Here is a 144179-nt window from a genome sequence, read left to right on the forward strand (position 1 = left end):
GAAACCCAATATTCTTACTTTATTCTTAGTTCTTTTGAATGTTTGAACGAACAGCTTGTGTGACTTTCTCGTCTGACTATTGTATAGTAATGGACTATTTTTATCTAAAAAACAATCATCACCTCGCCTTGTGATTCAAAATATCAATGTGTGTAACAAAATATCAAATGTATAACATTATTAGATGTGCACTTGAGAAAAATTTCTGTACTTGTTGTTAAAAGCAATTCCCTTTTAACCATGCAACATCTGTATCAAATAACTCCTATGTAGTGGCAAAATTTCATCTGCCTTCATATTATAGAATTTCTTATTAAAATTTATATTACCTTATGTTTCAGATTCTATCAAAAAATCTTGTGGGTCGACTGTGGGCATTGAGACCCAAATTGAAGACGCTATTAAGGATTGGCTAAAATATGCGGCAGAGTATTTTCAGTGGAGAAAAAACAATCTAATTTCGTCGGTAATTAAAAAGTATTATGAAATGAAAGTGGAAAGTTATTTTGAAAGTCCCTTTCTATTGAAACACTGTAATAAAATATTTGTTTCTCTATTGCATAAATCACAAACTATCATCATACCTGAAAACTAAAATGTAGGTGGGTTTATACCATGCCAATTGACAAGACAATAATATTGTCTTCTGAAATTTATAGCTGGTGTAAAGTATCAATTGAATCTTTTAATTCTAGAACCATCATCTGGGCATAGCTAAATAAAAACTAATTGACAATTATTATTGTTTTGCCAATTGGCATAGTTTAAACCTGGCATAAATGTCAAGTAAAAATTTAGATATATATTATTTCCTAGAAAGAATTGAGCTATTTTTGCTCACCACAGATAAAATGATCATACTAAAAATTCAAGATTTTTAAACAACTGCTAAATTCTTGAAATAATAGTTTTAATTTATGTTTCTTACAGACATAAAATGTTTTTGAGCTTGGCAGAGTATATTAAATTACCATGGTAATTTGGTTGTAACCATCTTAGTTCTTTAAACAACCTTTCATCATACTATTTTTGTGGATCAAAATTGAAGTAATATGGAAATAGAAAGAAAAATAAAAATCTCAGTATCCTTTTTGAATCATTTAAATAATGATTAATAATAGTGATTAAATAATTCAAAAGGATACTGAGATTTTTATTTTCCTTTCTATTTCTATAAAAAGTAGCCCTATACAGAAAAGAGATGAATATGGTTTTTATTGTGTGTTTTTAATGTCAACTTACCAATGTACCGCATTGCAGGGTAATATTTCTGTTACATGAAATCATATGTAAATAAATGGAAATATGATTTCGTATTTTCATCTCTTTTCAAATGATTTTAGAAATATTACCATGTAATTGATAAGGTACCGGTTCAAAAGTATGGCTAATTCAACGTCTATTTATAGTTGAAAATAATGGTTGTCACAACGTGCTTTCAACGTCTATTTATGGTTGAAAATAATGGTTGTCACGACGTGCTTTCAACGTCTATTTATAGTTGAAAATAATGGTTGTTACAATGTTTTTTCAACTATTATTCAACGTTGAAAATAACGTGGAAACCGCGGACATTTTCTCGTGTTTTCAACGTTGAATTTAAACGTCTTTTCAACGTTAAGGTATTACGTGTTTCTAACGTTATTTCAACGTTTCTGTGCTACCTGGGATCGAAGTAACATAAAATACATTTACAATGAGTCAGATATGCTGATGTTGTCAGACATATAGGGAACAGCTGCTGTAGCCAGCCTGTTAGATTATGATTACTATCAAAGTAACATAAGTTGGAAGATATGCTGATGATGTCAGACATATGGGGTACAGCCACTACTGGAGCCAGCCTGTTAGATTATGATAACTATCAAATTAAAAAAAATACATTTACAATGAGTCAGATATGCAGATGTTTTAAGACACATAGGGAACAGCTACTATCAAAGTAACATAAGTTAAAAGATATGCTGATGATGTCAGACATATAGGGAACAGCTGCTATTGTAGCCAGCCTGTTAGGTTATGATTACTATCAAAGTAACATAAAATAAATTCACAATGAGTCAGATATGCTGATGTTGTCAGACATATAGGGAACAGCTGCTGTTGTAGCCAACCTGTTAGATTATGATTACTATCAAAGTAACATAAGTTGAAAGATATGCTGATTATGTCAGACATATGGGGTACAGCCACTACTGGAGCCAGCCTGTTAGATTATGATAACTATCAAAGTAACATAAAATACATTTACAATGAGTCAGATATGCTGATGTTGTCAGACATATGGGGAACAGCTGAAACAGCTGCTATTGTAGCCAGCCTGTTAGGTTATGATTACTATCAAAGTAACATAAAATACATTCACAATGAGTCAGATATGCTGATGTTGTCAGACATATAGGGAACAGCTGCTATTGTAGCCAGCCTGTTAGGTTATGATTACTATCAAATAACATAAAATACATTTACAATGAGTCAGATATGCTGATGTTGTCAGACATATAGGGAACAGCTGCTGTTGTAGCCAGCCTGTTAGATTATGATTACTATCAAAGTAACATAAGTTGAAAGATATGCTGATGTGTCAGACATATAGGGAACAGCTGCTGTTGTAGCCAGCCTGTTAGGTTATGATACTATCAAAGTAACATAAAATACATTTACAATGAGTCAGATATGCTGATTTGTCAGACATATAGGGAACAGCTGCTGTTGTAGCCAGCCTGTTAGGTTATGATTACTATCAAGTAACATAAAATACATTACAATGAGTCAGATATGCTGATGTTGTCAGACATATAGGAACAGCTGCTGTTGTAGCCAGCCTGTTAGGTTATGATTACTATCAAAGTAACATAAAATACATTTACAATGAGTCAGATATGCTGATGTTGTCAGACATATAGGGAACAGCTGCTGTTGTAGCCAGCCTGTTAGGTTATGATTACTATCAAAGTAACATAAAATACATTACAATGAGTCAGATATGCTGATGTTTTAAGACATATAGGGAACAGCTGTGTTGTGTCAGACATATAGGAACAGCTGCTGTTGTAGCCAGCCTGTTAGATTATGATAACTATCAAAGTAACATAAGTTGGAAGATATGCTGATGTTGTCAGACATATAGGGAACAGCTGCTGTTGTAGCCAGCCTATTAGGTTATGATTACTATCAAAGTAACATAAAATACATTTACAATGAGTCAGATATGCTGATGTTGTCAGACATATAGGTAACAACTGCTGTTGTAGCCAGCCTCTTAGATTATGATTACTATCAAAGTAACATAAGTTGAACGATATGCTGAAGATGTCAGACATATGGGGTGACAGCCGCTACTGAAGCCAGCCTGTTAGATCATGATTACTATCAAAGTAACATAAGTTTAAAGATATGCTGATGATGTCAGACATATAGGGAACAGCTGCTATTGTAGCCAGCCTGTTAGGTTATGATTACTATCAAAGTAACATAAAATACATTTACATGAGTCAGATATGCTGATGTTGTCAGACATATAGGGAACAGCTGCTGTTGTAGCCAGCCTGTTAGATTATGATTACTATCAAAGTAACATAAGTTGAAAGATATGCTGATTATGTCAGACATATGGGGTACAGCCACTACTGGAGCCAGCCTGTTAGATATGATTACTATCAAAGTAACATAAAATACATTTACAATGAGTCAGATATGCTGATGTTGTCAGACATATGGGAACAGCTGATGTTGTAGCCAGCCTGTTAGATTATGATTACTATCAAAGTAACATAAGTTGAAAGATATGCTGAAGATGTCAGACATATGGGGTGACAGCCGCTACTGGAGCCAGCCTGTTAGGTTATGATTACTATCAAAGTAACATAAAATACATTTACAATGAGTCAGATATGCTGATGTTGTCAGACATATAGGGAACAGCTGCTGTTGTAGCCAGCCTGTTAGGTTATGATTACTATCAAAGTAACAAAAAAAAATTACAATGTGTCAGTTATGCTGATGTTGTCAGACATATAGGGAACAGCTGTGTTGTAGCCAGCCTGTTAGATTATGATTACTATCAAAGTAACATAAAATACATTTACAATGAGTCAGATATGCTGATGTTGTCAGACATATAAGGAACAGCTGCTGTTGTAGCCAGCCTGTTAGGTTATGATTACTATCAAAGTAACATAAAATACATTTACAATGAGTCAGATATGCTGATGTTGTCAGACATATGGGGAACAGCTGATGTTGTAGCCAGCCTTTTAGATTATGATTACTATCAAAGTAACATAAGTTGAAAGATATGCTGAAGATGTCAGACATATGGGGTGACAGCCGCTACTGGAGCCAGCCTGTTAGATTATGATTACTATCAAAGTAACATAAGTTGAAAGATATGCTGATGATGTCAGACGGGGATGTTTCACAGAGACAAGTTCTCACAGAGACAAGTTCTCACAGAGACAAGTAGTGTTTTTGAACGATATTAGTGTCACAGAGACAAGTTTCACAGGAGCAAGTATTTCTATAAATGGCAGTCTCACAGGAACAAGTTCCCACAGAGACAAGCAGTTTCATAGAGACAAGGTCTCCGTCCAAAGTAGTAGCGCTATAAATGGCAGTCTCACAGAAGCAAGTTCCCACTGGAACAAGGTGTTTCACAGAAGCAAGGTCAGTGTCATAGAGACAAGGTAGCGAATGTAGGAAGGAGTTAGGCGTGTTGCCTACATCTGAACTTGAAGGCACTCCATTATTTGTTCTAGTAAATTGAATGTCTGCTGTTTTTCAATCATGCAGGTATATGATTATGATTGAAGGTTTATCATATAAGATAGGGATGGGTTGGTAACCTATTAGAATTAGATAGAAGATAACTCAAATAAATAAATAAATTGAGTTCTATGCAAATGTAATATATTTCTACCAAACTCCAAGATAACTATTCCAATATATCTAATACGTATATATATAACCTTCAACCCGAAAGAATAATCGATATGAATATGAAATGGAATATACAGGGTGATTCATAATTATGGTAAAATATTTAATACGTGATAGTAGAGGTAAAAATAAGAAAAAAGTTCATATAAACATATATCCATAAACGCTTCATTAGCGAGCTATACAGGGTGAAAGATTTCGCCCGGAATTCAGTTCCTCTGGTGAAATACACCGATGCTGAATTGTTTGGGGACTAGTTTTTGAAAAACTTATGCTGGATTCATATGGAAAAATATCTGAAAAATTGGATAAAACTAGTCTGGAAGCTGTAGTGTGAGTAGTTTTTGAGAAAAAAGTTGAAATATACAAAAAATTTAAGTAGAAAAACACAGACTTCTACATTTGATGCCCAATAACTTTCTTTAATGACCAGTAAACAAATATTTTTTCGCAATAAAAATTGTAGAGAATTTAATTCTGAGAAGAATTATGTAAGCTGTGTAAACTAAATTCAAATAAAAGTTGAATAAAATGTATTCTTATGTAGTACATTACACCATACAAATTTGCTGTTTTATGAGGAGAGAACTAATAACTCATAGGTTGTAGCTGATTGCAAATAAAACATGGATTTTGATAACAGCTGATTTATTATGTTTTAAATAAGAAAATATTCAAATGAAATTATCAGCTGAAAATTATTTTCAGAAATACTTCAGCTCACTGTTGAACAAAAAAAAAACTGTAAGTTAGGCCTACTGTAACCGCGCTGTGTTTTTGTTTAATCTATTAACCAGTTATTTGTAACCGTTCCACTTTGCTTTCGTGTTGAGTGTTAACTTTTTAAAAAATGGCAGGTAATCTTAGACATTATTCATACTCCGAATTAGCTGACATGCATTTAATGTATGGAGTGGGACACTACTGTAATAGTACTGAAGCAAGACGTTTGTATCAAGAGAACTTTCCTAACCGAATAGGCCTATGTCCAAGTTCAAGGTTTTTTGCCACTATTCATCAACATCTGTCTGAAACAGATTCTTTGATATCCAAAGAGCACATTTATGCAGGCAGACCCCGATCTATATGACTGTTGAGTTAGAAGAACAAGTTCTTAATGAAATTTATGAACATCTAGAGAAGAGCACAAGAGAATTGTCAGTGCAGTTTAATGTCAATCAATCTATTATTTGGAGGATACTAAAATAGCAGAAATTACATCCATACCACCTCCAGAAAGATCATACTCTATTGCCACGAGACTGTATTCCCCGTGCTAGTATTTGCCAATGGTTTTTAGTGAAAATTATTCACCCAAACTTTTTAACAACCGTTTTATTTACCGACGAGGCACACTTTACAAGAACTGCTATCGTTAACGTCCACAACCAACATATTTGAGCAGCTGAGAATCCTCATGCCATCAATCCTAATCTTTCACAACATCAGTTTTCAGTAAACATTTGGGCAGGTATCATAGGAGATCATCTACTTCTGTTTGAGCTTCCTCCCAGGCTTAATGGCATAATCTAACTAGTATTTTGGTATAAATTTAATGTCATTTAGATATGCTACTTTCATATAAGGAAAACTTGTTTACTAGTCATTAAAGAAAGTTATTGGGCATCAAACGTAGAAGTCTGTGTTTTTCTACTTAAATTTTTTGCATATTTCAACTTTTTTCTCAAAAACTACTCACACTACAGCTTCCAGACTAGTTTTATTCAATTTTTCAGATATTTTTCCATATGAATCCAGCATAAGTTTTTCAAAAACTAGTCCCCAAACAATTCAGCATCGGTGTATTTCACCAGAGGAACTGAATTCCGGGCGAAATCTTTCACCCTGTATAGCTCGCTAATGAAGCGTTTATGGATATATGTTTATATGAACTTTTTTTCTTATTTTTACCTCTACTATCACGTATTAAAATATTTTACTATAATTATGAATCACCCTGTATAAAAGCCAAATAGCCTACCATTGACCTATTCATCACCGCATCAAACCACATGGCCAAAATGGTTTTTCATTATAATTCCTTCTTTCGTAATAAATTGTTTATGCTTTTGTACTCCTGAGCGAAGCTCGGTCCCCGATATTATGAGCTAATCGTCTCTTCTTTTTCCGAGCTGCGGTCTCGAATTGTAAATTCAAATTGATATAATATTAACTTCAGACAGTCACAGAGTAAAGCTGCGTCAACACCAATAGATTCTATAGATTCTATTAGATTGAACATAACTTATCATACACATGATGAACATATGTGTTTTTCATGTGCCGTTCAATCTATAATAATCTGTGAGGATTAAGTTATTAACATTTTGTTAATAACTTTGGTGTAAACGCAGCTTTAGATGCCAAGATTTATCATGGCGTTCCGAGTTACGAATGATAATGTAAATGAAAACCTTCATTTTCCTCATGAAATCTTTCCCATAAAAAAATTAACAGATTGTTGTTCTACAAGCGTCTCTACATGTTACAAAATGAAAATCCCAGTGAAAAACAAAAATGCCACTTGATAATTCCCAAATCATCTTTTTAATCGTAGCTCTGATTCAACTGAGCAATAACTTTCTGAACTTACTAAGTTAATAGAGTGACATTTAAAATTATCAATGGGACTTGGGATTCCATCGATTCAGAATAAGTATTATACCGGTATTCATTTTTAGTAGTGCAACAAGTGAAGTAGTGCAACATTTAGATTAGCACACCAATAGATTCTATTTGTAGCGGAGTGAGTTCATTACTTTCATATCAAAGTTCTACTTTTTCCATTATGATATAGTATATTGACGACTACTGCAAAACAATGTCTGGTAGCCCTGGTAATGTAATGTAATGTAATGTAATGTAATGTAATGTAATGTAATGTAATGTAATGTAATGTAATGTAATGTAATGTATGGTTGATTGGAAGTCTCCAACCAGCCTGATAAGATTTCTTAGTGGGGCCATTGGCAAACATTTTAAAAAAGCCCTGATATTATTACAATGACTTTATTCCTAGTAGATAGCATTTCTAGTAGATGGCTGAATATTCTCGTTACCATATTGCAAAGGATGTTCAGTGAGGTCTACTGTTATCTGGACTACTAGAGTATTGTAACTCCTAATGTCAGATTGAGTAAGAGCTTGAAATTTATTCCTATCCAGTGTACCCCATGTTCAATAATCTGCCTTTATCTTATATTAGAAGAAACTTGCCTCTGAATAAATTAAAAAACGCACTAAATGTAATTCTGAATGAAAATGCTTATTGTTCCGTAAATTAATTTTCAAATTGTTGAAAATGTGATATTCAGTGCTGTGAGTTTATAAATAGTTTATGTCTTTTTTCAATGTATGACTTCATTTATTCAATTGTACTGGGTGATGATAATTATGACTTGATAAGACTGATTTGATGAATGATTACACTATTCATAAGATGACTACTATAATGTTATGAATTGAATTGCTCATTTATTGTATAACAGACTATAAGCTGAATTCTTTAGACAAGGCCTATTCGCCTAATCTTCATCCAAATTGTTTGTATTTATCGGTCAATATATTTCTTATTCCTAGACGCCAGCTAAGAAAGGGGTTTCAATTTTCGTAGAATAAGCACGTAATTCAAAACTGTATTTTTTTCAAAAAATGTTGTGATTTCAAATTCAAATTTCGTTTATCACACACATAGGCTATACGAGAATTAAGAATTAATGAGAAAGTGTCCCGGAATAAGGTTTATGATTTTTGTTCTTCTGTATTTATACTAAGTGACATATTCATCAGTGATGGCTCTTAAACTGTAGGTTTATTATTAAATAACGAGTTTGGAGCACCAGAAAAATGGGATTATATTTTATTATAATAAATATTCAAAATTACGTTTCCAACCCACAATTATTGTCTTATTGTCATGTCCTTAAAGTTACTGAAAACCATATCGGTTGGGACTAATCAAGGTTTATTTAGGGTGGTTTTAATTATTAGTTTATGTGTTACAAATATTTCACCTAGATTTAGATGGCAATTGAAACATTATTGATCTAACTAAAGCATGATATTAGTGTCAAAGACAGAAATCTGCGTTTTAATTCATTATCATGTGAGAGAGAGAGAGAGAGAGTGAGTGAGAGAGAGGGAGAGAGAGAGAGAGAGAGAGTGAGAGAGAGTGAGCCCGAAGGAAAGGGTATGTGTAAGAGAGTGACGTGGTTGAGTGGGAGTGACAGAGTTCGATATATTATATGCTATATGGTGGGTGAGGGATAATAGTATGTCCCTTACGCTACACTCACATATATATGTATATATATAGAGTACATAAACCATATCCATAGATTTTGGAAGCGGCATGCTATCTTTTCAATCTTTTGAAACAGCATTTATTGTCTAAGGTTGGTGAAAGAAGTTCTCTGCATTCCATAACAACAATCTGTAGACTGACGTCTCGGGTATTAGAACCAAAAGGCCTTGCTTTATAGAACTATAAATACTCATTCAGTATTACAATGCCTTGCTTCCATGAAACAAAGCAAATGTTTCCAAAACCTATGTCTATATGTCTATATATATATAGCCTACTCTGTTTAAAAGTGATAGATTATTTTGATAATTTTGTTTTCAGGCAAATTTTTAATACAGAACAATTTTTATAAAACTTGTATTTATTATTTCTCAGTTATCCCTCTATGAAAAACAAACAATATAGTCAATTTGCCCACTTGGCAAGTAAATCACTGATCGAAACTTTGAACCTATATTCTGTATTTTTGAAAAGCTTTTTATTCCATTCAAATTTGGAAAATCAGTGAATTATATAGAGTAAATATTATAATAAGTAAGTAGAATTGATCCCGTCAACCATGTCCTATTGTAGCCTATTTACAACTAATTTTCTTTGCAGATGTGGTTGTGGTTTAAGATTTGCATCTGTGGAGAGAAAAATTATTTTATTTTGTTTAATTATAGAGAAAAAACAATATTGAACAACAAGGTACAATGGATTGATGTTATAAGCCTCCATAAGTGTAGGGGAATGTCAGCTAGCCTTCAACTAGCTTCAAGCTTGCTTAACCCAACTGTCCAGTTGGGAGTGCATTTGGTAGTGCTTATTTTGGGACTGCATTTGGTAAGTGCATTACATAATGGTGTTTCATGTTTCAAATTCATGAACCAGTTACATGCATAGATAGATAGATAGATTGAATAGCATTCACTGCTCACCTAAATCAGGGGGATCTGGAACTTGTCAAAAAATCTAAATGGTCGAACAAAAAATACACAACCCACAGTAACAAATACACAACACTCAGGGAAAGAAAACATTATACCATTCATGTGAAGTAATGTTGAATATACTATTCCTTTGAGTAAAAAGCACTTTTAGAGAAATCTATCTTCAAAACTTTCGATGAGATCTAAAGTTGCGTTCATTCATACTCTTCATGAAATCAGGTAAAATATTATATAATTGGATGCCAGAGCTTCTGTTGCATATTTTTCCATTTTCATCGAAAAAACACACTGGCGTCTGCCGAACGTGACTTTATCACAATGCAGCACCTTGCATTTTCCTTTGATGTCTCTCAATAGAATTTGTTGAACTATTCAGTTGGAAAAATAACTAGTAGTTCTGTGAACAGTAGACCTCGCGCAGTTAAAAACCACAGCCTCCATCAGGGTGAATTATGTGCTGTTATGACGTGTCAGCGAAATATCTATGTCTAAGCCACTAATGGCTGTTTGAAATGTATCGTCAATAATTATTGATATTAAGTATAAATATTATAATTAGAATGATAATAATTTGTTGTAAAAAACTTCTATCATACCGAGTTGAAAGCAGAGAAAAGTCAGGAGAAAATAACAAGCTAACTACTTTAAGTTATCAATATTGAATGCCTCATCGCTTGCAATAGTTCACATGACAGCTGATTTTTACCAAATAACATTGGGATATTAATTGCATGCGTCATTTCATGCAATTAATAGTCCACTCGACAGCTGATTTATGATGAATAGTTCTATAGTCTGATTTTTACGGTAATGCTGGCGTTTGAAAGATACTCTTTTTCCTTTTGTTTCATCCTTGAAATGCAAAATTTCAAAAAACCTTGTATATATACGTTGTAACATATTTAATTTGGATTGATAAATAAAAATCCCTAGTTGAAATATTTATAGGTCTAAGTGAAGTAACTGGCTAATATCGCCAAAGAGATAACGTAAAGATTAGATAATATCAGACATCCTGGCTAAACTGTACAACAGCCTAAGAGGAATAGAAATAATTTTTGCTACTATATAATATTATATAAAATATTGAAAAAAATTGAGGTTAGGCATAAATATTTAGTGATCGGCGACCTAACGATCGACCGAGCCATACAACGTAGAATCTGACCAAGCACCTTGGCAGAAATTTATTGTGGCAAAACAGTATGCAATTGGAGGAACTAAAAGTCTCACGTGGCTAATTATTGTAATGTATGAAACAACTAATAATCTTTAAAAAATTACTTAGCATGTAAAGAGCATATTTAAAAACCCAACAAAAATAATTAAATGTATTAAGGAAGTAGGAGGTTACTGGGCGCATGAATACTGTAATAATTTGCATGCACCAATCAAATAGTGGCAATTGATAGGCGGCAATAGTGAGCCGATTCAAATATATTTGTATATATTTCTACAAATAACAAGAATTTATAAAAAATTGTTGTATAGTCTATGTTTTGGATATGGCCCGAAGGCAAAGAAATTATTAAATATATGACATAAATAATAATTTAATAATTTAGTATGGTCTATTTGAGCCTTGAATGGCAGAGGAATAGAATATTCAAATTTTATGCAAATTTAGAAATCAGAAATGAGAATTGTAAAATTGAGAAACGAGAACCACACTCACCTGCCAACTTCCACCATGAGAGGTCACCAAAAATTATAGAGCGTAATACCTTTAATTTAAAGTTAAATTGAATCACTAAATTTCTCATAAGACTTTGTGATGCTCTTATAAAGCAAAAGTCATTTTTAAATAATTTTGAAACCCCTTGGAAGAGACGACTCCGGCTACAATAATCCAGGACCACCAGGAGTTGGATCGACATCAGCAGCTCATAAGAAAATTCCGGCACGTGAGTGAAAAATATTGAAATAGTGATAGGGCGCCCTCAGTGCTTCGAAATTACATAAGAATCAAAGCTAGCTTGTCGAAAGGGTTTCTTATAAATTAAGAATTTGGTAAAAATACTTGCGCAAGTAAATGTAGTATAAAAGGTATTAGATAGTAACGAATCAATCCATATATTAAAAAGATCCATCAATCAAAGAAGTCTAAGATCTAGGCTGTTAATACAATATTCATATGATCATTGATTTCTGCAATATAATTTGCGATAATTTAATGTAGCTCTGATTCACTAGATGAATTGCTCTATTTATTCCTTCAGTTGCCGAATCTCGCACCCTGAGATAAAAAATATATTTATTACAAAGAAATCTATTAGATACTATAGAATTTAATATATATATTTGGATTACTAGCTTGTCAATTTGTCATGCTGACCTAAGAATTTAGTCTAAAATAGAATTATCCAAGTCGACAGGTATTAGCAAGCTGATATCGCAGCTACATGCAAATAAATGCATATGATCATAAAAATGGAAGCACATGGTAACGTTTCGTGCTATAAAATTTAAAGAATAGTATTTGGCCTGTGATATTTTATTGATTTCGATTATTGTTTTATCTTATATTATATATATTATAATTTTTTATCGCTTTATATATATTTGCTCTGATTTATTTTTTGCAATATTTGTTAATATATGTATCAAATTGTTTATGGTGTGCGATTTATTTTTAGTCCTCAATACTATAGAATGAGTTATATATGTATATTTTTTAATGAACTATCAGAATTATTGTGGAAGCTCATATCTGGGCCTATCAAGATTTTTATGAGACTATATCCTATTAAAAACCACGACCTGATTTTTATAATTGTTAAAATATTTCATGCTCTACCGATTGATGCCAAGCAGGAGGCTAATCGTTATTTAATTATAAAAAATAACGTGACAACGTTGACGCGCAATTTGAAGAGTAACATACCTGTTAAATTTCATTGAAATCTAATGCCGCGTTTCGCCGTAAATGCGGAACATAAAAATATTTGGACATAAAGAGAAATGAAAACCGTCGACTTAAGTCTTAGACCTCACTTCGCTCGGTCAATGAAACTTTGGATATCTGAGTTCTTTTTAAAGTACTATGCTATTCTACTTGTTCTACTGAGCCAGTACCATTTTGATTTTTTTTTTCATAGTACATGGCACTATTGAAATTAACTGTTCTATTGATTTATTCTAACTTTGTCTACAGAATTGTGAAACTGCATATTATGAGGAGTACTGTATGTTTAATTTGTTTGTTATCCACGTCTGCATCTATTTTCAGTTTGAAGAACTGGATATCAATCTTGATTATTCAAATTTTTTATTGTTCAGCATACACACACATTATTTACATACATATAAAAAGAAAATGATACACAATTTTTTTAGAACAATAATGCTCAAGGTAAAAACCTGTGAGGGGAGAAAAATCTAAATTTTCACATTAAAACGTCACTCAAGAATAATTATATCACCCGGCCTCACAACAGAGAGTCTTAGAGTCCTTGACTTAGAATAGTTAATCTCACAGTTGTACAGTCAGTGTGAGTGAGATTTTCTGCACACATCATGCGTGAATACGCCGGATGGATCGACTCGTATAATTTGAGGATGGTGATAATGATGAGGAAACATGATTCTGTTAAAAGGAATAGTCTCCATCTCCTTTATGTTCTTAGGGATTTGCTTGTGATCATGTTTCTATCATTTTATCAATTCGAAGATCAGCCTTCAAAAATTTAGGTCAACTTATACATTTCAACTCACGTTGCTACACGTTTCAACTTAGCAAAAGGACAGAGAGAATTAGTATTATTATTCTCTAGAGCCCAGGAAATATCTCTGTTATTGTTCTTGGTACCTTATACAAAAGGGACTCCATAATACAAAAACAAATCAGTCCTTGCCGGACAAAGCTTGAGGAAGAAGAAAAGAAGAAGAAGAAGAAGAAGAGAAGAAGAAGAAGAGAAGAAAGAAGAAGAAGAAGAAGAAGAAGAAGAAGAAGAGAAGAAGAAGAGAAAGAAGAAGAAGAAGAAGAAGAAGAAGAGAAGAAGAAGAGAAGAAGAAGAAGAAGAAGAGAAGAAGAAGAAGAAGAAGAAGAAGAAGAAAGAAGAAGAAGAAGAGAAGAAGAAGAAGAAGAAGAAGAAGAAGAAGAGAAGAAGAGAAGAAAGAAGAAGAAGAAAAGAAGAAGAAGAAGAAGAAGATGACAGGAGGAGAAGAAGAACAAGCGAGAAGAAGAAGATAATAGAAAAAGGAGACAGAAGAATAAGGAAGAAGAGGAAGAAGATGAACAATAATAAGAAGAAAAAATATAGATAGGAGAAGATTATAACCGTTGAGTCCAATATTGTTCCATTCATCTTAGAAGTATATAATCTGTTCTTTCTTACATTGATATCACTTATGTATAAATTACTGCAGAATCAAAATTATTTTATATTGACTGAACAATTAAAAGTCACATTGAAATAGTTATTTTGGAGTTTGGTAGAAATAATACATTTACATGGAACTCAATTTATTCATTAAATGCAATCTACATAATTCTAATAGGTTCTGATAACACATAATGATGAAATAGGTGTTCAATGAATTAATGAAGCCTAACAACTTGAAATATATTTCAAATTATTTAAGATTAAATTGATTCTACCTCGGTGCAAGTCAGCTTTACATTTGTACATGTATCATTGTATTGAATTATTAAATATTTGATGATTTTGGTAAAACAACATTTTAATCCTGGACTAGTAGTTCTATGAACAGTAGACCTCGCGCAGTTATAAAACACAGCCTCGTCTCATACTGTCCATAAGAGTAAATCCTGTTTGTATGTTGTGTCGGCAAGATGTCGGTGTGAAAACGGCTAATGGCTGTTGGGGTTAGTGTATCAAAAATATGCTAACATCAAAATCTAATCTCCTTCAACTTACTGGCAACAGGTCAGACCGAGTTGAAAGCAGATAAAGGTCGAGAGAAAATACTATGTTTTCTTTCCGTTATTAATTGCATGCGTCATTGCATGCAATGAGTAGTCAACACGACAGCTGATTTTTTACTAAGTTACATTGATATATTAATTGCATGCGTTATTGCATGCAATTAAAAATCCACTCAACAGCTGAATTATTATGGATGATTCTATTCTGATTTTTACTGTAATACTGGCGTTCGAAGGAGACTTTACCTATTGTATCAACATTAAAATGCAAAATTTTCAAAAAACCTTGTATATAAGTCGAGGCACAATTTAAAAAGAAATATACCTATCAAACTTCATGGTAATCTATTGCTTCGTTTCGCCGTAATTGCGGAACATATAAACATAAAGAGAAATGCAAAGCCGTCGACTTGAATCTTAGAACTCATTTCGCTCGGTCAATAAATTGAAATTTTAAGAAACCACAAATATCCTGGATGAAAAGGGGAATCAATTGTTATGTATAGATTTGAATCTGAATGTCTAGGATCCACTAAACAGTCTACTAAATTCATCATTTTTTCTCCACAGGAGAAACGTTTAAAGCTGGCATCAAATGATGTCACCACATTATTAACATATGTAAATTATATATTTATATATGTATGTCACGTGGATTGAAGGAGCGATGTTTGTGACGTTGTTTGTTGATTGAAGGAAGATTCTATTTCACTATTTAATAAATCATAATGTAATTTACTTATCCACTTCGAGATTTACATAGTGATAATAAGTAGGAAATGAAATGTATAGCAAACACTTCAGTTGCTATGTAGGCCTACTGTATTGTATTCTGTAGTGTCTTATTTTTTACTAAAGTGATGAAGTATCAGAAAATACTATCATTCAGCATTGTTATGTATTATTTTCAATGTCATTTTTTTCTCTTTCTTTTCAATAATTTAAAATTTGTTATTATTTTAAATAAGAAGATAACTTAACTATTGTTTGTTTTTAATCATATTATTTGTATTTATTTTTTCGTATTGTTATGATACTTGATAGAGAGTTGAGTGTGAGAGAGGGTCGACTGCGCCCTAACTTCGCTTTCTAAGAAAAATAAAGGCAGTCATTCTATTCTATTCATGTCACCATAATATATATGTATATGTATTAAAAAACAGACGCTTTCTAAGAAAAATAAAGGCAGTAATTCTATTCTATTCATGTCACCATAATATATATGTATATATATTAAAAAACAGATGACATCCAATTTATTAGAGCAAATGGAATGCCTTCATCTTCATGTGTAGGCAACACACCACACCAACCTTGTTCCTGTGAGGCTGACGTTGTCTCTGTGACACTACACTTGTTCGAATGGCACTCTACCCCTCTTCTTGTTCCACTGACACTACTTGTTCCAGTGAAACAGACCTTGTCTCTGTGAGACTCACCTTGTCTCTGTGGGAACTTGTTCCTGTGAGACTGCCATTTATAAAACTACTTGTTCCTATGAAACTTGTCTCTGTGACACTAATATTGTTCAAAAACACTACTTGTCTCTGTGAGAACTTGTCTCTGTGATACGGACCCTGTCAGACATATAGGGAACAGCTGCTATCGTAGCCAGCCTGTTAGATTATGATTACTATCAAAGTAACATAAAATACATTTACAATGAGTCAGATATGCTGATGATGTCAGACATATAGGGAACAGCTGCTATTGTAGCCAGCCTGTTAGGTTATGATTACTATCAAAGTAACATAAAATAAATTCACAATGAGTCAGATATGCTGATGCTGTCAGACATATAGGGAACAGCTGCTGTTGTAGCCAGCCTGTTAGATTATGATTACTATCAAAGTAACATAAGTTGAAAGATATGCTGAAGATGTCAGACATATGGGGTGACAGCCGCTACTGGAGCTAGCCTGTTAGATTATGATTACTATCAAAGTAACATAAGTTGAAAGATATGCTGATGATGTTAGACATATGGGGTACAGCCACTACTGGACCCAGCCTGTTAGATTATGATAACTATCAAAGTAACATAAAATACATTTACAATGAGTCAGATATGCTGATGTTGTCAGACATATAGGGAACAGCTGCTGTTGTAGCCAGCCTGTTAGATTATGATTACTATCAAAGTAACTAAAGTTGAAAGATATGCTGAAGATGTCAGACATATGGGGTGACAGCCACTACTGGAGCCTGCCTGTTAGATTACAATTACTATCAAAGTAACTGGTCTGGCCAGAGCATTCGAATTGTAGCGCCAAAATCCCAGACTACAGTTCTGCCAATAGCAGGCTTGTTGGCACCAGTGCCGACCGTCCAGCTGTTTTGGCTTGTCGAGAAAAAAACGCCCTAGTCATTCTTGTTTCGTCCATTCTCTTGTCTTGTCTCGTCCCCGTTGTTGTGAAGACCGAGTTTGTATTTTTGTCATGTAATTTCGATCAGAAATTTCTTGTAGATAATTGTTGGAGTGTAGTGTGTGTGAATTATGAGTATAACAGCATAAATAGTGTTAAATTGAATTAATTTGAATCGGATTTGAATTTATAAAGAATCCAGTTTGAGCTTTGTTCAAAACCCAGTACATAGCCTGCAAGTTGAACACAGAATCAATGAAAAGACAGCCCAGAAGCCAGACCTGTCTTATTCCCAGATTTTCATCCCACCCTGAACCTGACCAAAACACCTAATAAAGGCTTAAAAGGGCAAGTAGATAAGATTGAATTAAATCTGGTGAGTTTTTGCTCTTTTTTATTGTTCATTAATGCAGAGTTTAACTGTACAAATAACCTGGCTCAAATTGAAGATTAAATTTTGCCCCTTGTTTGTATTTGATTATATAAATAGTAAATTACAGTCCTCTAGTAGCTCTAGCCTGAGCTTTGTTCAGAACATTTCTTGATCCTGCCGAGCCGGAATGAATTTAAATTTGTAATTTGTTGATTAATTCACACACATTGGATTTAAGCAGTTTCGTATTTGTCCAATGTTGGCATGTTGAGAATGGTCTGATCTATGCTCAACTTAAGTTTGTTGTAGCCTTGTTCTAGAGCAAGGTTTCTTGTCAATTTGTATTTGTCTGAAATTAAATTTATTTCAGTTAAAATTGTAATTTTCCTGAAACTAGGCTCATTGTGCTCTTTTTTGGGAATTTGTTTGTTTGTTGGATTTTTGTATTGTCCATTTTTGTTATACATGTTAGTGAAGGTTAATCACAGTATGAATTTGTTTGTTCAATTCAACAAGTTATTGTTTGTTTGTGAGTTGTTGGAAGAACATTATCTAATCATATAGTTTTGTCTTCAGCAGTAACTTATCTTGTGAATTGATAATCAAAGTTTAACTTTGATAACTTACTAGTCGTGATTCTTCCTTTCATCTAGTTTTGAACTCATTCTTGTTTTATTGTCTGTTGTTTGTATTGTCGGGGCTGAATTGTTTTGTGTATGAGTTCAAGATGGAGGAAAAATTACAGAAACAAATCAGGGTTCATCGCGCTAAACTGGAACAATTGTATGCCAGATTACAAAGAATTTATGAACTGTCTAAAAATGTCTCTGATCCAAAAGTTGCTGAGCAATTTTCAATCTTGTATCCTCGGGTGTCTCAGACCATTTCGGATTATGAAAAGACAGAATTAGTGGTTAATGAGTTGGAACTTGAGTTGAATAAAGACCATGTAGTAGCATTCAACGACTCACATCTAGATCTGTTTCAGTATATTGAAGTAGCGGCTAACACTCTCAAACAGAAAGAGGCGACTGATGCTATTTCTCAATCTACGGCAGCTACAGCAGCTAGTGCACAGCCGGTCGTGTCTGAGTCAGTACTGCCTAAAATCGACCTTCCGAAATTTGATGGGAACCAGACTCAATGGTCGGTGTTTTATGAACTATTTAAGGCATTGGTACATGACAACAAGAGTTTGAATGATCAGCAGAAGGTCCAATATCTTGTAAGTAGACTTACTGGACAAGCAGCAAATATTTGTCATCATTTGCCACCATTGGCTAACAATTATCAAATAATTTGGCAGGCATTATTGACCCGCTATAACGATCCACGGGCGCAAGTCGATGCTTATTTCAAACAAATTTTTGAATTTCGTCCAATAAAATCAGAATCAAAGGAAGGTTGTATTGCGATTTTGAATGGGTTTTGCAGTTCAATCAATGCAGTGAAGAGATTGCGACTCACTGATTTGTCAGACTCGATATTCCTCTATCATGGCTTGAGATTGCTGGATCCAAGTTCTCATAGAAATTTTGAATCCGCCATCCGTGACAAGGCTATGCCAACTTATACCGATTATGTCAAATTCATTGAAAAGCAAATTAAGACTCTTCCTTCCGATGAGAAACAGACTGAATCGTTTAATATGAGGCACAAAAAGGATAATAAATCAAAGGTGTTTGTGGTTCAATCTAATGATTCATCTAATGATGCATCTAGTAAAAATCCCAATTGTCTGAAGTGCTCAAAACTGGGTCATCGGTTAGTAGATTGTGCTAGTTTCTTGAAAGTGACTCCTTGGGATCGTTATTGTTTGATTAAAGGAAAGTTTTGTTGTTTTTGTTGTCTTGATGTGGATCATTTGAGTAGAGATTGTTGTAGTAAAACTCAGTGTGCTCAATGTCGAGAATCTAATCATTCGTTATTGCACTTTTCCAGATCAAGTTCCAATGAATGTGTTGCGTCCTCGTCGAACTCCAAGGCAGGTGGCACATCACCTATTAGTTGTTGTTCTACATCCAACGATGTAGAAAATTCGACCGTTGTGTTGTCGACCATCACTGCACATGTTCGAGATTGTAATGATCAGCTTTGTGATGTTTGTTTCTTGATTGACACCGGGAGTCAGTGTCATTTTGTTACCGCCAAATTGTGTTGGCGTTTGAGACTACCATTCCAGCCCATGAAAACCGTTGTTCGTGGATTCGGTGGTGGTACTAGTGAAGTTCGAGGTTGTACTTGTGTGTCGATTCAGTCGAAGTTGGATCCTACTGTCAAGTTTTCAATGGATGCCACAGTGGTAGATAAAATCATCGACAAGTTGCCTTCTTGTGAAATCGACAGATCCAAACTTCATCATCTTGAAAATCTCACACTGGCTGACGACAAATTCTACCTTCCTAGTAGAATAGATGGCATCATTGGTGCGGAGTTAGTTCCTCACTTGCTACGTGGGAGTCCTAGTACAGGTGAATCACACGAATTGATGACTGTTAATAGTGTCTTTGGTCACATTCTGATGGGGAGAGCGCCGATTCTCACTTCAACAACGAATGTGTCGAATTGTTTTACAGCCATCTGTAGTCCATTCGTTAGTAGTCCATCGTTGGATAGTTTTGTGGAACGTTTTTGGGAGTTGGAATCATGCCCTGCACCAAGCTGTCAACTGAAACCGGAAGAGTTGGAGTGTGAGGTAAATTTTCGGAAGTCTGTACATCGTGTGAATTCTGGTTGTTTTGTTGTTGCCTTGTCATTTGCGGAGCCGCCCAGCAGCTTAGGAGATTCGTATGCTGTTGCCGAACGCAGACTGCTGACTTTGGAGAGACGATTAGAGCTTGACAGCAATACTCATATTTCATATCATGAAATATTGATCGATTACCTACATCAGGGTCACATGTTGTTTGTAGCAGATCAGACAGACCGAGGTGGTTACTACATACCGCATCACGCCATCGTGAAAGCAAGCAGCACTACCACGCCCATCCGAATTGTATTTGATGCTGGTTCCAGAACATCATCTGGTTTGTCATTGAACCAGGTTCTTCATGCTGGTCCCAAATTGCAGACTGACATTTTTGTTTTGTTAGTTAATTTTCGTTTGTTCCCAATCGCACTAACTGCCGACATTAAACAAATATATCGACAAATATTAGTGGAGGATTCCTGCCGTCGTTATCAGCATTGTGGAGATTTTCGCCGGAGGATCCGATCGAAATTTATCAGCTCAATTGTGTTGTTTTTGGTGTTTCAAGCTCTCCATATTTGGCGCTTCGCACCGTCCACCAGCTTGTAGAGGAGGATGGAAATCATTTTCCAGCAGCCAAGGCGAGAATACCAAGATAATACATGTTCATGGACGACTTAGTCACATCTGTCGCCACAGAGTCAGAGGCCGTGGAGCTGTATCGTCAGTCCAAGCAGCTGTTTGAGGGAGGAGGTTTCTTGCTCACAAAGTGGACTTCAAATTCACCATCAATGTTGGAGAAATTCTCGGAGGAAGAGAAATCGTTTTCGTACAAGGATTTCGAAGCAGACAACTCCTTGGCTATCTTGGGATTGAATTGGCAACCTAGTACTGATCTGTTTCAGTTTTCAGTCAAGAGTGGTGAGGTCGTCGCTACTAAGCGTTCTATTCTGTCAGTGATGGCTCGTATCTATGATCCACTTGGTCTCTTGTCACCGTTTACATTATTTCTAAAATGTCTTGTCCAGAAACTGTGGAAATTAGGAGTGGATTGGGACGAGAAGCCGCCTGAGTCTATATGCACTCTTTGGGAGATTTGTCAAAAAGAGTTGCCTCTATTATTGAAATTTGCTGTTCCACGTCACGTTGGTTTGTTTCAGGATTCTCACATCAGTTTGATTGTTTTTTGTGACGCATCATTGTCTGGTTATGGTGCAGTTATCTATGTGAAGTCGCAGAAGGAGAGCGAGGAGCCAAGAGTTGTATTATTGTGTTCAAAGTCCAAGGTAGCACCATCTAAAGTTGTTTCAATACCTCGTTTGGAGTTGTGTGCGGCACTCTTGTTGGCAGAACTCATGAATTCAGTAGTCACTATTATTAGTGAACGTTGTCATGTGTCTCGTATTGTCGCACTCTCTGATTCGACAGTCACCTTGTGTTGGATTAATGCTCCATCCACGAAATGGCAAACTTTTGTTGGTAATCGCTTCGCAAAAATACAGGATTCTTGTATACAGGAGTGGATGCATGTTGCCGGAATTGAAAATCCCGCTGACTGTTTGTCTAGAGGTTTATCACCAGTTGAGCTTGTGAACTTTCCGTTGTGGCTCTCAGGTCCATCATGGATAGCAGAGGACGAATGCGATTGGCCCATCCGAACTGAAATGGAAGAGATAGTGGATCCACCAGAGGCGAAAAAACCGTCAGTGTTGACAGTCACAAAATCTCCTGATTGTAACAGCAATGCAGTATATTCATTGGTTGGTCGTTGTTCGTATTATGGTCGTCTTTTGAGAATTGTAATTCTTGTTCTCAAATTCTTACGAATCTTACCCCAATCAGAAGAATCAGATTTCAATGTTGCTGAGAGGTATCTATGTAAAGTGGTACAGAAGATACATTTTTCATCTGAATTTGTGCAATTAGAGAAGGGAGAGGATTGTTCTATGCGCCTACGTCGCCTGTCTCCATTCATTGATAGAGGTGTGATTCACATCGGCGGTCGTTTGTCTCATGCTGGACTGGAATTTGAGACTTGTCATCAGATGATCTTACCAAAATCTGATGCTTTTGTATCGATGTTGATTGATTATCATCACAAGAAGAATTGTCATGCTGGACCTTCGTTATTGTTGTCCTTGATCAGACAGAAATTCTGGATACTGTCTGCTCGCTCTATTATTCGCATTTGTGTATTTAAATGTAATCGTTGTTTCCGTGTTTGACCTACTAATAATGCAATTATATCCACTCCCAACTCAAAAGTTGTTGTGCTTGTTGCATTTTTTCTTTGTGTTGTTTTTTGGTGTTGGTGTTTTTGTTCTTTTTGGCATGACTGGATTTTTTCCTTTCTGTGGTTTTTTCAGTTTTTTGTAACTTGGCTGAAAAATAGTTTTTCAGAGGCGGGGGTATGGTCTGGCCAGAGCATTCGAATTGAAGCGCCAAAATCCCAGACTACAGTTCTGCCAATAGCAGGCTTGTTGGCACCAGTGCCGACCGTCCAGCTGTTTTGGCTTGTCGAGAAAAAAAAAGCCCCAGTCATTCTTGTTTCGTCCATTCTCTTGTCTTGTCTCGTCCCTGTTGTTGTGAAGACCGAGTTTGTATTTTTGTCATGTAATTTCGATCGGAAATTTCTTGTAGATAATTGTTTGAGTGTAGTGTGTGTGAATTATGAGTCTAACAGCGTAAATAGTGTTAAATTGAATTAATTTGAATCAGATTTGAATTTATAAAGAATCCAGTTTGAGCTTTGTTCAAAACCCAGTACATAGCCTGCAAGTTAAACACAGAATCAACGAAAAGACAGCCCGGAAGCCAGACCTGTCTTATTCCCAGATTTTCATCCCACCCTGAACCTGACCAAAACACCTAATAAAGGCTTAAAAGGGCAAGTAGACAAGATTGGATTAAATCTGGTGAGTTTTTGCTCTTTTTTATTGTTCATTAATGCAGAGTTTAACTGTACAAATAACCTGGCTCAAATTGAAGATTAAATTTTGCCCCTTCTTTGTATTTGATTATATAAATAGTAAATTACAGTTCTCTAGTAGCTCTAGCCTGAGCTTTGTTCAGAACAGTAACATAAGTTGAAAGATATGCTGATGTTGTCAGACATATAGGGAACAGCTGCTGTTGTAGCCAGCCTGTTAGGTTATGATTACTATCAAAGTAACATAAAATACATTTACAATGAGTCAGATATGCTGATGTTGTCAGACATATAGGGAACAGCTGCTGTTGTAGCCAGCCTGTTAGGTTATGATTACTATCAAAGTAACATAAAATACATTTACAATGAGTCACATATGCTGATGTTGTCAGACATATAGGGAGCAGCTGCTGTTGTAGCCGGCCTGTTAGATTATGATTACTATCAAAGTAACATAAAATACATTTACAATGAGTCAGATATGCTGATGTTGTCAGACATATAGGGAACAGCTGCTGTTGTAGCCAGCCTGTTAGGTTATGATTACTATCAAAGTAACATAAAATACATTTACAATGAGTCAGATATGCTGATGTTGTCAGACATATGGGGAACAGCTGATGTTGTAGCCAGCCTGTTGGATTATGATTACTATCAAACTAACATAAGTTGAAAGATATGCTGATGATGTCAGACATATAGGGAACAGCTGCTGTTGTAGCCAGCCTGTTAGGTTATGTTTACTATCAAAGTAACATAAAATACATTTAAAATGAGTCATATATGCTGATGTTGTCAGACATATAGGGGACAGCTGCTGTTGTAGCCAGCCTGTTAGGTTATGATTACTATCAAAGTAACATAAAATAAATGTACAATGTATCAGATATGCTGATGTTGTCAGACATATAGGGAACAGCTGTGTTGTAGCCGGCCTGTTAGATTATGATTACATATAAATACAATGAGTCAGATATGCTGATGTTGTCAGACATATAGGGAACAGCTGCTGTTGTAGCCAGCCTGTTAGATTATGATTACTATCAAAGTAACATAAGTTGAAAGATATGCTGATGATGTCAGACATATAGGGAACAGCTGCTGTTGTAGTCAGCCTGTTAGGTTATGATTACTATCAAAGTAACATAAAATACATTTACAATGAGTCACATATGCTGATGTTGTCAGACATATAGGGAACAGCTGCTGTTGTAGCCGGCCTGTTAGATTATGATTACTATCAAAGTAACATAAAATACATTTACAATGAGTCAAATATGCTAATGTTGTCAGACATATAGGAACAGCCGCTACTGGAGCCAGCCTGTTAGATTATGATTACTATCAAAGTAACATAAAATACATTTACAATGAGTCAGATATGCTGATGTTGTCAGACATATGGGGAACAGCTGATGTTGTAGCCAGCCTGTTAGATTATGATTACTATCAAAGTAACATAAGTTGAAAGATATGCTGAAGATGTCAGACATATAGGGAACAGCTGCTGTTGTAGCCAGCCTGTTAGGTTATGATTACTATCAAAGTAACATAAGTTGAAAGATATGCTGATGATGTCATACATATAGGGAACAGCTGCTGTTGTAGCCAGCCTGTTAGGTTATAATTACTATCAAAGTAACATAAAATACATTTACAATGAGTCAGATATGCTGATGTTGTCAGACATATAGGGAACAGCTGATGTTGTAGCCAGCCTGTTAGGTTATAATTACTATCAAAGTAACATAAAATACATTTACAATGAGTCAGATATGCTGATGTTGTCAGACATATAGGGAACAGCTGCTGTTGTAGCCAGCCTGTTAGGTTATGATTACTATCAAAGTAACATAAAATACATTTACAATGAGTCAGATATGCTGATGTTGTCAGACATATAGGGAGCAGCTGCTGTTGTAGCAGCCTGTTAGATTATGATTACTATCAAAGTAACATAAAATACATTCACAATGAGTCATATATGCTGATGTTGTCAGACATATAGGGAACAGCTGCTGTTGTAGCCAGCCTGTTAGATTATGATTACTATCAAAGTAACATAAGTTGAAAGATATGCTGAAGATGTCAGACATATGGGGTGACAGTCGCTACTGGAGCCAGCCTGTTAGATTATGATTACTATCAAAGTAACATAAGTTGAAAGATATGCTGATGATGTCAGACATATAGGGAACAGCTGCTATTGTAGCCAGCCTGTTAGGTTATGATTACTATCAAAGTAACATAAAATACATTTACAATGAATCAGATATGCTGATGTTGTCAGACATATAGGGAACGGCTGCTGTTGTAGCCAGCCTGTTAGGTTATGATTACTATCAAAGTAACATAAAATACATTTACAATGAGTCAGATATGCTGATGTTTATTTATTTTATTTATTTATTCACGATATCACATCGGAAACAACAGGTAATGACCCAAAAATGTTTCCTTAACACAACAATAAGTACAGTATACAATTCAATCAAAACAAAAAAAAAAAGATACTAAAACTAACGTTTGAAAAGAAAGAAAATAATACTTAGAAAACTACTTCTTAAATATTCCTTGATAGAGTTGATGGTGAAAGTGATGGTGAAAATGAATATATGAAGTGATGAAGGAGAGGTGCTTTCAATAAAGATGAAGAGAGAGCATGCAGTCTCATATGAATGATAGGATGAGGGCGATAATGATAACTGCCAGCAAAAAACTTTGAAAATAAGGGGAAAGTAAGAATAAAATGAGTTTGAATGTGCAAATAAAGAAAAAATAATATTTAAGGAGTGACATATTTAACAATGATAGAAATATCAGCGAAAATTATGGCTGCTGATTAAAAATTCAGTTATTCTGATTCTCTCTCAGAAGCATCGTTATTGTGTGCTTGAAACTTAATGGGCCATCAGAAAACACGTCCACCCCACAGCCAAGTCCATTCAACAATCTTGGCATGTGGTTGAGGGGGGAAAAATATGCATTAAATGTCCTACACCTCTGTACCGCGAATAGGGAATGCCATCTTCGCCTGAGAGTGGGCACGGCAAATCCAATTCTTCCCAGGAGATAAGAAGAATCAACCTCATTCATTAGTATCTTAAGGAAAAGAATCAAAGATGATACCTCTCTCCTGAGCTTAAGAACATCAACTTCAAACAATGATCTTAATCGACGTGTAGGAAAACCCCTCTCACAGGAATGCCCGAATTTTTTGAAGAAGAGGAATCTTAGAAATTTATTTTGCATTCTCTCAAGTTTTATTACATAGGTGATCTGATAAGGACTCCAGACCGGCGCTGCATACTCAAGCTGGCTTCGAATCAAAGACTTGAACAAGTATAAAATGGGCTCCCACCTCTCGAAGCTTGAGCATGTTCTAAAAACAAAGCCCATCATCTGATTGCACTTTGATAACAGGTGTTCAATGTGCTTATCAAAATCCATATGAGCATCCATAATCACTACCAGATCCCTATACTCTTGCGAATGGTCCAACAAAATATTACCAATAATGTAGTTATAATGGAAAGGTTCCCTCTGTCTGGTAAACGATACCACCTTACATTTTGCCACATTCAGCGTGAGTCTTGATTCCAAACACCACTTCTGCAGTGCATCAATATCTTTTTGAAGCAACGAACAGTCATCAACAGACCTAATCTGTCTAAATATCTTGGTATCATCTGCAAACATGAGGCACTCCGAGCTATTCAGCACACTAGGAAGGCCATTCACATACAACAAAAACAACAAAGGACCAAGATTGGAACCCTGTGGTACCCCTGAAGTGCAACAGTAGGGCTCGGATTGACAATGATTGAAGCAAACAAATTGAACTCTATTTGAAAGGTAACTCCTCAAAAAGACCAAAGCACCCTCATCAAACCCGAGACACTCGGACACTCTTATATGTTGTCAGACATATAAGAATAACAGCCGCTATAAGAGCCAGGCCTGTTATGTTATGCAACGATTTGAAAACATACAAAGTAGAAAACAATGTGTAACACATGAGAATAGTTGAGTGATAAATTACCTACAAAATGCGTGCTCTGGATTATCAAGACTGATAATAAACTGCTACAGCTCCGGTGTATTGCAGACAGTAGAGTAAGAGAAAGCATGGCCAGGTCAGGATGTGATCTACCAGATTTTCAGGAAGTTGTAGTCATCAAGGAGTTCCAGGATGCTGCATATTACAGTTGAGGATGGTATAGACTGATCACCAGGAACGAGATGGTACATTCTTGTCAAATTGCTGCTTCATGGGCTTATAGCTGAAGTGGGCTATCAGTTTGAGCCATGGTGAATACATACGTCCAAGTTGCCGGTATCATAGAGGTTAGAATTTGGAAAGTCCCAATAAATATTGATAGAAGAGGGCTACAGTTTAGATCCAGAGAAAAGTTAAGTTCATCAAATTTTTGATTTGAATAGATGTAGTATTACTTTGTTACCTTGATCACAAAAGTTAAATGGTGATGGTCGTTCATCATAAACTTAAAGTTGAATTAGTTTTAGTAACTTCACTTCACAGGACATTTCAAACATCTATAAAACTATTCACAATTAGTTTGTCTCGGTTTACCAATTTTGGAATACATTGTAGGATAAATTTGAAGATAATAAAGTTGAAAGAGATCTGTACATTTTGGATCATTCCCGAACAAGAACAAAGAACAAAGTGGGGCTTGGACACGGAAAAAGTGGCAAACGGAAACGATATAAAAATGTGCTCTGAAACCGGGGTTTACAAATCACAAGAAATAATCTAAATTTTAGGGGAAGTTGAAATATTATTATGCTTAACGAATGCAAAATCAAATGCTAAAATTGAATAGTAATATGATAGATAATGTAGTTTAAAATAATAGGAATAAAAAATGACTTCTAAATAATCCACAGTGCCTGGCCTAAAGGGAAATATTGTGCTGCAGTTGGCAAACTGTAGCACAGACAATTTGAATATGATGCGAGATGCAACACACTGATTCAATTTATTACCAACATTTATTATACCTACATGAATATGATATGATTATTACAACACACAATTACAAACATTTGCATTATAATCTAAATTATTATCTATTGTACATTTCTACACTACACTACTTTCTGTACTTTCTACACTCGGGAATTATTGAAGAGTCTCGTTTTTATTATTTTGATTACAATTGAATATTAATACATTATTTCACATAGTATGAACTCATAATACTAAGCATTCCTCTTCTGTCAACTTTTCCCTATGTTTTCCCTGTTGAACTCAATTATAATTTATTTCACTTGAATACTCTCAGCACTATAAGTTTATTACACTCAAGTGAAACATATGAAACTGTGGAAATTCCATACTCATTCCTTACAGCTTATACAACAATATTGTGTCAGCGTTTCCATAATTTGAAAACTCTTATATTGGAATGAACAGTGAACCATATCAAAAGATCCTTAGCACAATCTAAAATAGCCATGCTGCTCCAAATTGTAGAGAGTTCTTAGCTTCCCTCCCTTAGTTTTGCTGTGAACATCAAGGGAGAGGTAAGAGGTTTCTGAATTACTGTTATGCTTTTGAATGATAGCACGTGGTGTGGAGAGTGCAGAGAACCCATATGAATCTCGAGTGAAAGTTATCACTGAATGTATTCATTGACTTGACTATAGACAGTGTTGCCAATTTCCAGTGACTTCCTTTGAAAGAAAAAACCTGTAGACTTCCTGTAGTGAAAATAAATACCAGTTCTGTACTCCATTTAGTAGGATTGTTAAAACTAGAAAGGCTTTTTCAAATTTTTGAACAGCGCGCGCTACAGTTCATTGCCAACCTCTGCAGACTGAGTTTTTCTCCCTCGTCTGTTGCATCTCCTTTCTTCTTCATGTTCTTTTTCTCCCCCCCCCGCTTGTTCAAACCTCTTCACTCCTGTTTCTTGAATGGCTGAAAAGATGTTTTACATAAAAATCGTTGATCGTTTGTGTGAATAATTTCAGCAAGTATTTATTTATTGGCAACTGCAATGCCAATTGAACTGTTTTGTTACACATCTTATTCTTCAAACATTAATTCTTCAGCAACTGCAACGCTGAGACATTATTGTGTTAGTTTCACTGAACTCTCAAGTTTCAAGTATTAATTGGCAACTGCAACGCCAATTGAACTGTTTTATTACATTCACATCTGATTCTTCAAACATTAATTCTTCAGCAACTGCAACGCTGAGATATTATTGTGTTTCACTCAAGAATTTAGCATTCTACAACGTTTAATTTATTGACAACTGCAATGTTAAAAACTAACTATGGGCCATGACTTATAAATTGGTGATTTGCCATACATAATTTAGAATTCCATTAGCTTACCTTAATAGCTTGTTAAGGTTAGTTCTCACTTTTGAACTTTGAATAGTGCTATTGCCACATTCAACTTACATGCACTTGTTCAACCTACTATTTGTGTTGTGTTATTCAACTACACACTCAACCACAAATATTCCACTGCTATTTACAATTCTACATTCCTTTGATGATTGCATCAAGAATTTCTTCAAGTACTTTCAACAACTGAGATTTCCTTCTGATGGTGCTGGTCTTGGTTGTTGGCTGATCTCTGTCTTGGTCTGTGCGCTCACAACTCATTCCAATCCACATCTTATGTCCCTTGTGACCCTCTTCAGCTTGGCTACTAGCCGGCGAGTAAAAAAGCTGAAGAAAATGTAGAAGACCGGTCAACTTTACTCGCTACTAGCCAGTGTTTGAGCGAGCTTGCTAGTAAACTAGCCTTGTGTAAAGTGATTTGCTAGTTTTAAAAGCGGCAAGTGACAAGCCAGTTGTTGTGAAAATGTCGGAGGAATTTGTTATAGCCGGTGTTGTTGTTTTGTCAAATGTCTTAAAAAACGAGTTAATACGTAGGGAAAATGAGAAAACGAAACGGCGTTGCAGAAGTGTGTGGGTGAAAGAGTGGATAAGAAGACGGGCAAGTTATGGTGTATCAAGTTCATTATTAACAGAGCTGAAAAACGAAGATCCCGCGGCATATCGCAATATTTTAAGAATGACAAGTGCACAATTCGATGATTTTCTGGTTATGGTGAATGTAATGCTGAAAAAGCAGGATACAATGATGAGGATGGCAATTCCAGTAGCAACCAAACTGTAATTGAGGCTTTACTTACTTACCTGCTTTGACTACATTGTAAATTGATTGTTGTGAATTGAATCTCTATTCAATCACTTATTTACCTGCTTTGACTATATAGGTTACTGTAATTTGTTTTTGTAATTTGAATTTTTATTCAATCACTTGATTCCCTATTTTGACCACCTTGAGATTCACTGTTGTGAAACATTTTACCTGCCAATAAGGTTAATTCAATTTACTATTCAAAATAATATTTAATTTTGAATATTAGTCTATGCATATTTTTTAACTTTGATTGATTTAAATTCAGCATTGTAAATTTCCTTACCTGCAGTTCAGGTGTAACTTCATTTATTCAGAGATTCTAGCTATTCTTTTGATCTATTATTTCAATTGCCTTTTCATGAAATTATTGATTTCATGTTTGCTGTTTCATTAATTTGGTTCTTTTATTTCAGACATTGTCAATCACTTTGAAATCTACATCCAAAATTATTAATTACATTTTGCTTAAAATTACTTAAATTGTTTAATTTCATTCTCTTGCCAAAATTGTTGGCCTTGAATTGTATTTCATAATTAATTTTATTCCTTTTGAATAAATTCCTTGTTTTCATAATCTGACTTTTATTGGCTACATTAGCATAATTCCTTCTCTGTCGATTTTTGAGAGAGAATTCTGTACAGTTCCTCGAAGGTTAGGTATTGCTAATATTCTATTAATTTTAGAAACTAGGATGGGAACAAGGTTATTAACTCAAAAGGCATACTCAGATCATCCCAATTCGTAGGCTTTGTACTTATGAAGCATACACAATTCAGAGTCCCATTTAGTAGGTCCTACCAGAAGAGTGTATGATGAATGTCTGTATGACAAATGTGGCGCAGGTCTGGTGGATTTAAATCTAAGCGCAAGTAAGTGAACTCTAGATGCGAAACGGGGTGTTTTTGGAAAAAAGTGTTTAAAGTAGTAATTTGGAATCAGAACAGTCCTAGAAGTCGTTTTAAGTGGATGCACACTCAAGTACGAAACGGGAGCACCCCGTTTGGTAACCGCTCCCCGTTTCGTATTGTGCTTGAGCAGAATTCACCCCGTATGACCCCTCTTACAAAAAACACACACACACACGCGCATGCATGCACACACACACACACACACACACACACACACACACACACACACACACACACACACACACACACACACACAAACACACAAACTCACAACCAGACATAGCCATCGTGTCAAAATAGAGAAATTTAAACCATGCAGAATTCAACAAAATAAAAAAGACAATAATTTCAGTATTTAATTATTCACTGATAAAGCAGAAGATGAAGGAAGAGGCGATAGGCAATGTGATTATTGAGTGGATCCAACTCTTTAACGTGGTTTGTCAGCACAGAAAATGAATTATTATCGACTGCATACTGAACAGTAGTGTTGCTGATAACAAACAAGATTTTATTCACATTTCTACATTCATTTAGATTGTTACAAATACACGTGTACTCTCTTTCAACAACCTTGCAGAAGGCAAGGACATCTCTAGAAGGATTGAAGGATTGATTAAGAAACCTCTTGATTTTAAAGCTATAAGAGAATTCTCCTCAATACACTCTTCATAAGACTGAAGGCAGTCTTCACAGCTGATTGATTTAGCAACGGATCGAACAACATAGGCAGCAATATAGAGTATAGCACTATCAACTGTAACCGATAATTTTTCAAAGTTGGGTAGTTGAGAGTACCTATGATCCTCCAAATAAGACTGATTCAGTTTTGGTGCAAAATCTAATTCACTGGTTTTTTTACACGTATTATCCTTGCATGAGTGAAGTACAGGCATGTCACTAAAATTTACATTCTCGGACGTGTTGCTGCCTGAATTTCATTTTTGACGAGCAGCCTTTTGTAAGCTGCCATGAATTGGCTGCTTGTCGGATTACTATTCCAGCCACTGCGTGAACGAATGTAGCCAAAGAATGCCTGGAGGTGGTCTTGGTTGAATTTGTGTGTCAATAAATATTGTAGCGATTGTTCGTGAAGCACATATTTATTGAACACAGCCTTCATGCTGTGGATTGTTGCAATGAATCCTAAAAACTCAGTTTTCTGAGGACTCGACACAATTTTCACACCTTTTAAATTGGTCTTCTGCCTCATCAAAAAAACGGAAAATTGTCTGAAAATTGGTAATATTTATGGGAGCTTTTGACCCCTTTGCAAAAACACTCTGTAAATTTAAAGCATCAAATAGCTTGTTGAAGAGGTGCAGAAAGTGAGCTGTGTTTGAGGCTCCTTTAGACTCGGGAATTTTCAAATTCTCATCCAAATGAATAAGTGCATCAGCGACAGAAGCGCTGAGCACTTGGGTGGTGAAAGTACTCCTTAGGATGTAGGGGTGTCAGGTAGCCCTTCCCCGTAAATAATAGAAAATTTAAACATTAAAAACTATTTTTATATAGCATCTAAGTCATGAAAATTCTGTTTTTAGATTTTTTAGTTGCTCCTTATATGTAAACATTTTTTTTTAAATATCACAGTCACGTAGATACGGCCACCCCGTCTTTTGGAGTAGATGATAAGTCGTCGGTCCCTACTACCTAAAAAGTAGTCATCATACCTTTCACTCATTACCCACGCACAAGCCTGAGAGCTTATGTGGTCATAACCCTCAGTATTATTATATTATTAAATAGGATAGTTGCCCCCAATCCACGAAAATTTTAGAAAATAAACATTAATAAGATAAAAAATGTTTTTTCTGGTTTTTCAAAAGACAATCAATTCATATGGCAATGAAACAGTGAATGTAGAATATTTACCTGATCTAAAATGAAATATTCAACTTAATATTCTTGATATTTAATGCATTTCATCAGAGAATACAAAAAAGGAGATTTTATGCTTTTTGTTGAAATTCCCCGGTGTTTACATTTTACTAATGACATTAATACAATAAATGTCATTTATTTAGTAGTGGAAACACTTACTTTTCTTTGAAGTTAAGACGGAAATGTCGAAAATATGGTTGGTACTGCACCATCAACCGCATAGTTTGCCCAGTCCTATCAAACATATTATCTTTAAAATGCACAGAACAGATGCGGTCGCTGTCTTTGGGCTGCCACTCGTCTCTGCGCATGACCTTGGCCCATTTAGCTCGATCTTTGGGGAACCTGCAAGTAAACAATCCAATGGAGTTCAATTCACTGCAATTAAATAAAATTGAGTTGTCTACTAAACAGTAAAATGCAATAACCACTCATTTCAACAACTGCAGTACGATGGCCTCCTTAAAATCATAACGAAATAAGAGTGAATTTATTTATTCAAGTGAGTAAATCATTGCTTTATAGTTATTGGTTCTAGTATAAACGATAGCATCGGTGCATTTACTTGATATAAGATATAAGATAAGATTCTTTATTTCGCATCCAATTTACAACAACAGAACAGCGCACAAAACTAAAAAAGATAGCAAATAAGAATAATAAAACAATACTTAAGACAACTTTTTAACCGAATAAATATGAAATTTGCTGATAATACTAATCGTATTAATTCAAAGAACAAAAGTACTGATAAAAATCGAGGTAGTCAGGCCAAGTTAACCAATAGTTTAAATATAACAATAATATAAACAGATTAAAGCAAAGGCAAATGAATTAGGCTTACATCATTTAGCCATTTGATTAAATTTAGCAAATTGACGATCTTCAATGAATGAATGATTTTCTAAGTGTATATTTGCTTTTAGAGATATATCGATGATTTTATAAGGTATAGTCATAGACCTTAATGATTTTCATTGATGTATTTAACAAATTTAATAATTAACAATGCTTATATCTGTGGTGATAGTTTATAACCGATTCTTCTATAAGGTAATATACTTCAATTGTTTTTGTCAAAATGAATTAAAAGTGTACTGGATCCAATTTTAAGTATTTGCTCCAATTAAGTATTTACTTAAACAGTGACGTTGTAAAGATCTTCCAATCTCTCAGGGCTGAAGGGGAGGAGAATTTTTTTCAGGTTTCCTTTAATTAGCTGTATTCTATTGCAGTTATTGTATAAATTTTTTATCGGAGAAGGTAGAAGATTGAAAAATTTAGGAGTCAGGAAAATAAAAGATTTTTTAAATAAAGTGCAGTTTGGTCTGACACCTCGGATAAAACCCTCATCAGCCTGCCTTGTATGATGAGGGTCAGTTACAGTATCACTATAATCTATTGACACGCCATCATTCATACTTATCAAATAGAATATAGAGAGCACCTTATATACATATAGATGTCTTACCGGGAGGATGCCAAGTTTATCGAAAAGCGGGAAAGAACTGTCACGAGGCCCCACTCCAGCAACTACCCTTATAAATGATTTTTGAAGCTTGATTATGGGTGACATAGTTGTGAAGTAAGTACTGCCCCAGCAGCTTAAACCATAATTAATTCTAGCATGAGCAAAAGAATAATAAACCTCTTTTAATGTGTTGATATTGCAAATACCCTTCAATTGATACATCGTCCTGAGGTAAAAATGTAAAGATTTTTTAAGATATTGGGTAGGATATGTGGTTGCAATAAAAATACGTAAAAGATAGACATTCCAACTGTAAATATTATAAAAATATTATTAAATAGATCTTATCAAGAATAATAGAATCATAATCGAATAATTTATTTTCATAACCTGAAAAGTACATGAAAATAGCTAAGCCGTTGCTTAGGTCAAGCTGGTTACGAATGGTCTATTTGGTTTTTCTCTATATTAGGTAAAGTCATTCTTTGAACGTTATTTGTGATGACGGTAACCGAGTACTGTGACTGAAACTGGCGGGGTCGCAGAAAACTACCAGCCCTGAAAACCACCACAACCAAAAAAAATTGGACAAATTGGGCTTTCCGATCCAGCTTGTCGCTTCACGACGCACACAACAAGCTTGGTTTACTCGCGGAAATCCACCACCCCCGGCCGAAAAATTCTTTTGAACAAATGTTGAATTTCATTCCAATATAATATTAAAATTTGTATAAGTAATAAATATAGTTTTCTATTTTATTAATCATATTCAGCTATCAATTTCAAGTAACTGGTCAAGCAGTCAACGGTTTGGTCAATAGAATTTTTCAGTTGAGTGGAGCCAGGATGATCATCATTAATAATATTAGATCTAACCTATAAAATAGATAATGCCAATTGACCACCTTCTCTGATCTGAGCATATTATATCTGAGCCTATAAAAATCATAGTTTTTTTTCAATACAGTTAGATACTAGAAGGAGATTTAAGAAAAAGTGATATTAACATTATGCTTTCATAAATTTGATTTCCTGAATATGATGGAATTCCTCAATATACGAATATTACTAAAACTTATAATAACTCCTATAATGAACACTTTTAATATGCCTATTTACTTTTCAGCCTTTTTAATGTTACTACAAGCTAAGATGAATGCAGGTTCAGTGCTGCCAAAAAAATGGGAATAGACCCAGTTTGTCTTTCACTATTCCACTTGGGTGGCGTCCATAAAGACTGAACATTTTTTTGGTGAGTGGTGGTTTTCAGGGTTGGCGGAATTCCGACAACTCAAAGCAGCAAACAGACAGATTTCATATCAAGGTGGGCCGTACACTGGAACCGATTTCGTCCGAATCAAGGAGGATCCTCCTTGGTCCGAACTAGCATTGGCCGAAAACTACCGAACTCGTCCGAAGTTGTTCTGTTTTATAAAGTTGTAACTATGGCTATGGACAATGATACTTACTTGATACTTCTGTAGTCTTCACCAGCAGCCAGGGCTGCGGGAATCGTCATTTTGTCTTCCCTTTAGTAGGGGTCGTTTATTCCCTATGGTCGGTAGGTGTGATCGTATACAAACTCGTCCAGGCTGTAGTATGGTCTATTGCTAAGGTAGTATTTTAGTTTCCTGATGAAGACCTTTCTGTCTTGGATATTTAATCCAGCATATACCTCCCTGTCTTCCTGTGAACCTGTAAGTATATACTTATCTTGAGTGTTCAATACATTGTTTTTCAGTTTTATTTTATTATTATCCCAGAGTATGAGCTTTTTTGTTTTTTTTTTTTTTTAGGTTCTATTGGCATTACTTCATAAATTTTCTGGCAAAATGTCATCAAGAAGAAACTGTATTTATCATCCACATGACTCAAACATCAGCTGCCAGCTCACCAATTCAAGTTTCACTTTTAGTCTAATCAGGTTTTTCTTTGAGAAGTTTCGTGCAAATCTGTATATGATGGTTTCACGGTCAAGTTTGTAATTTATTTTACACAACACTGCATGGTGGTCGGAAATCTTATTTGGAACAACCTTGACATTAATTATTTTCTTCTCAACATTATGATAGCATCCATCTATATTAGTTGCTGATGCTTGTGTGATTCTTGTTGCAGGCAGATAGAGCAACCATTTTGTGTCAGCATGCTGTTCAGGTCCTTGTAAGTTTGCTTGTCGGTCTTTAGGGTGTGTATATTTGTGTCTCTCAGTACAACTATTTTATAATTTTGAGCAGAAAATTCCTGTAATAGGCCTTCAAGTCTTCTTATATAGTCTTTTTCCGTTGCATTATCAGAAGATCTGTATGTTCCTATTATTAGCAGTTTCAGTGATTAAAGTTTTATTTTTACAGCAATAGTTTCAAATGCTTTCTCCATTGGCTTGTATGGTTCAGATAGGGTTACTTCTTCAACGCTTGATACAATGTCATTTTTTCTGTAGAGTGCTACTCCTCCCACAAGTGAATTCTGCTAAAGAACTCAGCAGCAAGGGTGTACCCAGTGATATTTGTACTCAAGAGCTGCTCATGTTTCAAGCCATGTTCTGTGAGGATTATTATATCATGTGAGCATTGGTTCAATTCTATCTGTAGTTTTTCCATTTTATTCTGTAAGCCTCGTTGTATATTGGGATGGTAGACTGTGATTGCATTCTTCCTAAATTGGTTTTAGAATTGGAATCCTAAATTCTTCCTATATTCATCCTAAAATGGAAGATGGAAAGAATATTATGGAATTCTGTGTAATTCATGTACATCGCATATTTCCTGCACCATCTATTGACAATCAACAACTATCAAAAAATAATTTCATCTTTGAAACACTGATTTAGCCTATCTTTCTTTTAATTCAACACTTTACTGGTAGATATTACTACCAATTGATTGAGAATAATATGTTTTCGGAATAATAAATGCTGCATGACTAAGCACATAGGAAGTCCGTATTGAGATGCAAATGAAAATATTGATTGTCAGATGAATTTCATGATTCACCAAATAAAGTTAAGTGTGACATATGATAAATTGACTCTTTGGCGGTAAGAAGTTCGCCGGGTAAGCTAGTAAAATGATTGAAATTATTAAAATAGGTATCAATGTGACAACTTAAAATCTCTTCAAGTGTAAAAATTTAATAGTGGTCGAATTATAATAGAAACTATACAAAATATGCATTTGTATAAGAAGATTATTACAACTGAATCCATTGAAAAACATAACGTGGTTTGCAGCAGTGATGAATTCAATACATTCTACTCCATAGAGACATAAGTTCTGTTGCAGTATTCGATTAGTAACTATAACGGCTTTTGCAGCAGTACGTGGGGTACACATGACGAGTTTTGCAGCAGTATCCAAACTTTGACGACCATTTTCATACCTTTTTAACGTGTTCTGTAGCATTTAACAAGTGGGAATAGTTGTATATGAACCCAGAGAGCAAAATGGCGGTCTTAACTCAAAATTGAAAAAATTGAGATAACGAGTTTTGAAACTGGGCTACTCAAATGGAAAATGTTGTCAGCATTAGCACCTTTAAATGCTACCTTAAAAGGTGGCTTTATGAAATTGGTAGGGACGCCGCATCGCGGCTCATCCAATCCGCCTATATCCATTGAAGATAACCCCTGGTTGTGAATGTTCGTCTGGATATGTAGGACGCTGAGAGCATATATGAGCCCAGAGAGCAAAATGGCGGTCTTAACTCAAAATTGAAAAAAATTGAGATAACGAGTTTTGAAACTGGGCTACTCAAATGGAAAATGTTGTCAGCATTAGCACCTTTAAATGCTACCTTAAAAGGTGGCTTTATGAAATTGGTAGGGACGCCGCATCGCGGCTCATCCAATCCGCCTATATCCATTGAAGATCACCTCTGGTTGTGAATGTTCGTCTGGATATGTAGGACGCTGTATGTCTCTTAAAATTATTCAGTTCGTACTACTTTTTTTTCTTGAATCACATGAATTACACAGAATTCCATAATATTCTTTCCATCTTCCATTTTAGGATGAATATAAGCTAAGCTAAATTCAAAAGGTGAATGATAATTAAAAGGTGAAAGTAAATTCATGAGGTGAATAATTTTTTCCAACATTTTCCAGTTTCTCAATTATAACGGGAGTGATAATTATTTTTATAGCTCTTCTAAGAGTGGGCACACACCAGTTAGTCAAGACAAGTCTAGTCACGATTAGTCACAATACTTCACATAGTTGCTTATGAAGCAACACACACCGATTAGGTAGTCATTGCAATTAGACATGTATTCATAAGCAACTATGTAAAGTATTGTGACTTAACGTGTCTTGTCTTTTCTTGACTAACTGGTATATGTCTAGCCTAAGAAATGATTATCTACAGCTGGTACCAATCAACTACACTAACTTCAACTCCAAACCAAACTACCGTTTTAATTCCAGTACACAATTTATCACAAGGTGACGTGTTTATTATACAGCTGGTAACTTTAGATGCCAAATCATATGATCTTGAATCATGATCATGTTTCCGTTCTTCAGTAGCCGCTCGGCCGAAAATTCCGGGATATTCCTGTACAGAATGTGACATAGATAGTGGCTGTTAGTCCTGGTACAATTATTTAGCAGGCGTTGCTGCACAATGCCAATGTTATTTTGGTGTCTGGTATTGTAAATGTGGTTTGATAAAATGAAAATTGTGTTTTTATTATGCCAGATGACAATTACTAAAACTTTAATATAAATCTGTCTGATATTCAATACATGGAATTCCTGGTAAACTAACTCCGTTGGGTAGCGACTATCCCTGTTCAGGCAGTTTTTATTAATTGCACGCTGTGCTACTGCCAGGGGCTCCAAGGTAGGATAGGATGAGGCCCCTCCCCAGGCCAGGATGCCATATGAAATTATTGATTGAATTTATGAAAAGTAAACTATTCTGAGTTGAGAAAGAGGAAGAACTTCTTTCAGGAGTCTGAATGCATTATATCATTCTTGGAACCCGCTGCCTTAGGTATGCAACATATGAGGAGCTTAACTCAGTCTGTGATCTATTATCACTCCAAGATACTATATTGCTCCACACGTTGCAATACCCCACAGCCACAGGTGGCCGACTTATAATCATCGCATGAGTGAAGTTTGAGGACGAGGTCCTGCGATGGGGCACTATTATTGATTTTGGAGTATATCTCCAAATTAATAACAATGAATTATTTGTTGTTGGTTATCCATCTTGTTTTCACTATTATTATTACTATTAAATTTTGTAAAACTTTAAAGTGAAAAACACTCACATTCTTTGATGTGGCGACGTCCGTTTCGTGCTGGTATTGCACATTGAAAATGGCTTGAAAATGTGCAATACCAGCATGAAACGGACGTCGCCACATCAAAGAATGTGAGTGTTTTTCACTTTAAAGTTTTACAAAATTTAATAGTAATGAATTATTAGTTTTATCATGTTCATTGCAACAAACCTATATAGGAACACTTACTTGTTTACTAAGAAAAAATCAATGATTTTTCTTTGAAATAGTAGGCTAGATATTCTTGAAAATTTATTTTGTATGAAGAAACAATTTTTTATATTCATCAATTTGAATAATATGTCAACTGTGGGGGTGTGATTGAAGAATTTACCAAAAATGTGACAAGCCACTAACCATGTCTACACTGTACTTTGATGTAGTTCACCCGCTTCAAATTTATTGTTGTTATCGAATTGCTATTCTATTCTGATAATAGTCATATGAATTTTTTTCAATTTTGAACAACTAGAAATTTTAAGACAATTAACTGGGCAATTAAAGTGAACTTTAAAGTCTCAAAATTGTGTATTTGGTGCGACCAAACATTTCATTATTATTATTACTTTTAAATAAGCAGCCAAATAATCTATATATATACATAGATATCTGTACAAAAATAATATAGTTGTAATTTTGTGCATTATATGGTGGCCATTGTAGCCTAATGGGTTGTTGAAGCTACTGGTGGTTTTTACTGTTACTGATAACTTACTGTTTGTTATGTTCATGGCCTCACATAAGTGAAATACAAACGTAAGTAGGTAATGGAATTATACAAATGCACGCAGGAATTTTAGGCAGGTGAAGTGAACTTCAGACCTAAACTTGCGTGTGGTGTCACCTAACATTACTTTTTTAAAATTCACTTCTAAAATATTTTGTGTAATAAATATAAAGCTCCATTCATATCTACCGACAATGGCCGACACAGCGAGCCCGAAATCGACCGACATAGACAAGGCTTCAATTTAATTTGAGTGGTACGCTGTTCCGTGTCGGTGCGATCGACTGTTGGGAGATATTAATATGCCTATTGAAATAACATTGAAGTAATCGATGTCGGGCATGCTATGTGTTGCTCGTTGTCAGAAGATGTAAATTGAGCTTAAAAAAATAACACCAGACCTGGTGTTACATACCTTAGCTATTTATAAGGTTTCCAACCATGACATGCACTGCACACGCTAACCGCCAATTATGAGCTTCACTTCGAATAAGATTGTCTTAGTATTTCACATTAAAAATTGATTATATATTCCACATGCAAATGATGCTTGAGTTTTGATTGTTGAATACGGTCTATTCTTGTCTTATAGCACATTTTTGATCGATACTTAGTGAAGTGGTTACCTTAATATTCAAATAAAATACCATATCTATAGCCTAACTGTGTTGATATTTCTGAAAATAACTTTGAAAACAAGAAAATGTAAGAGCAATGATTTAATCTTTTTAATTTCTGTAATAATTATTAACGTTCTTGACGATATAGTCATCAAAATCATGTTTCTATCTACAAAATATCAGCATAATAATACTACCTGAAGTGAACCAAACTAACATAAATTTCATGGATTTGGTGTTATTACCTAGGCTTAGGCTATTATATTGGCAATGGTCATTGTAATAGAGACCATTGAAGAGCTAGAATAATGGCTTTTATTGACTAAAATAAACTGAGATAAAATAACAAACTTTCTGATGATTTAGAATAATTCAAACAACTGATTTATGACATATGATTATCATATCATTCTTCCCTCCCAGTGGTGGAACCTACCGGGGCCAATCTACGAATGTTGACAGAAACTTCTCTTCCATCAGAAAGTCTTACTTGAGCGACATGAGGGTTCAAATGAATAATTTCTACCTTTTCAACTTCAGGATCATGCTTACTGCGTCTTACAAAGGTCTTCATCCATGCCTCCTTGGCCTTGATCAGCCAGGATGGCAAGTTTGTCATAGACGTGGGATTACGAGGATGAATGAACATTCGCTCGTGAGGTGTGCAATTGATGGTCGTGCAGAGAAGCGAGCGAATGCTGCTTAGTGATTCTAAGAGTCCCTTTTCCCAGTGAGAAGTATCCATGTTCCTGGACCGTAGGGCTAAACGGATTGTCTTCCAAATTATTCCATTGTAGCGTTCCACCTGTCCATTACCTTGAGGGTTGTAAGGTGTTGTGGAACTGGTAGCTACACCCTTGGACATTAAGTAATCTTTGACATCTTTTGATAGAAAACTGGTCCCTCTATCAGTGTGTATGTATGAAGGATAGCAGTATGTGGTGAATAAGTCATTGAGATTTTGAATTACTGTTTCTGATGACATGTCTCGACAGGGATAGGCAAAGGGAAATCTCGAATATTCATCCACAATAGTGAGGATGTACTTGTTTCTAGTTGATGATGGCAGGGGTCCTTTGAAGTCAATGTTGATCCTTTCAAAAGGCCGAGTTGCTTTTATCAATTTTCCTTTGAAACAGTTGAATCTTGGCTTCAGCTCTGAGCAGATCTTGCATTCCATGCAGACTTCTCTGATGTCATCTACCGAGTATGGAAGGTTATGAGCTTTAGTCCAGTGAAAAAATCTTGTGATGCCGGGGTGGCAGAGGTCTTGATGATATTTTATCAAGTCTTGTTTTGATGTGATACATCCCATTATCACACATGCTCGAGAAAGAGCGTCAGCAGTTATGTTCTCTTTTCCAGGTCGGTAAATGATCTCATAGGTATATTGAGATAGCTCAAGGCGCCACCTCATGATTTTTTCGTTCTTCACCTTGCCTCTTGCCGTGCTATTGAACATGAATGAAACAGATTTTTGATCAGTAATAAGTTGAAAGAAACGACCAGATAAGTAATGACGCCACTTCCTAATAGATTCTACAATGGCATATGCTTCTTTTTCAACTGATGAGTGTCGTTTTTCACTTTCGTTTAGCATTCGTGAAAAGTATGCAACAGGACGTTCATTGTAAGATAGTGTTGCTGCTATGCAGAAATCTGAGGCATCAGTCTCTACAGTGAGAATGCCTCCTTCATCAAAAACATGTATTACAGCTGCAGCTACCTCTTTTTTAAGATCTTCAAAAGCTGCAAGGGCCTTTCCTTGAAGAGGGAAGAGCGTACAGTGTGCCAAGGCATGAATTTTACTTGAAAAATTTTGTATCCATCGAGAGTAATGTGCGAAGAGGCCCACAGTTCTCTGAAGAGTTTTGGGATTGGGAGGTGGGGGCATATTAAGTAGAGGCTCAAGGCGTTCGGGATCTGGACGTAATGATTTGTTTCCAACTAAAAATCCTAGGAAACGTATCTATTTTTGACAGAATTTACTCTTCTCCTTGTTTATAGTAAGTGAGTTATTTGAAGCTGCTGCAAGAAACCGTTCAAGATTAGTGTCATGTTCTTCTTTTGAATTTCCACAAATTATGACGTCATCTAAATAAGCATAGGTATCAAATAATTTCTCATTTTGTATGAGTGAATCAATTACTCTTTGAAAAGCTGAAACACCATTAGTGACACCAAAATGAATACGACAGAACTGATAAAGTTTCCCACATGCTTCAAATCCTGCGTATTGCCTTTCTTCAAGTAAGATTGGTACTTGGTGATATGCGGATTTCAGATCTACAGTACTATACCAGGAATACTGAGCTACTTTGCGAACTAAATCTTCCATATTTGGAATGGGATAGGCGTCCAATTCAGTGAATTTGTTTATAGTTCTAGAATAATCTATAACCATCCTTTTTTTCGGATATCGGGTTTAACAACAAATGCTTGGGCACGCCAAGGTGTGTGGCTTTCTTCTATGATGCCATCTTCCAGTAATTGTTGAATTTCATTTGAAATGAAATCTTCATCATATTTTGATAATTTGCGAGATTTGGTTGTAATTGGTTGACAATTGGGTTTTAGATGTTGAAAAAGGGAGCAAGGAGGAATTTTTGCTTGAGTTATTCCGCAAATAGTAAGAGGTGGCTTATTACCTCCAAATGGTATTTCTATACTGGAGAAATTGTTCATAAATTCGTGCCCAAGAATAATATTTTCACAGAGGTCTTGCATAAGCATTAAGATTGTGTTTGTATAACTTTCTCCCTGAACTGTTAAATTCACGTTAACTTTGCCTCGGATTTGTGGTGTGAAGCGTTTTGAGCCTAAAGTTACTTTTCCTATCTCTGGTATAACTTCTAAATTCAGTTTTTTGCATAGGTATCGTCAATAAAGTTGCCAGTTGCTCCAGTATCGATCAGTGCTTGACTTTCAGTTCCGTTTATGGTAATAGGAATAATAACCTTTGAAAGACATTTTTCGGCTTGCACTGAAGGTGTTAGTAATGTCAAATTACTAAACTCTCTTTTTTTCTCTAATACGGAAGATTTTGAGTTACATACCCGAGCAAAGTGTCCCTTCTTAACACACTTCTTGCAGAATTCGTTTTTAGCTGGGCAAAATAGTCGAGAATGTTTTTTGTTGCCACAAAAAAAGCATGCTTGCCCACTAATACTAACAGCTGATAATGAGGAGTCTGAAGTGTCTTTTTGATTAGGAATTAGATTTGATGCATTCTCTGTATCTTTGCAAGCATTAAGCTCAAATGGAGGATTAGATTTATTGTAGCATTGTGATTGATCTTTTGCAGACTCAAAAGCTCTTGCACGATTAAGAGTTTCATGCAAAGACATATCTGGGCTTTCTAAAATTCGTTGGCGGATTTCGGATGAATATAAACCTGCAATCAATGCTTCTTTTATGTGCTCCTCTCGATTCTCTGTAGCAGAGATCGCTGTAAAATTACATTCCAGGCTGAGTTCTTTCAGTTTTAGGAAAAAATTATCGATGGACTCACCTTGTTTTTGTTTTCTTATAGAGAGAAGGTACCTTGTAAAGATTTCGCTTTTCTTCTTGATAAATATGCCTTCAAGGATGGAGATACTTTCCTCGAATGTAGTACAATCTATTATCAATTTGTAATTTTCAGCTGACAGCAAGGTAACTAAGATATCCAATTTCGTATCTTCAGTGTAATAGTTTCCTTTCAAGTAGGCATCCAGCATTCTTTTCCAGTGTCTCCATTCCAATGGTGCACTAGGAGAATCTGGATCCACACTTAGACATTTTGGTTTGAAAATTTTCCCAATTAATTCCGAGTTGAAAGATGTATCAACGGGTTCATTTCGAGATAATTCGGTAGGCTTATCCTGATTCCGTGATGGAGATTCAACATTATTTCGATCCCGGGTTTTCCTCTTTGGCATTTTGATTACCGGTACTTATTTTAGTCAATAAAATTGTAATAAATAGAGACCATTGAAGAGCTAGAATAATGGCTTTTATTGACTAAAATAAACTGAGATAAAATAACAAACTTTCTGATGATTTAGAATAATTCAAACAAATGATTTATGACATATGATTATCATATCAGTCATTCACACGCCTTTTTTCAACACCAACAGAGATTTTTATAAAAATTTATATCAAACTACCTACTAGGTTCACAACGAAGTTTAAAACATTTTTTAAATAAAAGTATAAAGAGACAAAAATGCTATAAATAGTGTTATAGGTTTGCTACATGTTTTGTTACAGCACGCAATAATATTTTCAGTGTTTTTTTTTTAAACACTTGATTAAATTGGAATGAAGTAACAACAATTGAAATTTTCTTTGAACGCTGCTTTTAGTGTTCATGGGGCTGGTTAAATACCAATATTTTCATCAGATTTTTGTTTGAATCCTTGTATGATTCAAATAGTTCTTGATTATTGTATTATTCATACAGTTCACAATTTTATGCGTATTTATTTGTTTATATTTTAATCAATTATTTTTGTTTTTCTTTATTGAATATCCATTATTTTTTTACTTGTTGAATATATCACAAATGTAAAATTTAAAGTATAAATACCGTATTTTTAAAACTCATTAATATGGCTGAGTTCAATTCTCCCACCACAACCCTCAAATTTTGAGAGTCTACTGTTTGAACATAATTTAGTTTGATGATGCAGCACACAACGAAACGGTCGTCACTAACATGAGTTTCAAAAATATTTCTACTTTAAAGTTTACATGTGTGATATAATAGCTAGTAGTTCTGTTAACAGTAGACCTCACGCAATTTTCTCATCAACTTATTTTTCAAATGTGAGAGTATTGATACTGATAATGGGCACGCATCAGTAAAAATATTGAAACCCTACCTTATAGAAATAGACACGGCCAGACATCTGTATAATGCATGCAAATCCTCTTGTCAGCTGATTGATTATGAATAATATTCTATAGTCTGATTCTATCTTCAAAGTAGATGATATACAGAGTGTCCCACCAAGGTTGTAACAACCGTTGATCATATATTCTACTCATCATTTCTGACAAAAAATGTCCAGTAAACTTTTTTCCTATCGACCTTAGTTTTTGAGGTATTCAGATTTTTCGATATTTTCAGAATGTGCCTACTTCCAGGCATCAAATATTCAATAACTCGAAAATACTGTTCGAATTTCAATTTCAAGGGTATTGTTGGAAAGAGAAAAACTTTTCAAACAAGATTAATGTAATTTTATCTGTTGTTAAATATTTTGTAGTTTTTTATTAGGGCTTAAACTTGAAAAAATGCTATTCTTCAAATTCAAATAGAATTTTCTCGATTTTTCTCCAGGTAATTAGAGTGGTTTCAATATTTCAAAAACTTCTCCATTTACTACTCTCTACTCTTCTTCATCTACTCTCTAGTCAATAAATAAAAATAACAAGCGAAGCTCTGTGCCCCGACATTAAATGTAAATACTGATTGTTGGATAATTTTCATAAAAATATAGTGCATCAGATTAAGCTAAGACTAAAGCTGCGTTTACAACAGAGTTAATAACACAAGTTTTTAACATTTTTGTTATCAACTGATGTTAATTACGAAAGTCAATAACATCATGTTAAGCTGCGTTTACACCGGAGTTGATCAAAGGAAATGTGTTATGTTAATAACAAATAAAGCCTCTTTTATCGCATTAACTTTTGTTAATAACAGGTTACTATCTTCCCCGCAACCCCCTTGCCAAGCATCCCTACAACTACAGCTGTTCCCTAATAACTACAGCTGCAGACTAAACACGTGAAAAAGTTATCAACTTTTGTTGATAACAAAACTTGCATCCAAAAGAAAATGTTATTAACTTATGTTTTAAACTCTGCTGTAAACGCATTATAATTCATAGTTGCTAAAGCAACTGCTATGCTTAGCATAGATGCTAAAATGCAATAGGCTACTTGCCCTACTTTAATAAACTCTATTGAGAAAATAGAAGATGCACATAGATTACATTTTGATCTTGCTCAATGGCTATTGAATATGTTTGTATTAATTTTGTTTATCTTTAGATTGACTAATAACTACTGTATTCCTAACTCTACCGTTCTTTCTGTAGGCTAAAAAATACAGCAGATTCTAATAATCCTAATTTTATTATTTACACTTTTTATCAATAACATTTTTCAGTGGGTAGGTAGCCTATTCAATATTACAGTATCTAAGTTTCCTAATCAGGTCCCGATTTGTTGTAGCCTACTGAGTATGGATAGGCGAAAATTATAAGTGACAAGCATTCACGTTATTACTTATATCCAGTGTGAGTATTATTCGCCACGGTCCATAGATCGGGGAATCGTTTTATTAAAATTAAAAGTGACTGTTCTGTATAATTAGCAATACTTGTTTTGAAGGTACATTTCAGATCTAAAAATTATTTCAAATAGAGCCTAGGCAATATTATTTTAATCTTACCTGGTACAGTGATGAATAGCCTAATCATAGCCTACTATTAACCGTTTCAACTTTCTGTTTTAAACGAATTCATCAATATTATGTCTTTGTGTTTAATTAGTCTTCTGCTAAAGAAGGACTTATTTATAAAAATAAACATAACAAGTTATGAATAATTTTGTATCTACTGTACTTTGTTACATCCTGACTGTTCAGTTTGTTTATAAAACATAACCTAATCTCCTTACAATCCTGCTAAGCATAACCTAAAAAATGATCAGTAGAAGCGCAATTTAGCAGCTTCTCTTTGTCTCAGAAACAGAGTAACGGCCAGCAACAGTCACAGTTATAACATAGCTATTTGAAAGTATTCTTTGAGTATCTATAGTGAAGTCCACGTTATAATGGTAGTGTACGATTTGCAATGGTGTTGCTATCCTTGTCTATCGTTCAACAGATGTGAAAGAGTTAGGGGTTCGTTTTTATTTGGGTTATATTTAATAATGTTTTATTAGGATAGGTTAGGTTTTTGCTTTAAAATTGCAATATACTAGAAGGGGCTAGGGTCTAGGTAGAGTTATGTTTTTTGATGTTTCAAAGGTAAAAGGATAGGTTAGGGGGTTAGGATTTTGCTTCAAACCACATGTTCGAAATGAACCTTGTTCATGAAATGAACCATATATTTGTGAACATGTTCATGGAATGAACCATATGTTTATGTTTTGTTCTAAAGATGACGAATAAATCTGAAGTATTAAATGTGAAAGGGTTAGAGGTTAGGTTTTATCTAGGTTATATTTAATAATGTGTTATTAGGATAGATTAGGTTTTTGCTTTGAAATTGCAATATGCTAGAAGGGGCTAGAGTGCAGTTGGAGTTATGTTTTTTGATGTTTCAAATGTGAAAGGATAGGTTAGGAGGTTAGGATTTTGCTTTGAAATCCAAATTATTAAATGTGAAGGGGTTAGGGGTTAGTGGTTAGGTTTTTTTTGGATTATATTTAATAATGTTCCATAAGGTTAGGTTAGGTTTTTGCTTTAAAATTGCAATATGCTAGAAAGGGCTAGGGTCCAGGTAGAATTATCCTTTTTGATATTTCAAAGGTGGAAAGATGAGTTAGGTTTTTGCTTTGAAATTGCAATATGCTGGAAGGGATTAGAGGTTTTTCATTGGAATTGTTATGTTTATTGATGTTTAAAATGTAGAAGTGGAGGTTGATGGTTCGGTTTTTGTTTTGAAATGACAATATGCTGACTTAGTTATAGTGTTTTTTAACATCAGTTAAATAACAACTGTTATATTTTATTAGTTATATTTTTCAAAAGTACGCTTCCTTTTATTGAATAAAATGATAATATATTGATTATTATATTGAAGTTAATGATAAATATCATCATTGGATAATAATATCTTCATCAAATAGAATGACGATTGGCTCCAGTTACAGTGCTCGGTAACCATCATCACAAAGAACGTTACATTCAAAGATTTGACTGAATGGAACGGGAAAAACCCGTTGCTAACGCATGCGCGATACGGTGCTGTCTGAGACAGAGAGTGATTTGTCGCAATTTACCTAACCATAGAAGTGGAATTTGGAATGTTTACCTGCTAAGCTGAACTTGGAATGCTGACAACATGGCCAGCTTGATTTGTTCTGTAATTTCAAATTGAAGATATTAATATTTTATAATGAAAAATTGTTTAAATCTATGATTGATGAGTCTATTCAGATTAGAAAAAACATTTATTAGTAGATTAACTCCTTATTCTTCTATATTTTGAAATTTTTCAAACACTATTATCAAGTTGGCTTAACCGGCAAATTCAAATTCAAGTTATCAACCGGCAAATTCAAATACTGTATGCTAACCATGAACTAAAGAAAACTAAATGATATAGGCTACCAACTATGGCAACTATAATAATATAGAAAAGGGATATTTGCTTGTTTCAGCTTTGAATCTTAGTAGAATAACCAACATCATAAATGTGTCCAGGCTACTTGATGAATCCTTCGAATTATCACAGACTACCCGTACCGGTAATGAGATTTGTGCGTTGGCGGTCAACAAAGAATATAAGCAATTTTATTGAAAACATTAAGGATAGAGGATTTTACTTTAGTAAACATATCTGATAATCTTGTTAGTAATTCGTACCGTAGGCTTATAAATTAGTAGCATACGAGTACTGAAGATCTACTATAGAGTAGATGGCTTGGCTGTATGAACAAGTCTAATGTTGCCGGTTATTTATCAACACTACAAGGGCCAGACCATATTAAGCGTTTTTGGAGTCGGCGAAGCAGGAAACTCTTGGATTGGTAAAAGAAATGCTTAATATTGTTCTTGTAATAAATTGAATATAATCTGGCCCTAACGTAGAAGAATGAGAACTTTCTTGAGACTGAATACAATTTTTGAAGCTTCAATTAGAAACTCTATTTAGTTCAACAAAAACGTTGTTTTGTCTGAGAGCTTGTTGATGGATATACTTATTTATTGAATGTCCAATGGTATATCTCAAGAAGAAAAACCATCACTGTCCTTCAACTTCCCATGAATGTTGAGAGATCTAAATTTCTTATTGAAAATACCTAATATATAGTCCTACGGTATTGTATTGTAATTCATATTTGAATCCAAGATCCTGGTGACTTGTTTAAAATAATCAATCATATTTTATTCGTCAAGAAAAATAGTTTAATGATGATTCGAATAATGAATTTTCATAATTGATATTAATGCCTGAATATAGAAATCAAGTAATAGTTGGCCTACCATTAACTTTCATAGGTAGCCTATTCTTATTTTGTAAAATCTTTATTCATCAATAGACTAATAATTATTATTTGTTACCGTACTGAGTCATAGATATAATAGCCTTTCTATTCTCCTGTAACAGCTAACCATCAATTTAATATAATAATAATATGTTAACTTATTGGAATTAATGTAATATATCATTATGGAATTGAAGATTATATATTGCATATGGATGAAGAAAAAATAAATTTGAGATTTTGCAAAAAATAAAATTAGAAATACAGGCTTAGGCATACCCAAAGTGACTAAAAATAACGACATTGCCTATTCTGTCGAAAATGCTTATTTTTTAAAATGACTTCAAAGTATTATAGCTATTATTTGTTTCAGATTAGAATTATTATAGCAAGCCTTGTGTCACACCTGACAATTAAAACAATGCTTTTATAGCTTCTATCAAAACAGTGACACTCAATTTTTCATTACCGTACCTACCTTTTTTTATTCCATTACAAATTTATTTTTTGGTACCTGCGCATTTGTCTCAGTAGCCCGAATGAATTGTTGAAATGTTCAAACTTTTGAAGCTAGTGGAATTCTACTAGCCAGCTATATACTGTTGATAGTTGTTACTATTTCGCTCGCAGCCAATGGAATAGCCAGGTGCGACATAGGGTAATTAAAAATGAAGAGTATACTCAAGTACAACAATATAATTTTATGGATAAGGATAAATGCTGAAGCTGCTGCATTTAAACCAAAGTTGTCAACAAAAAAATTTGTCCACAAATAGTATTCTACATAAAGTTACTGTTCTTTTGTAGAGCAACAAAATAGAGAACTTGTTGCCAAAGAATTGGTCTAATAGCGATTGTATAGTTTGCGAGGACTTGTAGAGGTAGAAGACTTTGTTCACAACTTTTTCAGTGTTTCTCATATTGGTTGGGAAACTAAACTTTTTGTTTAAAACAAGGATTTCCAGAAACTGCCTCAATTTGTTGAGAACTCAGTTAGTAGACAACTCTGGTGTGAATGTGGCCTAACTTTAACAGCAAATTAAACAACTTAATTATTGAGTAATTCTAGTTTATTGCAGAAAAGCTACATAACCGACATGAATTATTTTGCATTTAGTAATGAGGCATCAGATCATAACTAGTTTATTGAAAACCAAATGAATGATAGAAGAAATTATAACAGCTTATTTCGATTCAGTAAAGAATGCTAAAATGCAATAGGCTACTTGCCCTACTTTAATAAACTCTATTGAGAAAATAGAAGATGCACATAGATTACATTTTGATCTTGCTCAATGGCTATTGAATATGTTTGTATTAATTTTGTTTATCTTTAGATTGACTAATAACTACTGTATTCCTAACTCTACCGTTCTTTCTGTAGGCTAAAAAATACAGCAGATTCTAATAATCCTAATTTTATTATTTACACTTTTTATCAATAACATTTTTCAGTGGGTAGGTAGCCTATTCAATATTACAGTATCTAAGTTTCCTAATCAGGTCCCGATTTGTTGTAGCCTACCTGAGTATGGATAGGCGAAAATTATAAGTGACAAGCATTCACGTTATTACTTATATCCAGTGTGAGTATTATTCGCCACGGTCCATAGATCGGGGAATCGTTTTATTAAAATTAAAAGTGACTGTTCTGTATAATTAGCAATACTTGTTTTGAAGGTACATTTCAGATCTAAAAATTATTTCAAATAGAGCCTAGGCAATATTATTTTAATCTTACCTGGTACAGTGATGAATAGCCTAATCATAGCCTACTATTAACCGTTTCAACTTTCTGTTTTAAACGAATTCATCAATATTATGTCTTTGTGTTTAATTAGTCTTCTGCTAAAGAAGGACTTATTTATAAAAATAAACATAACAAGTTATGAATAATTTTGTATCTACTGTACTTTGTTACATCCTGACTGTTCAGTTTGTTTATAAAACATAACCTAATCTCCTTACAATCCTGCTAAGCATAACCTAAAAAATAATCAGTAGAAGCGCAATTTAGCAGCTTCTCTTTGTCTCAGAAACAGAGTAACGGCCAGCAACAGTCACAGTTATAACATAGCTATTTGGAAGTATTCTTTGAGTATCTATAGTGAAGTCCACGTTATAATGGTAGTGTACGATTTGCAATGGTGTTGCTATCCTTGTCTATCGTTCAACAGATGTGAAAGAGTTAGGGGTTCGTTTTTATTTGGGTTATATTTAATAATGTTTTATTAGGATAGGTTAGGTTTTTGCTTTAAAATTGCAATATACTAGAAGGGGCTAGGGTCTAGGTAGAGTTATGTTTTTTGATGTTTCAAAGGTAAAAGGATAGGTTAGGGGGTTAGGATTTTGCTTCAAACCACATGTTCGAAATGAACCTTGTTCATGAAATGAACCATATATTTGTGAACATGTTCATGGAATGAACCATATGTTTATGTTTTGTTCTAAAGATGACGAATAAATCTGAAGTATTAAATGTGAAAGGGTTAGAGGTTAGGTTTTATCTAGGTTATATTTAATAATGTGTTATTAGGATAGATTAGGTTTTTGCTTTGAAATTGCAATATGCTAGAAGGGGCTAGAGTGCAGTTGGAGTTATGTTTTTTGATGTTTCAAATGTGAAAGGATAGGTTAGGAGGTTAGGATTTTGCTTTGAAATCCAAATTATTAAATGTGAAGGGGTTAGGGGTTAGTGGTTAGGTTTTTTTTGGATTATATTTAATAATGTTCCATAAGGTTAGGTTAGGTTTTTGCTTTAAAATTGCAATATGCTAGAAAGGGCTAGGGTCCAGGTAGAATTATCCTTTTTGATATTTCAAAGGTGGAAAGATGAGTTAGGTTTTTGCTTTGAAATTGCAATATGCTGGAAGGGATTAGAGGTTTTTCATTGGAATTGTTATGTTTATTGATGTTTAAAATGTAGAAGTGGAGGTTGATGGTTCGGTTTTTGTTTTGAAATGACAATATGCTGACTTAGTTATAGTGTTTTTTAACATCAGTTAAATAACAACTGTTATATTTTATTAGTTATATTTTTCAAAAGTACGCTTCCTTTTATTGAATAAAATGATAATATATTGATTATTATATTGAAGTTAATGATAAATATCATCATTGGATAATAATATCTTCATCAAATAGAATGACGATTGGCTCCAGTTACAGTGCTCGGTAACCATCATCACAAAGAACGTTACATTCAAAGATTTGACTGAATGGAACGGGAAAAACCCGTTGCTAACGCATGCGCGATACGGTGCTGTCTGAGACAGAGAGTGATTTGTCGCAATTTACCTAACCATAGAAGTGGAATTTGGAATGTTTACCTGCTAAGCTGAACTTGGAATGCTGACAACATGGCCAGCTTGATTTGTTCTGTAATTTCAAATTGAAGATATTAATATTTTATAATGAAAAATTGTTTAAATCTATGATTGATAAGTCTATTCAGATTAAAAAAAACATTTATTAGTAGATTAACTCCTTATTCTTCTATATTTTGAAATTTTTCAAACACTATTATCAAGTTGGCTTAACCGGCAAATTCAAATTCAAGTTATCAACCGGCAAATTCAAATACTGTATGCTAACCATGAACTAAAGAAAACTAAATGATATAGGCTACCAACTATGGCAACTATAATAATATTGAAAATAATATAGAAAAGGGATATTTGCTTGTTTCAGCTTTGAATCTTAGTAGAATAACCAACATCATAAATGTGTCCAGGCTACTTGATGAATCCATCGAATTATCATAGACTACCCGTACCGGTAATGAGATTTGTGCGTTGGCGGTCAACAAAGAATATAAGCAATTTTATTGAAAACATTAAGGATAGAGGATTTTACTTTAGTAAACATATCTGATAATCTTGTTAGTAATTCGTACCGTAGGCTTATAAATTAGTAGCATACGAGTACTGAAGATCTACTATAGAGTAGATGGCTTGGCTGTATGAACAAGTCTAATGTTGCCGGTTATTTATCAACACTACAAGGGCCAGACCATATTAAGCGTTTTTGGAGTCGGCGAAGCAGGAAACTCTTGGATTGGTAAAAGAAATGCTTAATATTGTTCTTGTAATAAATTGAATATAATCTGGCCCTAACGTAGAAGAATGAGAACTTTCTTGAGACTGAATACAATTTTTGAAGCTTCAATTAGAAACTCTATTTAGTTCAACAAAAACGTTATTTTGTCTGAGAGCTTGTTGATGGATATATTTATTTATTGAATGTCCAATGGTATATCTCAAGAAGAAAAACCATCACTGTCCTTCAACTTCCCATGAATGTTGAGAGATCTAAATTTCTTATTGAAAATACCTAATATATAGTCCTACGGTATTGTATTGTAATTCATATTTGAATCCAAGATCCTGGTGACTTGTTTAAAATAATCAATCATATTTTATTCGTCAAGAAAAATAGTTTAATGATGATTCGAATAATGAATTTTCATAATTGATATTAATGCCTGAATATAGAAATCAAGTAATAGTTGGCCTACCATTAACTTTCATAGGTATTCTTATTTTGTAAAATCTTTATTCATCAATAGACTAATAATTATTATTTGTTACCGTACTGAGTCATAGCCACCTCTAATACATGTATTAGAGGTGGCTATGACTGAGTTCATAGATATAATAGCCTTTCTATTCTCCTGTGACAGCTAACCATCAATTTAATATAATAATAATATGTTAACTTATTGGAATTAATGTAATATATCATTATGGAATTGAAGATTATATATTGCATATGAATGAAGAAAAAATAAATTTGAGATTTTGCAAAAAATAAAATTAGAAATACAGGCTTAGGCATACCCAAAGTGACTAAAAATAACGACATTGCCTATTCTGTCGAAAATGCTTATTTTTTAAAATGACTTCAAAGTATTATAGCTATTATTTGTTTCAGATTAGAATTATTATAGCAAGCCTTGTGTCACACCTGACAATTAAAACAATGCTTTTATAGCTTCTATCAAAACAGTGACACTCAATTTTTCATTACCGTACCTACCTTTTTTTATTCCATTACAAATTTATTTTTTGGTACCTGCGCATTTGTCTCAGTAGCCCGAATGAATTGTTGACATGTTCAAACTTTTGAAGCTAGTGGAATTCTACTAGCCAGCTATATACTGTTGATAGTTGTTACTATTTCGCTCGCAGCCAATGGAATAGCCAGGTGCGACATAGGGTAATTAAAAATGAAGAGTATACTCAAGTACAACAATATAATTTTATGGATAAGGATAAATGCTGAAGCTGCTGCATTTAAACCAAAGTTGTCAACAAAAAAATTTGTCCACAAATAGTTTTCTACATAAAGTTACTGTTCTTTTGTAGAGCAACAAAATAGAGAACTTGTTGCCAAAGAATTGGTCTAATAGCGATTGTATAGTTTGCGAGGACTTGTAGAGGTAGAAGACTTTGTTCACAACTTTTTCAGTGTTTCTCATATTGGTTGGGAAACTAAACTTTTTGTTTAAAACAAGGATTTCCAGAAACTGCCTCAATTTGTTGAGAACTCAGTTAGTAGACAACTCTGGTGTGAATGTGGCCTAACTTTAACAGCAAATTAAACAACTTAATTATTGAGTAATTCTAGTTTATTGCAGAAAAGCTACATAACCGACATGAATTTTGCATTTAGTAATGAGGCATCAGATCATAACTAGTTTATTGAAAACCAAATGAATAATAGAAAAAATTATAACAGCTTATTTCGATTCAGTAAAGAATGACCATCATGCTACCATGCCTCTTTATGCATAGCTAACCATGATATTAGTTTTTTGCAATAATATTTACATCAAAGAACATTGAAAATTCACATCTTTGACAACCTCGGCAATATATTGATTTCTTGTGTATTATACAATTAGTAAAATATTGAAAAATTATACTATGAGGGAAGCTTTTTAATTAATGTGATATCAAAATTAACTAGATGATATAATATAGTGCAGTCAAGGAAAGGTTAGGAAACAAAAATTATTTTTGACCTCGCAGTTCTGTTTAGGGTAATAAGGGGGTAAACATATCAAAATTCCCCCCCCCAAACCCCTTGTGCTAAGTAAGGGGGTGGGGGTGGTTCAAAGGTAACATTTTTTGGTTTCTCACATATAACTCGAAAACTAAGTATCTGATGTGTTTGGTATGAGGGACTTCAAGTGGACTGTATACTAAGTTGAATGAAATGTCTGTTAAATAATAAATATAATTTAAAAGATGGCTGATGTTGTTCATCAATACCTTAACCCAAACTCACCATAAAACTTATAAGAGTATAACTACTAAATACCTGGTAGCAAGGTAGACGCCAAGAAATTGTAAGACAATGTAACAATAACAAATGATTGCATTTATTATAAGTGGCACTTTACAAATGGCCTTAAAAGTTATGATGACTGCACTAAGTAGGAAAAAGGACGTTTAATGAAAATCAAAAATAACAAATAGTAAATTTGAATAAGCAGTAAAAAAGGAATTGTCTATTAATTCAAGTTGGTTACAACAATACAAAGTATTCATATAATAGTTGTGTGATGTAACAAATGATCAAAAATGATAGTGCAATGTAGCAACATTTTCAATATAACAACTAGTGTCAACTCAGTGGTTCCAAACCTTCAACAGAGGGGATAAAGATGTGCACTTTTGCTATGTTAATCTACTAACTAGTCAAAATTAAGCTGCAACGTCACAGACACCCGCTTCATATTTCATTGCCAAATGAACAATTGTTGCAGCATTGGAAATTTCATCCCCTACATTAAAGTTGCTATAAACAATGAAACATAAACTTTGAATAGTGAAATAATACACTATTTTAAAGAGAATTTAATGCTCTACAAACCTACAATAAGCATTGATTTTTACGATGCATTGTTGGAGAGTTATAAGCCCTGAAAGAACAAAAAATTGCATAAAATCCTGTTATTTCGACAATTGCACACCTTCAAGAGCGAATATCTCGGGAACTGTTGGAAATATCACAATTCCACTGATCAAAAAGTGTAGAGAATTTATCAAACTTAATTTTTTAATAGTTAGTTATGTCGGTTGAACGCATTGTTCTCAAGATATGAGCGCGGAAGCAAAAAGCTGAAAAATTCAACTTTCGAACCACCCTCATCCCCTCTCACTCAACACTAAAGCTATTGCAACAGTTGTAGGGAAGTGCGTAAAAGTGATAAATTATACATAAAATTGAATAGAATTTATTGCTCTATGAGATCATAATCTGCGTTGATTTTTCCTATCAATTTTTAAAAGAGTAGAAATAGAGAAAAATTGGAGGCGAACGTGTTTTTTTCAAAAATGTCACACATTTAAGAGCGGATATCTCGAAAACAAGAACAGTTGTGAGATGAATATTGTAGGAAATTATATAAGCTTTACCTTTGTATTTAACAGTTATGTCCGTAAGATACATAGTTTTCGAGTTATATGCGAGAAACCAAAAAATGGTACCTTTGAACCACCCCACCCCCTTAGCACAAGGGGTAGGGGTGAGGATTTTTTATATTTTTACCTCCTTAATACCCAAAACAAAATTGCGGGGTCAAATATAGTCTTCCGAACTTTTCTCTCTATACCCTCTTTTGAGCATTCATTGCCTGGACTAGTATAATAATAAAGTTATGATGTTGGATGCTTGGTTCCTATTGTTTGATGCAGAATGGAAACTGGGTAACACACATGATGGCTTTTGATTTTCACGCTTTCTATCCGTCCATCTATATACACTGTGTAATATGTTTTGGTATCTGAAAGAGAAAAAAACAAACGAATTATTGATTGATCGAATGATAAAAAATAAGTTGATGAAATTTAAAAATAATATTTAAAATTTTCAAGTTCTAGTGATAGGTAGGAGTGGTAGAATAAATATTTTGTAATATACTTCTACTTACAGTTCACTAAGCATAAGACCCAATTCACACCAAAGTGGCATAGAGGATTCTCACACCTCTATAATTATAGAAATATGGTCCAATGGAAACAGAATGGACTTGGTGCTACATCTCTTCTGTTTGTATTGGACTATATTATAGGCGTTTTGCGCTAAGACTGATTTGCTTGAACAAAGTGAGGTAGAAACATGGTGTAGTGGGTAGACGGGGAGATTTCCAGTGCTATTTTTGGGGGTAGTAATGTAAGTCGGGAATATTCCCATTGGGAAGGAACTTATGATTGGGTAATATTTCTCTGCCCAAGAAACCATGGTAATAAATTGCATTAAAATAATTTATATTTAACCTATCAATTTCAATCACATTTGACAATCATAATCAATAAATCATCCATTCAAAAAAACAGTGTAAATAGCTCACAAATTACATCAATTTTTATATAATTTGGCTAGACTTTACTTTGAGTGAACCATTGATCACCTATATCGATGAATTAAGTTGGGTTACTTAGATAGTATTAATTAAATACTATCGATTTTACTGATTCAATTAAAGTAAAGCGTCCCCTTCTTTATTCTTTATCATAATAAGCATATCATCAAAATGATAAGGAGAGGAAAAATAAGGTAACCCTGTGCTGTTCCTCTCCCAAATTTAGCTAAAGTTAAACATAGTCCGAAATATGTCAAGTCTTGTAGTTCTTCACTTCACAAAATTTTCAGCCCTTAAATATTTTCAAATTTAGATGCTTCAAAACCAAGCCTTCGTAGAAAGAATATTACACATTATTATCACAAAAAATGAAATATTCATATACTAATGAAATTTTGAAGGAGCAAACATTCTAGTATGTTCTTTATTATTTTATTTTTGGGTGAAAATTATTGTGAGCTTCTTTGCAAAGTAATAGATGATTTATCATAATTAAATTTCTTGAGCGATACAAGACGAAGTAAACCCAAAATTCAACTTCTTGAGCAATTCAAGACGAAGTAAACCCAATATTTTGTTGACTAAGCTTACTTGACTGTTAGGAATATGAGTATAACAGATTTAATTTACAAGACATAAAATGAAAGTAGCATCATAATGGTGGTACCGTATACAATAATCAAGGATGTGCACCACGCTTTTTGATTCTTTTTACTGGTAAATTATCAAAGTATTACGAATTGTATACTATCAATTTATTTAGATTTGACTAATATCAAGAAAACACTTTTATCATTTATACTTTTTGATATATTGGGCGCTTTGAAAGCGCCAAAAGTTCAAATCTTGGGGCAGATCCATTACATAAATGATAGCAAATAAATTCATACAATTTTGAGGATGGATCTTCCCCAATATTTGAACTTTATGCGCTTTTAAAGCGCCTAATATATCAAAATGAAAAATGATGAAAATATTTTTTCCTTGGAAATACCATCTATTTAAGTATCTTGATAGAATTCAAATCAAAGTACCTTCGAAATGGAACCAATAATAAGTTTCCAAAAGCGTGGCGCGGAGCCTTAAATGATTAGAAAATGAATGCTTATTCCTCCTCACACTCATCAAGAAGTGATAAATAAACGAATTCGAATTACTGAATTCTTTGAACTTAATATTATAGTCTCAAAGTTATTTATTCTAATCATTTAAATATAACTTGTTTATAGCTGTTTATATGATTATCACTAAGTTTAATTAAAAAGGCGTTGTTTACGTTTCTTATACAAAATAATCATAAACTCCCGGGCATTTATGAATTTTGGGAATCAACTCCCTGGAAATAAATGTTTCTAATCTTGAATTTCAGGGAATTTTGCATCATAAGTTGAGAGATGTTTGATTTGAAATTTAGTTCTTAGTCAATTACCAACTCAATTTAAAATCATACACCCTCTTAAACATAATCATTGACAAAACAATTTATAGGTTTAATGGTCGAGTTAGATTTAATAAGTGGTGTCCAAGATACAATTGTTCATTAGATTTAATAAATGGCCTAGAAACTGGGCATAAGAGTAATATAATCTGACAGTTTCAAATTGGCAGGCAAGTGAAACAAGTTTGAATGTTCTTGTTTGGGGATGAGACTTGTTTAATGGATTCTAGATATTTTCAAATAATAATTGTTCATCTCTAAGACCAATGATCAAAACTAGTAACGCATTACTCACCGTCGAAGGACGTTGTGTCTTCATGAACAGGCCTCTCTACACTGACATGGGGGTAGATTACAGACTGCATGTTTTCTAAAAATAAGAAAGTGTTGGATATGAATGGGAAGAAAAAAAACTAAAATTGTAAAAAAGTTAAGAGTTTAAGCTAGGGACTTGCTCCATTCAGGATGGATTAGGACCTTATGCCACAAACCTCCTGCAATCATTATTTTTTTTCATGAGGAATAAAACATAATTAGTTATTTCAAACAAGAATGAACAGTTAATATTACATCAGATATCCTTTATAGAAGACAGTGGACAGAGAATCTGTCCACTCTGGTAACTCTGTTCTTCTATCTCTCTCTCCACTGTTATTATAACGGTAATAAAAGCATATTATATTATAATATAGTAATATTTGTAAAGTGTCTATAATATGTAGACAAGTATGCACAATAGAAGCAATAGAAGTGCATTAAAAACTTGTGAGTCTATAAAGATCTAGATAGATAACAATCATTTTTACAGACGCCATTTAGTAAAAATTCTAACACAAAATAAATGTTTAATGTCAAATGCATTATACGAATATTTACATGCAATTTAAAATGCATTATAAGAATACATGTAATTTGCAGGGCTACTGCATATCTTCCAGTAGCAATGTTTGTTGGTTTTACAAAAAGTTAGGCTACTGGTTAAGGGAATGAATAATTATTGATAATCCTGAAAAGCTAACCATATCATAACATAATAAAAAGGCAAAAAATTCATTATTTATTGAATAATAAATTGGACCTGTTTATTTTTAAAAGTTTGATTTTTAATCAAATTTGTTTGTCTTACCTGGAACCTGGTACAGTAAAGAATAACATCACTCTACTCTTCATCATTATTTTATGTTATCATACAGCTATATAGTCTAGCTCAAATCGATTTTGAAAAATAATTTTATTTTGAAACTATGGCTTTTGTAGCTAAAGTATTCATGTAACTTTAAACTGAAAAAGCACATTCTTTTGGTGTAACGACGACCGTTTAGTGCTGGTGTTGTACATTCTCAAGCCAAACAGAAACTCGAAACGGTCGTCGCCACACCAAAAGAATGTGAGTGTTTTTTCCCTTTAAAGTTATCAAAATGAAATATAGTTAATGTTCAACCTTCTAGTGGCGCACTAAGACACTACCTCCGTAAACTCGGAGGTGTAGTGACTGAGACCGTAATTGAAAAAAATTTCAAAGACGACCAATACGGTATGCGCTTTTTTAAGAATTGACAGAAAAATGTTGTTAATGTTGTTCAGTTATAGGGTCTAGAAATTTAAAATAACTAAACCTTATTGACTTCTATATCGCCCAGAATAGGCGATTTTTCTGCTCTTACCAGCGTTTTCTTAGCTTTCAAGAGAAAATTCTTACGTTTGGTACAAAATTTCAGGTAACTTGAGGTGTATTAGTTATGTAGGCTATTGAAAGGGCTAAGAAGGTGTGCTAGAAATTGGCGTTTCCAGTGTTTATCTGTGTTTTATCAGGATTTTCAAAACCAAATGAGCAGAAAATGTTCAAATTTTATACACATTTTTAGCATATGAAATAACAGTTCAATGAATGAAATGACAAATTTATAGCAACACTGAATTGGGTTATTAATTGCGCTATGATTCCCCTGCCATTTAGCAGATAATCTTAACTCAGCTGGGGGACTCTAGCCTTTGCATGTTAGAAGAGACCATCATGAATATTAATATAATTTGTGCAAGAGCGCGCTTAATTATGCATAACCAAGCGTGCAGACAAGAAACGTACAATATCTGAAAAGAGCAAAAGGAACACTAGCTCACACTGAAAGCGTGCTTGGTTGCGTTCAGTGTAAACAACGTGTTTCAATAGCACTTTTCAAATTTTGTTTTCTGGGTCATGCATGATTCTACGTAAATTTGCACATATCCATTCAATGTGATCATACAATTATTCTCATGTATCAGGATATTATTCATATTATTACTGTTGTGACCAAGAATAAATCTTCCAAGTAGTATCCTACCAGAGCGTCAATAGACATATCATTGGTTCATTAGCACTATTGAAGAATATGCATAGATTTTTCATGATATGACATGGTCTTACATATGATATAAATATAAAAACTCTGATATCTCACTCTGCAATAAATTATTATTTACACTGTATCAATCAGCCATAACCCATAAAGAACACTTTACTTACTTACCGGTACAGTACTTACTTCCGATGAGTAAGATGTACTGTATTCCTCACGGTCCTGGATCGGGGAATCGTCAAATTTTCAAATTGTGTCAAACTCACTTTGTTAAGAGTAGAAACAGATTAGATAAAAATGATTCATGTAAGTTACTGGATCAGGCTGAATATTGAAATCCTTTACTGAGTAAGCTAGCAGTATTATCATTGATCACATATATTCGTTTATAATAATATTGTTAGAGATACCGTAATGTATGTTCTGTTTTAATACTAAAGATAACCTACACTGCAAAATTTTTCTATTTCAAGCCATTCTTGTTATGATTTGATAAGAATTCTTATTCCAATAGTGACTTATATAATAAAATGAGTGATAGCCTACCAATTTACCTTTTCAAAAAAATTATGTTTAATCTAAAAATTCCTTAAATCTAATAAAGCTATAAATATTAGCATACTACAAAAGCCGTGGTTGTAATTCCTCTCGTAGAAATTGAGCAATACTGTAATCAAAATTGAAAAAAACAATAGGTAGGCCTAATTCAAAGCTCAAGCAACTCAACTTTACACTATATTACTATATTTTTTACAATAATTGAAATACGTGTTTGAATTTGAAAAAGCTAATTTAAAACATGGGTAACCTACAAATTGGTTAACCAATAACTAAGAATATTAAGAGAACTCAATGATAACTACCCTTGAAATTCATGATGAGAGATAAAAATTGTATTGGTAAAATAAAATAACAACCCTTTATTCGAAAAAGTAGTTATCAGTTGAATTATTAACTTTTATTCATGAAAAATTCCATTCGACATAGGGATTTCAATGTAAACACGGGTTGAAGTGTACGCTTTTGAACAGCTGATCGGCTGTATGTACTGGCCATGAGTTGAGTAGGCCATGGTAGAAGTTTTAAACCGACAAACCACTCTCGGTCTCAGACAGCACCGTATCGCGCATGCGTTAGTAACGGTTTTTCCCCGTTCCATTTGGTCAGTTCTTTGAATGTAACGTTCTTTGTGATGATGGTTACCGAGCACCGTAACTGGAGCCGTCATTCCTTTTTGATGATGATGTTATTATCCAATTATGATTTATCATTAAATTCTATATAATATTCAACATACTATCATCATTTCATTTAATAGAAGGAAGAGTACTTTTCAATAATATAATTAATAAAATATAACGGTTGTTATTAAACTAATTTAAAAAACACAACAACTAAGTCAGCATTATTGTCATTTCAAAGCTAAAACCTAACCCCCTAACCTCCTTTGTTATATTTGAAACATTAATAAACATAAATCTTGGCAAAAACCTGTAATCCCTTCCAGCATATTGCAATTTCAAAGCAAAATCCTAACCCCCAACCTATTTTTCACCGTTGAAATATCAAAAACCATAATTCTACCTATACCCTAGCCCTTTCTAGCATATTGCAATTTTGAAGCAAAAACCTAACCTATCCTCATGAAACATTATTGAATATAACTTGAAAAAACCCAACCCCTAACCCTTTCACATTCAATACTTTGGATTTTGAAACAAACTCCTAACACCCTAACCTATCCTTTCCCCTCTGAAACAACAAAAAACATAACTCTACCTACACCCTAGCCCCTTCTAGCATATTGCAATTTTGAAGCAAAAACCTAACCTAGCCTCATGAAACATTATTAAATATAACTTGAAAAAACCTTACACCTAACCCCTTCACATTCAATACTTTAGATTTAAAAGCAAACTCCTAACCCTCTAACCTATCCTTTCACCTTTGAAACAACAAAAAACATAACTTTACCTGGACCCTAGCCCCTTCTAGCATATTTCAATTTCAAAGCAAAAACCTAACCTATCTTTATGAAACATTATTAAATATAACCTAAATGAAACCTTCGAAACAACAAAAAACATAACTCTACCTGGACCCTAGCCCCTTCTAGCATATTGCAATTTCAAAGCAGAAACCCAACCTATCCTTATAGAACATTATTAGATATAACCTAAATAAAACCTAACCCTTAACCCTATTTTGTCAATTAGTTGAATTTGTACATTGCTGATAAACGATGTGGCAACCTTGCAATGCGTGAAAGAGATAGCGCCATCTGCTTTGTTGAATGATACACAAGGATATAAAAAAAAGCAACACCATTGCAAATCACACCCTGCCATTATAACGTGGACCTCACTATAGATACTCAAAGAATACTTCTGAATAACTATGTGATAACTGTGACCGTTGCTGGCCGTTACTCTGTATATCTGAGACAAAGAGAAGCTGCTTTAAACCGTTATGTTGTTCAAGCTGGTTATGTTTGGTCTATTTGCGTTTTCTCTCTCGTTAAGATCATTCTCAAAGAACTGTTCAACTGAATGAATGGAACGGGGGAAAACCGTTACTTACGCATGCACATTACGATGCTGTCTGTGACAGAGTTTAAATATTAAATTCATAATGTGGGAGTATTTCAACTTTATGTAGTTTGTATTTATATAGGCTATGAAATTATCTGAATATTTTGAATTATATCAACATATTGTTATTCAAAAGCCTGAACTCAACCGTCTTAACCTTTCTTTTCACCTTTAAAACCAAATTGAACCAAGGATCTCTAGAGGGGAATGCCTCAATACTGAGAGATTTCAATATTTCTAGTGTATGAGCATAACCTAAAAGGTTCTATTCAACTAGGTTTTAAGATGAAACGAAGAGTTGTGGGGAATTTGATGTTCGTTTTCAAATGAAAATATGTTTATATTATTTGATATGTGTTGGTAATTTAATATAATAGACAAAATTAACGTGAAGTTGGAATACTCGCATATATGAGATCACTTACGAATGACAACCACAAGTTCACAGCTCAAAACTCACACACAACAGCACAAGACACAAACATAAAGACACTAGAGACAAGCAGTGAACTCTATACTAACCTATATAACCTATATACTAACCTATACTATCGTTAGTATAGAGTTCAGTGGAGACAAGTAGAGTAGAAGCTTAGACCAGTTATAGAAAAGACACGGCCAATTGTATATTCATACAGAAAGTTGATGAAGCCAAAAACTACTGCCAAATCACCATATCGTGACGTTAGCATCGGATGGAAATAGTATATTTCGCACCTAGAGCAGAAAATGAGATTTTTCTGGCTCGAAATTGGTTTTCAAGTTCGAGGCCGTAGGCCGAGGACTAGAAAAGATTGAGAGCCGGTAAAACATTTTTGCCCATGGTGCAAACGCTATTTTTCGCCACACACAAAAAATAAACTATATATACTATATATATATATATATATATATATATTATATATATATATATATATATATATTATATATATATATATATATGAGAATAGTTGTTTACTAAGCACTTCCAAAAGCAGAAATGGAAGGTGATATTAATAGTGAGGTCCATGTTATAATGGTAGTGGATAAAGATAGAAGAATAGTGATGCTGATTCTCCGCATTAATTAATTATATTAATTAATATACATTAATTAATTATAATAATTGAGTCTGGTTTTAGATGCCGATGCGAAAGGTTGTGATTATCAGTACGCTCCGATAGTGAACGGTGGGCCCGCTCGGCTGCCTGTTATATTCTGTTTCTCGTAGTACAAGTTGACTTGAACTGTTTATTGAATTTGCTATTTTACGGAATTATATTCAAAGTTATAATATAATGTCGTGCCTCAAATGTAACTCGGCTGCCACTCCTAACGCTGCTGATGTCATCAAGTGTACCAAGTGTGATAGCATTTTTCATGTTGAATGTACGCGTATCCGAACAAAAGGAAAGTTAGCAGGACTTGGCGCAAAAAAAGATACGTGGCATTGTGACGATTGCAATAATACAACTGTGACTGTATCTTCCGCTGACCAGGATTCAGTTCTCCAGGCCATTAACTCGCTTTCTACTCAAATGAACTCTAAACTCGACGCTAATTTCAATAAGATAACAAGCCTGGAAAGTGCCGTCATTAAGAACACTACTATTTTAAACGAATTGCAGAGTTCAGTGAATCTAGTCAAATTGGAAACTGAGAATCTAAGGGGTGAGTGCGAGGGTTTGAAGCAGTTGAATGATAAGCTTTCAAGAGAACTATACTATACAAAACAAGACCTCAGAGACTTACAACAATACTCCCGGATTAACAACATTGAAGTTGCTGGCATCCCCGTAACAAACAACGAAGATGTATACAGGATTATGGAGTGTGTTGCTAAAGCATTACAAGTGACATACTCCGGGACAGATATATCTATAGCACATCGAATTCCTGTGACAAAGAACGCTAAACACCCCTCCATAATAGCTTGTTTCTTATCGAGATCTACACGGGATTCGTGGTTGTCTGCTGGAAGAAAGCACCGATTAACGGCGAAGAAGGTGGACGCTGCCCTACCGGATGGAAATGTTTTCATCAACGAACACTTAACACCTCAGAACAAGTACATTCTATCGTAGGAAAAAGATTGGTGAAAGATAAAAAAATCGATAGTGCGTGGCTAAGGAACGGAAGAGTGTGGGTGAAGGTGCATACCAACGACAGTCCTATCAGAGTATGGGTTCCAGATGACATTCATGAGGCAGTAGCTAACAGTTCACGTGAAAACTGTTGAAAAAGTGGCCGGTAATGTGGAAAAAATTTTTGTAAAATAAGTCATGGATAAGCCAGGTACAATTTTTCTAATTCATTTCCTTGGGTCATTTAGATGGTTTTAATTTCTGTTGATTATTTTTTTGCGGTATTTATTGAATGAATTCAATATTAATTCTATACATTTTATAGGATTATCGTTAGAGTAATAATTAATCAATCTATTTGCTTGTTTTATTTCCATTATTCCAGCATAAAAAACAAAAATATAATTATCAGATTACTCAACATTCTTAACCAGTCATTATTTTAATTTAATTTATCTGCGTTATCCGCGTTGAAAACAATGGTTAGGTAGGTTCAATTTTTATTTTTTCATTATTATTTTTTATCTTGCTTTGAGTGAGGAGTAGGATAATATAATGTGTCTTTTTTGGAGTGAATTATGTATTATTCTCTAAATTATTTGAAAAATAATCTGGAAATATTTGAAAAATAATCTGGAAATATTTGAATTCAGTATAGGCCTTTTGGATCACAAAGTGATTTCATTAGAATTTAATTTACTGTAGAATCTTATTAGTATATTTACTGTAATTGTTACATGTAGCTCCGGGCTTGATTAGCTGACTTGATTTAAATATTTATTTTACTTCAACTGGTATCTTCTCTGTATAGTGATAACAGTCGAGTCTACTTTCTTTTCTAGCATTGTGCTTTTTTGTTAATTTATCTTGTTTTTGTTTTAGTTTTTATCTTGTTTTATTTCTACGCAGCTAAAAAAGAAAAACTTAACTAATTTCCTGTAACTTGGGTAGTTATAGTGAGGTTAAATATTTGTTTCGAATAATTGCATTATTAAAAAGTAATAGGATTCAATTCGAATAATTTTGTTATCAGAAAGTAATGTATTCAATTCGAATTAATAATTAAATTGAATAATTACATTGTTGGAAAATAATGATGCGATATTCAATTCGAATGATTGGCTAAAGTATTATGATTATTTGTAGTACGGTACCCTTTACAATTAATATTGATTGATGTCAATTAATATTGATATTAACGGATGTTGATTTAATCCTTATAATGCTGCTTGTAATTGCTAATAATATTGAATTATTCGAATAATTTTTCGAGAATTATCAAAAGTAATATGATATTCAAATAGTCTACTTTGATATATTATCTATGGTAACATAATTAGACTATATTGCTTTATTATCAGTTATGATACACCCTAGTGTTGGTCTAATAATTTATGGTTCTTATTTACACAAATACCAAAAAAAAACCATCTATTCTGCCTCCAATGTATATTATCATGTTCAAATTTTTTCCGTACATTATGTTACATGAAATTTGTATTTTTTTGTGGCGGTTGAGCGGGCGGATGGTCCCTGAGATTTTTTATTATTTTTTGTTTTAGAATTTTTTTTTACTGTCTATGGACAGACATGAAATAGAATTAGACAATTATAATACAATATTTTGTAGAGAGTATGATACATTTAATTCATTCAATTTATTTTTTAATAAAGAGAGAAGCTTGAAAATAATTCATTTAAATATAAGAAGCTACAATGAAAACATTGACAATTTATTGGTGGGACTCAACTCATTAGATTTTGAAATAGACATTATTGTGTTGACTGAGACTTGGCTCAATATAGATGATATCAAGCAACTTGACGGTTATGAAACTTATCAGACAGCAGATAAGCGTAACAGAAACGACGGAGTGCTTGTTTTTATCAAGAAATCGTTATCGCCAGTTGGGAGAAGTTTGAATATCGGTGGGGTCAATGCTGTAGAAATTGACTTTCACTATGATAAAAAGAAATACTGTTTATTAGCAATTTATCGAACCCATGATTCTAATGTACAGGAATTCACTGATCATCTTAGAAATTATTGTATTGAAACCAATAAGGGCAAAACCAATATAATCGCAGGAGACATTAATATTAATATATTAAATAACGACTTACAAACAGACAGTTATTTAGATGCTTTGTACGAAAATGGGTTTATCAATTGTATTGATAAACCAACAAGAGAACAGAATAATAGCAGTACACTGATTGATCATGTATTTATAAAAAATATTGATGTGTCTTCAGTTCAGTCAGCAATTGCAAAAGTTTCTATAACAGACCATTACATAGTAGCCTTGCAAATAAATTCAAATTCTATGGATACAACCACAACTGAATCACCTAAATTTTACATTCATAGTGAAACTTTAGAATCTTTTCTCAGAGAGGAAACATGGGACTCTGTGATTGCCGAGCAAGATGTTAATACTTCAGCAGATAATTTTTTTTCTATTATAAAATTTAACATTGAAAGGTCAAAAAAGCCGGTCACACAAGTGAACTCACGTTTTAGAAAAATAAAGCCCTGGATAACGGATGGATTAGTTAGGTCAATTAGAGAGAGAGATAATTTACATAGGCTTACTAAGAGACAACCCTTTAATTTAGAATTAATTAATTACTTTAAAAACTATAGAAATAGATTAAATGACTTACTTAAAAAAACCAAAGCCCAGTATTATAGAGATCAAGTAAACGATAGTGGTAATGACCCAAAAAAGTTCTGGCGCGTAATAAATGAAATTTCAGGAAGAAATAATAAAAAAGAAGGATTTCCATTAGATCATTTCAAAAAAAATTATATTTTTGATTCTCCACTTCATAAAGCGAGAGTAGTTGCAGATGAATTCAACGACTATTTTTCGCACGTAGGGGAGAATTTGGCAAAGGCCGTTCATTCCAATAGTGTTCCAGCTATTGATGATGATCTCTATAGACTCGACACGAACTTCATCTTGCATCCGGTAAATGATGATGATATTTGTAGATTTGCTTCCGAAATAAGAGGCATGTCCGCTCCCGGCTTCGACAATATATCTGCTCAATTTTTCAAACAACATATTAAAATCTTTATTAAACCCCTTAAACACATTTATAATTTGAGCATTACTCAGGGTATTTATCCAGATAGTTTTAAAATAGCCAGAGTTTTTCCACTTTTTAAAAATGGTGATAGATCCCATGAAAGTAACTACAGACCTATTTCTATTTTAAGCATTTTCTCTAAAGTTTTAGAAAGAATTATAAAATTTCAGTTGAGTAATTACATTGAGGCTAACAACATTCTTGCAGATGGACAATTTGGATTCAGGAAGGACAAAAACATATCTGATGCACTGTATAAATTAACTCAAGAAGTAGACCAATCAATAAATAAAAACCTTAATAATTTAATAATATTTCTGGACCTGGCCAAAGCCTTCGATACAGTCGATAGATCAAAGCTATTAAAAAAACTTGAAATGTTAGGTATTCGTCACAACTCTTACAATTGGTTCAGGAGTTATCTATCGGATAGAAAACAGGTCGTCCAACTGTTGGGTGTTGAGAGTAAAATTAACAACATTGAATACGGTGTGGTTCAGGGCAGCACCTTGGGGCCTCTCTTATTCCTGATTTATATAAACAACTTAGCTAAACTGCCACTTGACGGTAACCTGTTCCTATTTGCTGATGATACAGCTCTGCATGTAACCGGGGTGAATAAGGAAGAAATGTATCAAAAGGCTTCTCGTGACCTCCACCTTTTGAAGGCGTGGTTTGATGATAATATTTTGACACTTAATATAAAAAAATCAAAATTCATGGAAATTTCTTTACGGAAAAATCATGAGCCTTCTGTTGACACGTTAATGTTACATTCTTGTGGGAATCCAGATAACAATCAGTGTCAGTGCGATTGTATTGAGAGAGTGAGTTCTTACAAGTATTTGGGAATTATGATTGATGAAAAACTTAACTGGTCAGTTCACATTGCCTATCTGAAAAATAAAATACGTAAATCCATTTACATTTTTCTCAACTTACGTCAGTTTTTATCTAAAGATGAACTTAGGAATGTATACTTTGCATATGTCCAATCGTTAATAGTTGCTGGGATTTTAGCTTATGGGGGTGCTTATAAAACAATTCTATCTCCGTTATTGATAACTCAAAAACTAATTATAAAAATTGCTTTAAAAAAACCCGTCCGTACCCCAACTGCACTCATATATGACGAGTTCAACGTTCTCGATATTCGCCAGTTGTATGTCAAGAGCCTACTGTTGTATATTCATAAATATAGAGCAGATATGTTCATGAGAGTTGCTCACAACTATAGTACTCGGTCGGCGGAGTCTTTGGGCATAGAAGTACCTAGACTTGTGGGGGCTCACTCCACTACAAACACTCATTACATTTCGCACATCATTTTCCGAAACATTCCGGCTTCCTTAAGAAGGGTAGAGGATTATTCCCTTTTTATTTATAAAAAACTTATTACTGGTTGGTTGAAGGAGATTGGCAGGGAGGGTATTGAAGAACTAATTCATTCTATTTATCAATAACTAATTAACTCATGCCCCACAGCTCCGTTTCATAAAAAAGAAAAATTTCTCATATAGTAATGATAATAATAAAAATAATAATAATAAAAAATAAAACAAAATATTAAATTTGTTAATAACAATGAAAATAAATAAAAATGAATAGCGAGCATCTGCGATCTGTAAGGAAGCTGTATTGCAAACGATGTTTATAGTAATACAGTATTACGGTAATTTTATGGTTTTTGCTGATGAATGCGAGAGTCAATCAGTCAGTCGTGATCAGTTTTGATAATTATATAAATAGATTTTACGCTTACCCTAGTATATGCTGTGTTATTTATTGTAGTGCAACAATATATGGTTTCTTTGTTCCACTGATATGTGTTGTACTGTAGTTTTATATTGTTCTAGTTTCTAATACTTTTGTAATATTCTTCTCTCTTAAAGTATAGTATTCTCTCTTATAGTATATTCTCTCATAAAGTATATTCTCTAGTATATTCTCTAGTATAAAGTATATTCTCTCTATAAGTATAAAATGCTTATTTTAAGTAACAATATAGGCTATTAGGCCTATATTTAAATAGTATTGGCTATTTTAACAGACTCCATGTACCACACACAGGCTCTGGCCTAAGTGGTTGTGATGCATAATATTTTTAGAATTTGTTCTGCCTAAAGTATACACTGTTTGTAAAATTATGTTATGTTATTGAGTTATAAGTTTTTTTCTTGTATTTTGTTATATGCAAAATAAAAGCCAATTTGATTTGATTTGATTTGATATTTCTACACTGTCAAAAACATAATTGGCATTGTTGTGGACCTAGAAAAGGATAGTACCACCGACAAGGATAGCGACGATAGACAAGGATAGCAAAACCAAAGTTGATCGAATACTGTCGTGGACCACACTATAGCTCTAGCAAATCTTAGGTAATCTGAATATCAGGAATAGTTATGAACAGGACATCCAAAGAAAGAAAAAATCTTACATTAACAAAAAAATCCAACTAGCTGATAACAGAACCAGAGTACTCTGGAGGATAATAAATGAGGAAAGAAACAGAAGCGGGTTGGGAAAAATGGACAACTTAAGACTCAAGAAAACTAACAAAATGATAGTTGATCCATATCATGCCAGCAACCTCCTCAATTCTGCCTTCACGCAGCCACCCTCTGAGACTGCTTCTGAAAATACCTCTGACCATATCCACCTGGCAAATAATAAACAGGAGCTCAAGAAATTCGAAACCATTCCAATGGCCAAATTAGAGCAACTCCTTAGAAATCTCAAACCTAATAACTCATCAGGACACGACGATATCACTGGCAAGATAATTCAACATTGTGAGCGTGAACTAAAGCTGCCACTCCTTGACATAGTAAATGCTTCAATTTCCCAGGCTGTTTTTCCGCAGAGCATGAAAATCTCAAAAATTTTCCCCAAATTCAAAGGAGGTGACAGGTTGAATGCAAAGAACTGTCGGCCCATAGCTAACTTGCCTATCACATCAAAGTTGATTGAAAGAGCTGTATATGACCAACTTATTGCATATCTTGAAAACAACAGCCTACTTTCAGCACACCAACACGGATTCAGGAGGGGCCTTGGAATGGTTACAGCGATCTCCGAACTATGTAACAACATCAGCAAACACTGGGAGGAGGGTAAAACTGTTTCAGGTCTTTTTATTGACCTCCAGAAGGCATTTGACACCATTGACCTTGGCCTGCTGAAACGAAAGCTCAAGATATTGAACATCAAAGGGAGAGCCCCACAATGGCTGGAAGACTATCTCCTGAATAGAAAGCAATATGTTGAAATCAACCATCAGAAGAAAAACAGCATAATAAGCTACAGATCCTCTCTAAGGACGGTCTATAAAGGTGTTCCTCAGGGGTCAATACTGGGGCCACTACTATTTCTGATCTATATAAATGACTTCCCCACAGAAATCGACCATAGGAAGAACTGTATTCTCTTTGCAGACGACACCACTATCTTAATACCATATAAAAAGCATGAACACACCGAAGAAGTGGTGGACACAACACTCAACGAAGCAAACGAAATATGCAAAAAACTAAATCTAACCATAAATAAGGATAAAACAGTTCACATTCGCTTCACCCCAAAAATAGAAACATTGAGGACCAAACAAACATAGGCATACTAGCACAGACAAATACTAAATTCCTGGGCATACTGATCGATGGTCACCTCAACTGGCAGCACCACATTGAACTGCTTTGCAAAAAACTGTCATCTGCCATCTTTGTAATCCGAAGGATCCGAAATATCACAGAGGAGAAAACTGCATTCATGGCTTACCATTCTCTATTTGCGTCTCATTTAAAGTACGGCATTGTGGCTTGGGGGTCTGCAGCCCAGACGAATATTGATAGAGTTCTGCGATTGCAGAAAAGGGCCCTGAGAACTATCCTAAGAAGAGATATGATGGACCACTGCAAGGCGCTCTTCATCCAGCATAACATATTCACAGTTGTCGCACTCTACATATACGAAGTAACAACCATGGCTGTGAGGAGTAGCCCAGAATTGAGGGGAAATAGACATGCCCACAACACAAGAAATGGAGCTGACATTGAACTCCAGCAGCACCGGCTCACAAAATTCAGCAGGTCGCCGGCCTACTCTGGGGCCCGACTCTTCAACCTTCTGCCCAAGGAGCTTAAGGCAATTCAGGACTATGGTGCCTTTACTAGAAGTCTGAAGAACTACTTGATCATTAGACCCTACTATGCATTGGCAGAGTTCATAGACGACCATGCATACCGGCATCACCGACCGTGAATCCCCATTGATTGGGAAGAAATTTGACGATTCCCAGGTCAACGACCATGGAGAAGACTACAACAAGTAACAAGTAAGTAAGTAACAAGTAACAAGTAAGGAAATTGTCCAAGTATTTTTATTTTTCATTCTGATTTGTCTAAATAACCTAAAAGATGATGTTCAATTGTGTGGGAGGTTGAGTTTATACTTTTTTATTCTTTCAAATGACAATAAGATGATATTATCATTAATGTTTTAATTATTGAATAATGAACACAAATAATGAAAAGTTTTTTGATCAGCTGTTTTTTGATCACCTTTCTTAGCTCTCACCGTTCTTAGGCCGCCTAGGCCGGACCTGTTCTGACGTCAGACGAGAGTCGTTTGCAAGGGTCGCCTGAATTGGGAATATCTGGAACTCGAAATATCTTGCAGCTGGCCGGAATTGGAAATATATGGAACTCCGAATATGTTGACAGGCGGAACTCCGAATATCGTGCAGGCCGGCGGAACTCAAAATATCTTGTCAGCTGGTGGAATTGAAAGTATGTGGAATTGGAAATATATCGAACTCACAGTATTGATTGTTATTAGCGAGACTGTGTAACTGTGTAATAAAAAAATCTTTATTATAACAAGAAAGAAACTGACTTATATGTTGGTAAGTATTTCATTATTTAGGATTTGAATTTTCCTATTGAAATATTATGTTGCTATTTATCCATGATAACAATTAATGTTTATTTTTCAAGGTTGTTGGTCATTAACTTAGTTACATAGGTACAGTATTTGCTAATACATTTAGAAACAATAAGCAAGTTTCACTGTGAATCAATGAGATTGGTTGATCAACATTGTTTCATTGTTTATCACTTTATTTTATAATCATGGGTATCACATAAAGTAATACAATAAGAAAGACAACTTTATATTTTCAATGTTTTTAATTAAAAACATCAAACTTAAAACTAGAGTAGCATACTATATTTTATTGATTTAACTTATTTTGACTATTTAGTTTTATTCTAATGATAATTCACATAGCCTATATTTATTTAATTTATGCTAGGCCTAATTGGAAACTATTTTTCAGATAACAATAGCATTAGGCTACTACTGCCTATATCGTACCTATATTTTGAGTTTTCTGTGGAGAACAAATGGCTCAAGTTAATGAAGCTAATGAAATATCAAAAACCTACCAAGTAAGTTTTCTTTTAATATCAACCTATTAAAACTAGATGTAAGTTACTTAAGTTTTGTGAAATGGTTTATTTACTTCTTTATGATTTAACTTCTTCAGCCCTTGCCAGTAATGCCAGGTCTTCGGGAACATTAAAAACTAGAAACTTTATAAAAGCTATAAAATATAAGTTGATGTGTTCCAATAATCTAATGAAATTAATTATCATTTGCAATAAGTAAAGTTAGGTAGGCTACTGAGGCACCCATACTTGATTTGCTATGTTTTCATATAGAAAATAAAGTTTTCCTGTACGGTAACTGTTTTCCTATTATCACAGATAGCTTAGCCCCTTATCCTGTCTCGCTTTCTGTGTTTTATTGGGTGCACTACAAGCTTTTTTGTGAATCTATAGCAATGATTCTTTTATTTGATATTTTTCCTATTAACTTATTATTAAGTTAATACAATAATAAAAAAGAACTCTACATAACCGCATTTATTATAACTCTACTTATATTGTATCATTTTTCATCACCTAGGCTTAAGATACTTCTAGAAAGTCGCCTTTGTAAAATACCGGGGTGACTTTGACCCACGTCGCGGAAAAAGATTCAAATTATTTATCTCTGATATCTGTTATCCGAAATCGATGTTTAACATTTATATAATTCCTTAATTCCTCCTTCTACATCCATGACCAGGGAACTGGATAGATGGCGTCGAATGGTAAGATGACAGGTCAAACTATATTGTCCTTGTGAGCATTAAAATACTCATTGACTGAGTAGAATGGGTTCCTCTTTGGCCAGATCTCAACTCGGTTTTTAAAAGCAATACCCTGCAGGTTCTTCACACCAGCAGGCAGGTCATTGTATAGGCGCAGTGCAAATATTGGGAAGGAGTCTTTTCTCTTGTTGGTTCTGCAGCGAGGTATGTCAATGTCAAGTCTCCTCCTTGTAGCATGCACATGACGATCAGCCCTCAGCACATGACTGCCCTCGGTGTCCTTAACATGCAACAGACTCAACAGTATGTACTGGTTGAAGACCGTAAGGATGCCCAGGTCAATGAAGATAGGCCTACAGTGCTCACGATGCCCTGCTGAGGTGATCACTCGAAGTGCTTTCTTCTGGAGCATCAGCACACTCTTGCAGCCCGCTGCATGCCCCCACAGCAGAAGTCCATATAGCAGATGGGAATGGAAAAGGGCAAAGTATACCATCACCATATCGTTCCTGCTGAGAAGGGCTCTGAGTCTACGCAGCAAGTAGATTACTCGTGCCAGCCTGGTGCAAACTCCATCAATATGGCCAGCCCATGTCAATTTTGAGTCAATGACAAATCCCAGGAGTTTCACCACTGATTTATGGGCAGAGTCAGCAAGGCTGCGAAGTCCACAAACCAGTTGCTGAGTCTTCCCCTCATTCAAGCAGAGTCTGTTTCTCTCAAACCACTGCTTGGCATCATCAAAAACTTGCTGAGCCTGCAAGCCAGCTTGTTCAACCGTCCGCCCCCTAGAGTAAATTGTGGTGTCATCCGCAAACATCAGCACCGGTCCAAGAAGCCCAAGATCATTGATCATGACCAGGAAGAGTAGTGGGCCCATCACCGATCCCTGTGGCACACCATGATCCACCTGCATAGGCTGTGAGAGAGCACCTCCAATGGATATGATCTGCTTCCTTCCAGTCAAGTAGGATCTGAGGGTCACAAGCACCTCACCACCCAGTCCATACCCAGCAAGCTTCTCAAGAAGAATTCCATGAGGCACGCAATCAAATGCCTTACTCAGATCAGCAAGGACCAGGTGAACAAGATCTCTCTCCTCAAAGGCTTTAACAATAAAATCAATCATCTCTGAGACAGCTGTAAACGTAGACCTTCCACTTCTAAAGCCATGCTGTGCATCAGAAAAAAGATTATTCCTCTCGAAGTGGAACACAAGTTGCTCCTTCATTAGGACCTCAAACACCTTACCCAATACAGGAATGATTGATATAGGTCTATAGTTGTTCATAGACTCAGGGTCACCCTTTTTGAAGACTGGAATCGTGCGGGATAACTTCAGGACATCAGGAAAACAGCCATGCCGCATACAGACATTGAGCACATGAGACAGGGGAAGAGCAATCCCATCCGCAACACACTTCAGCACACCAACTGTAACTCCATGGACGTCAGGACTGTGGGAGTTCTTGAAGCCGCGAATAACACGAACAACATCCGCAGGTCTGACCTCCTTCCACCGTTCTAACTTCACTCGGTTGTTATTGTAACCAGGAGCATTATATCTCACATCATTCATGGAAGCAACTATCTTTTCCACCTCACCAATAAAAAAGCTGTTGAATTCATCCGGTGTAGCTTTACATTTAGGTCTCGAACAATCTTTGGAGATCTGGTTTATGAGGTCCCAGGCAGCTTTACATGAGTTTCCTGCAGATTCAATTTTTGACATGTTGGCCGCCCTTTTAGCAGCATCAACCTCAGCTCGATAAATGCTCTTTGCTCTCAGGTACTGGTTGCGGAGATGAAGTCTGCCCCCCTCATCATCAATGAGCCCCATCCTCACATGGACAGCAACAATCAAATTTCTGATTTGTGCCAGCCTTGGTGTGTACCAGGATTTGTCATTGAGAATCTTTACAGACTTTCCATGATTCCTTGCAAATTTCCTGGAAGTTCTGGCTTTTAAAGGAAAATGACTGTTGAACACATCCATAAAAGACTCAAAGAAAACACCAAATGCGTTCTCTGGCTGATAACAGTTCAGAACATTGCTTCAGTCAACACCATCAACAGCAGCCTTGAAGAGAGGCAGTCGGTCTGCCCTGATAGTACGATATGTGATTGGTCCAGTATCAGGCTGCCCAGCTCCAGAATCACTCACCAGCCCCAGGTGCAGGTTCATCACAACTGCATCATGGTCAGCAATAACTGGATCAACAACAGTCACTTCATATTCCCAGGTGTTCAAGGATGTTGCAATTGTGTCCAAGCAGGAGCTACCACGAGTCGGTTCACGGTTTGTGATAAATAGACCATGACTCTGGAGAAGATACTTGAATATGGAGTACTTTTCATCCTCAACTTGCAGATGTATGTTCATGTCTCCTCCCAGTATCATCCGCCTGCCCAGCCTAGACAAGAACACCAAGCATCCATCCAACAAATCGAAGAATTTATCCAGGTTTCCACTTGGAGCACGGTAGACAGAGACCACTATACTGGACAAAGCACTGAGTTCCACACAAGCCAATTCAATTTCAAATTCAACACAGTATTGTGTTACATCAATAGGTTTGTAATCCAAATTTTTGTTAACATAAATAGCAGCACCACCATTTTTATGATTTGTCCTAGCATAAACAGCTGCCAGACTCAAATGAGAAATGGAGTTGTAGTGATTGGTTTCAGACTGCACCAAATGATGCTCACTCAAATACAAAATATCAGGACATACATTGTCAACAAATATCCGTAGCCTTGATCATTATCTAGGTTTTACAATCAATATCTTGTCGAATCTCTTGTATATTACTTGAATTATCGACATAAAATCTAGCTTCTTGCTTCATCTTGTGATTTTGTTGTCTGAAAACTTGAAAGTCTGAAAATTTAGAAAGTCATTTTAGGTTAAAATTATGGTGACTTTGTCCCAGTATAAAAATTGTGGTTTCCATTTACCATTTTTTGGTTTCTCGCATAAAACTCAAAAATATGTATCTTAAGGACTTACCATAACTATCATATATAACAAATTAAAGCTTACATGATCTCCTACAATATTCATTCTACAACTTTTTTTGATCTCCTCTAGTTTTCGAGATATCCGCTCTTGAAGGTGTGACATTAAAAAAAACACATTTGCCACCAATTTTTTTCTATTTTTGCTTTTATAACTTTTTAAAAATCGATGGGAAAAATCCATGTTGATTATGAGCTTATAGAGCATTAAATTCTCCTCAATTTGATGTATAAATTCACACTTTTACAAATTTCTCAACACCTTTTGCAGCAGCTTTAGTGTTGAGTGTGAAATATCCATTTTTGCAACAATAGACCAATTGACAAAGGAATTTGGAGGGGATGTTTTAAACAACATTTTTGACTTATCAGCTATGTTGTAACTAGTTGGGAGGAGAACATATCAAAAGTCCCCATTTTATGATGCATTTTTGGAGAGCTATGACCCATGAAAGAGCAGAACATTGAATAAAAACCTGCTATTTTAAGAATTACACACCTTCAAGAGCGAATATCTGGGGAACTGTTGGGAATATCACGAAATTTCACTAAACAAAAAGTGTAGAGAATGTATCAAGCTTCATTTTTGAATAGTTAGTTATGTCGGTTGAATGCATATTGTTTTCAAGATATGAGCGTGGAAGCAAAACGCTGAAAAATGCAACTTTTAAACCTTTTTTAGGTGGTTTGGTTTGAATCATCATGACTGGCTTTCTGATGAACCTATGCGACGCCATTAAGGAATGGCTTACTATTGTATGGTCGACTGGATCTGTACTTCCTGTATTTACTGATCCAGAGACCACTGAATAGTATCGTGTTGCACAGAGGTTAAGAGTGCGTTGCAAGCATCTGTATGCTTTAACCAGTCGTCTGAAACAACCATAATCTTTTAGGGGTGTAAATGGAGATCGAAGTGTAAAATTCGCCTTCCTTTTCTGGACGATATTGCAAGTGGAGCTGGATGTTTCCGCACAGAGCGCGATAGGGATTGTTCAATGGACGCCCTCACTGCCGCGATATTTTCAGGTACCCCACCTTTTTTAGGTTGCCCAGCTTGTTTTCTAGGAAGTGCAGATCCTTTCGACCAGATCAGGAACTGTCATGAAGATTCAAACCAAACCGCCTACAAAAAGCATCTGCGTCGCTACCACATTGTCATTGTTTTTAAAGAACGTTCCAACAATAAAGCCTCGATGCTCACCTTAACACTGCATGATGAACATGAATACTTAAAATGACATAGTTTCCGCCATATAACACCACCACTCTTATTCCACTATTCACCTGCGCACTCTTCACTGATTTGAAAGTAGGGAGTCCATTCTGACCAAACTTTTAGGCTTATCAAAACAGGGAATATGTCGGCCATGATAGCTAAGACAAGTAAGGCTGCACTCTTTAGTCAGCTAGTGCTCTATACGATACCTGCAAAATGGATGCAACCCTTAGAAATAAAAATCAATATAAATTTCATGTGGATTGAGAGTAGATTAATCTCTAGTATGATGCATTCAATCTTTTTAATTATTACTTCTTCTACTTAACTCGTTCTTCTACTAATACGTTTTTCTTTTTAGAAATAAAAATGCCATTTATGTCTGCCTGTCACCACATAGAAAGCTTTCCGAAAGACACAACTCCTTGGTAAGTAGTTCCTCACTTTACTTGATTATTGGTTTTTATAGTGTCCCAAAAAGGATGTTAAGTTTTTAGAATTACTGTGAAGGTAGTGATTTCAATGTTTTAATGTTTCTACACATCCAAGTCTCTATTGTTCAATTAGATTGTCCTATTGTCCAAATTAGTCTCACGTTTATTGTCCAATTGAGGATACATCATAATTAAGAGATAAATTAGGGTGAAGAGTTCTGACTGAGGCCAGTAGAGTAAGTTCAAGATTTAAGACGGGCTTTTTTGCTCCAAAACCCCCTCCCCCCTCTCACCCCTCGTCCATCCCTCCTCCCCTTCCCCCCGCCTGTAGGGAGGGGGGTGTTCTAAAAATAGATTTCCCCTCCCCCCTGCCCAGTGGCGGTGAGGGGGCTTCCCCCTGTCCAGTGGAGGTGAGGGGGATAGAGAGAGAGAGAGATATATCTTTCTCTCTCTCTCTTTCTAAAAATAGATTTCCCCTTCCCCCTGCCCAGTGGAGGTGAGGGGGATGAAAAGAGAGAGATATATCTTTCTCTCTCTTTCTAAAAATAGATTTCCCCTTCCCCCTGCCCTGTGGTGGTGAGGGGGATGAAAAGAGAGAGATATATCTTTCTCTCTCTTTCTAAAAATAGATTTCCCCTTCCCCCTGCCCAGTGGAGGTGAGGGGGATGAAAAGAGAGAGATATATCTTTCTCTCTCTTTCTAAAAATAGATTTCCCCTTCCCCCTGCCCTGTGGTGGTGAGGGGGATGAAAAGAGAGAGATATATCTTTCTCTCTCTTTCTAAAAATAGATTTCCCCTTCCCCCTGCCCTGTGGTGGTGAGGGGGATGAAAAGAGGGAAAAATTCTCTACTGTCAAATTAAAGTGAATCCATATTTCTACATCTAATGCTATACTGACAGATTGAAGTGAATCCATATTTCTACATCTAATGCTATACTGTCAGATTGAAGTGAATCCATTTCGCTCTAATGCTATACTATGATGCCAGACTCACTTTGAGAAATTCCTTTGGTGTCAGATTAAAGTGAATTCATATTTCTACATCTAATGCTATACTGACAGATTGAAGTGAATCCATTTCGCTCTAATGATATACTACGATGACGGGCTCAAGAGAGAGAGATCTCCTTCTTTTACTCGGGGCATCTCTTTCCCGCACCCTTCTTTATTACGAAAGGAAAGGAGATAAGGATCAATTGAGAAATTCTCTCCCAGTATAGATGAGGGGGAAAAATTCCTTTGCTGACAGATTAAAGTGAATCCATATTACTCTAATCCAGAGTGAGGTCAATGACTCTCTCTCTCTCTCTACATCCAATTGAATTGAGAAATTCTCTCGCATCTAATGCTATAAATCTCTACATTGATCTAAGTTCTTTTACATTTTTTATCTGCAATATCGTACAAGCATTTCCAAAGTTCATCGGAATTTTTAACAACAGATAATGACGAATCATTTGTACAATCATAATGTAGATGTCCGCTGTCTAGAATATTGAGCAGTTCGAAAATCTCAGATAGAATCGAAAAGTGTACATTTTCTGTTTTTGTTAACGGTAAATCAACATCTTGACATCCTGTTGAAAATTTAATATTCTTCGCAATTGAATCAAATTCATTAAATGAAATTGACAACAAGAGACGAGATAATTTTTTGAATTTTGAAAAACCATAACACTGCATCTCGCAGATGTTTGACGTGTCTCGAATGAGGGGGAAAGATTTCTAAATTGATGAGATGCACGTGTTATAGGTGCTCGTGTACTAAAAGATCACCCCACACGTGTTGTCTGGTCTAGCTCTAAGCAGCAACTAAACTAAAAAACGTGAATGGGATATCGGAATGAAAAATCATTTGAAGGCAGAAAACGTTTATCTACACATTTCGACACAACTATTCATAATTTCATCTTCAATTCTAATTAGCTTATCTATACACAAATTATGAGGACGATAATAACATAGATAGTCTCTTATATCATTTAAATTAACCGTGCTTAGAAAAATGTCTTTCAATTGCTTCGCCAAACTATAATTTTCAGGAGTTGATTTCCTAATTGCACTTTCACACTCATTGTACCAATCAATACAGTTTTTTAACCTCACTTCCAATTCGTTGTCAGCAGCCAACCACTTTCTCGGATCCATGTTGTTGAGCGAATGAAGAAAACTAAGTATATGCAGGAACTATTATAGAGTAATTAAGCGGTCTTTCTTCATCAATTGACAATAGACAACATGTACGCGCTTTATGCAGTCTCAATGCATGCAGGCAATAAACACACTGTAGATCCTTTCCGTTGTAGAAGAATCCATAACGAGCAAAGTTTCTTTTCTGTGAATTTGTGTACATTGGAGCCATTTTCATACTTTGCATTCGATTGTTTTCGCACAAGAAATTATTTGTTTGATACATATTTTTAAACAACAAAGAATTATAATGTTGAGCAGAGGATAAAGCACAGCGAGAATGTGGTTTATTTTTATGAATGTTGCACGCAGCATAACACCATGAACTAGTGAAAAAGCTGAAATCAGGTTTTGGAAAATCCTCTGGTATACATTGAACGTGGCTATGCAATCTTCTTAAAAACTTTGCTTTCTCAGTTCCTTTTGTGAAAATTTTCTCATAAGCTGCAAGGTAATCACGTATTAATGACTCACTGTATTCTAAATCTCCATCTTCCCATTTTATTTTATGATAGTGACGTTCTAACCATGTTACATCGTTATACAATTTTGCACTCAATTCTGTCTTTGCAAATGGTGATTTGAAATGGAACACAATATAATTATTAAACTGATCAATTATGGCAAGTTCTTTCACAATAATTTGATTACAATCTTGTTTAAACCAGTGAAGATCGACCGTAGCAATTTTAGCACTCGCTTCCTTGTGCACTTCTTTCTCTTCGCCGGCCTCATTGAATCCTTCGTCTCTCCCCTCCTCTTCTCGTTTCTCCTCCTCCACCTGCAGCGGCTTTGGTGTACCCTCGAATCCTTCATCTTTCTCTTCTCGTTTCCCCTCCTCCTCCACCTCCAGCGGCTTCGGTGTACTGCACCTTGCTTCATAATAGAAACTATCAAGATCGCACTGAATACCAATAGAGCGAGTTTGTGGCTTGTCCAAAATATCAGAACACAAAGAATAGGACATGTTGTCTGTTCAAAGGTGAAACTGATAATGAACTAAATTGAGCAGAATGCACACCTTATATAGGCAGTGCGCTCTATCAATAAAATTACTGAACTTCTTTCACCATGCTCGTGAGAGGTGTGTATTCCATCACACGATCACTAATTAAAACGCAATACGCGGAAGTATTTGCAGGTACTGCACTTTTAAATTCCATTTCAATACGAACATCTGTGGATGATTTCAAATGACTTGGTTGGTGTGAACAATCTACAACAATCAGCGGTATTGATTCACAAAATGTTTTAAAATCGATTTCTGTTCCGAGTTCGCTATTGATTGAATGATTATAATACGAGGGCGCGAAATCCAAGAACATCCGGTATAAAACCTCCTTCTTACCTAGCAGATTTTCATATGGATAATACTCACTGTTCAAATATACTTTAACATTGTAAATACTGCAGCTATCGAAATTAGATATTGATTTTTTAATTTTATTCTTACGATCAGTTTGAAATGCAATTATAACGTATTTTGGACTATCAAAACTCGATGTGGTACGAACTGCCCAAGAATGGTTAAGTGAATTTTGCAAATTTGGTAATTCACAAATTTCCCAATGGCGGAAACCTAATTTCAGTGGAGTGTCAGCATCAAGCAGTCTCAAAAATTTCAGTCTTACATGATCTTCTAAAGTTATGTAGGGCATCCGCCATTGCAGTTTTGTAATTTTCACACTAACGTTTGTTCCACTTTGAGACTCAACACAATTTAGATCTGTCGGTGACCTCAATAAGACGAGTTCCTGTTTCAAATTTAAAATTATTCTTTGAAAATCTTTAAAAAACGGGAGGATTAATTTCAGCGGAACACAGAATATATATATATATATAGCGAGTTTTTGCAACTTCAGTTGTGTCGCTTCTCGCACCCCAATCGCCATCTTTCCTTATCTATCCAGTCTCCTTCAAAGAGACCTCTACTCTCCATTTCAATGTGGACATTGGATACCCATTTCTTTCGCGGTCTTCCACGCCTATTTCTGTTCGCTGGTACCCAATTCCATACTTGCAAAGGAAGTCTTCCTTCATTCATTCTGCGCAGGTGTCCATACCATTTCAATTGTTTCTCTCCAATGACATCCATTATTGTGTTTTTTGCGCTCATTCTCTCTCTTATTATATCATTCCTGATTCGCTCCAGCAACGTCAATCCTAAACTCCTCCTCCAGTACATCATTTCCGCTGAAAGAAGTTTTTGAGTAGTTAATTTGTCCACACACCACACTTCTGACCCATACGTCATGACTGGCTCAATCATTGCCTGGTAAATATTTTTTTTGTATTTTTGGTTATGTTTTTATTCCATAGGATTGGATGTAGTGCTCTTATCATATTTTTTCCCTTCCTTATCTTCCCCATGATATCCACTCTATCCCTTCCATCATCACTAATAACAACGCCGAGGTACTTGTACTCCTTAACATTTCTAATCAATCCATTTTCAGTTTCAATATCCTGTCCTGTGCCTCCGAACTGCATATATTGTGTCTTTTCTGTGTTAACCTCCAAGCCCCATTTTTTGTATTCTTCTATCAATTTTATTATCATATAGGTCATGTCCTGATGATCTTCTGCTAAAACTACCTGATCATCCGCGAAGAGGAATGTATGTACCTTGGAATCCTCCAGCTCAATTCCCATTGGGCTGCATTTTTGTGTCCATTTCTTTAGAGCAGTACACATATAAATTTTGAATAGGGTTGGAGAGAGGCAGGAACCCTGTTTGACCCCTTTGGTTTGAGAAAAGGCTTCAGAGTTTTTATCGCCAATTTTTATTACTGCTTGATTTTCCTTGTACAATGCTTTCACTGCATTTATGAACACATTATTTACGCCTGCTTCCTTCATTGTGAGCCATAATTTCTGTAATGGAACTGAATCAAATGCTTTACACAGATCTATAAAAGTAGCATGCAATTCCATACCTCTTGCTAGTCACTTTTCTATTAGATGTCTCAGGGTGAATAGATTGTCCACACAGGAACGGCCTGGTCTGAATCCACTTTGCTCCTCTATTTCTATTATTTCCTGTTCTATTCTATTTTTTAAAACTCTTTCATAAAGCTTTCCAATGGATGATGTTACACTAATACCTCGATAATTATTACAATCCCTTCGATTTCCCTTTTTGTAAATGGAATGTATATATGATATCTTCCAGTCTTTAGGAATCTGATCTCCTTTCAAACACCTGTTAAAAATTTCACACAGCAGTTCCAGCATTCTCATGGTGGCGTTTTTAATTAGCTCGATAGGCAAATCACCTGGTCCTGGGGCTTTATTATTCTTCATTTTAAGCAGTGCTGTTTTTATTTCTTCCAACTTAATTGGCTCTGCTTCTCTTATTACTATTTCCTCTACATCTATTCCTGTCTCTAGATATTCAGTACGGTGCTCTGTCAAAAGATTATTATAATGCTCCTTCCATTGTTCTATTCTTATAGGATTAATTTTTCTTTTTTCATTCAAATTTTTTTTTAGATTGTTTATAGTGGCCCAAGCTTCCCTAGACCTAGATCCTCCAATCATTGAGCTTATTTCTGCACATTTTTCATCCCAAGTTTGGTTTTTCGCTTTTATTATTTCCTTTTTCACTGTGTATTTAATTCTATTATAATTTTTCCTGTCTTCGACATCCTTAGATACTAAAAATTTATGATACAGCTTCTTCTTTTCTTCCACCAGATCTTTTAGATCGTCAGTCCACCAATAATTACTGTGTTTCGTTTTTACTTTTGGACCTAATGCTTCCATTGCTGCCTTGTGAATTTTGTTCTTCACATTATCATACATTTCTTCTGCTGTGCCGGTAATGTCATCTTTTAATTTTTGTGCCAAACGCAGCTTATAAAGAAAACTTGTGGATTCATTTTTTAAACCATCTATGTTGTATGATGTTGCGATTTCCCCTCTATTGTTCTGTTCCTGCAGTCTTTGTCTCTTATTGTATTTGATATTGACCGGGGCTTTCACAAGACGATGATCCGAACCACATTCAGCTCCTCTCCAAACTTTGACATCGTAAGGTGTTATGGCCGAGTCTTGTTTAATCACTACATAATCAATTATCGATTTCAGATTCCTTGTATTTTGCGTCCAAGTATACTTATGTATATCCTTGTGCTGGAAAAATCCGTTCAATATTCTCAGTGAATATTGCTCACACAACTCAATCCATCTCATACCGTTATCATTCACTACATCCTCCCCATGTCGTCCAATTATTCCACTGTCTATTTTTTGTCCTACTCTTCCATTAAAGTCCCCTAATAAGATTATTTCTTGTCTGCTTTTTGTTTTGATCAGTTCCTCAGAGAGTTTGTCAAAAAAGGCGTCCTTAGTGTTTGCATCAGAGTCATCCGTGGGTGCATAAATACCAAATATCTTCACCTCTCTTCCCCGTATTATCATGTCAACCGTAATAATTCTTTCATCTACAGGATTCCAGTCTGTTATATTTTTCTCCATGTTCTTTCTTACTGCCATAGCTACACCAGCCTTAGCCCTAGCTGATTTATCCACTCCACTCCAAAAGTATAAGTAACCATCTTTGAAGCTATTTCCTTGGCCCTTCTTCTTAGTCTCACTCAGTACTGCGATATCCATTTTGTACCGGAGGAGTTCTTTGAACACCTGCTCCTGTTTGGTGTTCAGTCCCTGTATGTTCCAACATCCAATATTCATCAATCGTTTCCGTGTCCTATGTTTTTGTTTCCGTTGATTCCAGTCCGTATTCCGAGGCTTGTTATTGGGATTTTTAGCAAGTAAAATTTTTGTGAATGTCAGGGGGCTGGCCTAACGATTCAACCCCCAACCTGGAGGGCCAGTCAATTTGTGTAGAGTTTTCTTCTCCCAGGCAAACTACTTTCACCACAGTTTACAGAGCATTGCCCACCCTGGATTTTATTTGGGTTTTCTCCCTAGGCTCTTCCACTCTCTCCGCCGTTGGGATTACTCCTCATCCGCCTTCGAGACCGTTGGCCGGTTTTCACCTAGTAACCCTAGGAAGGAGCCCTTAAAGGGTGCTACCATCCGGAGCTTGATGGTCCCTAGTTTTTTCAAGAGGTATATCTCCTCCCGCAGTGGATGCTCACGATGATGATGAGACGTCTGCCACCCCTCCCATCACCTTGGCACTTGATGTTGAAGCCAACTAACTACTGTGCATCCACCACTTGCTCGGGTATCCCCGGGATTGCCACACCCGTCAACTTTCATAATGAAAGCTGCCCTGAGGGCCCAATCAATCTTGATTTAGAAATTTGCTGACCTGCTAATTCATATCGTATTTCGTCGAAAAGGTTGCCGATTACGTTACTGCTTAATTTATAGTCTGCTGCAACTGGTGCATCGGCTGGGTCTTTTCCCGGTTTTGTACAGTTAACTGTTCCCTCAATCAATATGAATGATTTACAAGGTAAAGAATAGACATCTAAAGAATTTATGCCAATACATGCCTCGTCAGAGTTTTTTATTTCCTGTCCCGAATAAACTGTATGAGTGTGAAATTGGAATTTAGTAATATCATTATAAAACTGAAGGTCTGTCTCCACATCCAGAATTTCACTAATTGCTGCCGCTCCCCCGCCTAACATGTCGCCAATCAACTATAAAACCCAACTTTTCTAATATTCTCGCGCTTTTAGCCAACAAAGCACGTTTGTTTTTAGGTGTTGTCGCTATCGCGTTCCTTTCTCTAATGACTTGATTGGTCTTATTCGAACGTGGGTTGAAAATAAGATAACCCATTACTTTTCACGTATGTGCAACCTAATTGTAATTGTATCTCCGCGGAAATCAATAAATGATCCGTTCTGGTCCGTTACCTTTACATTAATAGTTTGAATTCGATGTGTATTCAAAGGTACATAAATAATCGGTGATGGTACTTCGTTTATTAAATAACCGCTAGGAACCTTTGGTAAAAATTTGTAGATTATATGTTTTTGTTTTCCCTCAGAGTAACTGCCGCAAGCTAAATTACACTCAACTACAATACTGTCAACGCTTGTTATGTTAACCAAATGTTTGGAATAATGCCATTTATTTGGCTGCAAAACAATATTATCAAAACCAAGTATCTTAGCAATCGAATCAGAATGTGTTAAATCAATGGCTTTATCAGAATGAATTTCAATCTTCATAGTATTTACATTTGCACGTATAATAAGTTTATTCTTCTTGCCATCAATATTCAATTTATTCTTTAAAGATTTTATAATATCCTCAACTTCATATGCACCAGTATCCAACTCGATTAATCTATCACCATATTTGAAGCTGGAATTTGTTCCTTTGTTAATGTTTGCAATACTATTGTAACTGGAAAAATTAATCAATCCAATTTCCCATTCACGATTTTTATCCAATTCTATAATTTCTTGTAAATGTTCATAGAGATCACTTGTGTTAGATTGTAATGTAATAACCACCATCTTGTGTGTTCACCACAAACACTTAATTACAACTGATTTGCAAGAAACAATAATGTAAGATGACCACAAAAATCGCTATTTAATGGTTGCATATGCTCTACATTATAAAATATATTTACTCCATTTTCTTTTTTCCAATATTTGTCCAATTCGTATGGAGGTTGTAAATTTCCAATTGGATCAAAATACCAAACATTAGAACCAACTTTCTTATATGCTACCCAATGTGTGCCATCCTCGCTTTCCCTTGCTAAATTCACAATGGCATTCTCGTTTTTTAGAATTTTTTTGGGTAATGCATCTAGCATATATATTCCTCTTAGCTGAATCTGTAATAATTTTGACCAATCAATCAAATCATAATTACTCAATTCTCCTTCAATATTCATGTCTTCTTCTTCTTCTTCTTCCTACTCTTCTTTGTTGTTCTACGTTTCTTAACTTGAGGGAATAAACTCACTCCATATGATGATGGGGGTAGGGGTGGAACTTTCCCCCCACTAGTTATTTGAGGAAAAGGCTTCAAAAAATATCCTTTTCCTGCAATATGCTTTTTCAACTGAGCTATAGCTTTGCGTCTAATATCGTTACTATAACTTCTCCTCTCCCCCTTCTTCTTCTTCTTCTTTCTCAAAGACCCACCAAACGCTGCTTTAGCTTTCATGACGTTTGTAACAAGATAGCTAAGTGCTTTCTCGGCAAGGGGTGTTTGAGGATTTTTGAAAATGTCCCATGCAGCGTTCGCTAGAGCTCTGTCGGCTACCGCCCGAGTTTTATTATCGCTATTTTGAGTATAGGCTATATCATGGGCCTTGCAAGCTTTATCTAACGAATTTATACCTTGATCACCTCTCTTTAACCTTTCATTAACCTTTGTTCCTGGTCCGCAGTACTCGTATCCCGGAATATGATATTCTTCCCCAAGGTTATCAATTACCTTATTTAAAATAGTTGATGTCACATTACCTGCCAAACCTTTAAAAACTCTTGCTGCTGAACTCAAGATTCCTCTACCCCGTTTCCTAGAACTCTGCTTTTTTCTCCTACATACCATTTTTCATTACCTTTCAACTCAATGGTTGAACATTAACTGAGGTTAATTAATTAATCAATACATCAACTTGAATTGGTTTAATGTTCAACCATTTAGTTGGAAGTGAATTCATATTTCTACATCCAATGCTATACTGACAGATTGAAGTGAATCCATATTGCTATGATACATTGCTTGAATGATAAGAATATTATTTCAAATCTGAAAGGTGAATGTGATTTGAAAAGGGGAGAAATGATGCTGCACCACCCACATCTGTGGGAGCACGTGCTAATGTAGGAGGGAGCGAGAAGCCGCCACCGCTTGCCTGCACGGCTGTGTGTGTGTGTGTGTGTGTGTGTGTGTGTGTGTGTGTGTGTGTGTGTGGTGTGCGTGTGTGTGTGTGTGGCGGAAAAGACTAGTGAGCATGCTCACAACAAACTATAAAAGACGTGCTCACCTTATTTGAATTATCATTCACAACAGAGCAGGTGAAGCATTTCTTCTTCTTCTTCTGTGTGATATTCATTACGAACTTATCAACAACAACAGGTAAGAATTGAAAACAATTTTTTATCAAATATGGACACATTTTATTGATCTATTACACATACACATACATATTAACATGTAAAGCATGTTAATGCTCACCGAGATAAATATTGTCAAATGCCAAATTTGCAAATTTTGCACTTAACAATATTTATGTCAGTTAAAAAAGCATTAACATGCTTCACAAAGAGACAAAGAGATTTGCAATTTTTATTAAATTGTTCAATGTCTTTTGAGCTCAAAATGGAGCTATACCTCTCCGGCATGTATATGTCCGTCAGTCGTGAAGCTGTCAAATGCACTTTTAATATAACGCGCCGACCATGTTGGTTGGTAATCTGGCGTACCGCCACGATGGGGTACGGCGTGTTCTCCACCAACTGCCGGAGAGGCGTCCACGGTTTCTCTGTGTGATTAATAATCGCGAGCAACTCCTCCGTCTCCACGTCCATCTCGTTCTCTGCTTCCTCCTCCTCCCGCAAAAGAGGCGTTATGGAGCTGTCCTCATCCACCACACATTTCTGTTGAAAAAATATTTCATTAGACTCTTATTTGTTTCAGGTTATAAAATCATACGAGAGAGGGAGAACTTGCTCAACAGATTCACTATTCAAAACTGAAAGTAAGTAATAACTCGGAAATTCTCCGATTACTTGAACTCAATTCAAATTGGTAGATAATTGACTCAATTCAAATTGCTAGATAATTGACTCAAAAAATATTTCAGTTCATTACATGTTCATTTTTATCAACAATAATTTTGTTTCACACGAAATATTATAAACAGTTTATGCATGTGAATGCATTTTTCATAATTCAAATAACAATGTATTATTCGAAATCAATATTTCAGCTCATTACATGTTCATTTTTATCAACATAATTTTGTTTCACACGAAATATTATAAACAGTTTATGCATGTGAATGCATTTTTCATAATTCAAATAACAATGTATTATTCGAAATCAATATTTCAGTTCATTACATGTTCATTTTTATCAACAATAATTTTGTTTCACACGAAATATATAAACAGTTTATGCATGTGAATGCATTTTTCATAATTCAAATAACAATGTATTATTCGAAATCAATATTTCAGTTCATTACATGTTCATTTTTATCAACAATAATTTTGTTTCACACGAAATATTATAAACAGTTTATGCATGTGAATGCATTTTTCATAATTCAAATAACAATGTATTATTCGAAATCAATATTTCAGTTCATTACATGTTCATTTTTATCAACAATAATTTTGTTTCACACGAATATTATAAACAGTTTATGCATGTGAATGCATTTTTCATAATTCAAATAACAATGTATTATTCGAAATCAATATTTCAGCTCATTACATGTTCATTTTTATCAACAATAATTTTGTTTCACACGAAATATTATAAACAGTTTATGCATGTGAATGCATTTTTCATAATTCAAATAACAATGTATTATTCGAAATCAATATTTCAGTTCATTACATGTTCATTTTTATCAACAATAATTTTGTTTCACACGAAATATTATAAACAGTTTATGCATTATTCGAATCAGTAATTTGATATAGTAAGTAATATAATTGAATTGTTTCATGCAACATATTCGAATTTATTATCGTATTAACATGTTTTGAATTTTTATCCAAATTTCAATGCAACCATCATGAGATCGTTGTTCGAATTGTTTTGATAGCACAATTTGATAGCTCAGTCTTCGCTCACAGTATAAGAATCAGTAATGACTTGTAATGCACGCAAGAGATTTTATCCATTAGAAATTAGTTTTAAAAATTCGCATTTTATAAAGATTTTGTGTACATTACATGTTAATACAATAATAATAATAATAATATTTTATCCATTAGAAATTAGTTTTAAAAATTCGCATTTTATAAAGATTATGTGTACATTACATGTTAATACAATAATAATAATAATAATATTTGTTGAAACTAACCTTTGATTGAGTGAGCACCTCATCCTCCTCTTCGCCGCTGACTTCAGCCTCCTCGAAGGCTAGTTTCCTCTTGGCCTGTCTCTGCTTGATCTTGTTGCTCAGCGTTGTCAGCACCGCACGCCGCGGTGCCCAGGTAGGCGCTGTAGATTGCGGCAGAGGACTGTCCGGAATCACGATCTCCTCACCCCTTTCTCGTTGAACGAAGATTCCCCGTCTCTTCAGGGGTGAGGCGGAGGAGGAGGCGGGGGAGGCAGCGGAGGCGGCAGCAGAGGCGGCAGCGGCAGCGGAAGAGGCAGCGCAGGACTCGGCAGCTTTGCACTGCCAGTGGTTTAGCACACGCTGCGGGGGTGGGCTATCCGGCAGGATGTAAGATGCTGAAGATGGAGAACTCATCTTGATGCGTGAAGTCTCTGATGTCTCTGATGTAAATGATAATTTTCCTCTCATCGCTTGTGTTTATATAGCATACGTTTCTCTCTCTGTTCCAGGCACGTGCGAGCGAGAGCGTGCCACAAGGCGAAAAAAATTCGAATTTCTCCCCCAACAACACGTGCTCCCAGATCGTTATCAGATTGTAAGTATCCCACACACGATCATTTTTCAAATAGCATCCATGTGTTAGAAGACGAAAAAATCTCGTGTAGAACTCAGCATGAGTCTTCACCTGCTAGAAGCTTAAATCCCCATGTCAACTCACTCTATTTCTAATAAATATTTCACCCCATAGAGGAATAGCATTCTCGATTCAGTTATTAATATTTCACAACATTTCAAGATAGAGGAATACCATTCTCGATTCAGTTATTAAATATTTCACAACATTTCAAGATAGAGGCTCACTTTTTTGATTAGCATTCTCGAATGATTGATTTCAGTTCAGTTATTAAATATTTCATTGTTTTCACAGCATTTCAACATAGAGGAATAGCATTTCTCGATTCAGTTATTAAATATTTCATTGTTTTCGCAGCATTTTCTCGCCTCTCAACTCGAGTTCCGAACCTCATAACCAGTTGAGCTCTCGTTGAGACAAGACAGCTGAGAGGAATCAATCATAGGGCGGTATCTACACCTGAGAGGAATCAATCATAGCATAGACCGCTATCTACACCTGTAGCCCGCTATCTTCACCTGTAGCCCACTATCTACACTCGAGGAGATTCACGCAGCATCAACCACTACATGTAAGTACATTTTTACTTTGATTTTATCCTCTGAGGAGGAAAATAGTCCTCCGAGCACAGTTTTTCTCCTCCGATGACTATTTTTCTCCTCCGAGGACTATTTTTCTCCTCCGAGCACAGTTTTTCTCCTCCGAGGAGAAAAAACCTTCTACAATATGGTATATCCGGAACAACCAAGCCCCGCTCTTCTTTCTCACTCTCTTCATATAAACAAAACGGTAAATGTATTACTTTTTCAAATGGATTTTGCATAATATATTTACAATAGACACATTGCAGATAGTGATTTTTATGTAAGAAATAACCATTTCTCGCAAAATACTCTGCTTTATTGGATAATGATGTGCTCCGATTGGAAACTGTGACACAGTGCTCTGATTGGAAACTGTGCTCCAAGGACAAAAAATTACCCACCAAGGACAATTTTCCTCTTCTCCGAGGACAAAAATTGTCCTCCGTTCTCCTCCTTTGTCCTCCTCCTCTGTCCTCCTCCTCCACTCGTTTAGCAGGAAAGAAAAATGAGAGAGGAATGCGGAGAAGGGGTGAGAGCTCAATGTCAACACTCAATGTCACAATAATTTTCTTTATTTTTAAATTATTATACATACATCAAAGCATATCTATGCACGAATCAAATACAGAAAGTAACTCTTTCCTTATGTCTACTGGGGTTATGCTTTAGAACATCTAGCTTAATTCTAATTTTATAATTCAAATCAATGTTAGAGCTCTCAATTCTTCCTCTAACCAATAGTTTGAAACATACAATGCTTCCACATTTTCAAACTGTAGGATATACCGAGTATTGTTTCTATTGTACACTCCTTTTATTGCAATAATGACTAACTCTATACCTTGTGGTAACTCTTCTAATCTTTTGCACTGTCCTACTTTTACTTTCCCTTTAATTTCCAGCATTGTGATGTTATTATACTGCTCCACTTCTTTTTGTGTGAAGGGAGTGTCTTCCAAGTTTTTCCAAACATCTGGCAGAAACTTAACTGATTCTATTCTAGGAAATGTATGTCCATTATAGCTTGTCATACCATTGACTGTAATTACACAAATTTTCTCTTCCCTTGGTAGACAAATAATTTCTTTTTTGTCAGTGTAAGGGATTACAAAATAACCCTCTTTCTTGAGAGTTTCGATAGCTTTGTATGCATTAATAAAAACATTTTTATGGCCCCCCTTTACAAAGTAAACATTTTTCAAACCATCTTTCTCCCCTAGTACACCTACATATGGGAATTTCCCAGTATTATTCACAGTAAATGCAGTCACATTGTACACTCCACTTAGATCATTCCCCAGCAGTGTAATCAATATTTCCAATGTCTGTCACAAGGTTGCCATCACACAAGTTTTCTGATAGAAGCCACAAACCAAACCGCTCATTGCTAGGCTTGATTTTATTACCATGGAGCATAGGTACATTAAACACCTTAGAAGTATCCATGTTTATTGCACCGTTGACACTACCAAACTGAACGAATGCAGATCAATGCAGTGGTATTTATAGTAAGATAGTAGAGAAATAAGGTCATACAGAATTATTGAAACAAGATTTGTGGCTAAATATGATTCTGTTTCTTTAGAAAAAATGGCGAGAATACAAAGTTATTGTTGTGAACTAACTGAAGTATTGGAGACGCATCAGCAATTATTGGACCAGTTAGCAGAAAAAGGATGGACAAATCTACAATATCTAACATTTGTGAGAGACTATGAAAAATTAGGAGTTTGGCATAGTGATAACTATAATCATATTTCAGTTTGTGATTTATACGGTACATCATATGATGCTTACAGGGAAAAAGATTTCCCCGATTCATGGAGATGTGTGTGTGCACATCTAAAAGATTCTATCGATAAAATTAAAAAATGTATAACAGAAAAAAAAAACATTTAACAAAAGAACAATTAAATGAACTTATCTGGAATTTTTTACGAGATTCTGCAGATGAGAATGGGCTAGAACAAGATTGATAGCATATTATGTTTAATTTCAGATTGGAGATGGATTCAATTTCATTTGATAAGAACTATTTTTCGAATAAAATCGATGAAAAATATAGATGTTGTTATTTCGAACTTATTGAGAAAACAATATTAGAATTGAATAATTTCGGAAAAGAAGGACTAACGTTTGAGGAATATTTAACATTTATAAAACCTGGTAAAAGTGAAGAACAGAAGTCAGAACATATAAGCGTATGTTATATTATAAATAAGAATATAGTTGATAGACATCGAAGATGTGAATTAAAGGAAATTCCTGAATTTTGCTATTGTAATTCATCAGGTTGGTTGAATATTCGAATGTATTATTTCATTGATGATAGGTTAACAGATAAAAACATTGATAGTGTAAAATTTACATTTGAAATTATGAAAATGTGTGGCGAATCAGCAATGTTGTACAAACTATAACTTTAACTTTTTTACAGAAATTATGATGAGCTCGTTAATTGAGGAGAGAATAAAACTATTAAATACTAAAAGCTTTGAATGTGAAAATTAATTGTAATACTTGTAGAGGTTTAAGGAATAAATGTATTAGTTGTAAGTTACAAATAAATGCAAAATTATTATAACTATTGACAAAAAATAAATGCTGTATAATGTTTGTCATTCTATGTTGATTTATTGAATTAAACCAAGCTACTCTAGTTGTAAAGCTATATGTAAGTTAGAATAATATATGAAGGTCGGTTTAGTCTGATTAAGTATGTACACATATAAAATTGATTGAACAGTAGTAAGGAAGTCTTCATACTAACAATTGCTCAGTATGTCCCATGACAATCATCCGACACCACTGATTTTGATTTGTCTGTTGTAAATATCATGAATATTATTAGATCTAAGTTAGCTTTAGAGCTTCATAGCGTACCGCGTGTGAACTATCCCACTCGCAAATATGAGTTGAAAAGTGAAAAAGACTTGCTTCAAGCCAATCTCATTGAGATGACAAGTTTATCACGTTTTAATAAGGGTTACAAATATATCTTAGCTGTTATTAATTGTTTTTCAAAATTTGCATATTGTGTACCATTAAAAGACAAGGCAAGCCAATCTGTATTTAACGCTCTCGAGCCAATTATTTCTAAAAATAAAGGAGTTAAGCTGTTCCAAACAGATCAAGGAACAGAATTCTTTAATTTAAAAGTTAAAGCATTATTAGATAGATATAGTATTAAACATTATCATGTTTTTAGTGATAAGAAAGCCTCCATAGTTGAAAGGTTTAATAGAACACTTAAAGCAAAAATTTATAGATATTTAACTGAGCATGGAACAAAAAACTGGATATCACAACTAGACAGTTTAGTTCGAGATTATAATGCAACAATGCATTCATCCATTAGAATGAAACCTAAAGATGTGGGGAAAAAAGATCGTAATCATGTTTTAATGTCATTGAATTCTGCATTCAATAGACGATATAAATTGAAAAATTCAAAACCGAAATTTAAGCTAGGAGATGTTGTACGAATCTCAAAGAAAAGGGTTCTTTTCGATAAATCTTATAACATAAACTGGAGCGCAGAGTATTTTGTAATTCATTCTATATTTCCTTCTCAACCTGTAACGTATAGCTTGCGAGATCTAAACGGAGAAGTAATTAGTGGTAGGTTTTATGCAGAAGAAATTAAAAAAACACAATTAAATGAATCGGAGAGACAAGTGTATTTGATTGAAAAAATATTAAAACGTGATAAAAAAGGATTGTTAGTGAAATGGATTGGGTTTTCAACGCCTAGTTATATTAGTAAGGATCAACTATTAGATGAAAAATAATCTTTTGTAATCTATTGTAAATATCATGTACATTTATTGTAAATAATCTATTGTAAATATCATGTACATTTATTGTAAATAATCTATTGCAAATACATTCCATTCAGTGTAAATATGACAAAGATTTGCTGTAAATATAATACGTCTCTATCAAAAAATGCTTCTCAGTTTCATTTTAATCTGAAGTTTTATTTGCTAAGGCTCAAGCAACACATGCGTTCTCGTGAAGAGGGTGCGGGAGAGAGAGGGGGAATTGAAGTGAGAAACTTCTATCAGTGCATTGAAAGGGGAGAGCGAGAACCTGTCGCTTGCATCCCGATGTGATAAGCTATACACAGCCATGTGGTGTGTAGCGCACAACCTCCTCCTTGATAACTTACGAAAAATGATTAGTTCCTTATCAGATCGCATGCTGTACACGTGACTAACATGAGTAATATCCCGATAGTAAATTTCGACAATGTTATAAGAGAGAAAGAAATGCCAACATGGTGTAAAAATGGTAAGTTATTACCACATAATGCAAGGATCCTTATAATAGGCTCTTCAGGTTGTGGCAAGACCAATTTACTATTTAATTTAATTTTTTCAAAGAATGGGTTGAGATTTAAAACTATATACTTGCACACGAAGAGCGAGTATCAAGATAAGTACTTGTTTTTGAGAAAAGTCTTTTCAAAAATGAAGGGTATTGAATTTCATATAAACAGCAATTCGGAATCTATAGCTCACCCCAACAAAATTCAACAATTTTCTCTTGTCATATTCGATGACTTCCAACTTAATCACGTACCTCAAATAAGAGAATATTTTACCATGGGTCGACATCGTAATATTGACACAGCATATTTAATTCAGAGTTATGGAGCTACACAGAAACATTTCACTAGGGACAACGCAAATATGATTATAATCTTCAAGGTAGATTTATTGAGTCTGAAATTAATTCACAGAGATCATGTTGGAGCAGATATTTCTTATAAAGATTTCGTTAAACTTTGTCATACAGTTTGGAATCGTAAACCTCATAATTTTCTAACTATTATGACCGAGTGTGGAATTAATAGTGGCAAGTACCGAGATTCGCTTGATACGTTTCTTACCATTCAGTAGAGATTAATTCTTTGTGCAGTCATGTTGTCATACAGCAGGAAGCTGAATAGAAAGAACGTTGGTTTAATCGAAAAGATTAAGAAATTGAGAAAAGTAATTAGAGAGAAGCATAAAAGCTTAGTCAATTTTGAAAAGCGATCGGAGGAATATAATAGGAAAACGCTCTCCCCGTTGATAGAGCCCATAATTGAACTGGGAAAAAACAAATTCTCACACTCTGGTGTAAAACCAAAAAAGGAAGAAGTAAAAGAGGAACAAGAGAGTATGCAAATTGATGATAATGGAGAGGGGGATGAACAGAGTTATGAGAGTTCAACAGACAATTTTTTAAGCTCGACTAAATTTGAAAACAGTTTACTTGGTTCTAGCAGAAACGACGATGTGCTGTCACAATATCTAAAAACGTTTCATGCGGAAAAATTGAATAATTCAATCAGTTATGGAATTTCATATAATTCAAAAGATGACGTGTATTATATTGGAAATCAGCAAGTAATATTCGATAACAGTTATATAGATATTGATAGTGAAAGATTTCGATTAACACACGGTCTACTTGAGTTATTATTCAGAGCGAGACCAAACTCAAATCTTTATAATGAGAGAGATCTGGATAAGTATAAAAAAATCTTAACACTTACAGGTATACATTTAGATCGAAGAGGCTATGTTAAACGAAATCAGGGAATTAAATCGCAAATGATTCAAAAGTTATTTCCCAGTAAAAAACTTAGTAAAAAGAAGGGTTGGGGTTTATTGAAATTTGCAAAAAATAATTCTCATGATAGAATTTATCAATACTTTGATAATTTTGACAAATTAGTGGAAAGATTAAATTTACTCTATTCCTCAAAAGCTAGTGGGAACAGTGGGCATGATGTGGAAATCGCGTCTATAATTGAAGAGCTAAAAGAAGCAAAATTAATTGTTTAGTGTCACGATGACTCTACATCGATTTGGACGAATTGATACGGGTAGTGCTAGCGGAGCTCTTGCTAATCTTACGTGTGATATTGACTCGATAACACAGAAGATAATCGAATCGATAAATCAACAAGGAATCAGCGAAGCTGTGAAATTTTATTTAGATTCGCAAATAACCAAACTCATTTCAGAAAATACAAAGAATATTGGAGTGAGCATAATTGAAAGAGAACATATTCTAAGTACATTACAAAATTTCAGTGCTAATATCGATAAAGCTATTGGAGAGAGAACTCAAACTCTAGAGAGTGCATTAGGGGAAGTGAAAACTTTAACAGACAGCTTTTCATCTCAGTTGCTCAGTATTAACAACGATAAAGTTGATAAGGCTTATTTAGATGAAAAATTAAAAGCCGTATCAGATAAAATTAAGAATTTGGAGGTGCTGGACAGAAACTATCTCAATACTAAATTGAAACAACTTAGTACAGAAATTTTTACTAAAGTAAATGAAACACAACCATCGCCAATTGATAAGCAATATTTAGAATCTACTTTGCAGAAATTGATTAGTTCTTCATTATCGAAGGAAGAGTTTGAAAAACGATTATCTGAAATGGCGAGTGCAATAAAAGCTAATATTATGGAGGGTATTGAGCAGTTTATTACAAAAGATGCTATTGCTATTCTAATTAATCAAATTGCAGAAAAGTATGCAACTAAAAATGATATTGGAGATTTTATTAAGAAAAACGAGATGGCAGACGCTGTGAAAAGCGTTCGTGATGAAATAGCTGAGGCAATTAAAAATTCGGAAGAGGGTGCTGTCATGAGACTGCAATGTTCGGCTCCATTCATTGACTACCTAAGTTTATTTATCCACAGAATCGCATTTGACATTGTATCAAAATATGCCGAGGTGTCTTTCCATATGAATTGGATTGAGGCAAAGGATCATAACCTTTCCGAACATCAGGTAGTGCAAATTATTACAGAAAAAATGGATTTGGTGAAATATAAAGACTTTATATTGGGCCCGAAAACATAAAATCTTGAGTTGAGTGTGAGAGAGTGAACGATATGTTGTTTCAGTCTAGACGAGTGTGATTGATTGTATAAACACATGTGTGAGAGAGAGTGTGAACACCTATAGTTTCAAATTTCAGTCTAGACATTTTTGAGTATATCGATAAATCTTGTATAAACACACGTGTGAGAGAGTGTGAACACCTATAGTTTCAAATTTCACACCCTAGACATTTTTGAGTATGTCGATAAATCTTTTAAAGGATGTGTGAGAGAGAAGTACAGACCTATAGTTTCAAATTTCACACCCTAGACATTTTTGAGTATATCAATAAATCTTTTAAAGGATGTGTGAGAGAGAAGTACAGACCTATAGTTTCAAATTTCACACCCTAGACATTTTTGAGTATGTCGATAAATCTTTTAAAAGGATGTGTGAAGTAACTTTAACGACTAAACACTTGTCACATAAATCGATTTAGACATTTTTTCATGTAACGGTTTTCGGTGCAGGAGTTATCGAGCTTAGAAAGGGACCTCACAGGGAGCAGAGCAGATGTGACTAGATGAGGCACACGCGAGCGAATGCACGCGTCACTTTACTCTAAACAGGTGAAGTGACAACATGATGTCTAACTATTTTGACTGCACAAGTTTCAACGAGTTGTCAGTAGAAGCAAATCCTGTAGTTGATTGGGGTTTTGAATTTTATGCCTATGATTGGTTTGTGGTAACAAAGGTAACATTTCCCGATAATGGTGAAATTCACCTTAAAATTATCGATATTGATAGTGAAGCCGACTTTAAACATACTATCAAGTTGCCGAAAGAATATTCAGTGGTTTTGAATGAGAATAACATCAGAAGTTTTAATTCTCGTTCATGGCAATTAAATGTGAGTGGAAATCGTATCTTCTTAAGGCAGTTTCATGGTAACTATAGACGTTGAGTTCCGTCCCGAGTGAAATAGGTCTGAGAATGTGTAAGTATTTTTGGATATGCTAGCACATTCCAATTATACTTACATATTGTCGGAGAAATCACTTTAAAAAAAAACGACTGCCATGTTTGTACAGCAAAAGAGCTCAATTTTTTACACATTCATTATCAGTTTGATTGAACTCTTGACTGTCAGTTGGAAAGCAAACATAATATGACCCATTATAAAACTTATACTAGATTCCTTACTCGCCTTTTGTAATGCTGGTTAGAGAGAAACGTTTCACTTTAATCTGACAGTATAGGAACGATCGATCAAAATGGAAGATAGTTACTTCTTGTCTCCTTTACTCGCCTTTCGTAATAAAGAAGGGTGCGGGAAAGAGATGTCACGGGTAAAAGAAGGAGAAAGCAGTAATGCTGGTTGTGAGAAGCGAGGGGAGCGTATCTAGATTCCTTAGTATAACATTCTTCCTTACTCGCCTTTCGTAATAAAGAAGGGTGCGGGAAAGAGATGCCACGAGTAAAAGAAGGAGATCTCTCTCTCTTGAGCCCGTCATTGTAGTATATCATTAGAGCGAAATGGATTCACTTCAATCTGACAGTATAGCATTAGATGTAGAAATATGAATTCACTTTAATCTGACACCAAAGGAATTTCTCAAAGTGAGTCCGGCATCATAGTATAGCATTAGAGCGAAATGGATTCACTTCAATCTGACAGTATAGCATTAGATGTAGAAATATGGATTCACTTCAATCTGTCAGTATAGCATTAGATGTAGAAATATGGATTCACTTCAATCTGTCACTATAGAGAGGGAATTTTTCCTCCTAAAAGGGAAATTTTTTTTCCCTCACCTGGAGAGAGAGAGAGAGAAAGATATATCTCTCTCTTTTCATCCCCCTCACCTCCACTGGACAGGGGGAAGCCCCCTCACCTCCACTGGGCAGGGGGGAGGGGAAATCTATTTTTAGAACACCCCCACCCTACAGGTGGGGGGAAGGGGAGGAGGGATGGACGAGGGGGGAGAGGGGGGAGGGGGTTTTGGAGCAAAAAAGCCCGTCTTAAATCTTGAACTTACTCTACTGAGGCCTATAGCTGAATTATGCCACCTGATTGAACGTCTGGCACTTTGAAGCACTGATATGTTAAAAGTCTGAAGTCACTATGTTAAACGTACATACTGCATCAGAATAAGTGCTTGACTTTCAATTCAGTGGTTTTATTCAGCTTAAGACCTTGGTTACAGCTTTTTTCAATAAAACCTCTCAAATTACCTAGTTAAATAAGATGTTCTCTTGAATTGGATAATTTGACATACTCGGAAATGTAAAAATATCAATGTTGTTACAATTGAACTGTTTAAATTAATTTGCATTTTATATTATTTGTAAAAATATATTGGAATTTACAGTTTCAAGAAGTTTTATCGATCATCTGCATTTCTTCACGTGAATAACAACCGAAGGCACGCTACACTACTGCAAATAAGTATTTTACAGATATCAAAGAAAGCGGTGAAAAGAATGAAGTTTTTGATCCTTGAGGTGTCCTTATGCGCGTCTCTCCTCTAGGAAATACTGGAATGAGGTGCATCTAACGGGTGATTATCATAGAACATAGTCTCATGAACCTATATCATTGTGCGAAATATCAATGTGATGACAATTTAGTCGGTGTGCTACATACTATTAACTCGCCTCCTACAGGAGAAAATGCATAATTTACTTTTCCAAATAAAGCATAATTACAATACTAAATTACACTATAATCTGATTTCTGATTTTGTCCATTATTTTGATTCCAGGTGAACCTATTGTACTGCATCATAAAAGCGGAAGAAGGAGGTGAAATCAACTTGCCGACTGTTTAGCTGTGGTAAAAGCTATCAAATCCATGAATCCCGGAACCTATTCAATTCTCAAGAACATCTCTGTCATAATGTGGTCGGACCCGTTCACCAAGGAAGGTCGCAGTATATATATATATATATATATATATATATATATATATATATATATATATATATATATATATATATATATATATATATATATATATATATATATATATATATATATATATATATATATATATATATATATATATATATATATATATATATATATATATATATATATATATATATATATATATATATATATATATATATATATATATATATATATATATATATATATATATATATATATATATATATATATATATATATATATATATATATATATATATATATATATATATATATATATATATATATATATATATATATATATATATATATATATATATATATATATATATATATATATATATATATATATATATATATATATATATATATATATATATATATATATATATATATATATATATATATATATATATATATATATATATATATATATATATATATATATATATATATATATATATATATATATATATATATATATATATATATATATATATATATATATATATATATATATATATATATATATATATATATATATATATATATATATATATATATATATATATATATATATATATATATATATATATATATATATATATATATATATATATATATATATATATATATATATATATATATATATATATATATATATATATATATATATATATATATATATATATATATATATATATATATATATATATATATATATATATATATATATATATATATATATATATATATATATATATATATATATATATATATATATATATATATATATATATATATATATATATATATATATATATATATATATATATATATATATATATATATATATATATATATATATATATATATATATATATGAAAACTCATACAATTTACAGCTTGATTGAACAATTGCTAGCCGGAAAAATTCAATAATAATTTTTTTTTTCAGTCAAACACAAATCTTAAAAATGCGTAGAACAAATTATTATCTAAAAATCAAATTTTATTAATTCCGAACAAAAGCTCATATATATTAATCAAATAAAATAACCAACACAATGTTCTCCCATGAAAATCATACCTAATGCGATAGTAACAACTCAGAGAATACAAATAAAAGGAACTTAAACAAATTACAAACATCTTATCTCAAATAAATTAATCATTTCCATCAAATAAGGTATTTTGTCCTGCCTTACCAGTTTGAACCATGAGCCTAAAAATAACCTAGTAACTTACATTGTAATATGCCTGTAATCCCATACCTGAGCTCCGTGACACAGTACAGCCCTTTCGCAAGCTTTAAACCATTTACATTTAGCTGGAAAGTCTACCTTAGCATTATTAAAAATGCCTCTCCATGCCAAGTTCAACCCCAGATTCGCCTTCTCAGATTTATCCTTCACTTGAGCTTCAAAATTCAGTTTTGATGTCAGCACTACTAATACCCAATGAAAATAATATTGTTACTTATACTATTTTATAAAAATAGCTCATTCAGCAATAAATACAAACTTATTTTATTAAATGATTTCTTAATGTTTTGCAGGACAAATTCTGACATTTTACAGGCACATAGAAGACTGGCTTATGATGGCGAAAGACTTTTGAAGGCGGTTACCTTGATTGGGATCATATCTATTAAACCTTCGAATCCTGCACTCAAAAGTAAATGTGATACCATTCAAATGGAATAAGATTGATTTGAATTGGAATTTGTTATTCCTGTATCATAGTGCATTTTTCTACTAGTTACCCTACGTATTGTACATTATTGTAATAAAGCACTAGCTGTTCCATAGTAGAAGTCTTTGAAATAAAAGGTTTCTTTTTCAAGTTAGTGTCACATTTTATATTTTTTTATCCATTGTATACGGTATATCCATTTAGTTTTAGAACATTGTATTAACACTACTATTGTTTCAAAAAGAGTCTGAATGTAATTTAGAAGATGATTCTATCGTATGATTCTTCAACGAATCCATCATAACTTACAAAAACTACAGCATTTGTTCTATTTACTTGTCAATAATCGTAGTTGCAGAAGCATTTGTATTTCCAAAACCAAATTTGGTATTTAATTATGAAGTATGAGTAAAGACATATTCGCCTACAAGACATAATTATTATTCGTTGAGCATTGTTCTGATGCTTCACTCCAACTGTACTTCTTCCACTACGAACTACTATACTCGCGTACTTACTAATAATAGTAAAGAGAAATAGAATAACATTTATTATCAGGCCTACATCTTTCTATTGTACTACCATAGAGGATAGAACAGAAAATATTGTTATTTCCTACTACGGTACGGTACTCATCAAGCTAAATTTCAACCAATAAAATACAGTACAACCCACAATCACGTACAAACATAGAAAAATGCGACTTCAATTAGAACGTATATTTTATTCTATATTCGATATATGGCCGATTTTCATTGGGCCGTGACGAATATGTTGGTCTTGATCGAAATTAGCCTTGTTAATTAAAGCTACTGGATGCTACTTTAGTTTACAACCAAAATTAAAGCATTCTCAGCCTCTATAGCTGGATAAATTAATCGTTGAATAAAATATTAAGGAAATATAGAAAGTAAAATAATTAAGAGAAATAAGGAATGCTTTAAGCTCCGTTCACACCAAAGTTAATAACTTAATCCTTACCGGTATAGATTCTATTAGATTGAAACGGAACTTAACAAAACTTGACTTCACTTATAACTTAATGTTCATCATGTGTATGATAAGTTATGTTCAATCTAATAGAATCTATAAGGATTAAGTTAATAACTTTGGTGTAAACGCATTTTTAAGTTACTTCTGACACAGTGTTTGATGAGATGTAGAAATATCGATTACCTATCATAATGAAAATACAAAGGTGCTGTAGTCAACATCATAATGTTGATAGTTGACAATTTTTATGTGTTACCGAGTTGCCTATGCTTACCGTAGTTGACCAAATAGAGTTAGGGCCAAGCCTAACGAAGCGTTTGAAACAAGTCGGCAAGGCAGAAATATCTCCGATTGGCTGATTATCAGGCCAATTCCCGAACGCAAACCCTATCTGCCAATCGGACAGCTTCCTGTCTGTCGTGCCGTCTGAAAATATTACTCATGTGGCTTGGCCCTTAGTTGTGTTTATTAAGCATAGGATTACTGTACCATATTGTTCGGGTCAAAAACAGGCACTGGTCAACGTCGGGGAAGGGGGGTGTATTCCATACGCCCAGACCTCATTTTTTGTTGAGATGATTTTAGAAGATGAAAGAGATTAAAGTTGATCCTTTTTATTGGAGATGATAAATTTATTATATCTCCTGTGAAGTTGATCAAAAACGACGTATTAGATTGAAAAGAGCAATTAACCATATTATTTGAAACCAAAAATGGTTTGGAATCAGTCGAGCGGTCCTTTTCATTAATTAACGTAGGTACCGTACTTACATAAACTGTCATGTAATCATTTTTTGTGGAATTACCCATAACATATTTTTTCTGCTCGCCTGCAGACTTGAAAACCCATATATAATTCAGGAATATAAATGATGGGAAGTTTTGAATTGTAGGCTACACCATTATTACATATTTGCACATTTGAAATTTCATTGGATAAAAAGTTAGCGCGAAGTAGCGCTATTGGGTGGACTGGAATGAGCGGGAAGTTTCAAACTAGCGTATTCTATTTTTCATAGCGACGACAGTTCAATCACTCAGAAACTTTATTCTGCAGAATTCGATCACATATTATGATATCCGGCTCTTGATTTTCTCTGAAATAATATTATAAACAATATTTTGTATTAATAAAAAGTGAAGTACCGTATTGTTATGAAATGATAGCCTAATGCACATGACTTTGCTGATATTTCAGCAAAGATTGTCATTATAGAAAAATAGATTTCAAGATACCACTACAGTAACTTATAGTTGAATGCTGATTATAAACAATTAAATTTTGTGTTTGATTTCACCATTCAACTAAGTTACTGTAATGGTATCTTAAAATCTATTTTTCCATACGGTAATGACAATCTTTGCTGAAATATCAGCAAAGTCATGTGCATTAAGCTATCATTTCATAACAATACGGTAGGCTACCTACTTCACATTATATTAATTCAAAATATATTGTTTTCTAGGTAGAAATTTGATGTAAGCTTACTTTCAACATGAATCTTCCAATATTTGTATAATTTGAATTCAATGTAAACTAAACTTCATTTCTAATTTTTTTTTATTCCATTTCCAATATAAGTCACCGGTTCCATGGAACTTTGGAAATTTAAAATTCTTAGTTTATTTTTTTTATAGAGTTGGACTAAATTTTAGCAATGTGAAATCAAACCTTATTTATTTGAAAACATTTAATCTATTAAAATTTGAGAGAGACAGTTTTGGGTTCAGTCTATTATATATCATGGTATTATATAATTTGCTGTCATTTTTTTTAGATAAATCAATTTATTTACAAAACAAAATGAATATTACAAAAAAGAACCTAATGTACTCAAATGCACCAGTATCAAGTACGGTAATAAAAAGTACTGGTACACCAAGCTTATAATCTTTTTTGAAAGACTATAATGGTCTGCATAATATGAATGCCTGTGCTAAAAAAATAATACAATACTGTAGGACTATTATAAGAAAATAATGGTTTGAGAATACCAGGTCCTAAAAAACCACATCAATACCATTTTGTGTGATATATCGAACATTTAAAAAATCGTTTTCTAAGAAGCCTGAAATCGATTTTCGACACAAGCTTTCTTCTGCTCAATTATTGGCAGAATTGATTCCTGCGCAAATCTACTCTTAATAAAATAAATTGATTCTTCAACAAAATATCCGTGTTGTCGAATTGTGTAAAATCTTTCATGAAAGCCCATATGACTTGATATATCTTCTAATTTCACATCACCAGTGCAATTTTCTAAATCAATTATATTCAGTCCTAAGGACTTGCGCAAGAATATTGAAATATTTTGCACAAATTGGCAATACAGATATTTAGTCAAGTCTCAACTTGTTTTATTCAGAGTATTGTACATAATGTAAATTTCATGCCCAGATATCATAATAATCCTATACAGCAACTTCTGTTCACATGTTTATATGTTTGTATTTCACTGGATCTCGAAAACGGCTCTAACGATTCTCACGAAATTCAGAAGATAGTAGGTTTATAATATAAAGATTCGATTGCACTAGGTCTCATCCCTGGGAAAACTCGCTGAAGGACATTAAAAGGATAATTATTATTCATCCTTGGAAAATAGCTGATAATAGTTATTTCGTCGTCTGTTGGTGATGGAAGTTAGTGAGTGAGCGAGTTCATGTGTGTGGGACTGTGTCAAAACTATGACTCAGCTGTTGAACTTTTGTAATCATTCAATCAGGTACTTAGTGCCGGTTGCAAAAAAGCCGGGCTATTAGTAGATCCATCTTTTTGAAATGGTCTTCTCTGATTTGGTTCACGTGAAGTTAATCAGGATTAAAATTTAACCGGCTTTTGTGCAACTAGGCCTTTGTGAGGGAAATTTTTGCATTCCTCTGGGAATTAATCTCAATTTACTGTGATTAGATAGAACATTTCTGTATGAATGTTATTTTAATTTCTTCTTTCGTAATAAATTGTTATGCTTTTGTACTCCAGAGCGAAGCTCGGTCCCCGATATTTATAGTACACTACTGATAACCAAACTTGTTTGCAACCTTTTGTATTTCATCTTGCCATGTGTTAAGGCAAACGCACGGAGCAGCAGACAGTCATAGAAAAAAGCAAACGCCTGTGTGCAGACTCAAGGCCGGGACATATATAACCGCACCGAGCCCGCGCCGACGTACGGCCGAGCTAAGCCCACGACACGGTAATGGCGGTGGGAGAGCACACATATCCGGGCGACAGCAGTGTCTCAGTTCTGTAGTGCTACTGCGGTCTGATTTCTGAATGTGTTAAACTAATGTTGATAATAGAACACTATTTAAATCTTCTTACATCTAAATTGAATTTATAATTTAAATTTTAAACTAATTACCTGTAGACACAGAAAATGAGAATCATAGTGCTGGTATAAATATTTCAGTGCCTAACAATAGCCTACATGTATCGGAAATATATATCCAGCAATAAAATTGTTATCTTCTGCCTTCTGCATCTACACGTGATTTGTTTTAAATTTAAAATTCAAGACACAATCACGGGTTCCTTATTTTACACTTTTTGTTGTTTATTTAATTATTTATTATATTATGTCTGTAATACCTTCGGCTTAACTTATTTGGTTCTACTTTTACTTTAACTTATTTTTCCGTTCAACCATATTTCTCATCACTTTGATCGTACAAAACTGAAAAATTCTGTATCTCTTCAATAAGTTTTTCACTCTCTATGTTAAGGCTGTTCTGTACACCTTTTTATTTTTATTTAAATTGAATAATCTTTTTCAATATAATTGTTAAGATCATTATAAGAGTGAGAAAAAGTGGCAACTGAAATTTTTGAGTGGTCTAATGAGCGAGTTATGGGTTGTTGAAGTGCTAAACTCTGTTTTCTCTCCAGATCATAAACGGTTTTGAATTTTCCATTGGAGTTTTTTTATACATTCAGTATATCATTGGCTTTGTTCTAATATGCGTTTTTTCGCGATTAATGCCAAAATAAACAAGTTATCGAATTTGCAAAGAATGTTACTTTTTTATTAATGAACGAAATGGGGAATAAAATGTTTTAGTTTGGAAAGAATAATTTTTTAAAATTTCAAGAGAAGTTCTAATAATATAGTCGAAACCGTTTATGATCTGGAAAGCACTTCTAGCACTTCTACAACTCGCTTATTATACCACTTAAAAATTTCAGTTGCCACTTTTTCTCACTCTTATAATGATCTTAACAATTAAATTGAAAAAATATTATCCAATTCAAATAATAAAAAGTGTACCGAACAGCCTTAAACGAGGCCGCACCTTCACCGTCAAAAAGTAATCTGAACTAGTCGGTGACGGCGCGGGCAACAAACACGGTGACGGTGCTGGCGCGGTGCGGTAGTATGTGTCCCTGTAAAAAGTAACTGACCTGTAACTTGACCTGTAAAAAGGTTTGAAGAATACGTGTTTAAAATTTGAAACTGATTGATCAATTCTTTCTAAAGTTATTGCAGAGCATACAAACAGACGGACGACTTTGGCCCTCAGTAAGTCAAAAGTGAGAACTCGCTAACGCTCGTTCAATAAAAACCAACAATAATAATTTAACATTATATTTATTTTTAATGTATTATTATCAATTATACATGAGCAAAAAACATTACGGTACATCAACATTAATACCAGTAGGCCTATCACATAAATTTATACAGAACATGGATATTAATGAGTCATACACAGTCGATAAGAACTTCTATTGCTTATTAAGGATATTGGGGTGGCTTATTGGAGTAGGTGATAACGCGCTTAAAGGCAGAGGTGACGAACGATGCAGTCTGTGGTGCTTTGATCAATCGAGAAACTGTAACAGAAAAAAAATAAGTGGAAACAACAGAAAGATAATTATGTAAGAAAGAAATAATCTATGTATATATATATATATATATATATATATATATATATATATATATATATATATATATAAATGACTATGTGTTAATTTGTTACTTTGTTTGTTCCCTATAGACTTAAAAACTACTTGACAGAACGGCATGAAACTTTAGGAATATGTTGTGTGAATATTGGGGATGGTTTCTGAATAGAAATTTTGATAGGGGGACTAATAACAATTATTTATTAATCCATTCTACAGACCTATGTTTCCAAAATTGTCGGCCCAGCGGCTACCGATGAACGGGAAGATGATCATGATTGAAGATAATGTTGTGATAATATGATTTAGCATACAAAGTTAACAGCTGTAATAGACTTATAAATTGTATACTGGTATTAATACGGTGGTTTGGAGTTGAAGTTTAGTTGATTGGTACCAGCTGAAGATAATGGTTCCTTAGAAGACCTATACAAATAATTATAACTCCCCTATCATTGAGAAACTGGAAAATGTTGGAAAAAATGATTCACCTCATGAAAGAGAGTTGTTCATATTGCATTCATTAATTACTGAAGAATGACAGAATAATTTACAATTTTTTGAATTTAGCTCAGCTTATATTCATCCTAAAATGGAAGATGGAAATAATATGGAATTCTGTGTGATTCATCGTATATCGCGTATTTTCTGGACCATCTACTGACAATCAACAACTATGAACGCATTAAATTCATCTTTGGAACACTGATTTACCTATCTATTTTATTTAATCCAACACTTTAATGATAGATATTACTACTAATTGATTGAGAAGGAATATGTTTTCGGAATAATAAATGCTGCATGACTAAGCACATAGGAAGTCCGTATTGAGATATAAATGAAAATATTGATTGTCAGATAAATTTAATGATTCAAAAAATAAAGTTAAGTGTGACATGCCTGATACCAATTACCTAGTGGAATATTTAACGCTCAACTATAACAATAATCTTACTGAATTAATTTTTCATGATGAGCTGTAAGAATTGAAATAGGCTTATAGGATGCAAGATTAGTATATTAGTATTAAAAATATAAATATGTGTTAGCTTGCTTGCATGATAATCTGTTGGCTAATTTAAGTTTTTTTTTGTTTTGCTGTTTACTTGCTTTATTCATCAAAATATGACTAATTCAGAACGAAATAGTCTGACTGCAGACTTTAGTGTAATGGATGGTTTAATGTGGGTTGACGAATTCAAATTTCGAAAAAGCTACGTATCCCAGAAGGGACAAATGTCGTATAGATGTACAAATAAGTTGTGTTCAATGACCATTATGACGGATGCTAGTGGACGAATTGTTTCCAGGAGTAGCGGTAAACACTCCCACCATCCTCCCAAAGAGAAAAATAGTAGAACTCCTGTTTTATTTATTTTTCATTTTATTTAAGGTTTAATGGCCTGTATCCGATTATACGGTAATGAATTTATACAGTGAAATATTATTTGGTAATGATCAGATATATAAAAATTTAGTTTATTCAATTTCCTGGATGGATAAAAAATATATTAATATTATGAGTAAGAGTAATTCAAACCTACAATTTATAAAGAGATAATTTACGATTCAATACAGTTTAATACAGCTAAGTTGGTTGATTATGGTTACTGATGAATGAATTCGCAACTAATAAGTTCAAATAGAGAGACAAGTACTAAATACTTTAGTAGACTTTAAGAGGTACAATACCGATTTTATTACTGATGTTATTAATGATGAGTTATTATTAGAAAGATTATTACGTATTAATTGAAAGAATAAATTAATAAAGTAAGTTATTAGGTTATGGACAAGATCTACGATGAAAAAAGATTCCTAAAGGCATAAACAAGAAACGGTTTATCTTATGTGCGCTCCTCGAAACACGACCGTCCGCTACCACTGCTCCGACTCGACTCCTGTCGGTGATAGTACTGTTGTAGTTCAAAGAAAGAAACCTGTGCCTTTGTTATTCTGAGTAGAACCGGGCGCAGTTAATTGATACAAATAATTGAAAATTATAGTCAGATCGAGTGTTTACTTACATGATTAAAGCTATAATGGCTGTCACAAATATCAGCTTGATGTGAACAGCTCAGATTTGTGAGCTAAGTGGCCGTTCTCCAGGTTTTCACTAAATCTCTCCCAAGTTCTTATCACGGGATATCAGTAGGTGCATTACCTCTCCAAAGATAGCTGCGCTTGTTCGTAATCATCTGAAACCATTTCTTCAATTATTTTGTGGATTCAATCTGTTATAATAAAAGTATGATTAATATTATAATTCCAGCATTCAATATTTTAAAATATATATATATATATAATATATATATATATATATATATATATATATATATATTATTATCCTATTATTTGCTGCCAGCAGTAGGAACATGCTCAAATGCAAATGATAGACTGTCAATGTATGATTTTCTTCACATTTCACGATTCAAGTTTACATTTTTGAGCTAGAAAAACATCAATTTAATAGTTAATCTATCAAAGATAAAATTATGGTAGTTTTAGTCTTATCTAAGTGAAAATTGGTACAAAATTATAATAAATAAACGTAGGCTCAAGTAGACGAAGTACACCTAATATGAATGTGATGTTTTTGAGCCTGCTTTGTGCTTAGGCAATAAGTTAGTTTATGCTAGTCGGTATTCATAAATATATTCAGTGGAGTCACTTGAGCAAGACGTCAACAGTTTAGTGGGAGTGGCAGGTGCATGTTTGATAAGAATGATAACTTAAGGTTGTGCATCACGCTTTTCAAAACTTTCTATGGTAACATTTTTCAAAGAAGGCTATTCCGATTTGGATACCATCGGTCTCACTAAATGAAGCACATCACAAGGGAAAACTCAATTCATAATTTTTACTTTTTGCGATATATAGTTTAAATCTTGGGTGAGATCCGATCCATTGCTGAATTGGGAGCAAATAAATTCATGAAACTTTGAGGATTCATTATTCAAGATAGTTGCTCATTGTAGACCACTATTTCAACCTTTGTGGCCTCATTTTGACTCTGCCTGCAATGTTTATCCTGGAATCAGCCTTGATGGTGGAATGGAAACCACAAATGTTCACAATAAATGAAGAAACTCATCACTATAAAAAGATCTACAAGCAAAATTGATCCATGTAGTGGAAGTGACTTCAACCTTGGCCAGGAATAGGCCTGAATTATTGAGCAAAAGAATATTGAACAAGGTTGCAGCTACTGTAAGAAGCATAGAAAGAGGACAAGTTGAAGAAGACCCTGAAAAGTTAGCGGGTAGACAGACCCACATCATGACCACCACTCTGTCGACGAGGCTTATTCTGCACAGTGAGGCTTACACGCTTCACACGCATTCGGTTTGGTTCGTTACCGAAAACGAGTGAGGCTTTCATACATGTCAGGTTTTAATTCGTACGGTTCTAATTAGGTATTTTCTTCTCAAAAACAGCTGTGTTTGGATTTTCACAGGTCATGCTGGTATATTTAAATATAACAGCTGGTGTTAAATTGTAAGATGTTATTTCTTGAACAACAAAAAATTAGGGTCGGTTTCCGAGCTCGGGATTTAGCCAAGTTCTAGACTTTGACTGGCTTTAAACTCTGGAGTCAGATTCAAAATCAGATGTAGTCAATTGGTTTTCCGAGTCAGAGCGTTAACGTAGTCGAGGACTCAAATAGACCCTGGAGTTTATAATTTCGCTTTCTGAGTATAAGGGCTTATAAGTCCAGGACTTGAATTAGATTCTCGCCTCTTTCCAAGTCAAGGATTTATCAAAAATCGTCCAGGACTTAAAACAGCGTGATTTTAAACTCTCGACTGGGGTAGGGTACAAAATTCAAGTTCTAGACTTAGGGCCGGTTTCCGAGCTCGGGATCTATAAGTTCTGGACTTACAGAGTCTAGGACTAAAATAAGCTCTCGGGTCTAAATTGACTTTCTGAGTCACGATTTTATCTTCTAAACTCCGGAGTCTATCAAGTTCTCGACTTATTTGAGTCCAGGATTTTAATGCAGTAAACATGAGGGAATGTAAAATCTGACAAAGCATTTATTGGAACGGTTCCACTTGTTACTCGTTCCGCTACTATGTAGACATCATGTCGTCATTTTGTCTGTCCCGCTGACCAGTGACGTCACAGTCGCGGTTCTTTGCCACTGCTCTAGTCAGCTGGTTTTCTATACTTCTATTCGTATTTTTTCGTCGGATTGTTTGCCGTTGCAATTTTAATATTTATACTATTCGATTTTTTGGAATTTAATCTTGTCTTTAGGCATCTTACTTTCTAGTTATTTGTTACTTTTTCACCAAACGTTTGCAGACGTTTCACATACGTTGCTGACATTTCTGCCTTCCCTTTTTGTTACTAGCGTCTTTTGCCTTTTGCTGTTTGTCTTTTCATGGAGGTCGGCGAGTGTGCTTCCTGCGCTCGGTCTAAACCTTTCATCTGAATTCATCGGACTTACAAAACGTTTTTAAAGTGTGAATTATTCTTCAAATTAATTCATTTATTCTATTCTTCAATTGTGATTAAATTATTCATCGATTGCTTGCTTATTACTTTGATAAACTTTGTCAAAAATTACAACCTCATGTAGGCTTCAGTTGCCATTTTTCTACAATTGGCTTCACCTCGTGAACCTCAAACTTTCAAGTGCATCATCTCTACCGTTTGGAAATCAATCCAAAAATTCCACAATTTGAAGATCGGATTATTCGTTTGGAATTCTACTCGCTCCAGCCTACTTTTCCATTGGGGGATTCGCCTGCTGTAGTGGACGTTTCCATGCTTGTCATCGCATGGCCAGATCACTTCATCGCTTGCTGATGTCCTGTTCCTGTTGGTATTGCGGAGTCATTGCCTGTCTGCCTGGCCGCATCTCCTCTTCAAAATTTTATTCAGGTTATGTAAATCGTTCTTTTCAATTTTCATTTACGTATGCATCATTATTGTTTTATTAATGTCTATCTTGACATTCAATTCACTGATGCCACCGACGCCTATTAATTCATTGGATTTGACAGCTACCCTTGGCTTTACAAGTGATTTTCTGAGGCCACTGACGCCTACTAATTGATTTATTAATGTCTATATTGACATTCAATTCACTGAGGCTACCGACGCCTACTTATTGTTTTATTAATGTCTATCTTGACATTCAATTCACTGAGGCTACTGACGCCTACTAATTGATTTATTAATGTCTATCTTGACATTCAATTCACTGAGGCTACTGATGCCTACTAATTGATTTATTAATGTCTATCTTGACATTCAATTCACTGAGGCTACCAACGCCTACTTATTGTTTTATTAATGTCTATCTTGACATTCAATTCACTAAGGCCACTGACGCCTATATAATTGTATTCAATAGTAGCAACTATTAATTTATTGGATTTGACAGCTACCCTTGGCTTTACAAGTGATTTTCTGAGGCCACTGACGCCTATATAATTGTTTTCAATAGTAGCAATTATTCTTTGGATTTGACAGCTACCCTTGGCTTTACAAGTGATTTTCTGAGGCCACTGTCGCCTATTACTCGTTCTAATTGATGTCTGTCTTGACTTTCAATTCATTGAAGGCCCATGTCGCCTATTTTTACCTGGACAATCTACATTATATTTATTAGCTACCCTTAGCTCTTAAGTGTTATTTTAAGGCCAGTGACGCCTATTAATTGTTTGGTCGAAATCTATCTTGACATTCTAATTACTGAAGGCCTATGCCGCATATTGTTATGTACTCTATTTGTTGAACACTATCTGCAGATCATTGTCATATTTTTATTAATAATATTATTGTTATTATTCCTCTTATAATCATTATATTGAACCGTACAGCGATAACTTTCATTATAGCACTCAATTTATATTTATTTCAGGTATCATTAATATTACTTTTTCGATTATTGTCAGGCTTCAATGGTCATTAATGTCATTGACCTAATTTCATCTAAATTTTGTATTTTCTCTAAGGTTTTTTCACATGTTGTAATTTTCCCAAGATATTTAACTTATAATTATAAACTACTTACAATTGTTTTTGTATGTGGCCATCTGCCTATTATTATTTTATTGATCCCAAGAAATTTGACACAATTGTTTTTGTATGTGGCCATCTGCCTATTATTATTTTATTGATCCCAAGAAATTTGACACAATTGTTTTTGTATGTGGCCATCTGCCTATTATTATCTTATTATTATTAAATCTTATATTGTTGATTCATTTAGTCTTTTATTGGCGTACTTACCACACTTCAAGCTATCAGTATTTTTATGCACAGAATTCAAAGATTTATTTGTAGGTATTTATACCAACTATCATCCACAGTCCACTGCCCTGCCCTTGGATTCTGTCATAAAAATTGGTTCATCCGGGCCAGATTTCTTGATCCAGTGTTTACCTGGGATAATTGTTAATTGGACCAATTATAAAAATTGGTCCTCCTGCCCGTCATCTTTGACCCAGTTTGCCTAGGATAATTGTTAATTTTTATTACCCTTTTCTTGGTCCATTGAACCTTATGGTTTCAGTGACCGTGTGCCTAATAGTCTAGCTTGACGCCAATGATTAGGTCCCACTCTAGAGTATATTTTATTTCATTGTACCTTTGTATGTTTATATTTTTTAATATTAAGCATTCACACACTTGTTTCAAATTTTCAGTACTGGCTGCAACTCAAAGCACGCTGCGACGTGTATGCACCAGCTATCAACTATATTGTACCCTGAGAGACTGAACCGCACTGAACTGGTCACAGACGGCTATTGCGCATTGAGAAAACAACACACGGCAAACTACACCGCCTTGCGAGCTCGCTACTTGACTCGCCGCACAGCAAGCTTGATACAACTTGCCTCAAACACACAGGCGTGCCTCTCTGCGTACTGGACCAGCGCCCAAGGTTGCTTATTGGCGCAGCAATCGCATTGCTACAGTGCACTATCGTGTCATTCACTCAGGTTTTTCTGTTAATTTTTAAGCATGTCTGATCATGAGGAAGATTCACTTCCTGAGCCTTCTGCTCTTTTCAATGCAAGAGACAATTTACACCAGGAAATAGATTGGTTCATAACCAGCTATAACGATTATGTTGTGGACACTGAAGCCACTTATTATCAATTATTGACTGTAAAAAACGAACTAGGTTCACTTAGAATTGAGTATAATAAGATACATCAACAACTATGGAATTCAGAGTTGCAAGCGCAGGACACTTCAACTCATTTTGAGATACTCAATAAGTTTATCTCCATTACCTCTAAGGCAAACGCTGCATTAACTGCTTTTGAAAGCAGACAACGCATCAATGAGGCCACTGCTGGTGCTTCCCAGCGGCCAACATCTCAAAACGCACCTTTGGCAAATTTTCAGTTGTCTCAGATACCGCTTCCACGCTTCAATGGGGAGCTTTCAAAATGGCAAGCATTCTCAAGTGCTTTTACTAATATTATTGGTAATCAAGATAACATTAATGATTCATTGAAATTTTTCTATCTTCGTCAATCACTCAGTGGTGAAGCTCTTGCTAGAGTGGAACACATCGAAGCTGACGAAAATGGTTTTCAGCTTGCATGGAACCTCTTAAGGGAGAGGTATGACAACAAGAGATTAATTGCTGCCAGGCACGTCACGGCAATTGAATCTCCGCCTACCATAAAGCGTAACTGTCCGCAATCATTACGGGCATTCATTGACTTTTGCAAGTCCCACATCACAGCGCTCGAAGCGCTTCAACTTGGAGTCCAAATCAAGGACTTATTGTACATGCACAAAATGTTGTTGCAGTTGGATACTGCTACTGTTCGAGAATGGGAAAAGAGTGTTGGTATACACGACATTCCCACCATTGATAAATTTTGGAATTTTTTGGAATCACAATGCAAAATCATGGAAGCTGTTGCTTCAAGCTCAGCTAACCATCATCAAGGAAATGTACAGCAAAGTACATCCAACTCGGTTGGTGCTCATAGCAAGCCGAAGTTCAACCAAAATCAATCGAATGTTCAAGCTAGGATGCAGGTTATTACCTCTTCTATGTCACCTTGTAGTTTTTGTAATTCTGTTGGTCATTTTCCAAATCGTTGTAATGAATTATTGAAGTTGCAGGTTACTGATCGTTGGAATGCTGTCCGTGACAAAAGGTTATGTTATAATTGCCTCAAGCCTTTCGCACCCAATCATGTTTGTTCGGACAAATCGTGTACACTTTGTGGCAAGAGTCACCACACTGTTCTTCACAGGTCGTATCCTCAATCACGGGACACTCAGCCTACTTCTAAGGATAAGGTAACTTCAAATCTTATTCATTCTCAATCTTTTGCTCCCTCCAAGGGTAAGAATGCTGTTCCTAGTGTGAACATCGATCTTTCTAAAATTTCAATTCCCGTTGAACTTAAATTAGCGGATCCATTGTTTGATCAGTCTAAGCCTGTAGATTTGTTACTTGGTGCTGGTATATTCGCATCTATTCTTCAGCCTGGTAAATTATATCTAGCTCAAAACGCTCCCATCCTTCAGAAAACCAGTCTAGGTTGGGTCATATTTGGTCCTTGTAAAGCTATTCGTCCTATTGCAGCACCTCGTTCGTGCCTTCCTGCATCACCTGTGGCCGCTCCCCGTAGGGTCACATCGAATTTTCTAACTTCAAATGATGTCTCTCATCAGTTAGAGAAATCAGTTCAGGTATCAGTTCAGGAAATCAGTTCTCAATCAGTTCAGGTATTAGCTACCAATTCTTCTCATAATGATGTTATTTCAGGTATAATCAATAGTTGCTCCACCTATCACAAAATCGTTCGTACAACGGCGTATGTTCTACGGTTCATTCATAATTGTAAAAAACAAAATTCAGTCACTCCGCGTTTTGGTCAATTAACTATCTCTGAAATTTCAGAAGCTGAAAATTGTATCTTCAAATCTATTCAAGAAGAAGCTTTCTCTGCCGAACTTAAAGCATTGCGTCAAAATCAGGAGCTATTGCCTAATAGTTCTATTAAAGCCTTGTCACCATTCATTCACTCAGATTCTCTGCTCAGAGTTGGTGGACGTTTGCAAAATGCAAATGCATCCTTTGATTACAAACATCAAATATTGTTGCCTAGCAATCACAAATTCACTCGTGCATTGATTGTTGCTCACCATCGTCGTCTAAGTCATGCTGGTGTGCAGGCCACCATGGCCAGTGTAAGACAACGATTTTGGTTTCCCTCCACCCGTCGCACCATCAAAAGTGTATTGCGGCATTGCATATTGTGTTTTCGCTTTTCGGCTCTTCGCTCTGAGCAAATCATGGGTAGTTTACCAGCGGCCCACGTTCAGGCTAATGTTCACTTTCATAATTGTGGTTTGGATTACGCCGGTCCTATTTCCATTCGTGTAGGCGGCCCCAAATCACGTACTTTTTCTCAACCACTCTTCAGAAAAAAGACCCACTCCTCAACCACTCTTCAGAAAAAAGGCAAATGGTTAAGCAATTATGAAAATTTGAAGGTCGGTACCGTTGTCATCTTGAAGGATCCTGGTTCCGCGCAGTCCACTTGGAAGCTGGCACGCATTACTGAAGTTCATCCCAGTAAGGACGACAAGGTTTGAGTTGTCACTGTTCTCACTCCCTCTGGCACTTTTAAGAGAGCTATTTCGAGTTTAGCACCTCTTCCCATTGATGAGGATTCTAGTTAATCCCCTTGCTCTTATGGTTCATGTTGTATTTTCAGGTTTCATTGTTTTTTCCCCTGGTTCTCACATGGGGCCCAGTTTTCAATTTCCAATTGCCTTGCCAGATTTTACATATTTCTTACTTTTTCTTATTGTGCCATACCCCCGTATGACACAAGGGGCCCAGTTTATGTAAAATCTGACAAAGCATTTATTGGAACGGTTCCACTTGTTACTCGTTCCGCTACTACGTAGACATCATGTCGTCATTTTGTCTGTCCCGCTGACCAGTGACGTTACAGTCGCGGTTCTTTGCCACTGCTCTAGTCAGCTGGTTTTCTATACTTCTATTCGTATTTTTTCGTCGGATTGTTTGCCGTTGCAATTTTAATATTTATACTATTCGATTTTTTGGGATTTAATCTTGTCTTTAGGCATCTTACTTTCTAGTTATTTGTTACTTTTTCACCAAACGTTTGCAGACGTTTCACATACGTTGCTGACATTTCCGCCTTCCCTTTTTGTTACTAGCGTCTTTTGCCTTTTGCTGTTTGTCTTTTCATGGAGGTCGGCGAGTGTGCTTCCTGCGCTCGGTCTAAACCTTTCATCTGAATTCATCGGACTTACAAAACGTTTTTAAAGTGTGAATTATTCTTCAAATTAATTTGTTTGTTCTATTCTTCAAGTGTGATTCAATTATTCATCGAGTTCTTCACTCAGTTACTCTGTTAAACTTGGATAAACTTTGTCAAAAATTGCAACCTCGTGTGAGCGTTTCATCGCTATTCATTTGATCTACAGAACCTTTTTAAAGTGTGAATTATTCTTCAAATTAATTCATTTATTCTATTCTTCAATTGTGATTAAATTATTCATCGATTGCTTGCTTATTACTTTGATAAACTTTGTCAAAAATTACAACCTCATGTAGGCTTCAGTTGCCATTTTTCTACAATTGGCTTCACCTCGTGAACCTCAAACTTTCAAGTGCATCATCTCTACCGTTTGGAAATCAATCCAAAAATTCCACAATTTGAAGATCGGATTATTCGTTTGGAATTCTACTCGCTCCAGCCTACTTTTCCATTGGGGGATTCGCCTGCTGTAGTGGACGTTTCCATGCTTGTCATCGCATGGCCAGATCACTTCATCGCTTGCTGATGTCCTGTTCCTGTTGTTATTGCGGAGTCATTGCCTGTCTGCCTGGCCGCATCTCCTCTTCAAAATTTTATTCAGGTTATGTAAATCGTTCTTTTCAATTTTCATTTACGTATGCATCATTATTGTTTTATTAATGTCTATCTTGACATTCAATTCACTGATGCCACCGACGCCTATTAATTCATTGGATTTGACAGCTACCCTTGGCTTTACAAGTGATTTTCTGAGGCCACTGACGCCTACTAATTGATTTATTAATGTCTATATTGACATTCAATTCACTGAGGCTACTGACGCCTACTTATTGTTTTATTAATGTCTATCTTGACATTCAATTCACTGAGGCTACTGACGCCTACTAATTGATTTATTAATGTCTATCTTGACATTCAATTCACTGAGGCTACTGATGCCTACTAATTGATTTATTAATGTCTATCTTGACATTCAATTCACTGAGGCTACCGACGCCTACTTATTGTTTTATTAATGTCTATCTTGACATTCAATTCACTAAGGCCACTGACGCCTATATAATTGTATTCAATAGTAGCAACTATTAATTTATTGGATTTGACAGCTACCCTTGGCTTTACAAGTGATTTTCTGAGGCCACTGACGCCTATATAATTGTTTTCAATAGTAGCAATTATTCTTTGGATTTGACAGCTACCCTTGGCTTTACAAGTGATTTTCTGAGGCCACTGTCGCCTATTACTCGTTCTAATTGATGTCTGTCTTGACTTTCAATTCATTGAAGGCCCATGTCGCCTATTTTTACCTGGACAATCTACATTATATTTATTAGCTACCCTTAGCTCTTAAGTGTTATTTTAAGGCCAGTGACGCCTATTAATTGTTTGGTCGAAATCTATCTTGACATTCTAATTACTGAAGGCCTATGCCGCATATTGTTATGTACTCTATTTGTTGAACACTATCTGCAGATCATTGTCATATTTTTATTAATAATATTATTGTTATTATTCCTCTTATAATCATTATATTGAACCGTACAGCGATAACTTTCATTATAGCACTCAATTTATATTTATTTCAGGTATCATTAATATTACTTTTTCGATTATTGTCAGGCTTCAATGGTCATTAATGTCATTGACCTAATTTCATCTAAATTTTGTATTTTCTCTAAGGTTTTTTCACATGTTGTAATTTTCCCAAGATATTTAACTTATAATTATAAACTACTTACAATTGTTTTTGTATGTGGCCATCTGCCTATTATTATTTTATTGATCCCAAGAAATTTGACACAATTGTTTTTGTATGTGGCCATCTGCCTATTATTATTTTATTGATCCCAAGAAATTTGACACAATTGTTTTTGTATGTGGCCATCTGCCTATTATTATCTTATTATTATTAAATCTTATATTGTTGATTCATTTAGTCTTTTATTGGCGTACTTACCACACTTCAAGCTATCAGTATTTTTATGCACAGAATTCAAAGATTTATTTGTAGGTATTTATACCAACTATCATCCACAGTCCACTGCCCTGCCCTTGGATTCTGTCAGGGAAATTTACAATATTTTGCTGTTGTATTGTTGGCATTATAGCAAAACGGAAACAGCTGATTGCAGCGGGACAATTCAAATGAGCATGCTCTCCAAACTATTTTGTGAAAATACGTTTTGATTTCTTTGTAGGCCTATTCAAAGCAAAACCTTTGAAAGGTAAATGAATAAACATTTCATTTTACGTTATGCTATTATTGATCATTGATCCTAACCAGTGATTATGAATGAAAATTTAATTAGGCTACTGAGTTTGAAAACGTATTTGTTTTGAAAAAAAAAAAACTGTATTCCATGACAATTATTTGGCTTTTTATCTTCTCCAAAACAATAACTGAATTGTGTTTGCTCAGTTAAGTCTAGAACTTGAATTTATACCCTACCCCAGTCGAGGGTTTAAAATCACGCTGTTTTAAGTCCTGGGCTTAAAAGCCCTTCACTCAGAAAGCGAAATTACAAACTCCAGGGTCTAACGTGATCTCTAAACTACACATTCTATTTAAGTCCTCGACTACGTCAACGCTCTGACTCGGAAAGCCAATTTTCTGACTCCAGAGTTTAAAGCCAGTTAAAGTCTAGAACTTAGCTAAATCCCGAGCTCGGAAACCGACCCTAAAAGTTAATTCAAAATTGTGAATTATTTGAATAGTTTCTTTTTGTTTATGTTAATTTTAGATGTTTAGAGAGATAATTTTTTTAAATTGAAAATTTGTTCCTTGTTTTGACACATGGTATTATATAAACTTCATCTCTTCTCTCCATTGATGAAATCATATAATATTCGTGGAAAAAAATTCTCCCTGAGTTTTAATTTATATCTTTCATATTTTTTTGGCAAACTATTCATTGAGAAAAAAATGTTCCTGTGAACTAACAGAATTGAATTGACCATATGATTTTGACTTGGGAAATTCTGAAACAGATAATCACGATATCAGGTTAAAATAAAAACAAAAAAGGCCAGCGTGTGTAGAAGACTTTGTTTTTTCCTGTTTCCCTAGCAACAAATTCGAATATGATAAAACCTATTCTTGTCGAGGGGGCGTTCGGTGCTATGCGGTTGCTATTCGGTACCGAATTCAAACCGAATCATCGCTTCACACTTATAGGAATTCGCCAAAAACGAAACGAACCGAACCGAACCGAACCGAACCGAAAGTGTGTGAAAGTAGCCTGACTGCAGTAGGCCTACATGTAAATCACTTATGTTAGCAAATCCTTTTTTATTTAATTTATTGAATAAATGATGCAGTAACCTATCTACAGTATTTAAAAGAAGATGAAATTCATAAATATCTCACAATAGGGAATAAGGTCTAAATATATTTAGCCTATTCAGTACCCCTACTTCTAATATTATTCAAGTATTCTAATGATAGAACAAAGAAATTAATAAAAGTTGCTAGCCTATTATTAATAAATTAAATTTGCTATTTTAAAATAATATTTTCAACTTTAGTAACTTAGTCCACATTAAACTTACCTCAGGATGAGAATTATTGAGAAACCAAATTCTGTCACAATGTAATAGATATCACTAAGCAAAAAGTATATTTTTGTATTATCCCAATCCTAATTATAATTACATTTGAATACATTACATAAAAAAAGATTAGCCTGTAAAACAATACTCTATAAGAAGCTGTTTCTGTTGCAAAATGCAAATGTACGTTACACTTACCTTAATTATTATTATTATTATTATGCATAACATAACCTATAGACTTGATGCTATTATATTGAAGACAGATTAAATTTTCCAAAAAATAATAGATATGTACGTATTATTATTTTATTATAAAATATTATATTATCTGGAAAATATTAAATTACTTCTACTTATTTTTTGGTACAATCGCAAATCATATGAATAGTCTATAATCGAAAAAGAACGACAAACCAGGTCCAAAAGTCCATATCATTCTAGAAAATAAGTCAGACTTGAACCATTTCTCAATGACAAACACATTACTAGTATTCCCACTTTGACACCGATATTTTGAGTTCCAGATATTTCCAATTCCGCCATCTGCCAAACAAGTAATTTGAGTTCCAGATACTCCCAATTCCGCCTAGCAACATTTTCCGAGTTCCGGATATTTCCAATTCCGCTGTCTGACAAATATTCGGAGTTCCACCCAGCAACAGTTTTCAAGCATAGGACATTTAACATTGATATTTTGAGTTCCAGATATTCCCAATTCCGCGGCCCCGTTTGCAAACAATGTCTTTCAGATCTATGTAGGGACTCGAAAACAGCTGCTTTCTGTGCAGTGTGGCGAAAACAATGTAAACTCTGCAGAAAAGTTTTCTATCCGATGCTGACGTCACGATATGGTGATATGGCAGTATTTTCGCTACAGAGGCTAGACCTTCCAGCTTGTCTATTCTATAACTGGTCTAAGAGTAGAAGTAGACACAAGACACAACCAAACCAGTCATTATCATTATTTCCACTACATGATTATCAATTAAAATTGAGTAGAAATGCTTAATTTTCATTCTTTGATGAATATCATTGTTTTTAATTGTGCATTCTATAGACTTATAGCAAGATTCTTGTAGATAAATACGAATCGAACAAACTTGTACTGGTGAGACAAGGACTGTGGTTACGAGAGGGATAAGAATTTTCTGAAACGATTGTTGTAAATTTTCTAAAACGATTGTTATATATTTTTAAATGTGAGTATCCTTTAATTGTATATTATAATAAATATCCTCTGTTTTTGAATTCATTCCATTGCCTGAATTCAAATTTGATGTTGGTTCTGTCATTTATATAAATTCTTGTTTCAGTTTGATTGAAGACCAGGTTATGTCGGCTAGTTGAATGTTTGCATAACTATGGGAATAATAATTATTGATTCATCATAGGTTTAAAATAATAAAAGCAGTCCTACCAAATATTCTGATGTACAAAAAAATCTCGCATTTACAGATACTTAATAAGATTTAAGACTTAGGCTATCTGTAACGTAGCCATCTAGTTAAGAGGTTAGCCTACAGCAATATCTATACATTATATTTACTGTTGGTTACTTAAACCCTCAATAATAGGAATATCGTGAAAATAATAATATTTTTGGAGTGCTAATCTCAATAATATCGATTCTAATAGAGAATTATAAAATCTGAATGGAATTGAGGAGTGCTTTCCAATGAATTTCTGTGACTGTACTGGATACAGCAGGCTCTTTTGAATGCCAGTAAGTTAATTGGTATTGGAATATAAATGCTTGCCAAATAATCTAATTGCATCTGAAATAGTTTATAATATTAACTTAGTACCTAGGCTACTAGTTCATTTTGCATTTTGAATAATACGTTTTTGTAATTGAGAAAATATTTGAATGTGTAATTGATTTTTCAATCCATGGTAAAATAGTCATTATAGGTCCAAACTCTGAAACACCTTCAAAATATCAAATTGACTCGCAACAAATAAGCTATTATGCAAGCGGATCAATTTTACTGTATTGCGATGCTAATTTACCAAATGCTTCCAGAAATATGCTTGATGTGCTTTTTTTGAATAAGATTAGTGTGCATGACAATGAATGTTCCCCAGAGAGATTTTAAGTTTTTACAATAATTTATTATTAATTTATAGAACAGTAAAAAACGAATCAATTCATAAAAAATAAGGTTGGTGCGGCTAGAATAAGGTTGCTTGAGCTCTAGCCGCAAGCTCTTGATAATTTTTTTCAGTTTGTAAATACTGATAGGTATTAGGCCTACTATATAAGAAAATTTACTTTGTAAACTAATCTGTCGCACAAAAAAATTCAATAGTCTTAAATTTAAATCTAATTTCAATAGGATATAGAGTCATCATTTATACAAACATAAAAACAAATTTTATGTTATTGTTGTATCTTTATCCGATGGACTAACTATAGTGAAAGCTTGGTCTCTGGATGTGTTGAAGTTGTAAATTTTTACAAGCAACCTTGTTTCGTTTATTTCGTCTATCTTGATTCTTGTTGTAAGTGCAAGTTGTAAGAAAAGTAGTGCTATCAGTTTAGGTTATGTTTCAATAGACACAATGAGTATTGTACATTTTAGACACAATGAGTATTGTAAATTTTAACCAGACCATTTTAACCGCGATTAGTTGAAACGAAGAAAATTTGGTTGCACAAAGGTAAAAATCGAAAAATAACGCTAGTTAAACTAATCGACGTAAAAGATTTTTAACAGGCCATTCACGGGGAATTAAATCCAACTAACGCCGGTTAGGTACCTACTGATAGATGTCTTCCAATATTAGTTTTAAAAACTACAGAATTCAGCGTATAAGCTAAATATATGAACGAATTTCATCCGTTAATAAAATAGAGAAGTGTATTTAGCTAATATTTGCATTCAAAATTAGATTCTGATTTTTGAAGTTAGTTTTTGATCTGTTGTCGTCTGTTAGCAGCATAGCACTTGACACTGGTGAAAGGCAGAGCATTTTTATGGTGCATGCCTCTGTATTGAATGGTCAAATTCACCGCTTCAATAACATAACCACATTTTTACCTTAAAACATACCTATCATTATCAGTTTTCTATTATGTAAATATTCTCTCTTATAAGAATTGAAATCAAACTCATTCTTTCTTTGTACAATAATATTGGACCATGATCTCGTTTGTTAATATTTTTTCAGTTTCAAATTCACTGCTTCAATAACATAACCTCAATTATGTTGTGCCATTTGTGGCAGTTAAATTACAGTGTTGCCATATTGTGAAACCGTTAAAATCTTGGTTAGTCAACCGGTAAACTTAATCGGGATTAAAAACTAACCGATCTTGGTGGAACAGAAATGAATCCGTAACACTAACGCTTATTTGTTAATCGGCGTTAATGTCCATATTTAACAGACGTACATGCAACTGGCCCTGAACAGTAAATCTCCTCAGTTATTACTACATCTATTTGATTAAGTTTAGTCTTAAATAACATACATGGGGCCTATTTCATTAAAGTCACAAGCTACCTATTCATTGGTAAATTGAAATAGACTTGTTACTTTTTATGTTTTCCTAGAAAAATTCTCCTTTCTCTTTATATTGTAATGACAAAATTTATTTCAGTCACATGTGTGTTTTTTTTTTAATTTATCAGTGTCGGTCACCTGTTTTTTTTATGTTCGGTTGATATTTTTAATAACCGGTTTTCATTGTGAAAACTAACATAATTTTTACAATTTCGATAACGTAGAAAACTGATGCTTTTTCATGTGAAAATGAATGTTTGAAAGTTACTAAATAAATTAAGGTAGCCTACCTTTATTTCATGTTTTCTATACGTTTCAAGGTTCCCTGTCAAGGTTGAGATAATTTCATATGCAGAACAGCTTGTTTCGGAGAAGTTTTTAAGTTTTTCACATCTTCCGTTCCCGATCTCAGTAAGAATACTAGCCAACGACTCAAATCGTCAGAGTTCGATTCCCGACCGCGTGACTTTTTTTGAAAACTTTCAACAATTTCGAATCTTTCAACAATTAGTTATAGGCTGTTATAAGCTTTTATGAAAGACTAGCAGGTAACCCGTGCTTTGCAAGGGTCTATTTTAAAACTTGACAAACTGAAAACTTGACATAATGCAATCTAGAAGAATTGAAAATAGGCTTTTAAGAATCCTTGGTTGATTAAGAATTTATATGCAACATTTCAAGTGAATCAGTCCAGTAGTTCAGATGTGATGATGAGTCAAACATAATTTTCCTATCCTTCACACGTGTATACGTGTTTAAGCCAGTTCTATACTATAATAAAGGAAATGAATGAGAATAATTCTAAAAGGTTTGAGATATCGATGTGCGGTTTTCACCATATCTTTTTTCTCTGGAAATCCTGTATCGGAATCATGCATCATATGCCGACCTTTCAATTAAAAAAAAGAAGTTGGATTCAGAATGGCGGAAAAAATTTGGGTGCGACGGGAAACCTGTATTTATCATTCAAAAAGTATCCCCAATCATACCTATCTTCTAATTTCCCTTTTAAGAGAAATGTTCAGCTGCTTCCATACAACAACTGGAAGCATGACAAATAATTGAAAATGAGTCTATAACCATCCTCGGTTAAGCAAGAATATATATGCAAAATTTCAAGTTAATCAGTCCAGTAGTTCAGACGTGATGATGCGTCAAACATAATTTTCCTATACTTTACACGTGTATAAGATACAGTATAATGAAAAGGTGCATAGGACCTTATTTTTTTGCTCAGCTTGCCAAAATACCCTCATTCCAATATTAAAATTTTCGACTGACTGTACAGTGAGTCAGTTATTCTATCAGGGCTCGAATAATTTTGAAATTTTAATTAAATAAAAATGGAAGGGAATAATTTAATTATGTAAATATCAACACCTTTATTCAAAGACATATTAACCGCATGCGTCTTCATATTGCCAATACAGCATTGATGAAACTGTAGACATTTATTGAGCACTTTGTCGCTAAAAACTGTTCTAGCTGAAAAATTGATAATCCATGCCACGTGTAGGCCTATACATTGCATCAGGAAAACAAAGTTTCAAAACTATCCCTCAGTACGTCGGTTAATGCTATATATAAACCATAAAATGCTATACTTTATTTGAGATTAGCGCTAACTGATGCATTTTGGTTGCACAAACAGAAATTTCAAGCGATAACGTCGATCAAACTAACCGGTGTAAAAAATTTTAAACTCTGATTAGTTGGCACCATTTTAACGGCGATTAGGTGAAATGAAGAAAATTTGGTTGCACAAAGGTAAAAATCGAAAAATAACGCCGGTTAAACTAATCAATGTAAAAAACTTTTAGCAGGCCATTCACGGCGAATTAAATCCAACTAACACCAATTAGGTACCTACTGATAGCTGTCTCCCGATTAGTTTTTGGTAGAAAAACTACAGAATTCAAAGTATAAGCTAAATATATGAATGAATTTCATCTGATAATAAAATAGAGAAGTGTATTTAGCTAATATTAACATTCAAAATTAGATTCTGATTTTTGAGGTTAGTTTTCGATCTGGTTCGTCTGCAGATAGCACGACACTTGCGATAGACAGAACATTTTTATGGCGTATGCGTGATGAATAGTCACCGCTCCAATAACATAACCTCACTTTTGTGCCATTTGTTCAGAACTTGCACCAGTTATAGAATAATAATATAAAATATAGAATAATAGATTAATAATATAACTCTGTTGTATATCCATACCTACTTTTTCACTGTTAAAATTAAACTTGAATTTTAAAAAACACTTTTGAAGTGAAAATACACTTACTTTTGTAGTGACTATCGTTTCGACCTGTTGTTGGTCATCATCAGACTGTGGGAATTTACTCAGATGACAAGGCTAAGTGTGGTAAGGGATGAAGGTGGTGGAATAGGTTGTGGTGGAAATGGGGCTCCCCATGGGGAGACCGTTTGGCTGGAAATAATATTGGTTATTGTAACAGAAGTAATTCTGAGAGGTGACTAGGTTAGTGAGATTTACAATTTCATTGATATGTTCAGGTGGTGTATTATTCTGTTCCAGCATTGTTTTAAGGAATTTTACAGTTTCGGGAATTACTGAACATATCAATGAAATTGTAAATCTCACTAACCTAGTCACCTCTCAGAATTACTTCTGTTACAATAACCAATATTATTTCCAGCCAAACGGTCTCCCCATGGGGAGTCCCATTTCTTGCATTAACATTGAACAAAAACACATTCTCAATCAGTTTAACAGAATCATCAGCTGGTTTAGATATGTTGATGATATTCTCATTTTATACAAAGGAAACACCAGGCAAACTGAAATATTTCACTCCAAACTGAACAAAATACACCCAAACTTGCACTTCACCATAGAACTGGAACACAATAGTACAATCAATTTCTTGGACATCACCATATTTAAACAAAACCATACTTTCAAAACATTTAAAATATACAGGAAACCTACCACAACTGACACAGTAATCCACAATACCTCCAACCACCCAACCCAACATAAACTTGCAGCTTTCCACCACATGATCAACAGACTATTGAATATCCCCATGACACAATTTGATTACAATCAAGAGCTCAACACGATCAAATTCATTGCCCAACAAAATGGATACTCATCCACTCTAGTCGACAACCTACTCCACAAAATGAGAACAAAATCATCAACCAAGAATAATATGGAAAATGACCAAAAATTCATCACACTCACATACTACAACAAAAAATCACAATAGCATCATCTTTTAAGAAACTCAAATACAGAATCGCCTTTAAAACAAAAAATTCACAGAGAAAACATTTTCAAAATTATCAAACAAACAGAGATTGGAGCAACAGGCATCTACAAATTGAAATGTAATGATTGTAGTAAACTGTATATCGGACAGACTGGACGTGACTTTCAGACAAGATACAAAGAGCACATCAGAGCCAGTAATAAACCACATAGCCACTCAAACTTTGCAGACCATATTATATCAACAGACCACACATACACCGACATCGCCACCAATCTTGAAATCCTCCATATCTCACAAAAAAGCAGAAAACTCAATGTATTGGAACAATACGAAATTTACAACCACACAAAACAGTTTCCCAACAGTCTCCTAAATGATCAAGTAAATTTCTCTTCCCACACACTCTTTGACAAAATAGTCCCCAGTTCAAAATTACCGCCTCACTAAATATCCACCAACCCAACCCCCACTACAACCTATTCCACCACCTTCATCCCTTACCACACATAGCCTTGTCATCTGAGTAAATTCCCACAGTCTGATGATGACCAACAACAGGTCGAAACGATCGTCACTACAAAAGTAAGTGTATTTTCACTTCAAAAGTGTTTTTTAAAATTCAAGTTTAATAATATAAAACATAGAATAATAATTCTATAACTGGTCTAAGGTTCACTCCCAGTTTTTCGTAAGTCGGTCAACGTTTAATCACGATTAAATGCTGTACTTTAATCGAGATTAGTGCTAACCAATTTATTTTGGTTTCACAAAACAGAAACAATCAATAAAACAATCAATAAAATAGAAAGTGTATTTAGCTGATATTAGTATTCAAAATTAGATTCTGATTTTTGAGGTTAGTTTTCGATCTGTTGTTGTCTGTTAGCAGCATAGCACTATTGACATTGGCGACAGACAGAGCATTTTTTTGGCGCATGCGTGCATGCCTCTGTATTGAATGGTCAAATTTACGTCTTCATTAACATAACCTCAATTTTAGCTTAAAACATACCTATCATTATCAGTTTTCCATTATGTAAATATTCTCTCTTATTAGAACTGAAATCAAACTCATTTTTTCTTTGTCTAATAATATTGGACCATGATCTCGTTTGTTAATATTTTTTCAGTTTCAAATTCACTGCTTCAATAACATAACCTCAATTATGTTGTGCCATTTGTGGCAGTTAAATTACAGTGTTGCCATATTGTGAAACCGTTAAAATCTTGGTTAGTCAACCGGTAAACTTAATCGGGATTAAAAACTAACCGATCTTTGTGAAACAGAAATGAATCCGTAAAACTAACGCTGATTTGTTAATCGGTGTTAATGTCCATATTTAACAGACCTACGTGCAACTGGCCATATGTTTTTTCTATACAGATGTTTTTGATATAATTTCTTTGATGCAGCTGTTTCACATTCACCATATTATTATTAGGGATGGGTATCGAAAGACAAAACATCGATGTTTTTTTCATCCTAACATCGATAAGTGAAAAACATCGAACAGTAAACATAGATGTTTTTGAACATCGATGTTTTTAAACATCGTTTATCGCCCTACGTTTTTATGGATGATACTATTAGTCCAGTCAATATAGACATAAAAAAAGGGGTGTGCTTGCAATTTATACTGTAGTTCTGATTTTTAATATATTATTTGGGTACATAAGAGAAGTCCAGAACCAATTCCTTCATGCAAGATTTCCTTGTGCTAGATACAGAATAGCCCAAAAACCTCGTATTTTCGGCTCATTTTCCAGTTTTCAGCTATTTCTACCAAATCTCTCCCAGATTATAAAATTCTGAAAAAATGAGATCACTCGGAACTCTCTATCTCCAATGAGTACTTAGTTATTATTTTTCAAAAATGAGTGAAATTTGAAGAAAAAATCAATTTTGATAAATTTTAGTTTTTGATCAACAATAACTTCCGATTGTTACAATTTTAGATGTATATTTCAAAATCCCTCTAGGCGTATTTTTGTGCTATACAATCTGAGATCAGGTAGAGCGCTCTATGTCATATAGATTTCCAGGTACACCTGACAACAATGCGCCTTGTATTGTGGAAAACACCTAATTTTCAGCTTCAACCATCATCACCATCTACTTTGTCCTCACATTGATATTTCGCACAATGACATACGTTCATGGGTAAGAATCACCTGTTAGATGAACTTTATTTTAGTATTTCCTAGTAGAGGCTTGCTTAAGGACACCTCAAGGATCAAAATTTCAAACACTTATAATTTACTTTTGACACAAGGCTCAGATTTCATCGTACTACACTTCATTCTTCTCGGCTCGCCAAGGCGGTTCAAAAACATGCATCAACTGTCAAATTCGGTTAAAAAATAGAAAATTTATTGTTGAGTGTAGGTACTTAAGCCCATATTCAATACATAAAAAATGGCCAATTTCTATATTCAAAGCTATGTATCTCGGTAACCCCTTATTATAAAAATTATTACATAATCTTGAAATGTACAATAGAATTTTCTATTTCATCTGCTGTAAACAATTCATGAAAAAATATGTTCGTAAAGTGAGATTTGATTGTTGAAAAAAAATCCGGAAATTGTAGATATTTTTCTCATATTAACGGTTTTGGCAGTTCTATGATAGCGAAAAGTGATTCAAAATGGATTTTAGGCAACTGAGCTCGTAGAGGATGAATTTATCTACAATTTGTAATCAATCGTAAGTGTCTATGATGTATCAGACTCGTTTTAGAAACTCTTGATCAACAGTAAAATTACGAAAAAAATGTAAAAACTGAAATCGCCATTTTTAAAATCTTCAACTTCCAAATTGTTTTGGAATCGAAAGTATTATTTATTGAAGTGAGTAGAGGGGGACAATTTTTACATTCTCACTAGATTTGGAAATTTTATCGAAGTATTTGACAAGACATGCAACTTTGAATATAGAAATTTGTCATTTTTTGTGTATTGGAATATGGGCTTGAGTACACTCAATAATAAATTTTCCATTTTTCGACCGAATTGGACTTATTATGCATGATTTTGAACCGCCGTGACGAGCCGAGAAGGATGAAGTGTAGTACGATGAAATCTGAGCATTGTGTCAAAAGTTATGTGTTTGAAATTTTGATCCTTGAGGTGTCCTTAAGCGCGCCTCTCCACTAGGAAATACTGAAATGAAGTGTATCTTACGGGTGATTCTCATAGAACATAATCTCAAGAACTTATGTCGTTGTGCGAAATATCAATGTGAGGACAATGTAGTTGGTGATGATGCTTGAAGCTGAAAATTAGGTGTTTTTCACAATACAAGGAGCATTGTTGTCAGATGTACCTGGAATATGAGATAGAGCGCTCTACCTGATCTCAGATTGTAGAGCACAAAAAGAGCTTCTAAAGTGACAACAATTTTATCTGGAGCTATTGTTCCAATATTTTAACAGTTACTAACTGGAATCACAGCAATTTTGGACTTGTGGTATTCAAGTAACAGTCTTTCGAATAATTGAAGTCGGGTTGTGACTAGAAAGATACATCAACTCTAGTTCACAAGATTTGTCATCTTCATGGTCTAGTCTGAAACCTCTCGGGATATCCTCGAGGATTCGGTCTTGAAATTTTACCCTAAGCTAATTTCAGCAATCATTGATACTCATATCGTATTCATTCAATAGATTTTTTAGGAATCATCTATCGTACACCTGATAGATTTTTTAGGAAATGAAAATGGATTAAGATATCTGCACTCCTTACAATACGAGGACCTCTTTTCCAGAGCTAGATTAATTAGTGTTAAACACATGTTGAGGAAATAATTGTAGTAAGAAAAAACTCTTTCTTCCTAAGAAACGAAGAATCCGACCTCTTATTCAATTCTAAATAACTAACTATCTAACCTTGACACGGACCACAGAAGTAATGTAAATCTTCAAGAGTATCCAACAGTCTCACATAAAAATACCTGATTGAAAAATAAAAATAACAATATGCAGGAAATCAAAACTTATGCGAGATCTTTCACAAGAGTGATCTATATTCACGAAAAACACTAAACAGAATATTACACTAAATATGATAAAGATAATGATTATAATTATGTTACTATTGCTTATTGCACTCAAGATAATCCTCTTCAAAAAAAAAAAAAAAATTAAAAAAAATCTTGTATCAAATTAAAAAATTAGAATTGTTTTTACTTTTTAGTTGGGAAAAACATCGGATGACCGATGTCTAAGTAAAACCATCGATAAGTGAAAAACATCGAACAGTGAACATCGATGTTAAAAACATCGATGTTTGATGTTGAAACATCGATGTTTTTAAACATCGATGTATCGATACCCATCCCTAATTATTATACAGAGTTTGTGAAAATGAAAATATTTATTAATTATCAAAACAATACTATTATTATATTTATAGTAAAAATATTTATCAATTATCAAAAAATACTATTGAGGTTAAGTGGTATCAGGTAGAAAGCAATAATAGAACAAATGCTCCTTTTTTAATTCCGATCATATGATTTGGTTATTTTTTATGAAATCGTATGTACCATTCATGAAATTTGAACATTAATTCCAATAAATCTAGAAGGAAAATTGAAATTTGGGCTTCAAAGTGCACGAGATTGATATTTTTAGAATCTATGTGCAAAATTTGGAGATCTAAATCATTCCCGTTTTTCCGGTATGCAATCCACAAGTTGACATGTCTTGATGTGAACAAACGAACAATCACAACCCTACTCTCTCTTATTATATAGATAAACAATACAAAATAAATAACTTAACTTTTCATCAGAAATAATAAAAAAACTTCTTCCTGATAAGCGCATACCGCGGAGGCTGCCACCTAGCCCACGGGGGTGCAGTAGGCGAAATATAAGTAGTCAATAAAAGATGAAATGAATTGATTTAAAGAAAAAATCATTCATCTTTAATAAAGATAATAATCAATTTAGAAAATCTGCTGTACATTATAATTGAGATAAAAATGATAATGACTGAAATGAGCAATTTGAAGATAAAAAAATAATCAAGTAATAAAGTAAAATACATTGTAATAATAGTAAAAAATAAAATGTGAATACAGTATTTTTATTGGATGAAATTTTAAATGCATGAAATGAGTTCTGATGCAAAGCAAGAGTACGTTCTAGTGAGAAATATTTTATCATGGCAAGGAAAGTAGTGGGAGTGTGCCACACCAGATTTTTCACTCTAAAGTTCAAGAAATAATGCGTGTCACAGTAGAAGTGAAAAGAGAAATAAGAAATCTGAATAACAAAAAAAAACCCTGGATTTGACATGATAACCGGCTCAGTCCTCAAACACCTACCAAGGAAAGCAATAGTGAAATTAACAAACATTTTGAATGCTTCTTTCAGACTAAAATTCGTACCAGGAATATGGAAAGTAGCAGAGGTTATAATGCTACTGAAGCCAGGTAAAGAGCCACGTGAAGTATCATCATATAGGCCGATATCATTGTTACCGGTCCTATCCAAGTTGTTTGAAAGGATTTTACTGAGTAGGCTAAAACCATTAATTGAGAGACAGCACATAATTCCAAATCACCAATTTGGCTTCAGAGTGAAACACTCAACAATAGATCAAGTGCATCGGATTATAAATGTAATAGAGAAGTGCTTAGAAGAGAAAAAAATTTGTTCAGCAGCTTTCCTTGATATAGGGCAAGATTTTGATAAAGTATGGCATGAAGGTCTCATTTTCAAGCTCAAAAAAGTGCTACCAAAGCAATATACAGATATATTACAATCCTATCTGACTGACAGATACTTTAGGGTCAGGCATGAAAGTTCATATTCTGATTTGAAGGAAATTAAAGCAGGAGTTCCTCAAGGCAGTGTTCTGGGACCAGTTCTTTACCTACTTTATACCAGCAATATTCCCAGCCTTGATGAGAATACTACAGCAACATTTGCAGACGACACAGCCATATTATCAATAGACAGTAACATTCATACTGCAACAGAGAAACTATAGAGATCCATCAACAATATTCAAGATTGGACTAAAAAGTGGAGAATGAAATTGAATGAAACAAAGTCTATACACATCAATTTTACCAATAAGAAGGACCTGCCCATGCCAATAACTATCAACAACCAAGTTGTACCATATGCTAATGATGCCAAGTATCTAGGTATGACCTTGGACGCAAAGCTTCGCTGGAAGGCCCATGTCAAGAAGAAGAGAGAAGAGCTTGGAATCAAATATAAGAAGCTGTATTGGCTGATCGGAAGAAACTATCCTTTCAATCCGTAACAAAGTACTTCTGTACAAACAGATATTAAAACCAGTATGGACGTATGGTATACAACTTTGGGGGTGTACCAAAGACAGCAACATCAATGTCATACAACGTTTTCAAAACAAAGTGCTAAAGAACATTGTGGATGCTCCTTGGTATGTCAGGAACAGCGATCTTCATAGAGACCTGCACGTCGACCTTGTGTCCACCGATATCCAGAGGCATGCGGAGAGGCACGAGGGGCGACTGCACCAACATGACAACGTCGAGGCAATCCAGCTGCTAGACAATGGAGGGTTGGTGCGGAGGCTCAAAAGGAGGAAACCATTTGAACTAGTGTAGTGCTTGTTCAAGTAGTGTCCAGTGAAAGAGCAGAGCAGTGATTAAGTGAATCCAGCTTGTATAGTGCAGTCAATAAGTGTACATATTAATTAAACAATAGCAGTAAGAGTTCCTAATGAGAAATTCATTGTTCAATTTTTCAAGTAGTATTTTAGGATAGAAAAAATTAGCTCATTAGTCTTTAGACTAGATGGCTATAGTATTGACCAATAGAAAAAAATTCTAAAGTTCATTTTTCTCAATACTGGCACTTTGCTGGTCTCCAAGAGATTTTCGATAACTTTAATTTTGATTTTGGAATGTTGATACACTACCAGACACAGAACAGTGAAAACGAACAAACATTCTGTAAATATCCGTACGATATAACTAACTACTCCAGCGAAGGAATGGCCGAATTTCGTACACACAAGACTTAATGGCACACATTGTTCCATTGAATTTAATATTTTTAGAGTGTGATTCAGATTCCGTGATTCATGTGTTTAACAAATCAAAATTCAACTTGCGTTCTTGCGTTAAAATAAATTACCAGTAAGAGTGAAATAACCTGAATACATGATTTATCATATACAGACTGAAGAGTTTTAAAATAATATTGAGGAAATAAATATGATGAAATATGCGAATATTGAGGTATTACTGTAATGTTTTCACATGAAACGGTGAAGTTTGGACCTTTGGATGTCCATTCTCAGAAAGGGTATTCCCTTCCCTTCAGCACTTGACTTACAAGAGATTGATTGATTGATTGAGTACTTTATTTATGTAGATTACAATATATACTGGCTTATACACTTATATACAATAGCTTACAATACAGCATAATTATAGATGAATTTACATTATATAGACTAAGAAAATAACTATTGAACTGTATATGATATGAAAAAGCAATTTGTAATATAATAACTATAGATAATAATCATATTGTTATGCATCTACATAAATTGGCGGAGCTTTGGACATATCAATGTCCATTCTTTGGGAAGAATATTAAAAATATCCACCCCACTAACTCTCTACCAAATTAAATTCAGAGAGAGAGAGAAGAGAGAGAAATTTTTAAAACATCAGAGTTCATGGACAGGGGATGATTGGCATTCTAATAACTGTGTTATGAAGAATACGATATAGAATGATAATAGTTTAAAACATCAAGGGATAGTTGAAGAGGAAATCATAATACTAATGATAGATACCAATTTATAATACTAATGTAATTGATACCAACCTTCCCCTTAAAATCTAATGGATAGCTCGTGTGTGAATATTGAGATATAACGGATTAATTAACTCCTTTAGTATTGGAGCGATGATGGGTAGATTGTGAAGATGGGTATTTCTCAGGATTCTAGTTTCAGAGAAAATAGACATATGGCATTTGATAGGACAATTAAAGAAAGTAACTCTCGAAGGTTTCAAAAGCCCAATGATTCTTCTGATATGGATGTTACTAAAAACCACATTTTTTAAATGGAGGTGTCACTTATCGAAAACATTAGTGATAGAAAACATTTCAAAGACTGATTTTATATGAAAATAATATGTCAGACAATAATTTAATAATGAGTAAAGTGGCTCTTTTTGATATTCTAGTAGAGAATCAACAACCCGATATTTTATATTAACTGAGCATTGGTTAAAACAATATTAAATTAGCCTAGCACCGTGACCATTAGTAACATATTTTAGTAGAGTTGATGTGACGAAAGGAGGTGAAGCTACACATGCTGAATGTAGTAGACTACAAGTTTTTGGCTCTGAATACTTCTGATTTTTATGTAATGAGGATATTCAGATTTGTTGCTTCAGTTTTAAGATTGGTAGGCTAGTAATCACTATTATGGTTCTGTACAGGACAACAAGCAGTAATATTTAAAGTACCATGAGTGTTTCTTACAATTTCAACTACTTTCAGTTGGTATTCTAAATGTTTGAGATTGTTTTGGCGTCAAGGTTATGTGATTTGTTTTGCATATGTCGTGCCCAGTTTGATTGTTAAAATTAAATTTATATTCCAAAGTTTCATTTTTCGTACGGTAACGTGATCTGATTTGTTTTGCAGGTTTTGAATAGATGTGACAATTTCTAGTATTTTCATTTATTGTGAATTTGTGTTACAGTTTCATGCATTTCAAGTTGTATTTGCAGTGGTGTTGACTGTTGAGTTTATGTTTGTGTTGCAGATGTCGGGCCAACTGGGCAGTATGGCGGTGGGCAGTGGGGGTAATAAGCGTCGTGGTGCCAGCTCTAGCGCCACCAATGCAGGCGCTTCCACTTCCTCCAACTCCTCTTCCTCATCGTCGTCTTCCTCGTCCTCCTCTTCTTCAGCTGCCTCTGTGATGCCAGTGTCCAACGATCTCCTCTCGCTGTTTGAGTGTCCTGTCTGCTTTGACTTTGTGCTGCCGCCGATTCTGCAATGTCAGAGTGGTCACCTGGTTTGCTCCAACTGTCGGCCTAAACTCACCTGTTGTCCTACTTGTCGCGGACCTTTAGGTTAGTCACCAATTCATAAATAAAATTTGATGAACTAATACCGGGTGTCCCACGAAGAGGTTTACACATTTAATTTAATATTACGTGCCACTTCTTGCACAGATTTTTTTTAATTTTACACAGTTACAAAGTAGATTCTGAAAGTATTCTGGGAAAATTTCAGCTTCCTAACCTTTGTAGAAAAAAAAATGGCAGCATATTGAAAATTTTACCAATTCGCTTAATGCTTTTAAAGTATCGTTTTTCAATATGCCGTCATTTTGTTTCTACAAAGGTTAGAGAGTTGAAATTTTTCCAGAATATTTCTAAAACCTACTTAGTAAACTGTGAAGAATTAAAAAAAGTTCGGTGCATGAACTTGTACAGTGAAATTTTCTTCTAATCCATTTTTTCAACTTCGTGCTCGAATTTGAATAGGATTTTTAAAAGAAAATACATCTTAATTAGTGAAAGTTGATTTTTTCATCATCTGTGCCGAGTGGTTCCTTGATTGCTTGAGAAGATGAGTGCTTGTTGAGTTTGCAAGGATATTGTTGAACGACAAGAGAATGTTAAAATGCTGTGTGGACAGTATACGGTTCTTTTTCATGCGAAATCTGTTGTAATTACTGAAAGAGAGCTTCAGGCTCTTGAGAACAGGCCACGGTTTTGTCACAATCTTTTAAAATCAAAAAGACAAGTCGTTCTTTGAGTGATGTCCCTGTTGTTTCTAGTCATAGTTCCAGTGATGTAGTATTAGATTATGAATCTACTGATTTATTCACTATGAATAGGGTTGAACGTTTGCTTTCTGATAGTATGAAGGACCTTTTAGAAAAAAATATAGTAAATTGTCTCCCTCGGACGAAAAGTTGGCAACTAATAATAATTTACTGATGGATCTTTATGATACAATTGACCAACAAAAAACTTATAAATTCTCTACAGTCGGAAAATTCTTTGTTTGAAATGTAGGATAGATAACTTGCCTGTTGAGATTGATGAGTTGGAACAGTACTCGCTCTGGCGACAATAATTAGCTTCGACGAAGATCTGTTTGTCTTGGGCCAGGCTTGTGATAAGTAGGACTCACTGATAATGATTCTAGACTGGACTCAATTAAATTTTTTTTTTTGAAATTTATCATTCGATTAATTTAATAATTTGTTTGTATTTTTCAAGCTTCATATTTATAAGTGCATTCATACCATTTTGAGACACTTTGATAAGTAAATGAGTTTCAAGTTCGTAAGTTGATTTATAATTTGTTTTATGATTATGGTGTACTGGTAGATCAATTGGACTATTTTTGACGGTTATCTTTCAAGCCGGACGAGCATTAGCCAGTTTATTGAATGAGCAGTTACTCTTATCTTATTATATCTTCCTTCTGTGTTGTTTGATAGCACTATCATCAAGTTAGTACTCAGGATATCGCTTGATTGTACGTACATCTTATTGGTATTCATTTTTTTCTTCCATGGTGAATTTTTCTTTTAGTTAATATATTATACATTGATAATTTATTTAAATTATTGTAGAAGTTACTGAGTAATGTATAGGCTAAGAGTATGAGCTAATCTCTTTATTATTTTAATCTTATTATGTGTCTTAGGATGGGGTTGGTGATGTTCTAGAATCCAATTGATATCATAGGTCAACAGTCTTACCCAGTATTATTTTCTTCCAATTTATCAATTTAGTAATGAGTGCCAAGTGCATTAACAATTATTTTTCTTGATTTAGCTATTTTTAATATACTTTTTTATGCACTAAAAAGTGATTTTTGCGTAAAGTTTGCAGTATTTTGTAAACATTACAACTCTCACTTTCGTTTGATAGTTGTCATTCTATTGAAGTAAGTCATTGTTATCAATTCTTATCTTGATTTGATTGTTTAAATATTTCTTTCTTGAATCTTGCATATTTATTCCAATCTATTATTCCGTCCTCTAATTAATAGTTCATGAAATTGTTTCCTATCTCACTTCTATTCATAATTTATCTTCTCATCTTATCTATCCCTATGAAATTTCTCAGATAGTGGTATCTATATTAGGCTGGTAATGCATATTTTTTTATTTTTTGTATACTCAACTTTCTAAGTTTATTATATTTGACTATTGATATTACAATTAATTCTCTGTGTAGTACCACATTGTGACTGTGTATAAGTCTTACTTGTTGATTATTAAGATTATAATTTGATTATTATGGAAGTTTCATATTTTAATGTGTTTCATGTGACTTACAGGTAATATTCGCAATCTGAGTATGGAG

At 34.3% G+C, this 144179-nt stretch overlaps 3 protein-coding genes and 2 long non-coding RNA genes across 12 annotated transcripts in view; 2 read left to right on the forward strand and 3 right to left on the reverse strand.

Annotated features, from left to right (window-relative positions):
* Positions 1-33349: 33349 nt before the first annotated feature.
* LOC111058073 (THAP domain-containing protein 2-like) lies at positions 33350-48183 on the reverse strand. The gene is made up of 3 exons (XM_039441608.1): positions 47956-48183; positions 36341-36566; positions 33350-33745 (listed from the first exon to the last, which is right to left on the reverse strand). Exons 2-3 carry the CDS (start codon positions 36388-36390, stop codon positions 33556-33558), a joined length of 240 nt encoding a protein of 79 aa, XP_039297542.1. The 5' UTR covers positions 36391-36566; positions 47956-48183; the 3' UTR covers positions 33350-33555.
* Positions 48184-55960: 7777 nt separating this feature from the next.
* On the reverse strand, positions 55961-61804 carry LOC111049317. Its single transcript, XR_005573028.1, has 3 exons — positions 61656-61804; positions 60825-60899; positions 55961-58512 (listed from the first exon to the last, which is right to left on the reverse strand). It is a non-coding gene; the product is annotated as an uncharacterized LOC111049317 (long non-coding RNA).
* A 4789-nt stretch (positions 61805-66593) lies between these two features.
* Positions 66594-75265, forward strand: LOC120354435. The gene is made up of 2 exons (XM_039441604.1): positions 66594-67733; positions 75190-75265. Exon 1 carries the CDS (start codon positions 66737-66739, stop codon positions 67520-67522), a length of 786 nt encoding a protein of 261 aa, XP_039297538.1. The 5' UTR covers positions 66594-66736; the 3' UTR covers positions 67523-67733; positions 75190-75265.
* Positions 75266-111879: 36614 nt separating this feature from the next.
* Positions 111880-126282, reverse strand: LOC120354439. Of its 8 annotated transcripts, none has more exons than XR_005573025.1 (3): positions 126057-126282; positions 114246-114416; positions 111880-112143 (listed from the first exon to the last, which is right to left on the reverse strand). It is a non-coding gene; the product is annotated as an uncharacterized LOC120354439 (long non-coding RNA). The 8 variants fall into 8 exon arrangements; XR_005573022.1 differs by having other exon boundaries at positions 114246-114452; positions 126057-126259; XR_005573020.1 differs by lacking the exon at positions 126057-126282 and adding an exon at positions 116777-116789 and having other exon boundaries at positions 114246-114452.
* Positions 126283-127761: 1479 nt separating this feature from the next.
* Positions 127762-144179, forward strand: part of LOC111052499 (E3 ubiquitin-protein ligase sina) — a 27640-nt gene continuing 11222 nt past the window's right edge. The window contains exons 1-3 of the mRNA XM_039442043.1: positions 127762-127782; positions 141611-141920; positions 144154-144179. The exon at positions 144154-144179 is cut by the window's right edge and continues 21 nt beyond it. Of these exons, the coding sequence (XP_039297977.1) occupies positions 127777-127782; positions 141611-141920; positions 144154-144179 (342 nt within the window). The 5' untranslated portion in view covers positions 127762-127776. The remainder of the gene's footprint in view (positions 127783-141610; positions 141921-144153) is intronic.

The sequence above is a fragment of the Nilaparvata lugens genome, chromosome X, assembly GCF_014356525.2.
Source record: "Nilaparvata lugens isolate BPH chromosome X, ASM1435652v1, whole genome shotgun sequence".
NCBI classification, from domain to species: domain Eukaryota; kingdom Metazoa; phylum Arthropoda; class Insecta; order Hemiptera; family Delphacidae; genus Nilaparvata; species Nilaparvata lugens.

Coding starts and splice junctions, on each gene's coding strand:
- LOC120354435 (XM_039441604.1), top strand. CDS start 66,737: ATGTCGTGCCTCAAATGTAACTCGGCTGCCACTCCTAACGCTGCTGAT.
- LOC111058073 (XM_039441608.1), bottom strand. CDS start 36,390: ATGACGATTCCCGCAGCCCTGGCTGCTGGTGAAGACTACAGAAGTATC. Junction 33,746..36,340: donor GAAGACTACAGAAGTATCAA/GTAAGTATCATT, acceptor GTTTACTTGCAG/GTTCCCCAAAGATCGAGCTA.